The sequence below is a fragment of the Hoplias malabaricus genome, chromosome 7 (genome assembly GCF_029633855.1).
Source record: "Hoplias malabaricus isolate fHopMal1 chromosome 7, fHopMal1.hap1, whole genome shotgun sequence".
NCBI classification, from domain to species: domain Eukaryota; kingdom Metazoa; phylum Chordata; class Actinopteri; order Characiformes; family Erythrinidae; genus Hoplias; species Hoplias malabaricus.
The window spans coordinates 37,277,251-37,421,429 of record NC_089806.1 but is presented as its reverse complement, the minus strand read 5'-3'; the positions used below and the strand labels follow the sequence as shown (position 1 = coordinate 37,421,429).

At 40.4% G+C, this 144,179-nt stretch overlaps 5 protein-coding genes across 7 annotated transcripts; 4 read left to right on the top strand and 1 right to left on the bottom strand.

Annotated features, from left to right (window-relative positions):
• Positions 1-44,930: 44,930 nt before the first annotated feature.
• On the top strand, positions 44,931-46,806 carry LOC136701523 (cell adhesion molecule 4-like). The gene is made up of 5 exons (XM_066676090.1): positions 44,931-44,995; positions 45,385-45,693; positions 45,935-46,258; positions 46,381-46,462; positions 46,587-46,806. The coding sequence occupies exons 1-5, from the start codon at positions 44,950-44,952 to the stop codon at positions 46,612-46,614; spliced, it is 789 nt and encodes a 262-aa protein (XP_066532187.1). The 5' UTR covers positions 44,931-44,949; the 3' UTR covers positions 46,615-46,806.
• A 1,532-nt stretch (positions 46,807-48,338) lies between these two features.
• Positions 48,339-54,151, top strand: LOC136702843 (junctional adhesion molecule-like). 2 transcript variants are annotated; one of them, XM_066677999.1, is made up of 6 exons: positions 48,339-48,451; positions 49,453-49,761; positions 52,624-52,944; positions 53,064-53,118; positions 53,361-53,387; positions 53,603-54,151. In XM_066677999.1, the coding sequence occupies exons 1-6, from the start codon at positions 48,397-48,399 to the stop codon at positions 53,604-53,606; spliced, it is 771 nt and encodes a 256-aa protein (XP_066534096.1). In that variant the 5' UTR covers positions 48,339-48,396; the 3' UTR covers positions 53,607-54,151. The 2 variants fall into 2 exon arrangements, with proteins under 2 accessions (XP_066534096.1, XP_066534097.1); XM_066678000.1 differs by lacking the exon at positions 48,339-48,451 and adding an exon at positions 49,249-49,357.
• A 7,562-nt stretch (positions 54,152-61,713) lies between these two features.
• LOC136702443 (E3 ubiquitin/ISG15 ligase TRIM25-like) lies at positions 61,714-67,109 on the top strand. The gene is made up of 6 exons (XM_066677501.1): positions 61,714-62,391; positions 63,798-63,893; positions 64,238-64,471; positions 64,564-64,723; positions 64,806-64,865; positions 66,270-67,109. Exons 1-6 carry the CDS (start codon positions 61,807-61,809, stop codon positions 66,797-66,799), a joined length of 1,665 nt encoding a protein of 554 aa, XP_066533598.1. The 5' UTR covers positions 61,714-61,806; the 3' UTR covers positions 66,800-67,109.
• A 3,076-nt stretch (positions 67,110-70,185) lies between these two features.
• swt1 (SWT1 RNA endoribonuclease homolog) lies at positions 70,186-98,505 on the top strand. Of its 2 annotated transcripts, XM_066677711.1 has the most exons (19): positions 70,186-70,332; positions 70,806-70,866; positions 71,467-71,553; positions 71,663-71,727; positions 71,815-72,793; positions 72,927-72,995; positions 73,073-73,202; positions 73,318-73,419; positions 74,255-74,443; positions 75,833-75,926; positions 76,144-76,298; positions 77,616-77,788; positions 79,104-79,242; positions 80,955-81,103; positions 81,312-81,457; positions 81,751-81,894; positions 86,209-86,275; positions 86,782-86,849; positions 96,537-98,505. In XM_066677711.1, the coding sequence occupies exons 2-19, from the start codon at positions 70,864-70,866 to the stop codon at positions 96,634-96,636; spliced, it is 2,859 nt and encodes a 952-aa protein (XP_066533808.1). In that variant the 5' UTR covers positions 70,186-70,332; positions 70,806-70,863; the 3' UTR covers positions 96,637-98,505. The 2 variants fall into 2 exon arrangements, with proteins under 2 accessions (XP_066533808.1, XP_066533809.1); XM_066677712.1 differs by lacking the exon at positions 70,806-70,866.
• A 3,958-nt stretch (positions 98,506-102,463) lies between these two features.
• ivns1abpa (influenza virus NS1A binding protein a) lies at positions 102,464-117,345 on the bottom strand. Its single transcript, XM_066676559.1, has 15 exons — positions 117,177-117,345; positions 110,402-110,655; positions 110,035-110,171; positions 107,697-107,866; positions 107,491-107,566; positions 107,155-107,328; positions 106,869-106,994; positions 105,150-105,257; positions 104,613-104,739; positions 104,122-104,349; positions 103,920-104,041; positions 103,701-103,827; positions 103,460-103,591; positions 103,183-103,356; positions 102,464-102,871 (listed from the first exon to the last, which is right to left on the bottom strand). The coding sequence occupies exons 3-15, from the start codon at positions 110,143-110,145 to the stop codon at positions 102,615-102,617; spliced, it is 1,932 nt and encodes a 643-aa protein (XP_066532656.1). The 5' UTR covers positions 110,146-110,171; positions 110,402-110,655; positions 117,177-117,345; the 3' UTR covers positions 102,464-102,614.
• Positions 117,346-144,179: the final 26,834 nt, after the last annotated feature.

Here is a 144,179-nt window from a genome sequence, read left to right as displayed (position 1 = left end):
AATTTGATGCGAAAGCAGAAAATGCAAGGCTTCACAGAGTGCTTGATAGAGAGTATGCCCAGTCAATATTTGGGACGACAACCTCCAAATCAGTCAGAAGTTACCACTCTCACTCATCAGGACAGCAAAGCATTGCAGCAAAAATAGCAGAGTGTGCTGCTCAGTTGGCTGCAAAGAAGGCTGAAATAAAAATGGAAGAGGCAATTGCTACACAAAAACAAGAGCTTAAAAGATTAGAAAACCAGAGAGATCTTCAAGTAATAGCTGCTAAGCTTAAGGCATACTCTGAAGCCGACTCAGATGAGGCCAGTGAAGAGAGTAGAACAGAATGTAGTGAGGTAGCTGATTATCCTCAAGTACATTGTAAAGAAATTAAAAGGGAACAAGCATGTAAGAACAATGAGAATGAGCAAATAAATAATACTAACAATGAAGCTTCTTTAGCACAAGTCCTGCGGGACACAATGGTTCTTACTAGACTTCCTACACCTGAGCCTGGTATCTTCTCGGGGGACCCACTCAAATTTCTTGAGTGGAGCACAAGTTTCAAAGCACTTATAGAACGGCGATGCACAAGCCCAGCTGACAGGTTGTTCTACCTACAAAAATACATTAGTGGTGAGGCACGGTCTGTATTAGAAGGAAGCTTCTACAGGAAGGATGATGAAGCCTACAAACAAGCATGGGAGACACTAAATGCTCGCTATGGCCACCCTTTTGTAATACAACGTGCATTTAGAGAAAAATTGAACAACTGGCCAAAGATTGGTTCGAGGGAGTCTGTTAAACTGAGACAATTCAGTGATTTTCTAGTAGCCTGTAGTAATGCTATGCCGTACGTTAAAGGGCTTCAGGTGTTAAATGACTGTGAAGAGAATCAAAGGATGCTTCAGAAAATCCCAGACTGGGTGACCTCTCGCTGGAATCGTCATGTCACAAAGTGCTTGCGACAAAATAAGGAATATCCCAGTTTCAAAGATTTTTCTGAATTTATGGCACAAGAAGCAGAGATTGCATGCAATCCTATAACATCCTTTCATGCATTGAAACACACTGAAGAAAAGCCATGTAAAGAAATAAGGCGTCCAAAGGCTAATGCATTTATCACAAATGTGAAAGCATCAGATAAATTAAGTACAGCAGTGAAAACATGTACATACTGTGGAGAAAATCACTCCATCCACAAATGCCAGAATTTTGCTAATAAATCTGTTGATGACAAGAGAAGTTTCATATTTGACAATAACCTGTGCTTTGGCTGTCTTAGGAGAGGACACAATTCAAGGGAATGCAAGAATAAAGCTATTTGTGGCATATGTAAGAAACACCATCCAACACCACTTCACGAAGATCGTCCTTCTGCTGCTGCAATCTCAGTTTCTAATGGTCGGCAAATTGAAGAAAACACAACTTCCCTTTCTTGCTGCCTAGACAGAGGCGATGGTGGGAGCACATCCATGATAGTGCCTGTATGGCTTTCCACAACCACTCCCAAGGAAAAGGAGATCTTAGTGTATGCCTTATTGGATACACAGAGTAGCAACACCTTTGTAGACAGAGAGGTATGTGAAATAATGGGGGCAGAGTTAGAGCCAGTCAAATTAAAGCTTACCACCATGATGGGAAAAGATTCCATTGTTCAGAGTGAAAGGGTTAGTGGACTTAGAGTTAGAGGGTTTTCCTCACCATGCTTTATTAACTTGCCGACTGCCTATACCAGAGATTTCATACCACTGGAACGTTCTCATATTCCTACCTCTGAAACGGCTAAAGGGTGGAAACATCTAAAGAGAATAGCACAGGAAATGCCACAGTTGATGAATTGTGAGGTTGGACTTCTTATTGGCTATGACTGCTCCAGGGCATTGGCTCCACGACAAGTCATCACAGGACATGATGATGAGCCATATGCCATCAACACTGATTTGGGTTGGAGTATAGTCGGCAGCTCAACAAAGGCTGCAAAGGCAACAGAAGTGACAGGTCTGTGTCATCGTGTGTCCGTCAAGGAAATCCCAACATTAACACCAACCGCCATTCTGAGGGCACTTGAATCGGACTTCAAAGACACAAACCATGGGCAAAAGAGCATATCACAAGAAGATATACAATTCTTGCAATTACTGAATAAAGGAATACGTCAGAATGTAGATGGTCACCTAGAAATGCCCCTTCCCTTTAAGACACGTCCACAACTGCCAGAAAATAAACATCTGGCTCTGGTTCGATTGAAACGCCTAAAAGGGAAATTTGAGAAAAACCCAAAATTCAAGGATGACTATTGCAAGTTTATGGAAGGTGTCCTTAAGGATGGTGAAGCTGAGAGAGCTGAAAACCAGTCCAAAGCAGGAAATATGTGGTATATTCCTCATCAAGGTGTTTATCACCCTAGAAAACCTGAAAAAATTAGGGTGGTTTTTGACTGTTCTGCCAAATATGGTGGCACAGCTTTGAATGATCACTTACTGACTGGACCTGATCTTACAAATGGACTGACAGGAGTGCTTTGCAGATTCCGTAACTTCCCAATCGCAGTCATCTGTGATGTAGAAAAAATGTTTCACAGGTTCCATGTAAATCACGATGACAGAGATTTTTTAAGATTCCTGTGGTGGGAAAACAGTGATACGAATACAGAGCCAAAGGAGTATCGCATGAAGGTCCATCTGTTTGGAGCAGCTTCCTCTCCTGGCTGTGCAAATTATGGAATGAAATATCTTGCAAGCCAAAATGAGAAGAAGTATCCTGCAGCAGCCAGTTTCATCAGGAGGAACTTTTACATTGATGATGGGCTTATCAGCATGGAGTCTGTGGATTCAGCTATCAAGCTAATAAAGGATGCACAAAATGTGTGTGCGAAAGGGAGATTGCATCTCCACAAATTCATCTCCAATAACAGAGAAGTCTTGGAGTCGGTTCCTGAAAGTGAACGAGCTAATGGAATCCAAGATGTAGACTTGAATCATGAAGAGCTTCCATTTCAACATGTGTTGGGAGTAAGGTGGAGTGCAAACAGCGATACCTTCTCCTTTAAAGTTACCCTGGATGAGAAACCAGCAACACGGAGAGGACTACTCTCAACTGTAGCTTCTGTGTTTGACCCATTAGGATTCCTAGCTCCCTTTGTCCTTCTGGGAAAGAAAATACTACAGGAGATATGTCGAAAGGGTATTGGATGGGATGAACCACTGCCCTCACAATTAAAGCCACAGTGGGAGAGTTGGCTAAATGGCCTAGAGGATCTGCAGAAACTCCAGATCCCGAGGTGCTTCATTCCTGAAAATCTAAGGAAAGTCCAAAGAACTGAACTACATCATTTTTCGGATGCAAGCAGCCATGGATATGGTCAATGTTCATATATTCGAATAGTGAGTGAAGATAAAGTGCACTGCTCTCTAGTCATAGGTAAGGCAAGGGTTGCACCCACAAAGGTTGTAACCATACCAAGGCTGGAGTTAACAGCTGCAGTGGTTTCCTCAGCAGTCAGCCGTATGTTAAGGGAGGAGCTGGAGATTAAAATTGACCAGGAGTACTTCTGGACAGATTCACAGGTAGTCTTGGGATATATTCATAATGAAGCCCGACGATTTCATGTTTTTGTTGCCAATCGAGTCCAACAAATCAGAGAATTAACTGATCCAGCTCAGTGGTACTATATAGACACTGACCAAAATCCAGCAGATCACGCTTCCAGAGGCCTCAAGGTGGCAGATTTGATGAGTTCAGATTGGCTTACTGGACCCAAGTTCCTGTGGGAAAGAGAGATTGTCACACCAATATCAGCACCTGGGCTTCTAGTGGGTGATCCTGAAATCAAAACAACACAGGCACTACAAGCAAGAGTATTAGAAGAGAACAATTTCTTGGACAGACTGGAAAGGTTCTCAAAATGGCATACAGCATTGAATGTCATAGCTCGAATTCAACAACTAAGGAAAAGAGCAAAAACTTCAGAATTCTTAAATGTAGAAGACAGAAGAAATGCCAGTTTGGTACTTGTAAAATTAGTGCAAAAGCATGCATTCAAGGATGAAATGCAAATACTGAGACATGGCAAACTTCCCAATAACCATCGATTGTTTCAGCTTGACCCAGTAATATTAGACGATGTTCTAAGGGTGGGAGGACGATTAAAGAATGCTTCTCTACCTCTTGACTTGAAGCATCCAGTAATCCTACCAAAAGATGGTGTGGTCACACGTTTGATCTTAGATTACTGCCATGAAAAAACTCGGCATCAAGGTAGAGGACAAACCCTTAATGAATTGAGAGCAAATGGCTACTGGATTTTAGGTGGCAGCAAAGTAGTGGCGAATCACATTAAGCAATGTGTTACATGTAGGAGAATTCGCAGGCCAACAGAAACACAAATGATGGCTGATCTACCTGCTAGCAGGGTCAATCCTTCACCCCCATTTTCCTACTGTGGAATGGACTGTTTTGGACCATTTCATACTAAACAGGGTCGTAAAGAGTATAAGAGATATGGGCTCATATTTACCTGTCTGTCCTCGAGGGCAATTCACATAGAAATGCTTGAAGACCTAACAACTGATGCCTTCATAAATGCCTTTCGTTGTTTTATAGCAATTCGAGGTGCTGTAAGGCAAATCAGATCAGATCAAGGGACCAATTTTGTCGGGGCTAAAAATGTATGGGCAAAAAATTTAAAAGAATTAGACCAAAAAAGATTGACTGCCTTTCTTGTTGAAAAACAATGTGACTTCACAATGAATGTACCTGATGCCAGCCACATGGGAGGTGCTTGGGAAAGGCAGATCAGGACAATTAGGAGCGTTCTAAACTGTGTCCTTTCACAGAGCTCAGGAAGATTAGATGATGCTTCTTTAAGAACATTTTTCTACGAATCCATGTCAATCATAAATAGCCGACCACTTACAGCCGACTACATCAGCGATCCCAAAGGTCTAGAACCACTTACGCCAAATCATTTACTTACCATGAAGTCCTCTGTTCCGCTGCCTCCACCAGGACAATTTGTTGCAGAAGATCTGTATGCTAGAAAAAGATGGCGCAAAGTGCAGTATCTCACTGAGCAGTTTTGGAGTAGATGGAGGAAAGAGTATTTAGCAAACATCACTCTTAGGCAACGCTGGCACTCTCCAAGACGAAATGTGCAGATTGGGGATATTGTAATTATCAAAGAGGAACAGACTCCCCGCAATGACTGGAGACTTGGAAGAGTACTTGATGTTTGTAAAGATGAGGATGGTCTGGTGCGCAAAGCCACAATACAAATTGGAAATCGAAAGCTAGAAAAGGAAGGTCAAAGTCAAATTAATCCATCCATTATTGAACGTCCTATTCATAAATTAGTTGTACTTATAGAAAACAACTAGAATGTTTGGAATGGTTGGAATTTACCTTTAATACATTTGCTTAGGGAGTTTAAAATACCAGTGTATATTTCCTTTAAAAATACAGTTCTTAAAATTACTAGATTTATTGACATTTTGGATAAGGGTTATCATAAATCATAGTAATTTGGTGGGAGTGTAACTGTTCTGGGATGATGTTATTAAAATGTTTAATTTCATGTGTTTTCATACAATGTAAAAACGTTTAAAAAAGCAATAGTAACAAATGTATGTGGAATCTATTACTTTGAATATATGTTAGGTTAAAAAGATTGAGTTTGTATAAAAAACTAGTCACATGACAAGACTTTATTTAAGAGCTTGACGGTGGCATTGTGGGAAAAAGACAAACAAGGATGCAGAGACAGGACTTAACGTCTCTAATAATTTAATCCTACATGTGGTCCAAGAGGCGCACACGGTAAAACGCTTTATAATTTGTGCATTTGTGTACTTTTACATGGACTAATTCTTACATTTATGTGATTATATTAGAGTTCTCTGCTGTTTGTGTGCTATCATGTCTGGATTTGTTCAGTAATGGACACAGGCTTAAAAACCTTGAGGAGGGACCGATAGGATATATATTTCGAACTGAGTGTTTTTTGTTTATATTTTTTTGTAGTTTTCACGGTGTCCGATGAAGAATAAGAGCAGGAAAGAGTGAGAAATAAAGCTTCAAAAGACATCTGTATGATGTGTGGCCGTTATTTGTTGGACCAGTGTAGCTACATTAATGAATTATGCTCATTGACCCGCCGTAGATTCTTGGCTCTGAAATTGAATCTGAACTAGAAGCAATAATTCTATACAAGAAAAGTGCACACACAACTAACCAAGGATTGTTTTTCTCACACAACTGGTTTATTAAAAATAACATCAAATAATGAACATTGATTATACATTCATATAATGAAATGGATTACAGCGATACATGAGGCAACAGGGAGATTAATATATGAGGAAATTTCTCTATTATAATTACCCTAAATTCTAGAAAGGCTAAATTAATCCCAGCTAGCATTCAGCACCTGAGCAATGACAGAAATGAAACCATGTGACCTTACGGAGATGCTGGAGACTGGAGATAGCTGGGATCATGTCGCTGATGCGCTGTACTTTCCGCTGTGGGTCTTGTAGCGTTGCAGTCGCGGGCGTTCCTTTTCTCCCCCTTTTCAGACACGGCGACCCCTCCGTCATGGGGACCCCTCCGTTCTCTGTGGGGATTCTCTATCATCGCTGATCTGCCGCCTTGTGGGAGACACGCCCCTGCCGGTCTCTCCTGGGCAGGTTTCTCCTCATCTCAGAAGGTCATTCTGGGGTGCGTGTGGCCGTCTTCTTCGTTGCCGGTCCAGAAGCTTTGTCGTCCCTTTGAGGGTCAGAGGTGTAAGGTTTCCTTCATGCTCTGGGTGTGGCGTTGAATTTTTGCTAGAGTTAAACTACAGCTTTTCTTAATCTATAGTTTTCCACAAGAGATAAAATTAAAATAGAACTTCTGTTCTATCTGGACCACGCTTGAGGGGCCCAAGACTGTTTAAGAAAGCCATGAGTGTGACGTCGGCAGAGTCATTTCAAAACCCGAATCATTTTCCTCTTTAGACTTGAAAAAGTCTAAAAGAGAAAAAGTGTGAAGTGAAGCGAAGGTGTGGGGAAAGAAGAAGCCCAACGTGTCTGAAGCTTTGAAGTTGATGTCTCTTTCATTTGGCGCCACTGGCTTTTTAATCAGAATTTTGAAAGCCCACCTTTAATCTCTGATTGGATAAGATTGGAGCCCCTCTTGTTCCTGATTGGCTTCCTGTACCTTGGTAGTGACATCACATACAATTTATGACACTTGACAAGACAAAGGCTTGAAGACCATCCCTTTTCAATGAATGTCCCAGGATTCTGAATCATACTTTTTCAATATAAAAGATGTTAACACAAAGTAGTATCATTAAGACAACCGTGTTTTACATAATTATTAACCAACTACACACATAGTATGTGTCTACCTTGGTTCTAAATCAATTCATATAAAACAAAAATGACTTTAAACACATATTAATTCATCCCACCCATTTTGATCGTCCAAATGGAAGTAATTTCAAACAGTTGTGCACATATGTGACTTCAAATAATTTTAAACCAATGGGAATTAAGGTTTAATTCTATAGTTTGAGACGTTCTTCATTAAGCAGTTTTATACAGAGCATAAACTGATCCTCAGGAGCGTCTCCCAAAACATTATCCTCTTGACCCTGTGTGGCCTTGGGTCATAAAGAAGGTCCCTGGAGAGTGGTTTACGAGCCTGCTCTGTGTTATCTGAAATTCCCATCTGGGCTTGTGTGGCTTGGACATGTCTCTGAAAACTAGCGAAAGCTTGGGTATTTCAAATCATTTACATTTACGCATTTGGCAGACGCTTTTATCCAAAGCGACTTACAAAAGAGGATCTAACATTCGAACTACAGCACAAATTATACAAAATACCTTACATTAAGCGCAATATGCCAGGAAGTAATAAGTGCATTAAAGACATTCAGTGCAAAAGATACTCTCGGAAGAGCTGGGTTTTCAATGACTTCTTGAATGCGGAGAGGGTTTCTGTTGCTCTGATAGTGCTTGGAAGCTCGTTCCACCAGCGTGGTACCAGAGATGAGAATAGCCTCAACTGACCTGTACGGGGGGTTGGTCGTGTTAGTTGGCGCTCCTTTGAGGAACGGAGAGGGCGGGCACTAACATATGGTTTTAAGAGTCTATTGAGGTAGATGGGAGCAGAACCAGTGAATACTCTGAAGGCCATAATTACAGACACAATCAACTTGGAGTGTGTATATTTTAGGTTTTAAAATGATATAAATCAGTGTTATCACAGAGAGAGGAAAGCCAAATACAGTCGGTATATACAGGTTTAGAGCAGAAGCAGTAAAAGTGGCTCCCCCTTGTGTTGATTTAGAGAAAAAAATCATCTGCAGACAGTCTACATTTAGTCCAAATATTCTGTCTCTGTGGAATGCAGCACAAACATCAGACGGAAGTGTATTCTGCTTTTTTATGCAGAGCATACAACAACAGTCTGTTTCATCCTCTCTGCAGTGAGCTCAGACCTTAAAAATACAAACATTTTAGAGCCCCTTTAATAAATGAATTCAGCTACTTTAAGGTTCACCCAGTGAATGCCAAGCTCTGGCTCGAAGAGTATAGATCACAGTTCAAATCAACCAATCAGAAAAGGGATGTTTTACATATATTGATCATAGAACACTAGGTAAGATTGGGGTATTTTGCTCCTGGGAAAGGGAGGGAGGGGTTGTGGTTTTCTGCTCTCCTTCAAAAGCTACATAGTGCAGTTTCTGCAGTGCTGACCTTCGAGTAACAACAATAGAGGCTCTGTTCTCTCTGTTACAGTTCAGTGAAGCATCACAATGATTTTGATACTAGAATTTTAAGGTAAAAATATAATGTACTGTTCCTTTAAAGGCACTGTATCAAAAGCTTAATTAAAATAAATATATATATATTCAGATATAGACAGAGAGATTAGCAGGAGAATATGAATTAAAATGCTGTAGTCTGCCTCTATACTGGCGATCACTGAAAACATCAGTCACCATTCTTTTCCCTCTATAAACAGTCCAGGTGATGGTCTGAGGTTTGGACAGAGGGTCAGTGCAGGAGCAGGGCATCAGTGCTGACCCACCCTTGTGTCCAGTGACATCTTTTAACCTCCGTTCACCCGAGAGAGTGCAGCCTGCACAAACACACAAAACAGCTCATTCATTCATTCATTCATTCATTCATTCTCTGTAACCACTACCTGGAATCACTGGAAAGTCTATCGCAAGAGACCACACACTCACAGCTATGGACACACCTGAATCACCAGCATGTGTTATTTGACCATGGGAGCAAACCGAAGCACCTGGAAGAAACCCACACAGATACAGGGAGAACACACCAAAATCCTTACAGAAACCTACCCAAGGTGGGGATTAAACCCACAACCACAGGAACCTGGAGCTGTGTGAAAGTGAAACTGCCTGCTATGCCACCATCCCATATGTAGCACATGCTTTATTGTGAGTTAAAAGCTAACATACATCCATCCATCCATTATCTGTAACCGCTTATCCAGTTCAGGGTCGTGGGGGGTCCAGAGCCTACCTGGAATCATCAGGCGCAAGGCGGGAATACACCCTGGAGGGGACGCCAGTCCTTCACAGGGCAACACAGACACATTCACACCTACGGACACTTTCGAGTCGCCAATCCACCTGCAACGTGTTTTTGGACTGTGGGAGGAAACCGGAGCACCCGGAGGAAACCCACGCGGACAACACACCAACTCCTCACAGACAGTCACCCGGAGCGGGAATCGAACCCACAACCTCCAGGTCCCTGGAGCTGTGTGACTGCGACACTACCTGCTGCGCCACCGTGCCGCCAGCTAACATACATCACTCTGAAAACCAAATAAAAACATTTAGCACTAACCTGCAGTTAAGTGAAAGACAACAAGCATAATAAAGGAACTCTCCATTATCACCAACCCGTCTACACACACCAACATCCCTCAAAGAGAAACACACCCTCTTTACCACACTTCCTTTGTGTGTCTCTCTTATATTCTTTTAGCTTTTCAGGAAACCTCAACAGTCCCTGCATCATTTCTCCTTGTCCACACAATCTGTCAGTCCCTCTGTTGGTCACTGTCATGTTTCACTCTGTTAATGTGCGATATGTCTACAGTGAGTGATCAAAAATACATTTAAAAAGAGATCAGAATAAAACAGTAGTAGGATATTTACTGATGGACAATTAAATAAATGGCTAAATACTCTTTACTATTACTACCTAGAAGAATCTTAATAAATAAATACAATCAGATGAAAGGAAACTGTCAGCACTAAAAGTTGACATTGACATTAAACTCACTTAGCGAACTAATAATCATGGTACAGAGGTTGAAAAATGCAGCATTAGGAGTCTTGTTCATGGACTTGGATTTTCACTCACAATAATAAACTCATCCCTCAACATTGGATATCTACCAAAACCTCTGAAACTAGCGGTAATCAAACCAATGATTAAAAAACCCAATCTTGACCCTCTTGTGCTCGAAAAGGCCAATATCAAACCTCCATTTTATTGCTAAGATTCTAGAAAAAGTCGTGTCACAGCAGTGGTGCTCTTACCTACAAATCAATGACATTCATGACATTTTTCAGTCTGGATTTAGACCAAATCACAGCACAGAAACAGCTCTAACAAGAGTAACTAATGACTTCCTCCTTTCACTTTGTAAGGGCTATATCTCCATTCTGGTGCTACTTGACCTTAGTGCAGCGTTTGATACCATAGATCATGTGATGCTTCTTGATAGGCTGGAAAATCTGGTAGGAATAAAAGGATCTGCCCTCTCTTGGTTCAGATCCTTATTATCTGACCGTTATCATTTTGTTTATCTGAATAATAATAATCCTCTTATCATACTTTAGTTAAATATGGTGTTCCACAAGGATCAGTGCTTGGCCCTGTATTGTTCACTCTACATGCTGCCACTGGGTAGACTAATCCGTAAGCGTGGTATTCAATTCCACTGTTACGCTGATGACACACAACTGTGTATATCAGCCAAACCTAATGATGTTGCTTGTCTACGTAAAATAACAGAATGTCTAACTGAAATTAAAGACTGGATGATGCAAAATCTTCTCATGTTAAATTCTGATGAAACCGAGGTCTTGTTACAGATACTCAGATACATTTAATAGAAATGCTGCTATAAATCTGGATAATTCAACAGAAAAACACAGTACCATCATTAAAAACTTAGGGGTAGCCTTTGATTTGACTCTCACATTTGATACCCACATATCCAATACAGTCAAAACCGCCTTCTTCCACCTACGCAATGTTGCCAAAATTCGGCATATCTTATCCTTAAAAGAGGATATAGAGAAACTAGTGCATGCTTTTATAACTTCACGTCTAGACTACTGCAATGCACTCCTGGCAGGGAGCTCAGGCAAAACGTTACACAAGCTTCAGTTAGTTCAAAATGCAGCAGCCAGGGTGTTCACTAGAGCTAGAAAATTTGACCATATCACCCCAGTTCTCTCGTCCCTACACTGGCTACCTGTAAAATTTCGCATTGACTATAAAATACTCCTCTTAGCTTATAAATCTCTAAATGGTTTAGGCCCGCAGTATCTTACTGAACGTCTCACACCTTATCGCCCGTCACGTACACTTCATTCACAGGATGCCCATCTACTCTTAGTTCCTCGCTTTAAGAAAAACACTGCAGGAGGAAGAGCGTTTTCTCACAAAGCTCCTCAACTCTGGAATAGCTTCCGGTTACTGTTCGGGGCTCAGACACACTCTCAGTCTTTAAATCTAGATTAAAAACCTACCTTTTCAAACAAGCTTTTGGTTAATCACTCACTTTCAGGTTACTCCTTCTCTATTAGTGTTCAAGCTGGTTTTCATATTATCACTGCTCTGTATTAACCCTGTCATACGACCATAGCTACAGCTTTGTTAGTTAGCTTTCTAGTTACCACCAACACGCTGTCTGTTGCTGGGTTCTCTTGCCTGAGCAGTGGAAGCTTTCTTCGCAGGACAATTTTGGCCGTTCTTTACCATGAACCTACTAACCTCTGTATTTTTATTTGTTCCCTTTGTCTGGTTTTCTTTCTCCTGTCTCTCTCATGCTTTGAGATGTCCTGCTGCTCTCCAGGTGTTGCCCTGATCCAGCCCCTGTGTCCTGTACAAGATCCTGGCCTTGTCTCATCTACACTATCATGCTTGGCCATGCGTTTTTTTCTCAAATTAACTCTGCACCTACTTTTAACTCACACTGATCACCTCCTTCCTCAGACTCATATATCACTAATAGTCTACATTCACATTACTATAACCCATTCATCTGTCATCAGTTCACTTTTACTTCTGTTCTGTTCTCTGGCCCCTGGCTTGCTCATAGGAGGCTTGGACCCGGATCTCTGTAAAGCTGATTGTGACGACTTTTTGTTGTGAAAAGCGCTATATAAATAAATTTGATTGATTGATTGATTGATTTAACTTGTATTGTTATAGTCTGCCCGTCCTAGCCAAGCCGGGAATTAAACGCCAATCTTTTGTGTAATATGCTAACCACTACCAACACTACATTAATAACAGCAGAGATGAACACATTTAGCATAGTTTTGAAGAAAGAGATGTTTCCTATTTGAACACAGACTCAATAGAGAACAAATGTTTGGCCAAAGCAGTAGTAGCTTGTTTAAATCAATCAGTGATTTACTCAAAAAAAAACCAAAAAAAAAACAGTAGCACTAGCTTCATGCTAACAGCTGAGGTGAAACAAGCTAATAAGCTTCACAGCCCTGTTTTCTGAGAGCTTCACTACATCATGTGTGTATTTTCCTCCTAGAGATGATGGGGAACGTCTGTGGTTCAACAGTGTTGTTTTAATAGGAACTTCATGCTGCAGCTAAAACTGAAAATAAAGACAAACACTTGTAATAAGCACACCTGCAGCATCCTGTTAATTCTCTGAGAAGGTTCCTCTTTCACTTTGAGCTCCTGTGTTAAACATAGTCCTGATGAAGTAACTCACAAGTGGTTGAGCATCGGAAATGTGATGGAACAGGAGGGTATGAAAACAGTATGAGGTTAAATACAACTTAAACAACAATGGAGATAGTTCATTCCTTCATTCATTCATAGTCTCTAACCGTTTATCCAGTTCAGGGTCATGGTGGGTCCGGAGCATACACTGAATCACTGGGCGCACACCTTCGAGGGGGATGCCAGTCCTTAGCAGGGTGACACACACTCACACATTCACAATGGAGGTAGTGACTTATAATATTCACAGTAGATTAATTAGGAAAAAAAACTGATATTGTGAGAGACACCTAACATATGAAATAGAGCCCTCCACGCTGAGATTCATCAATGCACCTCTTTTATTCCGTATGGACATCATGACATGACATGACATGACATGACATAGTCGCATATTTTCCACATTTTATGCGACAATATCACGATCATAAGTGAATGGGTAATCACCATACAAACCGTCGTATCCCTGCGCCGTGTAATGCCACAGTAACACGAAAACTCCTCCTCATTATGGTGTCATTACCATCCATTAATACCACAGTCTTATTTTTATTTTATTTTAACATTAATTCATTATTTGCTAAAATATCGATCGAAATAATGGCTAGAGAAATGTCCTTTTCAGTATTAACCTTTTGAAAATTAGTCAAAATAACGTTGAGTGAAAGAAATGTTCTTGTTAGAGTTAAAGCTAAAGTAGGACACCATTAATACGCATTGCTCAAAGGAAATATTATAATAAAATACTTTATGCCTTTGTTGGAATAAGAACATATGTAATTCGCATTATGCCCTTTTCTATGTTATGAGTAATGACGCCTGTAATGAGGAGGAGTTTTCGTGTTACTGTCTCATAGTGTTTCTATGGTAACTACCCATTCACTCGTCATTGTGATATTGTCGCATAAAATGTCGAAAATATGCGACTATGTCACGAATTGCAGTCCCCTATATATGTGACTATATCACGAATAGGTCTGAGACCGGGTTGCCTTGACACAACATGGTGGATTTCAAGATGGCGTCCATGTTCCAGACTTATCTTAAAAGATAAACCCCCCTCATCCATTACTTGCTGGGGTATTCACATAAAAGAGTGTCCTGCAACTTGACTCACCCTGTATTGATTATGACCTTTATAAGAGAACAAAATCAGATGAAAGAGGACCATAAAATGCTTCTGTGGTACAATTAAGTGTCCTCTATTGCTTACGTCCCACAGTCCAAAAACACTTGTGTAAGAGGTCTGCCTGGGGCTGAGGCGAGGCTGCCTGCTAAGCCATCTCCAGTCACTAGAGTGAGACAGAGGCACTCTTAATTTGGGGCAATTGGTTCCACCTGGGCTACTCCTACTTAAGGGAAGCCAACACACACCTCAGTGCTCAGTCTTGGGTTTCTCTTTTCAGAGTGCCGTGCAAGTCTGGCCGGTAATTTGGTAAAGGCTCTTGAGTGTTCTCATGGGTCTCTCTATCTTCTTCTTCTCCACCAGAGCTTTCCCTTTGTTTTTTTTTCTCTTGGGATTCAATATTTTCTTTTCTTTACTATTTTTTAGTATAAATAAATAATTAGAAATAAGTTCTGTTCTATCTTTAATTTCTTTTGTCTCATCTTGTCTCTCCCTTTTGTTTTGGAAAGCTCTCGTGCCTTTGTTTTCTTTTGCTCAATTCTGAGCTGATCACTTTTCCCCTGACATCTTCAGTTTTCCTCTTGTGTTTCATTTTGTCTCGGTGTTCCTAACTTCCAGAGGGGTTGTTTGTGTGTCTCTGCACTTGAGGCCTATTTCTCTAGTGCTCTGTTTGTGGCTTGCCCTGTTTCAATCCACCCCTGGGTGAGCTGCCACATTACAACTTGTATATTAGGTGAACTGACTGGCAAAAACTGTCAGCAGGTATGAGTGTGGTTTGTTGAGTGACAGCTAATTTTGAATCAAATGACTCATTTGAAATAGTTCCTAGAGTCTGACATGAAAGTCCAGCTTTTCTTGAATGAGACAGGTTTGAGAATCATAAAGGTACTACTTCAAATCAATGTGCAAAGCACAGGCAAGAAGCTACAAGACACAAGGACAAATGATATGCTAATTCAAAGAGGTAATTGCTAATATGTGGTAATTAGCATTACGATTTTACTATTTTTACCTGTGAAGTCAAACCTTATTAAACTATAACAGTCATAACAATGGAAAAAAAATTCCACTGTAAAATAGTTGGTTCAGAATAATTGTTTCACTAATTCACCGTTCGGCATTCAGCCGTTTGGCTGTTTCTGTACCCGTTTGGAAGCTGTTTTGATCGCTCGGGTTTTCCTGTTTACTCGTTTCCATTGTTATTTCTATATTTCTATCTGTTTTTATAACCTACTAACCATCCATAGATCTATATTTTAGATTGTCTCCGCAGGAATATTCATTACAGAGGCACTAAAACTGCCACCGGACCCTGGAGTAACGTTCTTGGTGTAAGTTACTAAAATTCATTAAAAGCGGTAAGTACCTGAAATTCCATGGCTACTACTGGCTGTTTTGCCTGCTCAGAGTGTGGCATGTTTAGTTTAACGCCCTTTTCCACCTCCTAGCGATAAATATAGTGGTTGTATTTGTAGTAAGTGTCAGCTAGTTAGCTCTCTGGTGGATAAAGTGGACCAGCTAGAAGTGCGCATCCGGAGCTTATTATTGTTGAGGGATAAACAGCGAGATTCAGTGTTAGCAACTCCGGGTGCCTTAGGGAGAGTCAGCACCCCCACGACTCCGGCATTAGAGCCCTCACAGCAGGGTGAATGGGTGACGTCTCGGCGTCATAGCCGGAAAGCTAAGGCTGATGCTAACGCTGAGGCCAAAGCTAGCCCACCGGGACACCACGCTCCTCCGATTCGCGTGTCAAACAGGTTTGCCCTGCTCAGCGAAGCACCCGCTGAGGAGCCTGTTAAAAGTGCTCTGGTTATAGGAGACTCTATTGTTCGACACGTGAAATTAGCTACTCCTTTAGGGGCGCCGGCAGTAACAGTTAGCTGTTTATCGGGAGCCAGAGCGCCGGATATTAGTGGCAACCTTAGACTGTTAGCTAATAGGAGATATTCGAGGGCCAATGATATTCGTCTGCGGCAGTCTGAGGTAACTAAGGGTAATATTAGAGAGGTAATTAAACTGGCCCAGACGATGTCCGATGCCGTAATCTGCTCTGGCCCCATACCAATGCGGCGTGGCGACGAAGCTTACAGCAGACTTTGGGCATTAAACTGCTGGATGTCCAAGTGGTGTTCCGAAAATCAAGTGGCTTTATAGACAATTGGTTACGTTTTGAGGGCAAGCCTGGTCTTATAGGTAGGGATGGTATCCACCCCAAGCGGGAGGGTGCTGCCTTACTTTCTTGCAGTATAGCACATAGTCTTTTAGTTAGTCAGCAGAGTAGTGTAGATAGCTGCTGACAATCCAGAGCCGGGACCAGGCCGCAGACAGACAGGCTAAACCGACCGTCTGCGAACTGTCTTGAGGCGTCACCCAGGTTCAACTGTATTGAGACTGTGTCTTTCCCCCGAACTAAATGTAAAAGTAGAAAAACAAAATCAGCCTGTTTCAGCAACCTAATCAATATTAAATCATACACAACACCTAGCAGCAACACCTCAGAACTAAAATTTGGGTTACTCAACATAAGATCACTAAACTCAAAAGCACTCATCGTAAATGATATTATAAGTGATCATAAATTCAATGTTTTCTGTCTCACGGAAACGTGGGTTAAACCAAATGAATATTTAGCACTAAATGAAGCCACCCCCCTAGGCTATAATTATGCACATAGCCCAAGAATATCAGGCAAAGGAGGTGGAGTATGTGTAATTTACCAAAATACCCTAGAAATTAGTCTTAAACAATGTGACACCACCTCTTCTTTTGAGGTTCTCTCCACTATTACAAATCCGGTCACAAAAAAGGACACATTTTTATTATGCAACATTTACAGACCACCAGGGCCTTACTTAGAATTTCTGAAAGAATTCAGCGATTTTGCTACAAACCTAGCGGTGTGTAATCATAAAGTTATAATTGTAGGAGATTTCAATATCCATTTTGAGAAGGAAAGTGACCCACTAAAAAAGGCATTTACCTCAATCTTAGACTCTATTGGTATTACTCAAAATGTAACAGGGCCTACACACTACTGCAGCCACACTTTAGACTTAGTTCTGACACTAGGTCTTAACATTGACAAAATTAATATCTTACCGCAATCTCCAATCATTACTTAATTTCATATGAGCTACGTTTTATCCATAATATATGTAAGAACCCTCGCTATTCTACAAGGCGTATAATAAAACCATCTACCGCCCTACAATTTATAGAAAACCTACCAGAACTATCGACCCCAGTTCCAACTCCATCAGACCCAATGGACCTAGATGTACTAACTGATTACCTAGAAAATACCTGTCGATCTACTTTAGAAAAGGTAGCACCACTTAAACATAAAAGTATAAGACAGAAAAAGCTCGCACCATGGTATAACGATAAGACCCGTACTTTAAAACAAACATTACGAAAACTAGAGCGGAAATGGCGATCAACCAAGCTTGAAGTGTTTCATTCTGCCTGGAAGGACAGCCTTATAGAGTATAGAAATGCCCTCACTAAAGCTCGCTCAGCATATCTGGCCTCGCTGATCTCCAATAATAAAAATAATCCGAGAGCACTGTTTAGTGTGTTTTCTAGAATTACAAAAAATCAAGCAGGTTCTGAACAACTAATTCCAGCAACTCTCACCAGTAAAGATTTTATGGACTTTTTTAATAATAAAATTGAGAATATTAGACAACAAACTCTAGCCACAGGATCAAATCCATCCTGGCTGCCACCTGATGTGAATGAAATAAAACATAATATAACTGTAAAAGAAAGACTTGAAACCTTTTACCCACTCCCACAATTAGAACTAGAGAAGATTATCACCTCTGCAAACTGTACAACTTGCACACTTGATGCAATTCCCACAAAGTTGCTCAAAGAAGTACTACCAGCTATTATTGATCCTCTTTTAACTATAGTAAACTCATTGCTTAGCCTGGGCCATGTACCCAAAGCTTTTAAACTAGCAGTTATTAAACCTATGATCAAGAAACCAAATCTTGATGCTAGTACACTGTCTAATTACAGGCCTATTTCTAATTTGCCATTTCTGTCTAAGATCTAAGAAAGAGCTGTGGCCCAACAACTTAGTTCATATATATGAAAAAATCCAATCTGGATTCAGGCAACATCATAGTACAGAGACAGCTCTAGTCAAGATAACAAATGATCTTCTTCTTGCCTCTGATCAAGGCCACGTATCCCTGTTGGTGCTTCTTGACCTAAGCGCAGCCTTCGATACAATAGACCACAATATTCTCATAGAAAGGTTAGAAAACATGGTTGGAATCACAGGGACAGCCCTATTATGGTTCAAATCTTACTTAACGGAACGTTATCAATTCGTAAAAGTAAACAATCTAAATTCAAATTATTCTAAAGTAAGATTTGGAATTCCACAAGGCTCTATTTTAGGACCATTATTATTTACATTATACATGTTACCGCTAGGCACAGTTATAAGAAACCATGACATTAACTTTCACTGTTACGCAGACGACACACAATTGTATATTTCAGCCAAGCCCGATGACAAACACAGATTAAAGAAAATAGAGGACTGTGTGAAAGGCTGGATGTTGCGTAACTTCCTCCTTCTAAACAGCAACAAAACAGAGGTCCTGCTTTTGGGTCCAAAAGTGACAAGAAATAAATGATCAGATTTAATTTTAAATCTAGCTAACTTTCCAGTTAAACCTGGTTCAGCAGCAAAAAATCTTGGTGTCATAATTGATCCGGATTTATCATTTGATCAACACATAGGTAGTATCACTAGGACAGCTTTTTTACATCTTCGCAATATTGCTAAGATTAGAAATGCCTTATCCCTCCAGGACGCAGAAACATTAGTACATGCCTTTATTACTTCAAGGCTTGACTACTGTAACGCACTACTGTCAGGATGCACCAGCAGCAATTTAAGAAAACTTCAACTAGTTCAAAATGCTGCAGCTAGGGTCCTCACTAAAACTAGAAAATTTGAACATATCAGCCCAGTTTTATCATCACTTCATTGGCTGCCTGTTAAATTCCGCATTGACTACAAAATTTTGTTATTAACATATAAAGCTCTACATGGGCTTGCTCCTGAATATCTTCAAGATACAATTTCCTATTATGAGCCTCCACGTTCACTCAGATCACAAAATACTGGATTTTTAATTGTTCCCAGAATTCAGAAGGCCTCAGCTGGGGGAAGAGCCTTTTCTTATAAAGCCCCCCAACTCTGGAATGATCTTCCAGAAAATGTTCGGGACTCAGACACAGTCGCAATCTTCAAATGTAGGCTAAAAACTCATTTGTTTAGTTTATCATTTGGTAGCTAATGCTCCCCCATAGATAAAGGCGGCAGATCCAGGGGGTCCATGGACACAGGGAATTATAGTATACTGAGACGCTGGTGCTATCGTCCCGCCGCTTCTCGCGATCACTCAGGTTTGTTGACGGTGGAGCGGAGGGATGCCAGTGTTTCAGGATGCTCCCGTGTCTGTGTGTCCTCCTGGTTCTCTCCTTTTAGTTAATGCTGTCATAGTCAGATCTGCCGGAGTCATTAGCCACACTCTGGAAATTTTCATATTTTCTACTTTACAAACACAAAACAGTTCAAAACTAATTCCATCCCTTTACATCTTTCCGAGTAAACGACTGCCCACCTGTCTGCCTGGACACTGATGGATGACTGTCGAGATCCTCCTCCACGCTTCAGACCAGCTGCCCACGCTCCAGCAACCACCAAGTGCCTTGAAGCTGTCCCTACACTGAAGTTCTCATGGACTACTAACTATCATCACCAGTAGATTGACCAGAGGAGGATGGGTCACCCCTTGTGAGCCTTGGTTCCTCCCAAGGTTTCTTCCTCAGCTGGGGGAGTTTTTCCTTGCCACTGTCGCCCCTGGCTTGCTCACTTGAGGGTTTTACATTTGTCTTTACATTTCATGTCAAGTCTTGTCTTACTGGAATTCTGTGAAGCTGCTTTGTGACAACATCAGTTGTGAAAAGCGCTATATAAATAAATTTGATTTGATTTGAATTCAGGAACACAGTAGCATTAGCATCATGCTATCAGCTAAGATCAAACCAGTTTTCATCTGCACAGCTCCATTTGCTTCAATTGCATTCTATATATAGTAGATAACAATTGTGGTTTAACTTAAAAAAAAAACAAAAAAAAAAAAAACAGCCTTATGCAGAAGCTGTTAAAGGATCCCAGTCACAATGACAGGTTGTACACTCGTTTGGAGCGGTTTTGAGCGTGTGTAGAACCAGGCCTTCAAAAGTTACAGGGAAGCGATACGTTGGTGAGCTTCGAAAAGATCAAGGATATGGGTGCGTATGTATACGTGATGTGCTTGGGAGGTCCATCGGCCGAGTGTCTGAATGGTATGATCTGAAAGGCCTTGATGGTAAGCTGTAGAGGCAGCACCGATCCTGAAAGAGTGAGCGGAAAAATGTGATGGGTTAAGATCACTACGTGAAAGGATTCGTCGTAAGTGGGACTGAAACCAGTGCTGAGTGGCGACCGAACCTGATTCAGTTGTAAACAATGGATCGGATTGGAAAGCACCTTGAGATAATCTGAGATGGATGTAGCGTGTAAGAGGTTCATAGGGGCTTATAGGGGAAGGGACAACACTCATGGCGAAATTAAGATGCCCCAAAAGGGAGAGGAGTTGTTGTTTGGTGACACGTTGAAGAGTAAGAAATTTAGAGAGGAATTCAGTAATGCGGGCCAGCTTGTCGTGTGGGAGTGAAGCACGAAAAGAAACTGAATCCAGAAAGATGCCCAAGAACTCAAGTGAGGTAGCGGGGCCAATAGTTTTCTCGGGAGACAAGGGAATGCGAGTATGGGAAGGAGAGTGGTTAGAAAGCGAGCAGGTCGAGATCTATGGTAGCAGCTGGCAACTCAGTGATGCAAGCAGGAAGTGCAAGACTAGCGACTTGATTATCACGGAGATTACGTGAGGTTGAAGGGTATAAATAGGCCTGGGGGGAGGAGCGTGGGCGTGGCCCAACTCCCAAAATTCTGTTATAGTATAACTTCAATTAAAGCCTTTATTGCTAATCTTTTTACTCACTGACCTTAGCAAACTGTACTTAGCGTTTCTACTTTTATTTCACTAACCGTTTTTACTCTTTTGTTCTCCTGATTATGGCAGCCGCAGAGGAGCAGTGCAGCATCCTGTTTAAGTCAAGATTTCTGTTTAATTCTGAGCTCATGTGTTGAAATAACCTGACATAACCCAGCTTCTGGTGGTTGATCACTTGAAATACATGGAACAAAGTTCTAAAATAAAATAATAAAAAAAAAAATAGAGAGAGTTTAAGTACAACGTTTTAAAAAATAGCTGGAGAGAGGAAAATACCACTGCTGCAAAAACAGCCCTCTGTTCTGTACAGAATTGTATAGTATCTGCACTCTGTGTTAGAAACAGGAAATATACTGTATTATTTCAGTTTGTGTATTACTTAGCATTCCAGACAGACAAAATAATGCGCACATTCGCTGAAAAAGTAACATTTTTCATCATTTCTGTCATCGCAGGGAGGAACATTTACAGCAATGTGGCTCCTCCTGGTGGTGTTTTATAGAAAAAACATGCACTTGGCCCCGTCTCATACTCTGTGATATACCCAGTTCCAGTTTGGATTTTTTTTTTTTTTTGGTTGTTACGTTAGAAGCATTTTTGAATCATCAAAACCAAGCTAATATGAGTTCACAAATTTGTTTTATTTCAGAAAGCCTCAGATTCTTCCTTCACTCATACATTTCTTTTTTCCAAAACAGACCTTCGGCGCTTCAGGTCTCAACTTTAAAAACCTCAAAGTTGCTGTTAAATAAAGACCCCCTGCAGTGTGAATCGAATGTTAAACCCTGTGTAGTGTGATATGATGAATGTGTATTAATTTCTAATGAGAAATTTGACTTTCTATTAGTTGAGCTGCATTGGCTACCCTTAGTTGCTCGCATCAAATTTAAATCACTAATTATGGCCTTCAGAGTATTCACTGGTTCTGCTCCCATCTACCTCAATAGACTCTTAAAACCATATGCTAGCGCCCGCCCTCTCTGTTCCTCAAAGGAGCGCCAACTAACACGACCAACCCCCCGTACAGGTCAGTTGAGGCTATTCTCATCTCTGGTACCACGCTGGTGGAACGAGCTTCCAAGCACTATCAGAGCAACAGAAACCCTCTCCGCATTCAAGAAATCATTGAAAACCCAGCTCTTCCGAGAGTATCTTTTGCACTGAATGTCTTTAATGCACTTATTACTTCCTGGCATATTGCGCTTAATGTAAGGTATTTTGTATAATTTGTGCTGTAGTTCGAATGTTAGATCCTCTTTTGTAAGTCGCTTTGGATAAAAGCGTCTGCCAAATGCGTAAATGTAAATGATTTGAAATACCCAAGCTTTCCCTAGTTTTCAGAGACATGTCCAAGCCACACAAGCCCAGATGGGAATTTCAGATAACACAGAGCAGGCTCGTAAACCACTCTCCAGGGACCTTCTTTATGAGCCAAGGCCACACAGGGTCAAGAGGATAATGTTTTGGGAGACGCTCCTGAGGATCAGTTTATGCTCTGTATAAAACTGCTTAATGAAGAACGTCTCAAACTATAGAATTAAACCTTAATTCCCATTGGTTTAAAACAGTTTGAAGTTACATATGTGCACAACTGTTTGAAATTACTTCCATTTGGACGATCAAAATGGGTGGGATGCATTAATATGTATTTAAAGTCATTTTTGTTTTATATGAATTTATGTAGAACCAAGGTAGACACATACTATGTGTGTAGTTGGTTAATAATTATGTAAAACACGGTTGTCTTAATGATACTACTTTGTGTTAACATCTTTTATATTGAAAAAGTATGATTCAGAATCCTGGGACATTCATTGAAAAGGGATGGTCTTCAAGCCTTTGTCTTGTCAAGTGTCATAAATTGTATGTGATGTCACTACCAAGGTACAGGAAGCCAATCAGGAGCAAGAGGGGCTCCAATCTTATCCAATCAGAGATTAAAGGTGGGCTTTCAAAATTCTGATTTAAAAAGCCAGTGGCGCCAAATGAAAGAGACATCAACTTCAAGGCTTCAGACACGTTGGGCTTCTTCTTTCCCTACACCTTCGCTTCACTTCACACTTTTTCTCTTTTAGACTTTTTCAAGGCTAAAGAGGAAAATGATTCGGGTTTTGAAATGACTCTGCAGACGTCAGACTCATGGCTTTCTTAAACAGTCTTGAGCCCCTCAAGCGTGGTCCAGATAGAACAGAAGTTCTATTTTAATTTTATCTCTTGTAGAAAACTATAGATTAAGAAAAGCTGTAGTTTAACTCTAGCAAAAATTCAACGCCACACCCAGAGCATGAAGGAAACCTTACACCTCTGACCCTCAAAGGGACGACAAAGCTTCTGGACCGGCAACGAAGAAGACGGCCACACGCACCCTCAGAATGACCTTCTGAGATGAGGAGAAACCTGCCCAGGAGAGACCGGCAGGGACGTGTCTCCCACAAGGCGGCAGATCAGCGATGACAGAGAATCCCCAAAGAGAACGGAGGGGTCCCCATGACGGAGGGGTCGCCGTGTCTGAAAAGGGGGAGAAAAGGAACGCCCGCGACTGCAACGCTACCAGGCCCACGGTGGAAAGCCTGTGCCGGAAATTACAGCACGTCAGCTACATGATCCCTACATGATCTCCAGTCTCCAGCATCTCCCGGGATACGTAAGGTCACATGGTTTCATTTCTGTCATTGCTCAGGAGGTTGGTGCTGAATCCTAGCTGGGATAAACTTAGCCTTTCTAGAATTTAGGGTAATTATCATAGAGAAATTTCCTACTTGTGTAAACTTAAATTTCCTAATTGGCCTACTTGTCTAAGCTAAAATTGGACAGGTAAAGACACTACATATTATTTAATGACTCCCAAACATGGAACTTATCAAAATGAATTAAATAATTATTAATAAAATAAATTAATTATCATTGACTCCACCATGTAGTGCTTATGCTACCGCAACGTGTGCATAACTATTTCCACTACACCTGTTTAATATGTCTATGTGGTGTAGTTTTTATTTTACACTAGGACATACATCCTTAGTGAAATAAGCAGTGAGAAATGTGGCTGAGCATTTCCCCTTAAGAACGTCTGCGTCCCAAAGAAACAGTCAAATGGATGGATTCAGATAGCCAGGGATTCTTATGTCATACACCTAAGGAATCAATCCTGCTGAGATTCACGACTGGGTTTTGAATGATGTTTTGGAAAGATATGTTAGTAAAGAAAGTGGCACATCTGTGTGGGTTTCCTCTGGGTGTTCTGGTTTGCTCCCATTGGCCAAAAACACATGCTGGTAGGTGAACTGGCTCCTCAAAAGGTCCTTTGATGGACAGTCGCCTTGTCCAGGGTGTGTTCCTGCCTGAGCCCAATGATCCAGGGTAGGCTTTGGACACTGAACTGGATGAAGCAGTTATAGAAAATGAATGAATGAATGAGTGTTAGTAAACACTTGAGACTACTGAAGAATATTCACACCAGCAAACAGGTTTTAAAGACTTTTATTAGTTACAATACAATTACCATTAACACTAACACAGTCCATTCTCCTATTTATTTATTTATTTATTTATACACAGTGCATTAGGGCAGACAGCATTATAATCCTTCTCTTTGTTTTATTGAAAATAAACTGTTCTCTACTTTATATAGTTAAACTCATATGAAATATAATTACACACATCACAAAATTGCAGAATAAAGTTGTATAACAGTGTAGGGTTTATACAAATTTAATCAACTTTTTTAACAATAATTAAATACACAATTTAGTCAAAGTTTATAATGTGAAATTAAAGTGTTTATTTTTTTATTTGCATTAAAATCTAAAACAATAACTGGTTTAAAATTGAGGTCCTTGTTTCTACACTCATCTGCTGGTCTACATACGTTGTTTACTCCTTTTCAGCCTGTTGTTCAGTGGTCAGGGCCCCCACAGAGCAGGTATGATTTGGGTGCTTGATCATTCTCAGCTCTGCAGTGACAATGATGCAATGGTGCTATGTTAGTGTTTGTTACACTGGGACGAGCAAATCAGAAACAGCAGTGCTGCTGAAATTTTTATACCCATCAGTGTCACTGAGAGTAGCCCACCAACCAAAACAGTCTCTGACTTTACATGTACCAACATTGTGGGTGTGTCTAATCGAGTGACCAGTGAGTAGATGTATTTAAATATTCCTGCAGCACTGCTGTGTCTGATCCACTTGTACCAGCGCAACAAACACCAACTCACCAATGTCACTGCAGCGCTGACAATGATCCACCACCTGAATCATACCTGCTCTGTGGGTGTTCTGTGGGGATCCTTACCAATGAAGAACTGGGTGAAATGGGTATTAAGAAAGTCAAGAAACTTTCTGTAATTGTAGAACTACAAAGTGCTCCTGTATGGACAGTGGAGCTGAGAAAATGGGCAGTGAGTGCAGATACAAGGAGGTCAGTTTATTTTTATGGCTGGACATTGTTAGGTATTTGTTGCACAATTTAAAAAAATGATTATAATATTTACAGTATGTAGAGTATTTACAAAAACCTTTCCAGAAAAGCTGGGACATTTTAAGTAAAACCAAGAAACTATAATTTGTTTATTCTACTGAAGCTTTATGTCACTGACAATGGCACAAAATAATTAAAGCCTTCACAGATAAATTGAATTGTATTTTGTAAATATAAACAATGTTAACTCCTGCATTACACTCCGAAAACTTGGGTCAAAGGCCTATTTGCCACTACGTTACATCACCTTTCATTTTTTAACACTGAGATTGAAAACTGAAAGTACAAATGTTGAAGTTTTGCAAGAAGAATGTTGTCCCGTACATGCTCGATATAAGATTAGAGCTATAAAAGGTTTTAATTGAAGAATGGGCAAGAATTCCTCTAACAAACCTGCAGCAACTAGTATTATCAGTTCCCAAATGACTAAACAGTCAAAGATAATGCAGCACTAATTACAGTGAAAGATGATGCAACACAATGGTAAACATGGTTCCAACTTTTTTGGAGCGTGATGCAGATACACATTTTTATTGTTTATAATTGTATTGTTTAAAAAATACAATCACGTTGGTCACTGGAGTCTTTGCTTTGTGCTTTTGTCAGTTAAATTAATGCTTCAACAGAATTTTAAAAATACTGATATTGTTTTTTTTACACATTAAAAACATCCCAAACTTTTGAGGAGACAAGGTTATACACAATGGGCTGATGTCTGATCATCTCTAACTGATAAAAGTCATTAAAGTCTGATGATCAAAGACGGGAAGCCATCTTTAAGTACTCTCCATATGGAGGTAGTGTAGAAAAGGAGGAGGAGGATGAGGAGGAAGGGTTCAACTCCTTCTGTGAAAAAAAAAATAATAAAATAAATTGTTAAAAAAATACTCACGTATTAAACTGCACGAATATCAATACATTTAGAAAAATTGTGTTAAAATGAGGCTAATCTATGCACCACCTCCAGTGCCCTGCTATCCCCTCTCAGCACATACCTACGCCAGCTTCTTCAGTTGTCCTTCTGGTCCAGCAGCTCAGCGAAGACCTCTGCGTAGTAATCTGGGTCGGTGTTAATCCTCATCATCTTGGCACTCAAGCGGTTGATAACGTCCAGAGTGCGTCTCCAAAAGGCCTCCTTGGTGTCCGTCACTACAAAGTAGCTCAGTGGGATCTGGTTCTCCTCGCAGATGTAGCAGTACGAGATGAAAAGGCAGGTGAGCAGGACGGCCTGCAGCTCCTCCAAACTGGTCAACTCCGCTGAGACGACATCCCGGCACATCATGTAGAGGAACACCACGCTGCCCGGAGTGATGAAATGTTCGCGGTGCCACCCGTACAAAACGAGGCGAATATCCACCGAACGGAGCCACATCTCTGGGTCTGTAGGTCTGAGGCCTGGAATCCGGCTGCACCTACGACACAGGAAAAGCCCAAAAAACTTGATCAGATCATCTGCAGATACATCTGGATAAATACTCACTAAATCCAGAGCTGCAGAAGGGCTATCCCATGGTTCCTCCAGGTCCTGGATTTCCACGTCATACGCAGAGACCATCTTCCTCGTATCTGGAAGAACAGCTGGTGAGAGATGGTGGATGGAGCACTCGATGTCACTCAGCTCCTTTTCCTCCTTCCCTCTGCTAGGGAAACACGAGTAGCAGCAGCCCATGGTCCTACGCTATTATATGGAGACTGGAATTAGCTCCTGTGGAGAAAATACATTTTTCCTTCATTAGATTCTTTTGTTATTCGTTATAAATAAGATTAGTAAATAATTTTAATCCAGCACAGTGTCAACATTTTTAGTATAATCATTTTATATCAGGCTTATACTCATTATTATATCTCTCATAGTTGTTGGTCATATTGTATTAGCTTGTTTTCCAGAATAAAAGTCTCTGTGAATTTAAAATCTGTTTGAGGAGATTATAAATGAGTTATATCCTGTACAGGACAGTAATCTGAGTGGTCCGATGGTGGACCAGCAGTGGTCTACAGTCAGTGTTGTGCCAGCCGTTTTATGCCAGTGGACCGATATATGCTCGCTGTCTAGGATTACTAATAAAGAAGTTTCTACAGTAGTTGCAGGACCATTTACTAGCACTATTTTATAATGTGTACGTTATTTTCAGCACGTCAGCTACGTTGCTTGCTCAGTAAAACTAGATAGACACAATTAAGGGGAAAAAAAACAGATAAAAACTGCAAAATGTGGCCTATTCCATGAATTTAAAATAAAATACTGGCTGTGGTGCACTGGTCTGTTGCCGTTCGGAGGACATTTTCAGATTTCGCTCCTAACCTTAACCTGTAACCGGTGTCCCACTATTTACTGGTCTCCGGCCTGTATGTCCCGCCCACTGTGCGGTCAAGCCATCCAATCAGAAATGACCTTTTTCATTGGCCGTTTTTGATTGGCTGAAACTGAGGCACTTTGTAATAACTGTAAGTGTGGAGCAAGCTAGTGTGCTTTCAAGAAACCTCCTTACTCGCTCAAAATACTTTGACAAGCCATCCAATCAGAAATGACCTTAGTCATTTGCCGTTTTTGATTGGCTGAAACTGAGGCAATTGGTAATGACTGTGTGGAGCAGCCACTTAGCAATACCCTTGTAACTGTTTAAAATACCTTGGCATCCAAGTAAACATCAACAACCATCTGTTAAACAAACCCTAGACACGTATGTTTTAACTTACCACAAACATTAACCAATTATAAGCTATATTATGAACCTTAAAAATAACAACGAACAGCTAGTTACAGTGGTTTAAGTTTAGAAACATCATTAGCCAGTTGTTTAAATTCAAATGAATGTTCGTTCACAGTGCGGTGTCGCTCCTTTAAATCAGCAGGTACCGTTTAAGTGAATAAATTGGTGTTTAAAACACTCACCTGTCGGTTCAGAAAGATGCTGGAAGTTGTGAGAGAGGGTGTGATGAGCGGGTTTCTGTAGGTTCAGAGAGATGCTGAGAGTGAGAGGTGAGAGTTTGATGAAGACGTTGGAGAGAAGGTGGAGATCGTGTTTGTTGTTGTTTGATTTCTGTGATGGAACGCTGATGATGTCATTTCAGCGGAGCTGTTTATTTATTTACAAACCACCACAAAGTAACACCATTTTATTTATCTTTTATTTCATTAACGTCCAAAAATTAATATCACTACTATTAATAATGATAATAGCGATAACAATCTTTAATGAACAATAGAAACAATAATAACACAACAATTATTAATAGTGACAATTATCACATAATCGTCATCACCATTAAATAAAACACGACCAATAATATTATTAACAGCAAAACAGCAACAAGAAGTGTTATTATTGTTTAGTTTAATTGATATAGTTTGATATACATTCTCATCATTTAGTTTTAATGTTCAGTAATATTACTATTATCAATAAAACTGCTCATTAGAATATTAATTTTTTGTTTTATTCATAATAAGAAAAATATAATAAATTAAATATATAATGAATGATATTATCATATATACAATAATATACATTTTACATATTTATAATTATATAATATATAGTATTTTAAACACATCTGTAGAGGCAGGGGTCGGAATTGTTCAGAGATCAGTAAGCCCCTCTGACCAATCAGAGCAGCTTGTTGGGCAGGTATCCTGCTATTGGCTGATGTCTCCTGGTTCAGTGATTGAGCGCCTCCTATGAAAACCTGCTCCAGAAAACAAACATGGAGGACAGAGGGTCCGGGCAGTTCTTGGAACGGGGAAAAGGGAAAACAAGGAATGACTCTTTATCACATCTCTGATGGAAAACATAAATAAAACCGGAAGTGCTTTGTGTCTTTTTGGGGCTGGACGCTTCAATCCGCGTTCGCTGTGCAGAAGTGAGAGCGCGCGGAAGTAGTCACATGTGAGCGAAAAGACAGCATTTAAGACTCGTAGACGCAGATTCGTGCAGATGTAGTCATTGACTTGTGTTTGTGCAAGAGAAATATCGCCCCCAAAAAATCTAATATATATATATATATATATATATATATATATATATATATATATATATTTCTGAGGAGACTTTCTACAGGTGTGTAACGCGCACTTCACAGATTCACATGTTGGTTGGTGAATGTGCGAGTTTTATACGAATGTGTTTTGCACCATATTTACCGCTGCAACTGGAGCAAAACTGTGAGACTAGGATATTTTTGTACTTGTGTGTGTAGAACTGGATTTGTTCAGCTGCAGTGAAGGGTGTGTGAAGGTGTAACTGTTGAGCTGTACTTGTGGGAGCGGAAAACTATCTACAGGTTTGCAACTGCTTAAGTGATTTTCTCTGCCACTTCAAATTTACTGATTCACATGTGTGACTATTTTCTACAACTACAGATCTCACTGTCACAGGTGCCCAGGGGTTTTGCACAAAATAAACCTCCACAGGTGTTGGGGGGTTGAGGGTGCCTGCCACCGCTACTGAAAAAAATTGTCTTGTACATTTGTGTTTTTCATATTTTGTATACACTGTTATAAATACTTTATGAATAATATATATGAAAAGAGAGACTGACCCTTAAGAATTTGATATGATCCAGATTGGCCCCCTTTGAAAAAGGTTTGGAGACCCCTTCCTTGGAGTATGACATGTTTCTTTAAACAAATAAAAAGAAAAAAAGCCTATTGATGACCAATTATGTGACTTACCCTTGTTCCCCTGTTCGGTGCATATTTTAAGGTGCCCCCAATACATTCTTCAAAGACCTTAGATGTCCCCTTGGGGTACATGACCCAGCAAGCCTCTAAAACACAAAAAACACATTGTACAAAGCTGTGATTTTTGTAGAACCTTCTCTTTTTCTTATTTTTTTGCTTCCAATGTTTATGTACTCGTGCCATCATACATGTTACAGCTATGAAGCACTATGTTTTGTGCAAATTGTTTATTACTATCAGTATTATTATTATTACTGTTTCATTCTGTCTTTTTACTTCTAAGTTACATAAGTGTTCCTCAACATGGCGTCTCAAATACATCTGTGACTTTATATGTACTTAATAAAGAGAACTAGAATGTTCACTCTTCTCTGTTAAGTTTTCCTACTTAAAACAAATAAAAACACAAAACAAGTTAGCCTGCAGTGTGAAGACAGCTGGGCAAAATACATGCTCCATCTCAAAAGCCTTTCTATTCCCTATGTGTTGTCCACTGTGTGAAAATGTTTACATTTATATAAATGTTTATATTCAAGCATAGCTGCACATACCTGGCTAACGATTAACTATTCTTTCCATTTTCCGCCTGAAATTACAGACTCAAATCTGGAAGCTTCCTGCTCAGTCAGTGCATAAACTAGAGGCAGTATCATGATTGAATTTTACAGAAAACCATTCAAATTTGTAAGAATAACCATTTAGAGGTATTGAAATTTATCTTAAGTAATCAAAATCTGATAAAAACTATCTAGAACATAGGCTTTTCTTCTTCCAAGCTCACCACTTTACTGCAGAAATACAGCGTGTTTATCTTGTCTGCACCTAAATCAATATCTTACAATGTAGACACTAGTCTCATGTACCTCTCCTAGTGGTCTTTTACCCTCACCAAACAGGAAAAAACCTTTTGTTATGGTGTATTTTTTCCGATTTATCTAGTTTATTTCTGGTGTTTACACGTGTTTCTAAAGTTTAGGCAGTGTGGTAGAAGGTGTGTGTTGTGTGTTATTTTCTTATTCATATGTAAAGAAAAGAGCCCTTCTTTATGTGTTTGTGCAGGCTGCACTCTCTCAGGTGAAAAGAAGTTAAAAGAAATCATGGGAAACATGGGTGGGTCAGTACTGTTGCCCTGCTCCTGCGCTCGCTGACCCAGAGACCAAACCTCAGACGATAACCCGGAGAGTTAAGGACACTGGGAGAACCTGGACTGATGCATTTCCTGATGGTCACTACAGAGACAGACTACATACCGTGGTCTAATGAGGATTCTCCTGCTAATCTCTCTCTCTGCTCATATCTAACCTGAGCGATGAAGATGGGTTCTACAGGTGTGGAACAGAGAAGGGTATCAGATATGTCAGACTGAATGTTAAAAATAAAGTTTAAACTCTAAAAGTATAATGAATGTTGGTATGATTCAGCTGATATGAGTCTGCTGAGAGAAGGGTTCATGAAGGCTAAATAAAAAGGCCTCTTCCAAACAAAAGGACAACACACTGCAGACACTAAAGGCAGGATTTTAAACCTCTTTGTAGAGTGTATAAAATGCATCTTGTGACAAATCACTGTAGCAAAATGTACATTATGCTCACTGTTATAATTGCCCTGTAATGTCTGTGAGCTGTTGATGTCTGAATGTTACAGATGAAGCTGAAAGTGGTTTACTGTGTTTGTGTTTTCAGCAAAATGCCCAGAAGTGATGTTATATACGGCAGAAACTTAAAATATATTAAACATATTAAAATACACTTATATTCAAATTATAATTTATAATGTATGAAATCATTTGGTAAGAGCGATTATTATTATTATTATTATTATTATTATCATCATTTTGTTATTGTTATGTTGGTGTTGTTTTGCTATTACTAATATTATGATTTTGTAAATCATGGTGATGACAATTATATGATTATATTACTGTAAATAATATTACTGTTATTATTAATATTTTTCATTAATGATAATATAAATATGTTAAATAAAATTGCAAAAATATCTTTTAAATAATATTATTATATTTATTATATATACGAAATACTATATATTATATAATTATAAATATGTAAAATGTATGTTATTGTATATATTATATTATTCATTATATATTTAATTTATTATATTTTTCTTATTATGAATAAAACAAAAAATAAATATTCTAATGAGCAGTTTTATTGATAATAGTAATATTACTGAACATTAAAACTAAATGATAAGAATGTATATCAAACTATATCAATTAAACTAAACAATAATAACACTTCTTGTTGCTGTTTTGCTGTTAATAATATTATTGGTCGTGTTTTATTTAATGGTGATGACGATTATGTGATAATTGTCACTATTAATAATTGTTGTGTTATTATTGTTTCTATTGTTCATTAAAGATTGTTATCGCTATTATCATTATTAAGAGTAGTGATATTAATTTTTGGACGTTAATGAAATAAAAGATAAATAAAATGGTGTTACTTTGTGGTGGTTTGTAAATAAATAAACAGCTCCGCTGAAATGACATCATCAGCGTTCCATCACAGAAATCAAACAACAACAAACACGATCTCCACCTTCTCTCCAACGTCTTCATCAAACTCTCACCTCTCACTCTCAGCATCTCTCTGAACCTACAGAAACCCGCTCATCACACCCTCTCTCACAACTTCCAGCATCTTTCTGAACCGACAGGTGAGTGTTTTAAACACCAGTTTATTCACTTAAACGGTACCTGCTGATTTAAAGGAGCGACACCGCACTGTGAACGAACATTCATTTGAATTTAAACAACTGGCTAATGATGTTTCTAAACTTAAACCACTGTAACTAGCTGTTCGTTGTTATTTTTAAAGTTCATAATATAGCTTATAATTGGTTAATGTTTGTGGTAAGTTAAAACATACGTGTCTAGGGTTTGTTTAACAGATGGTTGTTGATGTTTACTTGGATGCCAAGGTATTTTAAACAGTTACAAGGGTATTGCTAAGTGGCTGCTCCACACAGTCATTACCAAGTGCCTCAGTTTCAGCCAATCAAAAACGGCAAATGACTAAGGTCATTTCTGATTGGATGGCTTGTCAAAGTATTTTGAGCGAGTAAGGAGGTTTCTTGAAAGCACACTAGCTTGCTCCACACTTACAGTTATTACAAAGTGCCTCAGTTTCAGCCAATCAAAAACGGCCAATGAAAAATGTCATTTCTGATTGGATGGCTTGACCGCACAGTGGGCGGGACATACAGGCCGGAGACCAGTAAATAGTGGGACACCGGTTACAGGTTAAGGTTAGGAGCGAAATCTGAAAATGTCCTCCGAACGGCAACAGACCAGTGCACCACAGCCAGTATTTTATTTTAAATTCATGGAATAGGCCACATATTGCAGTTTTTATCTGTTTTTTTTCCCTTAATTGTGTTTATCTAGTTTTACTGAGCAAGCAACGTAGCTGACGTGCTGAAAATAACGTACACATTATAAAATAGTGCTAGTAAATGGTCCTGCAACTACTGTAGAAACTTCTTTATTAGTAATCCTAGACAGCGAGCATATATCGGTCCACTGGCATAAAAAGGCTGGCACAACACTGACTGTAGACCACTGCTGGTCCACCATCGGACCACTCAGATTACTGTCCTGTACAGGATATAACTCATTTATAATCTCCTCAAACAGATTTTAAATTCACAGGGACTTTTATTCTGGAAAACAAACTAATACAAATATTACCAACAACTATGAGAGATATAATAATGAGTATAAGCCTGATATAAAATGATTATACTAAAAATGTTGACACTGTGCTGGATTAAAATGATTTACTAATCTTATTTATAAAGAATAACAAAGGAATCTAATGAAGGAAAAATGTTAATTGGACTGTGAATGGAAAAGTGCTAAAATGTGGCATTTTTTCTAAAATTCTGTTTAATCACCAGTGGTCCGCCCAGAAAACGCTGTGTAAAACACTAGTGGACCTCCAACTTTGCCCTCAGTGGGACAACAGTGGTCCACTGTCTCCTTGCTATCAGTGATAGAATATACTGTAAATGCTATTCAGATAGGTAGTTATCAACATACATGGCTAGTTGATTTTGTAATGCTAAAATCTAAATAACCCAATAGCTTAATACTGCAGTTAAGTTAGCTTGTGGTTAGCTATTCATAATTGTTTAGCGGATGACTGATGCTAAGAAACAGTGTTCATATGTGGGTTTTTTTCTCCACAGGAGCTAATTCCAGTCTCCATATAATAGCGTAGGACCATGGGCTGCTGCTACTCGTGTTTCCCTAGCAGAGGGAAGGAGGAAAAGGAGCTGAGTGACATCGAGTGCTCCATCCACCATCTCTCACCAGCTGTTCTTCCAGATACGAGGAAGATGGTCTCTGCGTATGACATGGAAATCCAGGACCTGGAGGAACCATGGGATAGCCCTTCTGCAGCTCTGGATTTAGTGAGTATTTATCCAGATGTATCTGCAGATGATCTGATCAAGTTTTTTGGGCTTTTCCTGTGTCATAGGTGCAGCCGGATTCCAGGTCTCAGACCTACAGACCCAGAGATGTGGCTCCGTTCTGTGGATATTCGCCTCGTTTTGTACGGGTGGCACCGCGAACATTTCATCACTCCGGGCAGCGTGGTGTTCCTCTACATGATGTGCCGGGATGTCGTCTCAGCGGAGTTGACCAGTTTGGAGGAGCTGCAGGCCGTCCTGCTCACCTGCCTTTTCATCTCGTACTGCTACATCTGCGAGGAGAACCAGATCCCACTGAGCTACTTTGTAGTGACGGACACCAAGGAGGCCTTTTGGAGACGCACTCTGGACGTCATCAACCGCTTGAGTGCCAAGATGATGAGGATTAACACCGACCCAGATTACTACGCAGAGGTCTTCGCTGAGCTGCTGGACCAGAAGGACAACTGAAGAAGCTGGCGTAGGTATGTGCTGAGAGGGGATAGCAGGACACTGGAGGTGGTGCATAGATTAACCTCATTTTAACACAATTTTTTAAAATGTATTGATATTCGTGCATTTTAATATGTGAGTATTTATTTATTTATTTTTTTTCACAGAAGGAGTTGAACCCTTCCTCCTCATCCTCCTCCTCCTTTTCTACACTACCTCCATATGGAGAATACTTAGAGATGGCTTCCCGTCTTTGATCATCAGACTTTAATGACTTTTATCAGTTAGAGATGATCAGACATCAGCCCATTGTGTATAACCTTGTCTCCTCAAAAGTTTGGACTGTTTTTAATGTGTAAAAAAACAATATCAGTATTTTTAAAATTCTGTTGAAGCATTATGTAACTGACAAAAGCACAAAGCAAAGACTCCAGTGACCAACGTGATTGTATTTTTTAAGCAATACAATTATAAACAATAAAAATGTGTATCTGCATCACGCTCCAAAAAAGTTGGAACCATGTTTACCATTGTGTTGCATCATCTTTCACTGTAATTAGTGCTGCATTATCTTTGACTGTTTAGTCATTTGGGAACTGATAATACTAGTTGCTGCAGGTTTGTTAGAGGAATTCTTGCCCGTTCTTCAATTAAAACCTTTTATAACTCTAATCTTATATCGAGCATGTACGGGACAACATTCTTCTTGCAAAACTTCAACATTTGTACTTTCAGTTTTCAATGTCACTGTTAAAAAATGAAAAGTGATGTAACGTAGTGGCAAATAGGCCTTTGACCCAAGTTTTCGGAGTGTAATGCAGGAGTTAACATTGTTTATATTTACAAAATACAATTAAATTTATCTGTGAAGGCTTTAATTTTTTTTTGTGCCATTGTCAGTGACGTAAAGCTTCAGTGGAATGAACAAATTATAGTTTCTTGGGTTTACTTAAAATGTCCTAGCTTTTCTGGAAAGGTTTTTGTAAATACTCTACATACTGTAAATATTATAATCATTTTTTAAAATTGTGCAATAAATACCTAACAATGTCCAGCCGTAAAAATAAACTGACCTCCTTGTATCTGCACTCACTGCCCATTTTCTCAGCTCCACTGTCCATACAGGAGCACTTTGTAGTTCTACAATTACAGAAAGTTTCTTGACTTTCTTAATACCCATTTCACCCAGTTCTTCATTGGTAAGGATCCCCACAGAACACCCACAGAGCAGGTATGATTCAGGTGGTGGATCATTGTCAGCGCTGCAGTGACATTGGTGAGTTGATGTTTGTTGCGCTGGTACAAGTGGATCAGACACAGCAGTGCTGCAGGAATATTTAAATACATCTACTCACTGGTCACTTGATTAGACACACCTACAATGTTGGTACATGTAAAGTCAGAGACTGTTTTGGTTGGTGGGCTGCTCTCAGTGACACTGATGGGTATAAAAACTCCAGCAGCACTGCTGTTTCTGATCCGCTCGTCCCAGTGTAACAAACGCTAACATAGCACCACTGCATCATTGTCACTGCAGAGCTGAGAATGATCAACCACCCAAATCATACCTGCTCTGTGGGGGCCCTGACCACTGAACAACAGGCTGAAAAGGAGTAAACAACGTATGTAGACCAGCAGATAAGTGTAGAAACAAGGACCTCAATTTTAAACCAGTTATTGTTTTAGATTTTAATGCAAATAAAAAAATAAACACTTTAATTTCACATTATAAACTTTGATTAAATTGTGTATTTAATTATTGTTGAAAAAGTTGATTAAATTTGTATAAACCCTACACTGTTATACAACTTTATTCTGCAATTTTGTGATGTGTGTAATTATATTTCATATGAGTTTAACTATATAAAGTAGTGAACAGTTTATTTTCAATAAAACAAAGAGAGGGATTATAATGCTGTCTGCCCTAATGGACTGTGTATAAATAAATAAATAAATAAATAAATAAATAAATAAATAGGAGAATGGACTGTGTTAGTGTTAATGGTAATTGTATTGTAACTAATAAAAGTCTTTAAAACCTGTTTGCTGGTGTGAATATTCTTCAGTAGTCTCAAGTGTTTACTAACTCTCATTCATTCATTCATTTTCTATAACTGCTTCATCCAGTTCAGTGTCCAAAGCCTACCCTGGATCATTGGGCTCAGGCAGGAACACACCCTGGACAAGGCGACTGTCCATCAAAGGACCTTTTGAGGAGCCAGTTCACCTACCAGCATGTGTTTTTGGCCAATGGGAGCAAACCAGAACACCCAGAGGAAACCCACACAGATAAAAATACTCCTCAGACAGTCGCCCGGGACAGGACCCTGCAGCTGTACGGCAGTGATATTACATGTTTCACAAATGTGCCACTTTCTTTACTAACATATCTTTCCAAAACATCATTCAAAACCCAGTCGTGAATCTCAGCAGGATTGATTCCTTAGGTGTATGACATAAGAAACCCTGGCTGTCTGAATCCATCCATTTGACTGTTTCTTTGGGACACAGACGTTTTTAAGGGGAAATGCTCAGCCACGTTTCTCACTGCTTATTTCACTAAGGATGTATGTCCTAGTGTAAAATAAAAACTACACCACATAGACATATTAACAGGTGTAGTGGAAATAGTTATGCACACGTTGCGGTGGCATAAGCACTACATGGCGGCGTCAATGATAATTAATTATTATTTTATTACTAATTAATTATTTAATTCATAATTAAGCAAACATAAATTACTCATTTTCAGAAGCTGATGCCTAATTAAGTCTCTTGATAAATTTATACATTAATTAAATCTCATTTAGCAACACATTAGTCACAAGTCATAAAGCCTAGCCAATTATTCAAATCGAGATGGTTTCACCTGCGTTGATCCCGTGAGATTTTTTATGATTGTGATATGTTAATTAAATATTCTCTTTTCTCTTAATAAAATATTTCCCTTATTTGAAATAACAGTGTGTGGAGTTTGTTCATTAAGAGTCTGAAAATGCTGAAGAACTCACGTAGCGGTGACAGTATTCACTCTCTAATAAATTGTTAATGTTTTTGTCATTTACGTCAATCATAATAATAGTAATTATTATCATTAGTTAAATCACTATTAAGCATAACGAGCTCGAATAAGGTCAAGCCGCTACAGTAGTGACATCACATACAATTTATGACACTTGACAAGACAAAGGCTTGAAGACCATCCCTTTTCAATGAATGTCCCAGGATTCTGAATCATACTTTTTCAATATAAAAGATTAGATGTTAACACAAAGTAGTATCATTAAGACAACCGTGTTTTACATAATTATTAACCAACTACACACATAGTATGTGTCTACCTTGGTTCTACATAAATTCATATAAAACAAAAATGACTTTAAACACATATTAATGCATCCCACCCATTTTGATCGTCCAAATGGAAGTAATTTCAAACAGTTGTGCACATATGTAACTTCAAATAGTTTTAAACCAATGGGAATTAAGGTTTAATTCTATAGTTTGAGACGTTCTTCATTAAGCAGTTTTATACAGAGCATAAACTGATCCTCAGGAGCGTCTCCCAAAACATTATCCTCTTGACCCGTTGTGGCCTTGGCTCATAAAGAAGGTCCCTGGAGAGTGGTTTACGAGCCTGCTCTGTGTTATCTGAAATTCCCATCTGGGCTTGTGTGGCTTGGACATGTCTCTGAAAACTAGGGAAAGCTTGGGAATTTAAAATCACATCTCAGAAAGTTAAATCTCTTATTAGAAATTAATACACATTCATCATATCACACTACACAGGGTTTAACATTTGATTCACACTGCAGGGGGTCTTTAAAAACCTCAAAATTGCTGTTAAATAAAGTTGAGACCTGAAGCGCCGAAGGTCTGTTTTGGAAAAAAGAAATGTATGAGTGAAGGAAGAATCTGAGGCTTTCTGAAATAAAACAAATTTGTGAACTCATATTAGCTTGGTTTTGATGATTCAAAAATGCTTCTAACGTAACAACCAAAAGAAAAAAAAAATCAAACTGGAACTGGGTATATCACAGAGTATGAGACGGGGCCAAGTGCATTTTTTTCTATAAAACACCACCAGGAGGAGCCACATTGCTGTAACTGTTCCTCCCTGCGATGACAGAAATGATGAAAAATGTTACTTTTTCAGCGAATGTGCGCATTATTTTGTCTGTCTGGAATGCTAAGTAATACACAAACTGAAATAATACAGTATATTTCCTGTTTCTAACACAGAGTGCAGATACTATACAATTCTCTACAGAACAGAGGGCTGTTTTTGCAGCAGTGGTATTTTCCTCTCTCCAGCTATTTTTTAAAACGTTGTACTTAAACTCTCTCTATTTTTTTAGAACTTTCTGTTCCATGTATTTCAAGTGATCAACCACCAGAAGCTGAGTTATGTCAGGTTATTTCAACACTTGAGCTCAGAATTAGACAGAAACTTGACTTAAACAGGATGCTGTACTGCTCCTCTGCGGCTGCCATAATCAGGAGAACAGAAAAGATAAAGAGTAAAAACAGTTAGTGATATAAAAGTAGTAGTCACAATTAATCCATAGAAACGCTAAGTACAGTTTGCCAAGATCAGTGAGTAAAAATATGAGCAATAAAGGCTTTAAATATACGTATAAGAGCTTAGGAACTTTGGTAAAAAGCAGCAAACAATCCAACTGAGTGTACGACCTGTCAGTGTGACTGGGATCTTTTAACAGCTTCTGCATCAGGCTGTTTAAAAAAAAAAAAAGTTAAACCACAAATGTTATCTACTATCTATAGAATGCAATTGAAGCAAATGGGGCTGTGCAGATGAAAGCTGGTTTGATTTTAGCTGATAGCATGATGCTAGTGCTACCGTGTTCCTGAATTAGTGAAACAATTATTCTGAACCAAAAATAGTAAAAATAGTAAAATCGTAACGCTAATTACCACATATTAGCAATTACCTCTTTGAATTAGCATATCATTTGTCCTTGTGTCTTGTAGCTTCTTGCCTGTGCTTTGCACATTGATTTGAAGTAGTATCTTGATGATTCTCAAACCTGTCTCATTCAAGGAAAGCTGGACTTTCATGTCAGATTCTAGGAACTATTTCAAATGAGTCATTTGATTCAAAATTAGCTGTCACTCAACAAGCCACACTCAAACCTGCTGACATTTTTTGCCAGTCAGTTCACCTACTAACATTTGTTAGTCAGTTCATCTAATATACAAGTGTTTTTCGACTGTGGGAGGTAAGCACAGGAGGACACTTAATTGTACCACAGAAGCATTTTATGGTTCTCTTTCATCTGATTTTGTTCTCTTATTAAGGTCATGCTCAATACAGGGTGAGTCAAGTTGCAGGACACTCTTTTATGTGAATACCCCAGCAAGTAATGGGTGAGGGGGGTTTATCTTTTAAGATATGTCTGGAACATGGACGCCATCTTGAAATCCACCATATTGTGTCAAGGCAACCCGGTCTCACACCTATTCGTGATATAGTCACATATATAGGGGACTGCAATTCGTGACATAGTCGCATATTTTCAAAATTTTATGCAACAATATCACGATCATAAGTGAATGGGTAGTTACCATAGAAACACTATGAGACAGTAATACGAAAACTCCTTCTCATTACAGGCGTCATTACTCATAGCATAGAAAAGGGCATAATGCGAATTGCATATGTTCTTATTCCAACAAAGGCATAAAGTATTTTATTATAATTTTTCATCTAAGCAATGCGTAATAATGGCGTCCTACTTTAGCTTTAACTCTAACAAGAACATTTCTTTCACTTAACGTTATTTTGACTAAATTTCAAAAGGTTAAAACTGAAAAGGACATTTCTCTAGCCATTATTGGCTTCGATATTTTAGCAAATAATGAATTAATGTTAAAATAAAATAAAAATAAGACCATGGTATTAACGAATGGTAATGACGCCTTAATGAGGAAGAGTTTTCGCGTTACTGTGGCATTACACAGCGCAGGGATACAACGGTTTGTATGGTGATTGCCCACTCACTTGTGATATTGTCGCATAAAATGTGGAAAATATGCGACTATGTCACGAATTGCAGTCCCCTATATATGTGACTATATCACGAACAGGTGTGAGACCGGGTTGGTCAAGGACAAGTTTTTCCAATGGGACAGTGGTCATGGAGCATATCAAAGAAATTAAAAGGTTGTCTATTGACTCACCCTGTAGTTATGGTAAAGAGGATTTATACATTTATTCTATTCCACTTCAGTAAGTATTCTAGCCCTCCTTCATTCAGATCTCTATTTAAATGGATTTATTGACCACACATGGTAGACACTGTACTCATCATTATAGAGTGAAACATGGCAGTGACCAACAGGGGGTTAAGGAGACTGTGAAAATGGAAGAATGACAGTGATTTTTGAGGTCTCCTGAGAACATAAGAGAAAATAAAGAGAGATACACAGACATTGAGGTACTAATTGTGTGATTTATTCTCTGAGGAATGTCAGTGTGTGTAGTCTGTGATGATGTAGTGTCTGTACCTACAGCTTGTTGTTTTTCACTTCACTGCAGGTGAGAGCACAGTTACTGAAAAAATGGATCCAGAGATGTATGTACTTTTCTAATCCATGTGAAATGATATGAGCTGTTTCTCTGCATTGTACAGGTTTCACTTTCTCAGGTGAACAGTGTTTTAAAGAAAAAGTCACTAGTCAATCAATCAATCATTCATTATCTGTAACCCTTATCCAGTTCAGGGTCACGGTGGGTCCAGAGCCTACCTGGAATCATTGGGCGCAATGCGGGAATACACCTTGGAGGGGGCGCCAGTCCTTCACAGACACACACACATTCACACCTACGGACACTTTTGAGTCGCCAATCCACCTACCTGTGGGTGGAAACCGGAGCAGCCGGAGGAAACCCACGCGGACACAGTAAGAACACAGCAACTCCTCACAGAAAGTCACCCAGAGCGGGAATCGAACCCACAACCTCCAGGCCCCTGGAGCAGTGTGACTGCGACACTACCTGCTGCACCACCGTCCCGCCCTGTCAATCAATCAGCCTCCCATGAGCAAGCCAGGGGCAATAGTGTCAAGGAAAAACTCCCTCAGCACACGAGGAAGAAACCTTGGAAGGAACCAAGACTCATACGGGGAACCCATCCTCCTTGGGTCGACACAGGAGAGCATAACGGAACAGAACAGAAGTAAAAGTGAACTGATGACAGATGAATGGGTTATAGTAATGTGAATGTAGAATATTAGTCACAAGGGTGCTTCAGTACTGCTGCCCTGCTCCTGCCCTGAGCACAAGATCAAACCTCAGAGGATCACCAACTGTTTAACAAAGAAATAGAGGGTGGACTGAAGAGTGATGGTCAGTACAGAGACAGACTTCAGCGGTTTACTGTTTATTCACCTGCTAATCTCTGTCTGGGAGCTACATGTGTGAGACTGTGGAAATTAGAATGGACCTAGTACTTTCAAACTGTAGTCCTGTGCCATAACTTTAGCAGTTTATATGCTTCTTTAGAGGAAATAACTATTACTTTCTGCTGTTTACCCACTAATGATGTTTACCCCTACATACAGTTACACTACTAAAACATTTAGAGATTTTAATGATTTACTGCTTCTGTTACCTTTTTGCAGTAAGCTCCATGTAGACTGAATGTGCTTTCTTGATCTAGATTTAATAAAATAAAATAAAAAAAAACACCCTGGAACCCATCATTGTTAGTAAATATATGTTCAAAGTAATACTTTCCCTGTAATGACTGAGCATCAGTTGTAATGAGTGAAGTTTCTGAGTGTATCAGATAAAGCTGGAAGTGGTTCATTGTGTTTAAGGATGTTTTGTGTTGAAGTGATTGTTCTTAATTTATTGCTGCAATGAGAGAAACTCTAACAATCCCCACAACAACTCAATCACAAAGAGCTCTGCAGCTGTCACCTAAAGTCAGAGAGTCATGTGAGTCCCAAAGCCTTGTAGAGTCAGATTTTCTATGGCACTGATCACATAATGATAAATATTACATCAACACTTTTACACAGAGCTCGGCATTGGAGATGGAGCTCTGTACTTTAATTTAAAACATGTCACATTCACAAAAATAATGAACACTGAAAACAACAGCGTCCTGTTCGTTCAGATGTGTGATGTATTTCACAAACACTGAAGAATCCTTGGTGTTGTACAGATAAAAGCTTCATGTGTGGGGGGTATGTTACTGAACTGGAACAGATGAATGTTTTCTCTAAAACACCACCAGTGGAACCACAGTGCTGTAACCTCTAAGTCTGTATACACCAAATGTGTCTGACATTCCTCTCTCCCTGTGACAACACTGATGTCCATACGGAATAAAATAGGTGCATTGATGAATCTCAGTGTGGAGGGCTCTATTTCATATGTTAGGTGTCTCTCACAATGTCAGTTTTTTTTCTTAATTAATCTACTATGAAAAGTCACTACCTCCATTCTGAATGTGTGAGTGTGTGTCACCCTGCTAAGGACTGGCACCCCCCTTCAAGGTGTGCACCCAGTGATTCAGTGTATGCTCCGGACCCACCATGACCCTGAACTGGATAAACGGTTAGAGACTATGAATGAATGATGGAATGAACTATCTCCATTGTTGTTTAAGTTGTATTTAACCTCATGCTGTTTTCATACCCTCCTATTACATCTTATTTCCGATGCTCAACCACTTGTGAATTACTTCATCAGGACTATGTTTAACACATGAGCTCAAAGTGAGAGAGGATCCTTCTCAGAAAACTAACAGGATGCTGCAGGTGTGCTTATTACAAGTGTTTGTCTTTATTTTCAGTTTTAGCTCCAGCATAAAGTTTTTATTAAAAGAACACTGTTGAACCACAGACATTCTCTATTATCTCTAGGAGGAGAATACCCACATGATGTAGTGAAGCTCTCAGAAAACAGGGCTGTGACGCTTATTAGCTTGTTTGACCTTAGCTGTTAGCATGAAGCTAGTGGTACTGTTTTGTTGAGTAAATGACTGATCCCATTTAAACAAGCTACTACTGCTTTGGCCAAACCTTTGTTCTCTATTGAGTCTGTGTTCAAATAGGAAACATCTCTTTCTACAAAACTAAGCTAAATGTGTTCATCTCTGCTGTTATTAATGTAGTGTTGGTAGTGGTTAGCATATTACACAAAAGATTAGCGTTTAATTCCCAGCTTGGCTAGGACGGGCAGACTATAACAATACAAGTCCATGAACAAGACTCCTAATGCTGCATTTTTCAACCTCTGTACCATGATTATTAGTTCAATAAGTGAGTTTAATGTCAATGTCAAATTTTAGTGCTGAAAGTTTCCTTTCATCTGATTGTATTTATTTATTGAGATTCTTCTCAGTAGTAATAGTAAAGAGTATTTAGCCATTTATTTAATTGTCCATCAGTAAATATCCTACTACTGTTTTATTCTGATCTCTTTTTAAATGTATTTTTGATCACTCACTGTAGACATATCGCACATTAACAGAGTGAAACATGACAGTGACCAACAGAGGGACTGACAGATTGTGTGGACAAGGAGAAATGATGCAGGGACTGTTGAGGTTTCCTGAGAAGCTAAAAGAATATAAGAGAGACACACAAAGGAAGTGTGGTAAAGAGGGTGTGTTTCTCTTTGAGGGATGTTGGTGTGTGTAGACGGGTTGGTGATAATGGAGAGTTCCTTTATTATGCTTGTTGTCTTTCACTTAACTGCAGGTTAGTACTAAATGATTTTATTTGGTTTTCAGAGTAATGTATGTTAGCTTTTAACTCATAATAAGACATGTGCTACATATGGGATGGTGGCATAGCAGGCAGTTTCACTTTCACACAGCTCCAGGTTCCTGTGGTTGTGGGTTTAATCCCCACCTTGGGTAGGTTTCTGTAAGGATTTTGGTGTGTTCTCCCTGTATCTGTGTGGGTTTCTTCCAGGTGCTTCGGTTTGCTCCCATGGTCAAATAACACATGCTTGTAGGCAGGTGATTCAGGTGTGTTCATAGCTGTGAGTGTGTGGTATCGTGTGATAGACTTTCCAGTGATTCCAGGTAGTGGTTACAGAGAATGAATGAATGAATGAATGAGCTGTTTTGTGTGCGTTTGTGCAGGCTGCACTCTCTCGGGTGAACGGAGGTTAAAAGATGTCACTGGACACAAGGGTGGGTCAGCACTGATACCCTGCTCCTGCACTGACCCTCTGTCCAAACCTCAGACCATCACCTGGACTGTTTATAAAGGGAAAAGAACGGGGACTGATGTTTTCAGTGATCGCCAGTATAGAGGCAGACTACAGCAGTTTAATGAATATTCTCCTGCTAATCTCTCTCTGTCTATATCTGACCTGAGAGAAGACGACGAGGGGGACTACAGGTGTCAGACGGAGAAGGGAAGCAGAGAATTCTGGCTTTCTGTTAAAGGTAATGTTTAAAGTTTGTAACATAATGAGTGCTGATATGATTCAGAGTCAGCTGAGCTACATTTTCAGGAAGTCTTAAATATGTCTCTTATAAACAGCAGCACAAACATACTGCAGTCTCTAAGATCAGGTTATTCTTGTATCTTTGCACGGTATATAAAATTGATCATAGTTATTAAAAGCAAAGAAAATTAATAATGCTATAAAGCTTATAATTTAAATATTGTGGGTTTTTTTTGCAGCTTGTGACTTGGTGAAAAGTAGAGAGACAGTGGAAGTGACAGGTTTCTCAGGAGAGTCTGTCGTCCTGCCCTGCTCCTGCACTGACCCACAGACCAAACCAAACACTTTCAGATGGGAGTTTAAGCCAAAAAAAAAAACTGGAGTCCATCACTTTGAAGAAATATACCCTGCACAGACTGGACAGCACAGAGACAGAGTGAGACTGACCAATCAGAACTCAGGAGACCTCTCTCTGCTCATATCACACCTGACTGAAGAAGATCAGGGTGAATACAGCTGTTCAGTCCAGGGAGATTTTAAATATGTCAGACTTCATGTTGAAGGTAAGTTAATTGTGGGCATCACTGGTAATGAGTGAAGACTGTGAATGTGTCAGATAAAACTGGTTCATTGTGTTTTAAAGAAGTTTTGTGTTGAAGTGTTTGGTCCTTATTTATTTTTGCAGTGAGAGAAACTCTAACAAACCACTTAACAACTCCATCACAAGAAGATCCAGCTGCAGCTGTTACTGAAAGTCAGAGAGTCATGTGAGTCTCAAAAGCCTCATAGAGTCAGAACTGAGAATCCAACACTAAGTAAACATTTCATTAGCTCTCCAGTTCAGAGCATTGTGTGTGTGTGTGTGTGTTTATATGTGTTTTCTTTTTACAGGATGTGTGTTGCCCATCAGAAAAGCTGATAAACCAGCATGCACTTTCTGATTTATATCTGAAGAAAGAAAAAATGAATCCACACACAAACACACTCCTCCTTTATTCTAATCACAGGACTGAGATGGAACTCATTCTGAGGCTCGGGTTGTAAATGCATTTTTCACTGCTTTATGATTATCATTTTTATTCTTTTTGTCATTATTTAAAGTTTGGAAACCTCCGGCTTTAAAAGTCTAAAAAAGAGGACATGTCCGGGTAAATCCATTTAAATAGATGATTAAAGGTTTCTGTAGGCCTACATACAGACATCAATTCAAAACACTATTTAACTTACACCAGCATGATTTTAATACATAAATAAAATCAATAATAAACACAAAAATATGGCTGTGTGTGGTTCTGAATTAAAATTAGCTTGAAAGTGTGAGCTTGAAACCTTTGCTTAGTTCCCGTACACTAAAATAAGAAACAGGCATTAGTGTCTATCTTTGGCAGTGATGATATGGGGGGAGAGGTCTTTTAATTTAATGGTTTATTGTGATTGTGAGTGTTTGTTGGTCATTTCTATTAGGTGAGTGAAACCGAATAAGACCCAGAAGAACTTTCAAGTACATCATTACCATCAGAAACGTTCACTACAAACCCACAGACAACATTTAACCTTCAGCTAGTTCTGCAACTTCCCATTTGAATCTTCACTGAATAAAAGAGCCTCATTACGGCTTTCTAGATGTTCATGTGTATATGTTTAACATTGTAGGGCTTGGGATACTTGTTTTTCAGCTTGTTATTTGGGGTAAAGATGTTCATATCTTGGAGACGCTGAGGTACACACATAACCCTATTTTTAGCTAATTATCGCAGGTTTTTTTTTTCACTGTTAACAGAATTTAAACTTAAATTGCGCTCCTCCAGGACATAGAGTGCAACATAAATACATGTTCCTTTTTCAGAACTGCACACACTGTAAGGACAGCCACCAGAACTAAATTAGTATGAAGCCACTGTAAACTGATACAATTTTCACATTCTCTGTCACGATGTGACATACTCTACTATAGCTCACAGTATCACAGCCACAGTTTAAGTTCAAGACGGATTTGTTCATTTTATTTCACGTTCATTTTTAATAATAAACAACAGAATGTTTGTTGACTGTAGTGGCTGCTTGGTGAGGAATTCAAACACACATTTAATGGAGCATTAACTGCAAGATGACTCATATTCTTAAAAACGGGAAGTTGCCAGTTTCTCTACCATGTGACATGTGGTCTTTTAGACATAGTGGACATTTCACAGTGTGCCACATGTGAGGCAAGAGGTGAATCTGGTGACCGCAATGAGTTTAATGAACTGACTATTCCTCTTCTTGTGTTTAAGCAAATAGATTTGCTCTGATCCCAAAATGTCTGCAGGAACTTCTTTTCACCCTCTCCAGAGTTAGCTCCTCTAAGGACAGCAGTGAGGATAATAAATAGCTTATATCCAACTTTAAGATACAACATGAAGGGACACAGATGTTTTAGTTTGCAGTACAGTGCATCTGCCTAATGCTCCAATCATCTCTCATAGGTGTTGTTGATATTTGTATTAGTTTGTTTTCCAGAATAAAAGTCTCTGTGAATGTAAAATCTGTTTGAGGAGATTATAAATGAGTTATATCCTGTACAGGACAGTAATCTGAGTGGTCCGATGGTGGACCAGCAGTGGTCTACAGTCAGTGGTGTGCCAACGTTTTAACGCCAGTGGACCGATATATGCTCGCTGTCTAGGACCACCTGGAATCACTGGGCACAAGGCAGAAACACATGTGGATCATGGGTAATTCCCTTCATGAAAGAGTCGTCTGCTGCGTCCTTACAGGTGGGGCGAATAAAGTGTGCATAGGGGGCGCTCATGAGCACACCTGTTGAAGAAAATAAAAGAATTAGGACACCCTATAAGTCTTGAACACTTTAGGCGGGCACGTGCAAACGAGGGGCGCGAGGGCACAAGTGTCCACAAGTATTGGGACAAGAGGTTGGAGTCCAGTGCAGAGCATCACACTCACATCTGTGGACAAATTCAGACACTCACAAATTAACACTTGTGGACCACACTCACCCCATCACTCGAACAAACACAGTCCAGCTGCATTTCACACACTCCCTTCAGGGCCATGAAGCTCAGTGGCACAATAGTATTTTTCTATTAAACTCTTTACTAATGGTGATACCAAAAGTTAAAATAAATAAATATCAACATCCAGGTAGGCTCTGGACCCACCGTGACCCTGAACTGAATTAGTGGTTACAGATAATGAACAAATGAATGAATTAATGAATGAATGAATCTTGCAATATAGTCTAAGTTTGCTAGTACGGACCACACCCGTAAAGGCTGAAACGGGGAGGTAAACTCTGATAATTTTGGGAAGGAGTTCAGGGTGGTTTCAGAATGTGTATTTTTTTAAGCTCAGCCTTAGGTGTAATGTGGTTGTAACATTCTATTTCATGCTACGTTTTTTGGTTAAGCCACATACAGTAGATAAAATCCACATAAACAGAGTGAAGCATGGCAGTGATCAACAGAGGGGCTGTGTGATTGTGAAAAGCAGAATAAGGAAGTTGCTCTTGAGGTTTTCTGGCAACCTAAGAGAGTCTATGAGACATACACAGGGAGTATGTTAGTGTGTGTGTTTTCCTCTCTTACGGACGCTGGTGTGTGTAGAAGGGTCTGTGACAATGGAGTGTATGTATATATTGCTCATAGTAATTCACTTCACTGCAGGTAAGTGCACGTATTTAAAATGTGGTTCCTAGAGTTATTTATGTTCATTTGGAATTTAATAATATGATAGCAGCTGTTATTTGTGTGTTGTGCAGGCTGCACTCTCTCAGGTGAACGGAGTGTGAAAATAGTCACTGGACACAAGGGTGGTTCAGCACTACTACCCTGCTCCTGCACTGACCCTCTGTACAAACAGCAGACATTTATCTGGATGGTACATAGTACAGAAGTAGGCTGGACTGACGTGGTGAAGGATGGTCAGCACAAAGGAAGACTACAGTGGTTTAATGAGGATCATCCTTCTAACCTCTCTCTGCTCATATCTGACCTGAGAGAAGAAGATGACAAGATGTACCGGTGTGAGACTGAGAATAAAAGCAGAGACTTCTGGCTACATGTTAAAGGTAAAGTTTAAAAGATATACAGGGCTTGTCTAGACTTTCCTTGTGGCTAAGAAGATTCTGATAAGGGGTCCTTCTACCTGAACTTTGAAAGCCAAAATGTGACTGTTTTTGGGCAGTTGCCTCTGACACTCCACGAATATTCTCCCTCTCCCTTTATTGGTCTAGTAATAAACAGAAATAAACAGAACAGAATAAGAAATATTTATTGGACAAACAGTACATAACTAAACAGTATTTATTGAACATTCAGTATTTTACAATTAAAGTTTGAGAGACTGGATAAGCACAATCTTGTTCTTAAACAATATTAGAGGAGTGTACTGTGAGGAGTTGGTGTGTTCTCCCGGTGTCCGCATGGGTTTCCTTCGAGTGCTCCTGTTTCCTCCCACAGTCCATAAAACACACGTTGGTAGGTCGATTGGCGACTCAAGTGTCCGTAGGTGTGTGTGTGTGTGTGGCAATGGGGCGCCCCCTCCAGGAGGTGTTCCAGCCTTGCACCCAATGATTCCAGGTAGGCTCTGGACCCACCGTGACCCTGAATTGGATAAGCGCTTACAGATAATGAATGAATGGAGGAGTGTAATCACCCCCATATACTGTCTGTAGACTGTTCCTCACTGAGGTCACTACTTTAAAGTGGACTTCTACGATTGTGGGGAAATGCTTTTCTGGTTTCTTCACATTCAGCAGATCCATGTCTTTTAAGGTGGAATGGTGTGTTTGAGGAAGAAATAACTGTTGTGTGTATGTGGCTGAAGATTAACTTGTCTGTAAGTTTTTATTCACTGTTTGAATGACCACAGAAACTCATTTGTAACTTGAGTTGTTTAGTTTTGTAGCACTTTGCTAATGCAGTTAGTCGTCTCCCAAGTTTAGAGACATCCCAGTTTAAGCAAAATTAAGTCCGTTTTACTAAGGTGACCAGACGTCCTCTTTTACCCGGACATATCCTCTTTTTAGACTTAAAAAAATGTCCGGGCGGAATTTCACAAATTTCCGGGATTTAGTTTTTAGAGCTTACATAGAACTTCGAGAAGTTTTGTTCCCAAACTAGTCCCGCCCTCCCCTTCTCCGATTGGTTCGCTTGAGTGAGAAGGGGGCGTGGTGAAGGAGACTAAAATCTTCTGATTGGACGGTCTGACTGTAGAGCTACTGTTATTATTATTATTATCGTTACACTTATATAGCGCCTTTCTAGATACCCAAGGACGCTTTACAATCTACACTGCTCAGAACGCTCAATTCACACACACACACACACACACTGGCGAGAAGCGGCAGCCAAACGCGCACAGCGTACTCTCAACCAGAAACGACCGTCCACATGGAGGACTGAATCGGGCACTAGGATTTCACCCAGGATAGAGCGCCAATCCATATCTGGGCACACACACATTCACTCACACATACACACTCATTAACTCACAAACCAGGACAGTTATTAGAGAAGCCAATTCACCTACCCTCCATGTTTTTGGACTGTGGGAGGAAACCGGAGACCCCGGAGGAAACCCACGCAGACACGGGGAGAACATGGAAACTCCACCCAGCTTATTGGTCGATAACCTTCTCTGTAAACATTTAATTGGTCAGTCTGCACGTCAGTAGTCCTTGTTTACGTCAGGCAAAGCTCATGTATCACTACCTACCCTCATCTTGAGCAGCTATGCCGAAACGTAAATGTAAGTTCTCGGATGAATTAAAAAAGAAATTCCCATGTTTTCCCATGTGTAACAAATAAAGGTGTAAAGGACTTAAAAGCACACATGGGTTCAGCTAAGAATACAATGGCAGCGAGGGGCGAGAGCTCATTAACACAAAGAATACGTGCCCTCCTTTTCACCATCTCAGATCTGGTCACCCTAGTTTTACCCACCTATGAAGCAGTAATAGCCTTCTCCACAGACACTTTGCTTTTTTACCCATTTACTGACACTTGGGCGGGAACACCCTCAGCATTTTATAAAAGCGTTTTGTATGTATGTATGTATCTTTACACTTATATAGCGCCTTTCTAGACACCCAAGGACGCTTTACAATCCACACTGCTCAGAACGCTCAATCCACACACACACTGGTGAGAAGCGGCAGCCAAACGCGCACAGCGTACTCTCAACCAGGAACGACCGTCCACCTGGAGGACTGCATCGGGCACTAGGGTTTAACCCAGGATAGAGCGCCAATCCATATCTGGGCTCACACATACAGACATTCATTCACACACCAGGACAGTTATTAGACAGAAGCCAATTCACCTACCCTCCATGTTTTTGGACTGTGGGAGGAAACCGGAGACCCCGGAGGAAACCCACGCAGACACGGGGAGAACATGGAAACTCCACCCAGATGGGACTTGAACCCAAGATCCCAGCGCTGGGAGGCGAACGTGCTAACCACTAAGCCACCGTGCCGTTTTATAATTATTATTTAAATTAAAATTGATATGTCGCCTTTCAAGTGCCAGAGTTTCCTTTCATGTTCAAGTTTAAGGCGAATTTACCAATGCAGATATAGAATTTAAGGTGGAATAACTGAAACGATAAGAAACCAAGGCGTAGCACTTGAATTATTTCACTGTTTAATGTGGAAAAAAGTGAAAGGAAGGAGCCAACACTAATTCTATAACACCAATTTAGCTGTTTATTCTCCGGCGTCAAATTAAATGGTGTACCAATTTCATCCAGGCGCCTGTAACTGCTTCACTGTTTAAGATGTAAGCAGCAGCACTTAAAGTGGAACTGAAACGTGAAGAACCCAGCTATTTTTAAGGTGGAATGGAATTATTAATGAGTACTAGACAGTATTCACATTTCCACTTCAAAGTTTGGTACATATATAATTTCTTTTTTTTTTCTTTTGCAGCTTGTGATTTGGTGAAAAGTGGAGAGACTGTGGAAGTGACAGGTTTCTCAGGAGAGTCTGTCGTCCTGCCCTGCTCCTGCACTGACCCACAGACCAAACCAAACACTGTGAGATGGACGTTTAAATCAGATAAATCTGTAACCTATGACTTTGAAGAAATATACCCTGCACAGACTGGACAGCACAGCGACAGAGTGAGACTGACCAATCAGAACTCAGGAGACTTCTCTCTGCTCATATCACACCTGACTGAAGAAGATCAGGGAATCTACAGCTGTTCAGTCCAGAGAGATGTTAATCACTTCAGACTTCTTATAAAAGGTAATCTTATAAATAATGACTGTTAACAGCTTTAAAATTCTCTTAAGGATTACACTCCATTTCAATCTACAAAGTGATTTATTGTTGTTGTGAGTGTTTTGTGTTTATTATTTCTGCAGTGAGAGCAACTCCAACAGAAGATGCTCCAACTACAGCTGAGAGTGAGAGAGTCATGTGAGTCTCAACATCCTCAGAGAGCCAAAGCATTGAATTAAAGCATTGAATTAAAGCATTGAATATTAGCTACACATTACACCACACCTTCAACTTTTATTCAGAGCTCTACGATGGAGATAAAGACGTTCTGTGGGATTCATTTTAAAATGAATGACATACACAATCATTAACTAAAGTTAATTCATAACTCTGTTTTATATCAAACTACTGTAACTGGGCTGTGTGTTTTCTCTTTACAGGATGTGTGTTGCACATCAGAAAAATGGGTAAACTAACACACACCTTCTGATATATATTTGAAGAAAATACACTCGCAAATACACTCTCCTACAACTCGTGGTGCTACTGCTTTTTTTACTCGTTAATATACGTGTGATGAGGTCAAGGCCTACCTCATCACTAAAACTGTAACACGTAGTAGACCATGTGTTAAAAATGTATATGTTTTAAAAGTGTTTACCTGTTTCCGCTTGTCCCTCAGGTAGCGTGGTCAGGGGAGGAGAGGTCCATCCAACTTCCTTTCTTTAGAAGCCGAAGGGCCCTCGGTTGACTAGAAATAGGGGGTTAGGTGATCTAATATGGCACCTGATGAGGAAAGAAGGGAACAGTTTGAATGAGATTGAGTATACTTACCGGTAAGATGAAATATATGTCGTACGTGTGTTTATTTTTTAGGCATTAGAGCTTAGGTATGAGGATAATAGAAATTAGTTTTAAAGAGGTACTACCTGAATGTGGAGAATGGGTTGGCTCATGTTAATTAGGGGGCGGGGCCGAAACCTTCGAAGGGGAGAGAAGGAGAGTCATTGGAGAGAGCTGGAAAGAGCTATCCTAGAGGGCTAGGCAAACCTTAATTTACTGACTGCTGTGAAGTCAGTGTGTGGTACTCTAAGAAATTAGGCAAATTGTTTTCTTTTTTGTTTGATACTTTTTATTTATTTTTCTTTTTTTTTTGTGTGTGTGTGTTTGGAGTAAATAAAATAAAACTGAAGCGCTTGGGGTGAAAATAATTTTGGAGTTTGGAGTGATCCTTGATTGGTGGACCCAGTTTCCCATCCTTCCACTCAGTCCCGTGGGAACGGTTATTTCACTACTTAACAATACGATTCTCAGTTTTATTCTTTGTGTCATTATTTAAAGTTTGGAAGTTCCCAACTTCAGGCTTTTACTCTGTTTTCATTGATGTTTGTATTTACAGCATTAAAATAATAAATCCATAAGTCCAAGACTATTAACTTGTTGTCTTTCTTTCTGATTTGAGAGATGTTGAAATGTTGAATCCGAGTAATGGGAAACAATCAGACTGTTCACACTTCTGTGGTTGTTAAAGTGTGTAAACTAGATTCAGTAACAGAATTAACCTCATCTCATCGTTTTACCCTTAATAATTATAAAGAAATCCTCACAGACAGTCACCCGGAGGAAACCCACGCAGACACAGGGAGAACACACCACACTCCTCACAGACAGTCACCCGGAGGAAACCCACGCAGACACAGGGACAACACACCACACTCCTCACAGACAGTCACCCGGAGGAAACCCACGCAGACACAGGGAGAACACACCACACTCCTCACAGACAGTCACCTGGAGGAAACCCACGCAGACACAGAGATAACACACCACACTCCTCACAGACAGTCACCCGGAGGAAACCCACGCAGACACAGGGAGAACACACCACACTCCTCACAGACAGTCACCTGGAGGAAACCCACGCAGACACAGAGATAACACACCACACTCCTCACAGACAGTCACCCGGAGGAAACCCACGCAGACACAGGGACAACACACCACACTCCTCACAGACAGTCACCCGGAGGAAACCCACGCAGACACAGGGAGAACACACCACACTCCTCACAGACAGTCACCCGGAGGAAACCCACGCAGACACAGGGAGAACACACCACACTCCTCACAAACAGTCACCCGGAGGAAACCCACGCAGACACAGGGAGAACACACCACACTCCTCACAGACAGTCACCTGGAGGAACCCCATGCAGACACAGGGAGAACACACCACACTCCTCACAGACAGTCACCCGGAGGAAACCCACACAGACACAGGGAGAACACACCACACTCCTCACAGACAGTCACCCGGAGGAAACCCACGCAGACACAGGGAGAACACACCAACTCCTCACAGACAGTCACCCAGAGCGGGACGCGAACCCACAACCTTCAGGCCCCTGGAGCTGTGTGACTATGATACTACCTATTTATATAATTTAGATTTGGATATAATAAAATTTGTATTTGGATTCTATATCTGGTGTCCATATATGAACAGGTGTACACTGGGGTGTGCAAGATACATTTTTAAACTTTCACAGTTTTTGCGTACTTCAAGTTGTTTCATATTTTTAAATCATTTTCTTAACTAAGGGCTCTTTGAGTGAAGAAATGTCTTAAACACTCCACAGGGTAAATATGACCATAGTTTGCCCCCTTTGCTACAGTAACTTCTTCTACTCTTCTGGGAAGGTCTTAACTACACTTTGACACATTTCAGTAAGGATTTACTGTCACTCAGCTACAAACTGTAGGAGAATTAATTCAGAATCATTCATCTCAAAAGGTGTTGGGTGGTGCACAATTGCTTCATAGAACACACTTCCACTGCTTCACAGCCCAGTGCTGGGGGGCTTTATACAGTTTAGTCCACCTTTGGCACTGGTGTCTTTAAACTGTGTGTGGTTCTTAAAGTAGTCCATTTCACTGTAATTTAGGGGTGCCTAATACATGTTGTGAATGTGTATATCACCCTGTGAAGGACTGGCGCCCCCTCCATTGTGTGTTCCCGCATTGCACCCAGTGATTTCGTGTAGGACCCACCGCGACCCTGAACTGGAGAAGAGACAGTGAATGAATGAATTTGTGATGTATTTCACAGACACAGAAGTGTCGGCGTTGTACAGACTGAAGCTCTGAAGCTATTGTGTTTGTTTCTTAACTGGAACAGATGAATTATTATTTTTCTCTGAAACACCACAAGGGGGAGCCACAGTGCTGTAACCGACTGAACTGATCCACACCATAAAGTACTGTGCGTTACCACACATTCCCCTTCAGATCCCGTACAAAGTGCCAATACAGATATTAATATTTAATATTTATTTATTTATTTTCTGAAAAGAATGTAATTTTGTTTAACTGTTGCATTGCAGTGGTATGCATTTATAACAATTTGAATGAACATACCATTCTGTTTTACAAAGAAATACAGGAAATGTACAGGAAACTGAGCCCACAGAGATGTGAAGCACTTCCCAACAGTCAGTGATAAACATTGCCTACCTGGATGAAGCCGGCCTCAGCACCAATGCCTTGCACGAGCAGGACCTCTATTCTCCCTGACCTCTGCCTGCTTCATAATATCATCATATTCATTGATGTGATGGAACTATGTTTCAGTTTGGATTTCATCTGCCTGAGTTCCTATGTTGCATAATTATTTAAAGTGGCATTTTATAGTTAATCATTTTTAAATAAACCATATACTTCATATAAAATTATAAGTAATCTATGTATAAAATGTATATAGTATATATATAGTATAATAATCTATGTATAAAATTTGTAGATGACCAACTGTGTATGAATTATTTATTGACTGTTGTTTTTTTTTAAAGGGACAGTGCACAAATTACATTAGTCTCCAAAGAGAAAATATACTCTGGAGGATTCAGGCGCACGGGTAAATCCTACAATGAGGAGGACTCCTATATTAATTTCATATATCAGCAGTCTCTCGCAGCGTCTGTCAGTTAGTGTCAGACTGCATATTGGCTGGGCCTAGAAGAGGCCTTTTGTCAGATTGAGTGACAGACTGAGTTACCAGGACAGTAATCTCTGAGTGGTCCAATGGTGGGCCAGGAGTGGCCTACAGTCAGCAGGGTGCTGAATTCTTAAGCCAAGGAATTGATTTATGCTCACAGTCTGGGATATTGAAGAGTGACTTATTGCATGAGGCAATATTAAAGTAAGTGTTTTTTTCACAGCCTGAAAATGAGAAAAAGACTGACATCAGACAGCTTTCCTGCTCGACTGACACCAACTGATCAGGATGATGGGAGAGCATGACGACCTCATAATTTTATTACAACATTGTAGATCTGTCTACCGCATTTGGTGTAAGTCTAGCAGATCATTGTGTCATTTCATGTTTGTCTTTTCTTGAAATATTATTGTGATCGGTCTTGTCACAATTACTACGTCAGCCCCGACCTCTAGTATTTTCACTGACCACAATTATAGTGCGTAAAGATCTTATTTTAAATCAAACAGAACTTTTGGTTTGAATCATCACAAAAATGCTCACCAAACCTGATGCTCTTTCCCTACAACATGCAGCAGGTCTTTAACTGCAGCCACAACACAGTGACAGTGAGAGAGAGTGTAGTGTTATGCTCACTCCACCATTTTAGAATCTTCTTTGTTCTAAGATGCTTTTTTTAGGAAACACAGCCCAATGTTTAATTTTTTCTTAGGCTCCAAACCAAATGGCTCTTAACTGCCAACTTCCCCAACAGCAGACACATTTGGGTCTAATCTGTCTCACTTTTGGCGCTTACGGCTCAGTTACGACACTGGCAAGTGTTGAGGGCCAGACGTGGGCCAAATGGGTCACAGTGCATTTGATATCCAGCCTGTATATAGAGGACTTGTGGCTGAGTTGAGGGAGTCAGACTCACCCTGAATCAACCCCGTCATTTAGGGTCAAATGTAGGCCATTTGCCAAACATTTAATGCTATCTGGGTTAGTGCGTAAACACTGGCTTTTGCACATTTACAGCTAACAAAGAGTCTTATGTGGTCAAGCCACATGTGCACATGAATACAGCCAAATTTAGTGTCTGAAGTTTGTTTGGTGACGAAGGTGTGGTCTATTGGCTGTTGTGTATGAAGTCTTAGCTCACATATAATGGCGAGTTAACCACAAGACTGCTGTTAGTTTTCTCATCATTTCCAAGCTCATGTTCTGAGGAAAGGGAAGTGGCCAGTTTTTCTAAACATGTGGTCTTTGAGAAACCGTGTGCCACAAGCATGCAGTTGGTTTCATGATAATGTTGTAAGATATAAACTAACATTGGTCATTTGGGTGAATCTGATAACCTCAACAAAGTTAGTTCTTCTTTTTATCAACCAGATTTGCTCCAATTCCAAAATATACCTGTGCCTATATTTTTCTGAACCGCAGCTAACACTTCATTGTAGTATAACACACATGCACTGTAAATTCCCCACTGTTAAATCAACACTATTAGTGTTAACTTAACACTGAGTCTTAGATCCATTCCAAAAAATTAGAACATCATGGAAAAGTTGATTAATTTCCATAATTCAATTCATAAAGTTAAACTTTCATAGATTATAGATGCAGGGCCCACAATTTAAATTTAATTTAATTTACTGTGTGGAGAGACATTTGGAGCAGGTAGGTGTCCCAGTCACACAGCTCCAGGGACCTGGAGGTTGTGGGTTCGAGTCCTCCTCCGGGTGACTGTCTTTGAAGAGTGTGGTGTTCTCCCTGTGTCTGCGTGGGCTTCCTCCGGGTGACTGTCTGTGAGGAGTGTGGTGTGTTCTCTCTGTGTCTGCGTGGGTTTCCTCCGGGTGACTGTCTGTAAGGAGTGTGGTGTGTTCTCTCTGTGTCTGCGTGGGTTTCCTCCGGGTGACTGTCTGTGAGGAGTGTGGTGTGTTCTCTCTGTGTCTGCGTGGGTTTCCTCCGGGTGACTGTCTGTGAGGAGTGTGGTGTGTTCTCTGTGTCTGTGTGGGTTTCCTCCGGGTGACTGTCTGTGAGGAGTGTGGTGTGTTCTCCCTGTGTCCGCGTGGGTTTCCTCCCCCAGTCCAAAAACACACGTTGGTAGGTTGATTGGTGACTCAAAAGATAAATCATTTAAATACTTATAATCATCCTAAGTGCCTAAGATTTTGCAAAGTACTGTGCATTTCACATACTCCCTTCAGACCCTGAAACTCAGTGTCACGATAATAATCTACTTACGTCCTCAAGTTCACATAAACAGGATGAAATATGACAGTGACCAAGAGAGTGCTGTGTGATTGTCAAAATGTAGAAATGAGGCAGTGGCTCTTGAGGTTTCCTGAGAACTAAAGAGAATATAAAAGGCCATGTGGTAGAGAGGGTGTGTGTTTTTGAGGGGTGTAGAAGGGTCTGTGACGATGGAGTGTGTATATGTTCTGCTCATTGTATTTCACATCACTGAAGGTAAGTGCACTTATTTAAAATGTGTTTTTCCCCCAGAGTTATGTATGTTATTTTGGAATTTAATAATATGATAGGAGCTGTTCTTTGTGTTGTGTAGGCTGCACTCTCTCAGGTGAACGGCATGTAAAAGAGGTCACTGGACACAAGGGTGGGTCAGCACTACTACCCTGCTCCTGCACTGACCCTCTGTACAAACATCAGACATTTATCTGGATGGTACATAGTACAGAAGTAGGCTGGACTGACGTGGTGAAGGATGGTCGGCACAAAGGAAGACTACAGTGGTTTAATGAGGATCATCCTTCTAACCTCTCTCTGCTCATATCTGACCTGAGAGAAGACGACGAGGGGGACTACAGGTGTCAGACTGAGAAGGGAAGCAGAGAATTCTGGCTACATGTAAAAGGTAAAGTTTAAAATATGAAAACATATTGATATGAGTCAACAAGGCAATTAAGAAAATAACACAGAAACGGGTTATTAATCTTGTATCTTTGTACTGTGTATAGATTCAGTCATATTTGGACCTTGTTATTAAAAGCAGTCTGTCAATAAAAGCTGTATTTCTGATCACTCTTTATTTTTGCAGCTTGTGATTTGGTGAAAAGTGGAGAGACTGTGGAAGTGACAGGTTTCTCAGGAGAGTCTGTCGTCCTGCCCTGCTCCTGCACTGACCCACAGACCAAACCAGACACTGTGAGATGGACGTTTAAATCAGATAAATCTGTAACCTATGACTTTGAAGAAATATACCCTGCACAGACTGGACAGCACAGAGATAGAGTGAGACTGACCAATCAGAACTCAGGAGCCCTCTCTCTGCTCATATCACACCTGACTGAAGAGGATCAGGGAGAATACAGATGTTCAGTTCAGGGAGATTTGAGATTTTTCACACTTCTTATTAAAGGTAATCTTTGTTTTATATTAATGACATTTTTAACATTTTTAAAAAAGATCAATTATCTTGTTTTTATAAAAATAAATGATCAAGTTATTCATTGTGTTTGGTGGATATATATTTCTGCAGTGAGAGAAACTCCAACAGAAGATGCTCCAACTACAGCTGAGAGTGAGAGAGTCACGTGAGTCTCAACAGCTTCATCGAGTGAGATTTAAAGCATTGAATATTTAACGAACTGTACTTAATTGGGTTTTCTCTTTACAGGATGTGTGTTGCAAAGCAAAAACCTGATCAACCACATGTTTTCTGATTTGCATCAGGAAAAAGAATGAATGGATCCTCACAAACAAACTCTGCTCCTTTATTTTAATCATGGGACTAAGAATGGACTCATGTGGCTCATGTTGTAAATGCATTATAATGCAAAGCAATGATAACTGCACATGTTTCCTTTGAGGTAACCATGGTTAACAGAAGACAATGATTTTGTCACTCCCCATTTTAAAGCAAACATTTTCTTTGCTAATTCAGTTAGCATGACAGCGAGCATATATCGGTCCACTGGCACAAAAAGGCTAACTGTAGACCACTGCTGGTCCACCATCGGACCACTCAGATTACTGTCCTGTACAGAATATATCTCATTTATAATATCCTCACACAGATTTTAAATTCACAGGGACTTTTATTCTGGAAAACAAAGTAATACAAATATTACCAACAACTATGAGAGATATAATAATGAGTATAAGCCTGATATAAAATGATTATACTAAAAATGTTGACACTGTGCTGGATTAAAATGATTTACTAATCTTATTTATAAAGAATAACAAAAGAATCTAATAAAGGAAAACATGTAAATTGGACTGTGAATGGAAAAGTGCTAAAATGTGGCATTTTGTCTAAAATTCTGTTTAATCACCAGTGGTCCGCCCAGAAAACGCTGTTTAAAACACTAGTGGACCTCCAACTTTGCCCTCAGTGGGACAACAGTGGTCCACCGTCTCCTTAACACTTTCTCTTGAGCTAACAAGATCTCAGGAATGATTTTATCAGGTCATTTTGCAGCAGGGTTGAAATGCAGTGGAAATTGGATTTTGTGATTAAGTTGATTTTCATGGCAAGGAATGACACTGCACTTAGTTGTAATTCATCTGATAGCTGTTTATAACAATCTAGAGTTAAAGCAAATGGCCACCATAAAAACTGAAGCGGCAAACTCGAAAACCTAAATTAGGGTCAGTCTCAAAACTTTTGGCCACGATTTGTACATAAAGCTTTTTTTATTATTGTTGTTACTGCTTAATTTTTATATCTTTCTCTCTTGGATGTATTTTATGTGGAGTTTTATGATATATGCTTTGTTAAAAAAAAATAATAATTAAAACATGTATAAATAGAGGTACGTACTGCGCATGCTAATTGAAGTTTTTGGCGCGAAACCGTGAGGTAGAACTGTGTGTGTTTTTTTTTTTTTTTTATATAAATCTTGTCACTTGTGTGTGCCACCGTTGTGTTGTTCACCGCTGAAGACATGGCCCAGCCAGTGGAGGGACACTTTCAGGACTGCTTTTTCTGTTCCGTGTGTCTGGACGTCCTGGAAAATCCAGTAACCATCCCCTGTGGCCACAGCTTCTGTATGACGTGCATTGGAGAGTGCTGGGCTGAAGAGGAGCTGAAAAACAAAGCGCCGAGCTGCCCTCAGTGCAGAAGTCAGTTCTCTGAGAGACCCGCTCTTAACAAGAACACCGTTCTTTCTGAAGTGCTGAGGAGTCTCAGTGTGAGCAGAGACACGGATAAAAACGCCGAGGTGAAGTTAAATAGCGGCGAGTGTCATTTCTGCAGCGGAGAAAAACGCAGAGCTGTGAAATCCTGCCTCACCTGCGTGGCCTCCTTCTGTGAAACTCACCTCAGGACACACCACGACTTCCCCGTCTTTCAGGCGCACACACTCGTTGAACCTTGCTCGCGATTACAGGAGAAAATGTGTTCTGTTCACCACAAAGTCCTCGACGTGTTCTGTGTCCAGGACCAGCGCTGTATCTGCCTCCTCTGCGCCATGGACGACCACAGTGACCACAAAACTGTCTCCGCCGCCAAACAGTGGGCAGAGCAACAGGTAGAGTACACATGAGCGTTAAAGTCTGAGCACCACTTAATGGACCTCCATGAATATTTCACATTATTTTAGTTACTGACATATTTAAGTATGAATTAAAATGAAAATAGCAGCTTAATTTGCTTTAAAACTGACAATTTTATTAAATTGACGGAAAAACCCGAGCTCGCTACGGAAATTCTTGAACGCAACCGTGACGTCACTGGTGGACAACAGCGGAACAACGCCGCGGTAAAACACCGTTATGACTGACTGTTATGACAGTATCTAGCTAAATAACCAACATTATTCATGACAATAGACTAGCAATAAGCTAAACTCAAATGTAGAGGTACCGTTATTCTTGTAAATGTGATCTAAGTCGATGCAGCTACGTAGCCGAGTATAATCTGAGCCACCGAGTTTAGCAAGTCAAGTTAACGTTAACTAACACCAACTAAAACAGGCGAAGTGAGTGTCCTTACCCTGTTTACCTCCATGTTACAGAGGCTCTTGAACACCTTTCGTTGGTGTCCTTACATGCCCATATTGTTGGAAAAGCGCCAGTGAAATGAGCTACAGATAACGGAGTGAGCGGACGGTCCTTTCCAAAGTGCCCGTTTAAAGTTGACAAATTTAGTCCATTTTCTGGATATTTTGGGATCTTTGGGCCATTTGTGCACAGATGTCCCACTGTACATTGAATGATTGCAGCCAAAAACAACAACAGCAAAAGGCATATATGCTCAAATTATGTAAAAAAAATATATATATGAATAAAATATGATTAGCAGTAGTATGTTTTGAATGCTGACCGTAAAGGGTGACCAGCTTAATCAGCACCAGACCAGTATGTAATTCAAGCTAGTCTTTGTATAAGTTTACTGTTTATAAACATAGTGGTAAACTGGATAATAAAAAACTAAGGTTTTAAGCCAAACCTTTTCTCAGAACTACATTAAACAACACTGTCTCATTGAGCAATTAAATTATAAACATTTAGGGGTAGTTTCCTAGATAGGGATTAAACATAGTCCTGGACTATATCATCTTTTCAATGGAAAATTACAATTTAAAAATGCTGTGTAGTCCAGGTCTAGGCTTAATCCCAGATGATCTTTTTGAGGCTTAGAGTTTTCAGATGTCTGGTTCTTATCACTGCTGCTGTGAACAGTTTCAACTTTTACATTATGATAAAATTAAGCATTTCACATCAAAACGGTCTGAATTTCTTTGTTTATAACTTATTTCGAATTTGTGACAAATGTCTGAGGAAATATTTTGGAACCATTTTCTAGAGACATGAAGAGACACTCCTTAGGAAAGAAAACGTAATTTAGGATTAGACTCAATATACAAAACAATTTTATAACATTTCAATTTGCAAAAAAAAAATCTTTTCACTGATTCTGTGTTTCTTTTGACAGAAACCACTGCAAATACTGAAGGAGAACTTGATAATACTACAACTGCAAAGGAAGAATGAGTTGCAGGCGCTTAATAAGGCTGTAGAGGCTTGTTCTGTAAGTTTTATTATTATTAGAAGTAGTGGTAAGATTATTTTTTTAGAACATTACCCTCATGTTTATTGTAAGGCATTTTAACTATGAATAAACAAATAATTATTAATATTTACGATTGTGATGCCATGTGGACAGACAGCCCTGTCCTGGGTGTGTTCCTAACTTGCCCCAGTGCTTCTGGGTAGGCTCCAGAACCACCACAGCCTTGATCAGAATAAAGTGGTTACATAAAATGAATGATATTTAACAATTCATTGTTTATTACCTTATTTCTTTCCCTGTAAAATGCATGTTGACAGTAAATGGCTGTTTTTTTTTCACCTGTACTACATCTGTTGATCCAGACCACAGCACAGGCAGCTGTGAAGATTAATAAAGACTTTGTGACAGAAATTACTGGATCACTTGAGGGGAAATTGTCGCAGATTTCTCGTATGATCCAATACTATGAGAAGAATGAGTTGGGGAAAGCAGAAAAGCTCAAAAATAAGCTTGAGCAGAAGATCGCATGTCTTAAACTGGGTGAGGCTGAGGGCAGACAACTTGGACCTGCAGATGACCCCATACTCTCTATCCAAGTAATGGGACTGGCCTTTCAACTGTTCTATAGAAATACTACTTTGCAAAGATTATTTGACATTTATCAGGTTTAACATCATTATCTCAACAGAAACTCCTGTCTCTCTCTGCGTTCTGGGAGAGAGAGAGACCACAAAGTAACCCTGTGAGAGAGAACCCCTCATTTTTGGATAGCACTGCTCTTTTATCAGGGTTGAAGGAGCAGCTGGAGAAACTTATTGATGAGAAAATAAAAGAGATGATGGCAGCTGGTAAGAAACTGCAATAAAAAATATATATATGATTATGGTAGCCTGGGTTCAGTATGTCTTATGCCTGAATCTCCTTTTACAGCTGCAAAAATCAAAATAATCCTGCCGGCCAACCCCAAGACCAGACAGGAGTTCCAAGAACGTAAGTCATTTAGCCTTCATTGACCCAGGCTAGTCCAAATCCAGCACCAGCTTTGATAATCTTTATTTATAACTTCAGTACATTGATTTACTAATTCATATGACCTATGACTGAAATACATAAACGAGGCTAATTCTGATCTGCTGTTATCTTGAAAGAATCAACATAAAACTATTGTACGAAATGAAGAGCAATGTAAACAGATGTATTTTTAGAGGTGGTCACTAACTATTAGATTTGAGGTTACAAAGAGTACCAGATGGTTAGTTTGTTTGTTGATTGTATATAAGATAAATTGCATACAGCAACACAGTCAATCAATAAAGGTTAAAGGCTAAGCACCAGCGATATGAAAGTGTCAAACAAATAAATACAGTGGAATTTGAGTTCCTAACTTGTGTTTATTGATAGTCAGAAAACATGTTATTTCTTACTAATTCAAGGAATAAGGTTTAAAAGACCGTTGGTCCCGTCCCCCCCAACGGTGTTCAGAAACTCTAATAGGCGTCTTGCCTGTGACGTAGATGATGGACAACAACTCTAGAAGTTGATTGCACTTAATTTAATGCAAAATGGCGAAAAGGTGTGTTGTTTTTGGCTGCAATCATTCAATGTACAGTGGGACATCTGTGCACAAATGGCCCAAAGATCCCAAAATATCCAGAAAATGGACTAAATTTGTCAACTTTAAACGGGCACTGTGGAAAGGACCATCCGCTCACTCCGTTATCTGTAGCTCATTTCACTGGCGCTTTTCCAATAACATGGGCATGTAAGGACACCAACGAAAGGTGTTCAAGAGCCTCTGTAACATGGAGGTAAACAGGGTAAGGACACTTACTTCGCCTGTTTTAGTTGGTGCTAGTTAACGTTAGCTTGACTCGCTAAACTCGGTGCTCAGATTATACTCGGCTACGTAGCTGCATTACGGAGGTTTATAGTGTCGGATGAATTCGAGTTCGACTTCGATCACATTTACAAGAATAACGGTACCTCTAAATTTGAGTTTAGCTTATTGCTATGCTATTGTCATGAATAATGTTGGTTATTTTGCTAGATACTGTCATAACAGTCAGTCATAACGGTGTTTTACCCCGGTGTTGTTCAGGCGTCGTTCAAGAATTTCCGTAGCGCGCTCAGGTTTTTCCGGCAATTTAATAAAATTGTCAGTTTTAAAGCTAATTAAGCTGCTATATTCATTTTAATTCATACTTATATATGTCAGTAACTAAAATAATGTCAAATATTCATGGAGGTCCATGAAGTGGTGCTTAGCCTTTAATGCATGTTTTTAAAATTGTTTGATATTACAGTTCAGACACAGATTCAGTGAAACTACCAGAAGTCTCTTCAACATTGGGTTTATTGTGAAGTGAAATAATTTTCTTTTGACTGTGATATTAGATTTCTGCAAGCTGAAGCTTTCTCCTGAGTCAAGTCACTCAGTTCTGAAGCTGTCTGAAGAGAACCGGAAGGTTGAGTTTTCATCTTACACGAACACCATATCAGAAGTTACGCCTAACGCACAGAGATTTACTTCAGAGCACCAAGTTCTGTGTGATTCTCCTGTTAAAGGCTGCTGTTTCTGGGAGGTCACTGTAACTGGCACAGTTCACGTTGCTCTGTCATATGGCAGTATAGTTAGGAACGGGTGGGGAGATATAGGCAAGTTTGGATATAATGATCTGTCATGGAGTTTGGAATGTAACAGCAACAGCTGCAGGTTCAGACATAACTGCGTTGCTACTGAGATCTCTGTATATTCCCTGAAAAAAGTAGGGGTTTATCTGGATAAAGGTGCAGGCATTCTGGCTTTCTACAAGATCGGTGACTACAATGAATTTACACTGCTGCACCGAACCCAGACCACGTTTACAAAGCTTCTTTATCCTGGTTTCAGACTCTTACACAAATCATCTGTGAGTTTGTGCTAAGCTCCAATTTGCTATAAATATTATGTAATGCATAGTTGTACAAAATATTTGAACCCCTTCCACACTAGGTCTTCTTCCTGGGTTTAAAGTGTTGTTTATAACCTTTGAGAATTTCTTCTTACAATTGGGAAGTACTTAGCAGGAGAGCTTAGTTTTTTCCATAAGATGAACACTTTCAGTTTTTCTTATTTCTTGTAATCAGCTGAATGGCTGCAATATATTTAAAAAGAGAAAATCAGTGTTTTTCTTGGTTTGTGAATTTTTTTTTCTTCATTCTCTATTCAGAACATGTTTCAACGCGTATAATTCAACATGGAATAAAGTAAATGTTTTTGTTAATTCCTGTTTGTGTGTATCGTTTGTATAATACTTGAATTTCTATTTAAGCGTGTTGGAGTCCATCTGTACTCTTTTGTATTTAACACTTAATTGTATTAGTGCAGTTTAAGGCATAGGCCAACTTTTAAACAGTTTGTGTATATGAAATCTACACAAACTACAAACTTTTATTTTCTGATTGTTGAGCTGAATCACAGTTTGAGGTGTGTGTGTGTGAGAGAGAAAAGTGTGCCGCAAACGCACATTCATCCAGATCATCTGGTGCCAACCAGGAAACATTGGTCACAAGGCAGGAACACACTTTGGACAGAGTGGCATTCCATCACAGGCTTAACACGCACACGTTTGGCCGGTTTCTCACAGCCAGTTGGTCTACCAACATGTTTTTTTTGGTTTGTGGGAAGTAACTCAAATATCTTGTGGAAACCCACACAAACACAGGGAGAACACACCAACCACCTCCCTTTGCAGCTATTGCAGTTTCAAATTTTCTGGGAAGGCTTTCCATAAGGCTCAGGAGTGTGTTTATGGAAAGCTTTGGATGAGAAGGCCTGGCTTGCAGTCTCCACTCTAATTCATTCCAAGGGTGTTCTAGCGGGTTGAGGTGCTAGCCAGTCAAGATTTTTCACATCACACTTGTTCATCCGTGTTTTTATGGACCTTGCTTTGTGCACTGGTGCGCAGCCGTGCTGGAACAGGAAGGGGACATCCCCAAACTTCCCACAGATATTTAGTAGTGAGGCGATTTTACAGGTGGCATCCTATCACAGTATCTTGCTGGAATTCACTGACTTCCTGAGAATGACCCTTTCTTTTACAAATGTTTGTAGAAGCAGTTTGAATTCCTAGGTACTTGGGTTTTATACACGTGGGCATGGAAGTGACGGGAACACCTGAATTCAATGATTTGGATGGGTGAGTGGGTACTATTGGCAATATGGTGGCTGTGTGTGTATATATATATACATGTATGTGTGCTGTATATAATGTATGTATATGGTGTTTATTGAATTAGAACATTCACAGCAGCCTCAAAACTATTCAGAATTCTGTGCGATTGTCATTTGAAAGAAATGTCAGTTTGTTACAGAAAGCAACAGCTGTAAGTTATCTTTTTTATTTAAGTGTTAATTGTTAACTTTATTATTACAGATTCATCATTATGTCACACTTAATTTAGTTTATATCTCAGCAGTATGTCATGTATAGAGTTTAGTAATGTACTTCAATTAGCGGAGAATGTCAATATATTTAATGTGTGAGCAAGCAAATATTTTACTAGTAAGTTATGTGATAAGTTATATCTATATGTATGTGTACAGTATTATTAGATTTATTAAATATGTGATATAATTGATATTAAGACTACTGAAGTTCAAAGAAGATTGTATTAGATTTATGGAAGCACATTTGTCTCATCAGACTTTGAAATATTACCACCTTTGAATTTGTAACACTGAATATTTTTGTACTGAAATTCTGCATCTGAATTTTGCTGCTTTAGAATTTATGTCTTCAGATTTACACCTCTGAATATTTTGCTTCGAAATTATGCATCTGAATATAATTGCTCTTGAATAGAACTTGTGAATTTTCAAGAACACATTTTCACTGTTACTATTCAAGGTTAATAAATTCAGATAGAAATAATCAAGCTTAAAAAATTCAAACAATATATTTCGAAGTTGCTGAAATTCTGTAGACGACATTCAGAAACCAAAATACGAGTTACAAAAAATTCAGATACACATCCGGGACACCAAGGGTGAGCAATCGATTCATTTGGATTTTCTCTTTCACCTTAAATGCTGCTTACGAGAGTATCTTTTGCACTTATTACTTATTACTTCCTGGCATATTGCACTTAATGTAAGGTATTTTGTATAAATTGTGCTGTAGTTTGAATGTTAGATCCTCTTTTGTAAGTCGCTTTGGATAAAAGCGTCTGCCAAATGCATAAATGTAAATGCAGTAGTTGCATTATGTCGCCGCTAAATACGAACACGAAATACGAACTTCCACACCGTGGAAAAACTACATGTTTAGCTTCCTTCCGCGGATATTATCTCTTTATTTTCAAAGTGTCTCAAAAATCTGAAAGTCTATAACTGACTGCTGACATCCTGAAGATGAAGAAATTTTACCGTGGAAATGTTTTTGTAATGGCCCCGTTGAACAGAGCATGTGATGTGACAGAATGTGGAAAAGCAGCAAAATTCAGATGCAGAATTTCAGTGCAAAAAATGCAGTGCTACAAATTCAAAGGTGGTAATATTTCAAAAGTCTGATGAGACAGATTTGCTTCCATATAGATTACAAACATTATATTAATATGTAAGGAACCTTTTTATATGTATTTACTGTTTCACCATATACATGTTCGAGAATAAATCCTGGAGCTACAGAAGTAGCTCTGTCTGTTTCACATTCTTGGAAAGGTTTAGCTTACTGCCAAACTGTGTTACAACTATAGTAACAGGGAGGGCAGTATTGTGTGTGTGTGTGTTTGACTGTGGCTTAAGAAGAATTTTGCTTTGAGGGGAATTGAATATATATATATATATATATATATATATATATATATATATATATATATATATATATATATATATATATATATATATATATATATATTTTTTTTTTTTTTGCCAGGGCTGTAGTTGCAGAATATTATTTGAAATAAGGATGGGATTAATTAAAGTTGTCATATATTAAATAAAGGCAAAACACAGAAACTTGAATGTTGTTATATATGGGGATTTAAACAGCATGTACTTTTAAGAAAAAAAATCAGTTGAATTCTAGCCCTGCAAATTATGAAATGAACATGAACAAACTGAATAGGTAATACAAAGTTATTTAAATTCACACCTAAAATATTCAGTTTTTCAAATCCATGACAATTAATTAATCGAAGTGACTTCAGAGAAGCTATTTAGGGCTTAGGAAAAGGATTGGGACAGACCCTAGAGAAACAACGTAGAGCAAACGTAAAGACCAATCACAGCGCTTACATTTACGTAGTTTCCGCCCCGAGCGCCCGCTGCACTGTGTACAGTTTAAATACTCAAACGCTCTGTCAGTCTTCGGTGTTACAAGTGAATTTCCAACTGTTTAAAATAATAGAAACAGAGCGAGAAATGAGGACACGCCTCACTGTCTGCTGGACCGATAGATAACGCTACACCTCCCCGGTTTGTTATGAGCAGAAATGCCAGAGTTTTGTTGTTAAATGTAGCTGTGGCTAGGTTAGCGAGGTGCTAAAAACAGTAATAATTTCGGTTGTCCTCCATTGCTGCTCTTCATAGTTATCACTTATGCGTTACTAGTAATTACAGTTAAGGTCGTTGACTAAGTCGGGTTTATTCAGCTACGTTTAAATGAACAAAAACCTATGTTTGATTACATTAACAACGCTTCTTTGTAAATGGGGACAATATAGTTGTGCTCTGTGGTAAAACATTATTTCTTTCTTGAATTGTACACACACCACAAATTTAAACTCAGATAATGGGTTAAAATGTGACCTTTGTTAATAAAACATGCACACTGTTAAATGTTCTGTAAAAACCAAATGCTAAAGGACATAAAATAAAAAAGGAGATTCAGACAGCCAGGGTTTGTTAGCTACATATAAACCTAAGGATCCAATCTTATCAAATTTCAGGGCTGGGGGGTTTTGAGCTCTGTGGTGGAAGGATATGAAGACATAAAGATGGAGACTAATGGTATATTCATAGATATATTCTGTGTTTACTAAATAAAAGAAATTGTAGAGTCATGTTTAAACCACTTAAAAAGCATTATGGCTATTTTTTCCAAATACGGCATGTTTATGGGTGGCACAGCATTTTTGCCTATTAATGCTGGGATTTTGGGTTCATGTCTCATCTGGGTGGAGTTTTCCATGTTCTCCCCCTCTGGGGTCTCCCCGTTTCCTTTCCCAGTCCAAAAACATGAAGATTGGGTGAATTGGCTACTCTAAATTGGCCTGGTGTGAATGAATCTGTGTGTGTACATGCCCAGATATACATACATACTCTATCCTGGGTGAACCCCTAGTGCCTGATGCAGTCCTCCAGGTGGACGGTCGTTCCTGGTTGAGAGTATACTGTGTGCTTTTGGCTGCTGCTTCTTGCTAGCGTGTGTTGACTGTATTGTGTCCATGGGTGTCTAGAAAAGTGCTATATAGGTGTAACTATAGATTTTAAAAACTTTATTTATATATCTATACACTTAATTACATAATTATATGATTAGATAATTACTAAACATTGTCATATGACGGTGAACAGGCCCATTTTTCATAAAACCTCTGTTTCTCACAGACAGCAGCAATGACCAAAAAAAAGGCAAAGAAGCATAAGAAAGAGAGGAGAACATCATCCACACCCCCTTTAAAGGATCGAGGGAAGGTAAGGAAACTCTTAAAAGTGAGCTTGATTTTCTGTCTCTTGTTTGTGTTCAGTTATCAAGGTTTTATATATTAATTTATTGATGTTTTTTTTGTATTATTTATTTAAGCGTAAAGATGACAAAGAGACCCTTGGCCATCAAAGAGGTGGGGAAAAACACAAGCATGTATCTAGGTGAGCATCATTTTAAATATCCCAGTAGCTGTCTTTGTCTTTTTCTTGGTTATTTTGTGATTTAAACAGGCTTTCTTTGATCTGTAGCAGGAGAAAAGTCACTGACTATCCACCACCGTCTTCAGAAGACAGCCCAAAGAAAGAGAGGCACAAGAAATCAGAGGGACAAAGCAAGTCATCCGTGTTAAAGGGAAGCAAAGTATCTCAGGACAGTGATCACAGAGCCTTGCATGGCTCTGAAAAACACTCATCTTTGGGACATGTCTCAAGCTCAGGGAAAAGCTCAAGCAGCCACGCTTCATCCAGGCATGCTAATGATGTCTTAGTCAAAGACCTGGAGGAGCAGAGGAAGAAGCTGGTTAAGAGGAGGTCATCAGCGGAGGGGTCTGGGCAGAAATTGCCAAAGCCTGCCTTCCTCTCTGATGAAAAGAGGAAGAAGACTGAGAAGAGGAGAATTTGGCCAGAGGAAGATTACCCAGCGACAAAGAGGAGGAACACTGAGGAGCGGGATGATGTTGGTGTGGACCACAGGAAGCCTGAGGAGCTAAGTCAGGAAAGAAAGAAACTGGTGGAGAAGAGGTCCAAGGAGTTACCCAAAGATCTTACAGATGGAAAATACAGATGTCACACTAAGAAAGACAGCCACAGTTCCAAAGAGAGCTCACCCTCTGTCAAAAATACAAAAGCTACAAGTCCAAGAACACAGGGAAATGATGGAATTAGACAACAATCTTACTCAAGACAAGCACCATCCTCATGTCATCCTCCAGTCGCGTTCAAGATCCCAAAGAAATCTACTGTTGTGAAAGCACCGTCAAATACATTATTCTGGGACAATGGTGATAAAACACCTGCAGATGCCAAGCAGCATGCTACTTCTGTTTCTGTGGGCTCTTTACCTGTAAATGCTGCCCCAGAGCAAAAAAAATGGAGGCCTCTAAAGGTTTCTACTCAGGATCCTGTGTGCTCAAAACTATGTAAAACGTTTTCTTCTCCACAAGTCCAGCAACTGCAGTCAAGTCCACTGAGAGAGAGAGGGTCCCCAAGCAGTACTGCTGCAGGAAATGTAGGATTTTTACTGATTTTCGCACTAAGAATTAAGTTTGAATAGGCTTTTAAGAATTTTATGGTTCAGGGTGGGATTCTTTCATGATTTTGAAAACTGAACAACTTTAAGAATATATCTTTTCCCCTTTTAGACTGTTTCCCAAGTTGCTACGGTTACTAAAACTGCCGAGCCTGCAGAAACGTTTGACAATGACCAAGAGGTGAGTTGTTTGGACTTTTTGATGAAGACTAATAGATGAAGCCTACAGGTCTCATAGTTTTGTGTTGCATTTTGTAGATGCAGCTGGTTGAGGAACTGCACCTTGCCCGATCTGACAGGACACTCCAGGTGAATCTAGTGGAGAGCTATGGAGAACTTACCTGCATGGATGTTGACCCACCAGAGGAGAGCACCAGCTTGGCACTCAGTAATTTAACCACTGTACAGATTTATGGATGTGAAAATGCCTTCTGTATTATTATCCTGATTGCTCATATTAATTTCTGTTTTTATGTTGATATATATGTGATTGCCATCTTCAGGTCAGGAGAAGCACCAAGAAGACCTCCTCATTGTGTTGGACACCAACGTTCTCCTCAGCCATCTGGACTTTGTGAAAAAGATGATTTCCCATGGGCTCGGAGGTAAGATGGAAAAGGTTGAGTCAGGCTTTGTACTCAGGCTTTTTATACTCTCCATAGAAAAGTATGAGAGTAAACGAGACACTTTGAGGAAGCATTTGCTTATTGGCTGGAGTAATTTTTCAGTTAGTTCTGAGCCACTTTGTTTCCTGTTTTTTGATCCAGGGTTGTGTACAAGCACAACTTTTTTCAGCTGTTTTTTCATGAAAACAGCTACTGGATTGACTGTGTGTAGGACTGATTTAATGAGACACAAATAGGTAGAAGCATTAATAAACAGTTTGATGCTACCTTTACACACTGTTGATGTGCAGTCAGTCATCTTGGAATCTGAACTCAGGGTTGGTGAGGCTCTCCTGACATTCTGAGTAGGGAATCTGACTTATGGGGCATTCCAGTTTCCTTCTTGGAACTCAGAAATTCCAACTTTTCTGATGGAATGCAACATCATTTATATGTTGACTTCACAGAATACAATGAAATACAGGATGTTTCAACATCTAGTCTAAAGCCTTCCCAGAAAAGTACTCTCTGTTACGGCAAAGGAGGACAAGGCCTGTTATACGACCAGGTGTCCACGGTGTAGTTTTATTAGCTTAATACCAGCTTTTTGACTGTTGTCAAGGATTTTGTGTAGGAATAATTAGAGCCTTTTTTCTTTTAAAGGAGGTATTCCTTCAGAAGTTGCTTTTCAAATTCTCAAATGCAGATCATACACAGAAATGTATCTGTTTATTTGGTAGTTTAAACCCCTCAACAGCATTTTATTCTTGTGTAGTGTTTCTGCTTAAAAGTCTTACATGTTTTTTTTATTCTTACTGTCCCCTTTGGGTTCTAGCCCTGGGCTTCCCCACGCTGCTTGTTCCCTGGGTGGTTCTTCAGGAACTGGACTCACTGAAGAGCGGGAAACTGTCCCAGAATGTGGAGCACAAAGCCCGACCAGCTGTGCATTACATCTACAGCTGCCTGAAGAACCAGGTGCCACGTCTCTGGGGGCAGTCGATGCAGCAAGCCTCCCAGGCTTCCTGTGGGTATCTCTGTTTTAAGCTTCATAGCATAAACGTTATGTGAGTTTGACTATATTTGGAGGACCTGAACAAAACAGTCAAATTTATTCTGATGATCTATATAGACGTTTCGTTGTTATCCTGTCTTTACAAAACACACCTGTGTTTAATGTATGAAAACTAGTTGTCATTAACCTAAACCTAACATTAAAGGCTAAGCACCACTTAATGGACCTCCATGAATATTTCACAATATTTTAGTTACTGACATATATATGTATGAATTAAAATGAAAATAGCAGCTTAATTTGCTTTAAAACTGACAATTTTATTAAACTGACGGAAAAACCCGAGCTCGCTACGGAAATTCTTGAACGCAACCGTGACGTCACTGGTGGAAACAGCTGAACAACGCCGCGGTAAAACACCGTTATGACTGACTGTTATGACTGTTATATCTAGTTAAATAACCAACATTATTCATGACAATAGCCTAGCAATAAGCTAAACTCAAATGTAGAGGTACCGTTATTCTTGTAAATGTGATCGAAGTCGAACTCGAATTCATCCGACACTATAAACCTCCGTAATGCAGCTACGTAGCCGAGTATAATCTGAGCCACCGAGTTTAGCGAGTCAAGCTAACGTTAACTAACACCAACTAAAACAGGCGAAGTGAGTGTCCTTACCCTGTTTACCTCCATGTTACAGAGGCTCTTGAACACCTTTCGTTGGTGTCCTTACATGCCCATATTGTTGGAAAAGCGCCAGTGAAATGAGCACTGCAGATAACGGAGTTTCCGAACACGGTTGGGGGGGCGACCAACGGTCTTTTAAACGTCATTCCTTGAATTAGTAAGAAATAACACGTTTTCTGACTATCAATAAACACAAGTTAGGAACTCAAATCCCACTGTATTTATTTGCTTGACACTTTCATATCGCTGGTGCTTAGCCTTTAATCTAAAATTGGATTATGGTGAATTAGAGGAAGTAATCCAGAATATTTTTTTGTGAAAGGCATAATTTTAGAGTTGTTCACAGTGAAGATGAAAAGTACTAGATTTTTAAAAGCATGTCACTCATAATTATTAGACAAGTTTGTTTTGAACATATTTGCTGATGTCTGAGACATTGTTTCATGATTGTTTTGATATAAATATTCATAGTGATGTATGGCATGTATTCTTTAACATAGTCTTTGATAGAGAGGTCATGATTTCTGGTTGATTTCATTACCACTGTAAAGAAATCTGTACGTTTTTTTCTACTCTGCCCCTGAATGATTTTGTTTATACCTCAACCACTAAATAATGCAAATAAGAAGGGCTTCAGTATTTTATATAATTGATGTATGTGCTTCACCAGCACTAGAGGGTGCTGTACGATAAAGGATCAAATCTTTTCAGGTGGGTTAGATGTTGTGAATAATGATGACAGGGTGCTGCATTGCTGTCTGCAGTTCCAGACCTTGTTTCCAGAGGGCACTCTCATTCTATGCAGGTGAGTGAATTTTCCATTCTCTATTTGACCTCTACAGTCTTGGATCATCACCTGACTCTGCTTGTATTTGTTTTTTATAAAAGACTGAAGAAAATCTCTTGTCCTAAGTTAATTTGTTAACACACTGATATCCTAATTTTCTCTTTCTCCTATTCACCTTCATCCTCCTTTACCCGGTTATTCCTTGCATCCTTCTTTTTGTCTTTTCTTGCTTTAGTGATGACAAAAACCTATGCAGCAAGGCTTTGTTGAGTGGAGTCAAGGCCCTGAGTAAAGCAGATCTAATGGAGCAGGCAGAAGGAAACCTCACACTGTTAAACCGCAGCTATAACCCACGTACGGCCCATCCCCCTGCAGGACACACCAAGAAAGGTCAGGCAACTCGCAAGTCATTCTGAAGGTGGATGACTAATTTTCTGGGAACATTATTTATTTATTTATTTCAAATTACAATCAGATTGCTTATTAAAAGAAATGAATTAGTCAGAATATAATTCTGAAGAGGGCAGATACAAAGTAATACATTTACAGCAGCCAGGGGAAAGTCTAAGGTCTTTGCAGAACTGGGGTTAAAACATTATTAAGAGACAAGAGAAACTGGGATTCCACAAAACCTGGTAGAGTGCCATAACCACCACCATCAGATAAAAAGGACACTCTTGCGTCACATCTGACAAAATATCCATTACCGATTCTTTTCATTTTTCAATGGTGACTCAACATTATGGGTCTGAATAAATGGCCACATAGAGTCTGAGCTTAAAGCAAGTCCCCTGGCTTTATGAAAGGCAGTTATACTGCGAGTTATAAGTGGAGTCTAGGTCTTGTATGTTAATGTACAAAGAACACCATGTTTCTCTTTTTCTTTTTTCTTTTTTTTCAAGTATGGACCCGAAGGATTAAGATCTCTGTACATTATCTTACTTTATAAGAGTTCTTCTTTGGGTAGATATTGTTTTTTAGGACAAAGATGATATGTAGTGTTTGATGCATATTTGTAATTATCTGTTAATATGGTTGTTCCTGCATTTACTTACTGGCACTGAACAGTTAATAATTAGTAAGTGTTAATTTCAAAGTAAGTTTAGAGAGGTGTGACTTGCACAGTACTCACAGGATACAGAATGTTATAGTACAGATTACGCCTCTCCTCGTCTTGTAAAAGGTGCACTGAGGTGCTGAAATTGGGTAATTCGGTGTCACTGTTTGATTAGTGACATCAGAAGCGGTGTGGGGACCTCTGTAGAAAATGTGGTTTTAATATTGGTGGTAGTTATTTAGTAACCATTCAGAATGGCGGTAGAAATCTATAAAACATTGCATGAAAATGAACTGATACAGTGTATATGGTTATGCATAACTTTTCCAGTTTTTCTTTTCTTGGGGTAAAGCTTGTTTCAGGATGGCACAACACAACATCCTTTAGCAAAGCTGTATCAAAAGATTCAAAGTTTTCTGGGGCCTTTTTACAGAATCTTAAACTATGTTCTCTTTAGGATAAAATAAGATATTTTCTGATTCTTTATCTATTCCTTGAGGTACAGATGGTGTGAAACATCAAGGAAGTTTTTTCTTAAACTAGTCTTCAGTCTTTTAAAAAAAGATGCAGTTTGTTTGAAGTATATTTGATAGAAACATATGATCACTACTTTTCCCGCTTGAGTAAGAAGTTGTTCTTTGTGAAATCAGAGCAAGAGATGAAGCAGTGCGATGAAGAGGAGGCGGCGAGCAGGAGGGAGGCAGCTTGTGTGAAGAGAGAACTGAGCGAGTGTGTGTCTGTGCTGGAGAGCAACCTAAAGAGTGCTCTGTCTGCAGTTCTGGAGGAAGAGATGAAGGCTGCCTATGGAGAGCTGTGGACAGAGGTAACACAAAGAGAGAGAGAGAGAGAGCTTCACTCTTACCTTATAGCATTGTACTTCAAATATGGACCTGGAACCCACTTTAAAGTCACTATTAGACTGACTCGATGGGGGCAGTCAATTTCCCCCCAAAATAATTTTACTACCAGAATTACAAAATACTGCACTAGAAGCTGGATCTGGATTCATGGTCTTGGTTTAAAGACAAATGGCCTTGCCAGTCCCACCGGTTAGCCGTTACTCCCCCAATCATACAGTGCAATTAAGCTGGGAGAGTGAGAGCTTACAAGTTTTACACGGTTGAGTTACCGTGGAAATGAATTATGTTCTGGTTCTAGCTTAAAAACAGGATGATCATATTTCTCCTGCACTTAGGATTAACCACCTTCTCGAGGTGACCTGAAATTTTTATGGCCATTATAGTGCTATTAGTGTGAAACTGTAATACTGATGTGCTGTTTCTGAAGGTCACTGACCCTTTGTGGTGTGTGTATCTATGGGTCTAGATGACCTCAGGATTGATCTTGGTGAGCAACATGCTTCATTCTGAGTTATATGAATTAACGCTGGAAGACATTAACACGTCTACTGAGTTTATGTCGAACTACTGTATTTAACCTACTTAACAAACTTGTTCATAGGGTGTTTTTAGAAAAAGTATTGAGGAATTTAAAACAGTATTTGAAGCCATTAACATGAGGCTTGGGCAGGGCCATGTTTTTCATACTCAGCATGAACAATAGTTTTGTTTTATCAAAGTCAGTATACGTGAGACTGCCACACGTTAAAAATCAGTGTGAATGCTTGCCGTCTGTGTACAGAGACACTCCTGACCTTCACTAAGAGTCAGTCACGTTGCAGGGAAAGCTGCAAAAGGGAGAAACCCTTGCCTTGAAGTTTGGGGAAAAAAGAAAACATTTTCTATATTATTTGAGCAAAACTCTGCTATTATGTAATTATTATGTGTATTATTATTATCTATTATGTGATGTTTGTCAGATTTTACAAGGGATTTTAAATATTGTGGCTTTTAATTTTGTGGCTATCAGACTTGTGGATGGCAAAAACTGGACAGACAACGTAATACAACGAAAGACTTTATTCAAAAGAAAAAGCTTGTTCGATGTGGACTGAGAAAACAGTGTTTGTCCTTTGAATTCAAATTGCATTTGCTACTCAATAAGCCTGCCCAGTTTTGGTCTTAGTCCTTCTCTTTCAGAAATGGCTGTCGTTCTCAGCCAGTGAGCAGTTGTAATTAATCCTAAATTAATTCAAAACGTGCTTTGTGTTTGTGTGTGTGCATTTGTTTGTTTTACAGATAGTATATTTAAAACCTCCATGGACTCTGGAGACTGTTCTGCAGTGCTTCAAGAAGCACTGGATTGCTGTGTTTGGGAACATAATCAAGAGAAATCTGCTCAGTTGTGTGGAGACACTCAGCACCTGTCTCTGCTCAGGTTTGTATGTGTGTGTTTGTTTTTGTTTAATTGTTTGGGTGTGTGTTTGGGGGTGTCTGGGGTACAAAATCATGTCTAACAACATTGAAAAAATATTGTGAATGAAACTGGCTATTTTTATGTTTGTTACATAGTACATGTCACTCATATTCCTACCCCATTGAAACATGATGATATAGATGTACATTTAGGTTTTTCTAATTTCTCAGATGAACTTTAAAATGTAAAATATGACTGGAAATATACTTAGGTTAGATTTAAATAAGAAGAATTTCTAGAGGTGCCAATAATGTCTGGCACAACTATATATATATATATATATATATATATATATATATATATATAGATAGATAGATAGATAGTCACACAGCTCCAGGGTCCTTGGGTTGCGGGTTCAAGTCCCGCTCTGGGTGTTTTCCCTGTGTCCGCGTGGGTTTCCTTCGGGTGCTCTTGTTTCCTGGTTTCCTCCCTTCGTCCAAAAACACATATTCGTATGTGGATTGGCTACTGAAAAATGTGTGAGTGTGTGAGTGAATATGTGTGTGTGTCGCCCTGCCCCTACTATCCCAGCAGTGCTAGTTTTTAGTGTTCAGACACTGAAAGCTGAAGAGAACTCTCTCTCTCTCTCTCTCTCTCTGTGTGTGGATGTGTGTGTAGGTGGTTGAGAGGGTTGGTGTATGTATGTGCGGAGTTACGTGCTTGACCTGGTTCTGTCCATCAGTGCTGTAGCAACATGACTGTGCTTTTCCTTCCTGCTGTTCTTGGCCTAGAGCTAGGTTTGCATAAATGAGAGATAGAGAGAAAGAGAGGGTGGGAAAAGGGGGAGGGAAGGAGGAGAGGCATGGAGGACACTGTAAGAGTTTGTGGAGGAGTGGAAAAGTACTGCTCCCCCTCTATTTGTGCCCAGGATAACATGCCTGCCTGCATCTGATCTACAGCTTCTGGTTTGTGTGTGGGTGGATGTGGGTATGTTTTTAATCTGACCTCTAAAACAGTGTTGACCACAGTTCTGTAGGAATATTTGTATGTTCTAGTGTATGAACAAAAAGTGCTGGCACTAGGTCTTTCACCCTGTTCTCGCTGCTATTTTAGTTTCTTTCTATCTGTGCTCTGTGTAGTCTTTTTCCCTTTTTCATCTTTTTCACCTGTCCTGCTCAAAGATTATTGTGTGAACTGTTCAAAGCATGATGCATGAACTTAAAAAAAAGAAGAAACACTATGTTTACCAGAAAATTACACAGGAGCCTCTGCCTATAAATATCACTCCAATTATATTATGTATTTTGTCTGTCTGGACTTTGCCTTTATTACAGCTTCCATTTTTTTTTCCAAAGAATTCTGCATAGAAATTTCCCTGACATCTTCCTACCTCAGTCTTAGGAGTTGTCAGGTAATGCTGAATATATTCAGTGAGACCTCAAAGCAAGAGAGGATTTCCAGGTCCACTTGCATGGTGGTTGGGTGTAGGTTTTAGGGGCCTTTTTACATTATTGTTTTCTTTTCCTTATGAAACTGCTTATCTATTCTCATTATTCTCATTAATACTCTCAAAGGGTATTTTACTGAACGGCCATTTGACTGGAAATTAAATTGTGAAGGGTGTCACCAAGCTGTGCTTGATTTCAACCCTCCAGGACTAGAATCTGAGTGAAGAAAATGTGCAGTGTATTCCTAATGTCAGTGAATGTATTTATTGTTTTTTGTATCTGTAGATGCATCCGTTGGATACGACTCTATTCTGACTGCATTGCATGCAGCTAAAAAGCTACTGATGGAGCTGAGCAGCAGGTCTGAGTACAGTGGTCAACTGACCCCTGCCCTTTCCTGCCTCCAGACTGTCCGGAACAGACTGCAAGACCAGGTGACTCTCAATACACCCAGGCACACATGCATACAAGTTCTCATTCGTTTTTGAAGCATTACATCATTGATTTAATGATCTGCTTTTAGTTACATCACTACACGTTGATTCAGAGTTGGTGTGAAATGTACTTAAAGCAGAGAAACTTTCCCACTCAAACTCTTGACAGCCATGGGTACTGTTTTTGTGTGTTTTCCCTTTGTATCAGCCTCAGAAATGTAAAGTAGAGGACACCAGTGACGGAGACACTCTAATGGCTGAGGCAGCGGAGGACACAACACCACCTTCCCAAACCTCACGTCTGGAAGTGTGGGCTTTTTTTGAGAGCCTCTGGAACAAAGTGTGTCATATCAGGTGAGAGAAGTGTGGCATTTGGAAGAGAAGAATGCCGGCTGTTATGATTACTTGACTGATCTAAATCAGTAATTAAAATGTGCTAAGTAGCTGTTATTGTATTATCATATTCATATGAACATTTTGCTTTTACTGGTTCAGTAAGGACTGAAATGCTAACAGTGTATTAAAAGATACTCACCTACATTTTGTCTGCCTCTCAATGAAAAAATAATTTGCTTCTGCCCTAACCATGTGCATGAGAAGTTCATTGTGTATTCAGTAATAAAGGATTTTTAATTCAATTCTCTCAGGTCTGCTCTGTTTTCGGCGCTAAACTACTCTCCAGACTCAATGGAGTCAGGGCAGCTGTTCTCCACACCACCACCCCAGGATGCTCTGACCTGCCTCCACAGGCTTTCTGCTGTTCTCACACAGTTGCTGGGGGCCTTCCAGAGGTACACAAGTCTTTTCACTACTTTATCCCTTCATACCCTTTAGTGAGGACAAGAGTTTAGCATTCAAATACTTGTATTTCTATTATATTTTCTCTCCTTTTTTGTCTGATCCCTGGATTCTCACATTCTTGCCTCACATGCCCTTAAATGATCAATAAATACATCTTCAAATATCACCTTGAAATACTGGTAAAATCCTAATATCTGTGAATAGACATGTAGGTCCGTAGGTCAATTCCCTGGATGAGGATTAATAAGGGCAGCCGTGGCCTATTGGTTAGAGAAGAGAGCTTAGGACTGAAAGGCTGTTGGCTCGATTCCTATGACCGACAGGAAAATTGGGTGGGTGGGAGTGAAGGAACAGCACTGTCCTCCTCATTCATGGCTGAGGTGCCGAGCAAGGCACCGAACCCACAACTGCGCCAGGGATGACTGCCCACCACTCTGGGTGTGTGTTCACAGCCCCTACTGCACTAGTGTGTGTGTGTGTGTTTACTGCCACAGATGCGTTAGAGAAGTGTACGTTGTATAATGACAAATAATTGCACCGGGCACCATTTTTTAAAACGAGAATCTCCGATTACAGCACTGTGTAGTCTAAGACTTGGCTGAAAATGGCTGTTTGAGCTTTGGTGTTATTTCGACTTCAAGTAGTACATAGAAGATGTTAAAGCTAAATTTAGCCTTAGGGCTTTGACGTGCTGTTTTGGCACAGTATTCAATAATCCATGGCTCTCTGTTCTGGATCTCTGATCTATTGGAAGTGAGTTATCTTATCTTTCCTGTTTGGGATACAGAGTCCAGACAATGCAGCTGTATGTGGTTTGGGGATACACGCGTGCTACTGTAGAGACTGCAGCTTTTTAGCATTCCAGACAGGTGCCTCGCTAATGGAATTTTTCTCACTGTGTCTCCAGAGCACGTTTTTCTGGAGAGGAAGGGTATGAGACTTGCTAACAGCTGCTCATTACGGCAAGGTCACCTGTGTGTGTGTGTGTGTGTGTGTGTGCACTCATACTCCATTCTTTGTTGAGCTAGGCCTACTGCCAGACTCTGTGGTCTTAAACAGCATGTAGACATGCATTCAAAGTTAAACCAATTTTTTTGTTGTGTTTATGATAATATGGAGTTTTTGAGCAGTTACCATGCCATGATTATGCAGCTGTATACTCACCAGCAAACTCTAACTACATTCGTCGTCTATTTCATCAGCTTTGCTTATCGTATAAGTGCACATTGTTTTTCTATACAGACTGTAGTATGTGTAGCTAATGAAATGAACATACACTACAGAAACTAGGAGCTAGTTTGAATGTTATGGCTGACCAGTGTGTATTCAAGCTTCGGTACCAAATAACAATCAGTATGATTTATTATTTATTGTGTCAGTGTTTTCGTCTTGCTCTATACTCCAGTTTATGTCAGTTCTGATCACTTTTACACAGTCGCTTCCAGGCTTTGGCAAAGCTAATGTTGCCCCTTAGCCTCAGACATTTAGCCCTGTAACGGACGTGGTAAACACGGTTAAATGAAAAGATTATCCAGACTAAAGAGATGTGAGATGTGATTAATGCATTCTGACCTTGAGATTAAGCTATGATGACTCTCATCTTGCTTATCACAGATGAACAATAAACATGGCTCAATCTGTGCAATACTGATTATAATATTTATACATTATCACTAAACCAAGGCATTTGACCTTAGGGAGTAAGTATAAGGAAGTTGTATGTTAGGCAGGAGGAATCAGTTGGAGCCTGGCTTGCCTTGGCATGTCTTTACCTTTTTTTCAAAGGCTGGCTATCTTGGTTTTTGGAAGAGTATTGTGCAATGCTTTTGAGCCTTGGGGAACAAGACTGATATCTTCCTATTGACCATACTTTTCTAAGAGGAAATGAAAGTTCCCACAAAATGGCCGTGTCCTTCAGTACGCTATAATGCCAAATTTAAAATGAGTTTTTTGGGGGGTTTATGTGATTTAAATTGATCTACAGTAGCATTAGCTTAGAGCAGTGGTCACCAAATTATTATTATGGGATTGAGAAGATGGTTTACTGCCAAAATTTGGACAATGGATAGATTTTTCTCTGAGGACTGGTGCTGATGCATCTGATTCATTTAATCAAATACAACAGTCACACAACAATTCTTAATAACTAAAAAAAGCTCATGGACCTAGTGGCTTGTAACTCACTCTCTCATATTTGACAGGGTGAAGATTCCCCACAAGGCTGTTATTAGCCCTGAATTAACTTGATACATTGCAGTAGTCACACTATGTAGCTGTCTTAAATGATGACAACTGTTGTCATATATTCACAATTATGTTTTCTGGGAGTTGTGATCAGTGATTTGCATTTTTATTATTTTTTCAAAACATGAGTGTTGTTCATGTTCTTGAATTAAAATGTAGCTTTTTTATTACAACAAATAATATCACATCAGACACTTTGTACAGAGAGGCGTTCAGAGATGTACCAGAATTTAGCTTGCTGTACTTAAACCACTCTAATAGGCCGATGCTTGTTCTAGTTTACTGCTCCCCAGCAAAGAAATAAGAGTTTATCAGGTGCATTTCACACCTACTTCCTGGTGTATACATCTGAAAGCACCCTTGGTTTTTGTGTTTGTCCTGACTGTGCTGCACAGGGACTAGTAAAGGTGTAGAGAGAGATTTGTTGCTGTTTCCATGGATACAGCTAAGAGTAATTTTCATGTGCTGGAAGCAGAGGGATGACTCATCACTGCACACACACACACACACACACACACACCTTTCTCTCACTGTACCAGTCTCATTTTGCCCCAAACCAAAAACCACAGTGCATGTGTAATACAGAAAAAGGTTTCTCTCCTTCTTTTTGTCTTTTCGCGTGTGTTTACTTCTCATTATTTCACGTTCCCCATTTCTGCTTATATTTATCTCCTTCTCTTTTTTCCATTCTCACTTCCTCCTAGCTGTAGCATTCCTTTTGTCCGTTATCTTTCTTCAACTTCTTCAATCTCTCTCTCTTTCTCTCTCCCCTCGTTCCTCCTTATCTCCCACCCTCTCCAAACTCATTCTCCTTTAGACCTCATCACCTAACTCTGAGAGAGCTTTCTTCTATCTCTCTGTTGTAGTCCTCAAACCTGCCTAGGACATAGAACAGAATCAGGAATGTCTTATTGCAAATAATATCACGGCTTAAGAAGATGGCTATAGATAAAAACACAAAAACACATCTTCTCAAGAGTTAAGCTGTTTTTATACAATCATTTTGTAAAGAATTTTTTAAAGCAAAATACCCAACACAGTCTTTCAGATATTTTATATGTTGCCAATACCTTCCACAAAAATGTAGCTCCGCTTCATGTGATGTGTTGTAACCATATTTGTGAAATGAAACAAATACAATACTTAACAGCAAATCAGGAATACTCAATGCTTGTTATGGCACTTAATATTAATATTAAAAAAATATATATATAAAAATATTAAAATATATAAAAATATTAATATATGTAACTCTGTATAATGACCTTGTACACAAAAGGTACATGATATATTTAAACAGCAGGTGGCGCAGCAGGTAGTGTCGCAGTCACACAGCTCCAGGGTTGTGGGTTCGATTCCTGCTCAGGGTGACTGTCTGTGAGGAGTGTGGTGTGTTCTCCCTGTGTCCGTATGGGTTTCCTCCGTGTGCTCCGGTTTCCTCCCACGGTCCAAAAACACACATTGGTAGGTGGTGTGTCTGTGTTGCCATGTGAAAGACTGGCGCCCCCTCCATGGTGTATTCCCACATTGTTCCCAATGATTCCAGGTTGGCTCTGGACCAACCGCGACCCTGAACTGGATAAACGCTTACAGATAATAAATGAATAAATGTTCTCTTTGTATCCAATGTCATTATAGAGAAGTATGTCTATTTAAGTACAAATATATACATTTTGACACTTTTTATACATTTGTACACTTAAGAAAATAACATTTGAATATGGAGTTGAACCACTTGACATTTTCTGGGTTTTGAAATAGGATTATTCATTTAAAAAATGAATTCCCATGCTTTATATGAGCTATGAAACTAGCCCCTTGCGAAGGCACATCATATCCATTTTTCTAAGAAAAGTATTATTTGTTGTTGTCCCTATTTGTGTACACCATGAAGGATTTTCCTGATTATTTACAGATTTGTGGAATCTGGTGTTTTTGACTTGTATGTGTGCTTTGTTCCTTTTGTGAATTTTTTTGTACTACTTTTGTTGTAATATGTATAAGATTAGGTTGCACCATACACTGATGAGTAATTGTGTTGTGTATTTTCTGTCTTTAAGGGTACTATGTGAGGACAGCACTGTTGAGGATGCTCAGAACCTGCTTACAGTTATTCACACCAGTGAGGTAAAGTTAGCTCTAACATGACCACACTGATCATATAAGCGTTAATGTCATAATAACTTTACATAACATTGGATTGATATTTGGTTAACTAATTCTCTGGTAATTCCTGGAGAATAGAGTAGAGATTATTGTGTTGATGGTACCAGTTTTGTAGCATCGTTTCTGCAAATGGGAATTGGATATACATATATTATGATAGAATATTTTGAGCAAATAATTACAAAATATCAAAGCTGTACCCAAAAATATTACAATATTTCAACACAGGTGGGTGGAAAATGAGTGCAGTTTCTGTCTGAGCTTGCTGTGTTGAGAGGGTTGGAGAACAAAGCTAGATTTTTTTAAACACTGATTTACTGGCAGATCCAAATAAGCAGCGATAATGAAACTTAACTGAACTAACTCCAAACGTTCAATTCAGTGATTGTAAATGAGGACACTAAGAACGTGCAATGGCACACACTGTGATCTGGAACAAAAACATATTAAATGGCTTTGTGTTTCAGATTGCTGCTGTGGAGTCACGGTTCAATGCCAAGGACCTGTTTGAATGCCTATCTCAGCCGGAGTACAGGTTAGTTTACCAACGGTTTCACTGAGGGAGTCAACAAAACACACACACACACACACACACACACACACACACACACACTGACACGAAGCATGATATCTGTTTTTTTTTCCTGTCATTAAAGTGACCGAGTGATTCGTTTTAGAACGTGGGTTCAGAGCCCCTTGCTCTGAGGCTGTTGCAAGATATTGCTTCAGCTTGAGAGGTGTGCCATCTGTTTTCAGATAAGTGGCCAAGCAGGTGTTTCGCGTACATGATCCAGTGTCTATTTTCACTGTGACATTGCATCACTCTTCTTCCCAAAGTCCAACAGTCAGGTCCTCTCAGGGCTGCTTGTCATGCCTGCAAGTGTGTACCATTGTTAAGCATAGGGGCATTTAATGAGTGGACTAAATTCTTTATGAAGTGTCCTCAGACCCCTACCTGTTTTTTCCACTCTGGAACTTTCCATAAGCTGTCACACAGCCAGGCTTATTATTTGTTACTTGTGTTGATCAGTTTGTTTTTTGCTGTCATTATAAATGCTATAATTTATTTATGAGGCATTTACTGATATGGAAACAGCTGACCAATCTTTTTGCACAAAATCACAGATATATAAACATTTCTAAAATATAAATATACAGTACTGTGCAAAAGTTTTAGGCACCCTATTTTTTTGAGTACAAATTCTTATATAGATATTTATTTTATGAATTCTGCATTATTGAGTCAGTAAAACACATTTTAGATTTACTTTATGAATAATAATAATGTTACAAAAAATTATAATTTTTTGTCTGTAAAAAAGCAACAAAGAAGTGTGACAATCCAACATATTAAAAGAATTTTGGCAGATTCTCCAAGGCACTCAGTAAAACTACCATCTAATTTTTTTTTTATAAAACTGTCTAAACTGTACCTAGGACTAATACTTAAGGGAAAAAAATGTTTGTCACATATAATACTGACTTTCTTTCGTTTATTAACGTTTACTGCACATTGTTGTCTTTTTCTTTCAAGTAATAAAGAATTAATTCCATTATTTTTGAAGTCATCTTTACTTTCCATCATTTTTTGCATGTGCCTAAAGCTTTTCCACAGTACTATATATTTTCTTGGAAATTAATTATTGATATCTATAGATATTGAAATTGTTTTTAGGCAAATATCTGGCAAAACTGACAACATATCATCTGGGTGACTGTCTGTGAGGAGTTGGTGTGTTTTCCCTGTGTCTGCATGGGTTTCCTCTGGGTGACTGTCTGTGAGGAGTTGGTGTGTTCTCCCTGTGTCTGAGTGGGTTTCCTCTGGGTGACTGTCTGTGAGGAGTGTGGTGTGCGTGGGTTTCCTCTGGGTGACTGTCTGTGAGGAGTGTGGTGTGTTCTCCCTGTGTCTGCGTGGGTTTCCTCTGGGTGACTGTCTGTGAGGAGTTGGTGTGTTCTCCCTGTGTCTGTGTGGGTTTCCTCTGGGTGACTGTCTTTGAGGAGTTTGGTGTGCGTGGGTTTCCTCTGGGTGACTGTCTGTGAGGAGTGTGGTGTGTTCTCCCTGTGTCTGCGTGGGTTTCCTCTGGGTGACTGTCTGTGAGGAGTTGGTGTGTTCTCCCTGTGTCTGAGTGGGTTTCCTCTGGGTGACTGTCTGTGAGGAGTGTGGTGTGTTCTCCCTGTGTCTGTGTGGGTTTCCTCTGGGTGACTGTCTGTGAGGAGTGTGGTGTGTTCTCCCTGTGTCTGTGTGGGTTTCCTCCGGGTGACTGTCTGTGAGGAGTTGGTGTGTTCTCCCTGTGTCTGTGTGGGTTTCCTCCGGGTGACTGTCTGTGAGGAGTTGGTGTGTTCTCCCTGTGTCTGTGTGGGTTTCCTCCGGGTGACTGTCTGTGAGGAGTTGGTGTGTTCTCCCTGTGTCTGAGTGGGTTTCCTCTGAGTGACTGTCTGTGAGGAGTGTGGTGTGTTCTCCCTGTGTCTCCCTGCGTGGGTTTCCTCCGGGTGCTCCAGTTTCCTCCCACAGTCCAAAAACACACGTTGGTAGGTGGATTGGTGACTCAAAAGTGTCCATAGGTGCGAGTGTGTGAGTGAATGTGTGTGTGTGTATTCCTGCCTTGCGTCCAATGATTCCAGGTAGGCTCTGGACCCTGAACTGGATAAGGTTTTGCAGCAGTTAACGTAATCTCAGTAACACCTTAAGTGTCAGAAGAGATAGCACACTTGGATTAAAGAAAAAGGTCATGAGTGAAGGCGAAGAGAACTTGATGAACGTTTGATTAGTTTGTGCAACACATTTTCTGAAGATATGTTTTTAATTTCAGTACTTGTGAGCAGCCAGGCTTGAGTCCAAGATTGATTTTTTTTAAACTCTGCTGCCCTACCCTGTTAGTCTGGTTCTTTTAACTCTCTAAGGGGTCTCTTCACACAATACTAAAATAATAACCCTACAGGTGGTCTGACCTAGTTCCGCTGTTTATTAGATCAAATTTCATAGATGTTTCAAAATACATCGTACAGAATGAGGGAAACATCACTTTACTGTTGTTTGATATTTAGTCCATTTTGTCAAACAGTGACTTAAAGGACAAACAAAAGTTTTGTGGCTCGCTTTGTTGAATATGTAATGCATATTATACACATGCATATACAAGATATATTCAAACGTTTGTGTACTGTCCTGATTGCTACTTTTGCTGATACAGAAAAGCATCCATCTCTAAAATAGGATGCTCTGCACCTGTCACACATGAGCCTAAGGTCATCACACACAATTCCAAACATGAGATAATTGGGTAAAAAATAAACCCTCCCACACTGGGCTGTGGAGCAGAGAAATTGCATTCTCTGGAGTTACAGAGCACTATTCATTACTTTTGGGGCGAGTTGGATTGGTGTTTGTGGTCAAGATCTAAATCTGGAACGTCGGTCATCAGAACCTGACCTCACCAATGTTCATGTAGCTGAAAGCAAAAAAATCTGCTTTTATTTCCTAGCTGATTTTGGAAAAAATATCATATGAACATCTACAAAGTTTTGGTAATAATGTATATGTTAAGACCATATCCAATGTATTCACATTTGCAGACACAGAAACTGCTGCATGGACTTGTTGTTTTGTAATGTCCATTGTCAGACCTGACTGATATTTAACACCTTCAATAGTGCTTTGTGTCCTTCTCTGTAATCATAGCCAGTTACATACACATTGAGTGCTGATGTTCTCTTTTGTACATTTTTTTCTCAGTTATGCAAGTGTGCAGTACAATCAAAGACAGTGGGATGGCAATGTTATGTGGCGTTACACTCATATGTAGTGATGGCAATATGATGTTTGGAGAAGGCACTTTGTCTTTGTATTCCCAATAAACACCGGTAGTAACATCTTAAAACATTTTTAAAAGAACACTATACTCTTAAAAATAAAGCACTGCCAAAGAAGAACCTCTTTTTTCCATAAAGAACCATTTTTGCTGTTATATTTAAATGGGTTAAGAAACTTAAAATCGCATGATAGGTTTTTAAACTTTTAAAATGTTCTTCACGATCTCACATTTCTTAAACACGCATGGTTCTTTACGAAACCAAAAGTGGTTCTTCTATGGCATCGCCAAAGAACCCTTTGTAGCACCTTTATTTTTAAGACTGTAGGTAGTATATTTACCTTAAAATTACAGCTTCAGAATTATTGTGATGCTTCACTGACCTCTAATAGGAGAATAGAGACTTTGGGCTCAGCACTGCAGAAACTGCACTATGTAACTTCTGATGGCAGGCAGGAAACCATCTCCTTTTTCTCCCCCTCCTCCTTGATTTCAGGACAGTGCTGTAAAAATTAATTACACAATGCAACTGTAGGGGGAGCCCAGGAGCACAAACACAAAATTTTACCTAGTGTTCCTTTAAAGTAAATTAAAATCAGATTGAGAGAAATGTTTATTTTTTTATTTAACAGGATTTTTTATGACGTATGATGTGATATATTGGGAAATTTTGAATATGTTAATAGACTAAGGCTGCAAGAATAAGCTGTTAATATTTTTTAATCAACAATATACACAACTACGGTCAAGACTCCAGAAAATGTATTTAAAACCGAAATGTACAAACCTTTGAAACGTTTGCATTATACATGTGCTGCAAGGACCACCGGGTGCCATATGGCTTCTGCTGGTCTCCGTGCTGTAATAAGTTCTCCATCATTCACATTTACTCCTTAACAACCTCATAATTTAGAGGTTCCAAGAAAACAGTCGCTAGGACAAAATGTATCAGGCTTTGAATTCTTTTATTTACTACACAGCACATCAACAGCAAATCTGAAAATCCCATCAATGTCTCCCATGTAGAAATTGCACATAGACACGAAAAAGAACATGACGAATGACAACAGCTTCTGTTGCCTATTGTACTGAGAAAGATCAAATATAAATGTCCTACCAATGGAGTTAGAATACTGTTGACATTTTGACAAGGTAAAGTGAGAGGAGAAGACATAAGGGATAATGGTTGGGTTATTCAGATTGATTTTTTAGCAAGTCGATAAATTATTTACCGCTGTTATCAATGGCTGCAACTCTGCTTTTTATCTGGTATGTGCTGACATCAGTCTTTTAGTTTCAGGAAATCTGTGTGTAGATTCTCCTCCTGTCTCTAGTGAGAGCTGCAGGTAGGATAATAGAAGGCTGAGAGACTGAGACTGATTGGTTGAGCCAGCATGTGGTTATATTTATCCCTGTGAGCAGCTCCACTCAGTGGAAGATGACCATGCATGGTGTCCAAAGCGAACGCTCAAGCTGTCAGTGAGGGTTGTTGTAGGTGGAGGTGTAGAAAAAGCTTTAGCTTAAACTCCTAAAAAGTACTGTTTTTGTTTGTTTGTTTTGTTGACTTGGGAAATCCCACTGCAAGACTGCACTGTTTATTGGATTGATGACTGGAAAAAAAAACTTTTTTGTTTGATTGCTGAATGCATTCTTGACTTCTGATGTAATACTGCATAGAAACGACCTTATGTGTGTTTGTGTGTATGTGAGTGGGATGGGAGTATGGCTGCATTACTTGTGGTCTGTGGTCTCCATGGCAGCAGAGTGGTCAGATGGGTTAATGGCAGGGCAGGTCTAATGGGGTGCTTTGTGTAGGATCTTATCTGAAGTTTCCAGTGTGCGTCCTCTCAGATTCTCATATCTAGGACAAGAATAAGGTTGAGTAAAAACTGTAGGCTGGTGTAGGCGTATACTGGACCGCTCACAAGTCTTAAAAGCCTCGGATGTGCATTAATAAGGCATTCTGGCCAAAGTGTAAAATGTAGTCCTTGCTGCACTCCTCCTGATGATGTGTCTTGAAGGTTTTAAAGGGCAGGTGCATTTTTTATTATGATTATTTTTATAATCATAATATTTTTTATTAAAAAGCCAGATAATGGTTAGTCTTCCTGCTAGAATTGCACATTCTGAAACACCCTAGAGCAGCAAGTAGGAAAACTGTTCAGATTTAACTAACAATCTGTCCCTGCTCTGTATCCTAAGAAACAGATTCTTTTATTCAGGGAGATAAATATAGTAATATGCTTCACCAGGGATTCTTGTGTCATTCACTGTGCCAGTAGCAACTCTACACTGCTTTAACAATCGACTCTATTATCAAAGTTCAGGCAGACTGCATTCCACACTCATTACTGTAATGCAGCTTAGTTGTATTTATTAGTCTGTAATTAATTTGATAGAAGGGGGGTCAGAATGCATAATGTATAAAGAATCAGACTGAAGAATTCTGCGTAAACAGACAGATATCATTTAGACACTAGCCTCAAACTCAGATCATTATAACATTTATGGATAGATATCTAAATATAGTCTATGGCATGCAAAGAGTTCACTGAATGCTCAAGTGCTGAACTAAGATGTGAAATACCAGCACAGATCTATCTGCGTAGGTTTCCTCCGGGTGACTGTCTGTGAGGAGTGTGGTTTGTTCTCCCTGTGTCTGCGTGGGTTTCCTCCGGGTGACTGTCTGTGAGGAGTGTGGTGTGTTCTCCCTGTGACTGCAAGGGTTTCCTCCGGGTGACTGTCTGTGAGGAGTGTGGTGTGTTCTCCCTGTGTCTGCGTGGGTTTCCTCCGGGTGACTGTCTGTGAGGAGTGTGGTGTGTTCTCCCAGTGTCTGCGTGGGTTTCCTCCAGGTGACTGTCTGTGAGGAGTGTGGTGTGTTCTCCCTGTGTCTGCGTGGGTTTCCTCCGGATGACTGTCTGTGAGGAGTGTGGTGTGTTCTCCCTGTGTCTGCGTGGGTTTCCTCCGGGTGACTGTCTGTGAGGAGTGTGGTGTGTTCTCCCTGTGTCTCCCTGCGTGGGTTTCCTCCGGGTGACTGTCTGTGAGGAGTGTGGTGTGTTCTCCCTGTGTCTGCGTGGGTTTCCTCCGGATGACTGTCTGCGAGGAGTGTGGTGTGTTCTCCCTGTGTCTGCGTGGGTTTCCTCCGGGTGACTGTGAGGAGTGTGGTGTGTTCTCCCTGTGTCCGCGTGGGTTTCCTCTGGGTGCTCCGGTTTCCTCCCACAGTCACACCTTGGTAGGTGGATTGGCGACTCAAAAGTGTCCGTAGGTGTGAGTGAATGTGTGTGTGTGTGTCTGTGTTGCCCTGTGAAGGACTGGCGCCCCTTCCAGGGTGTATTCCTGCCTTGCGCCCAATGATTCCAGGTAGGATGGCATGGCGTGCGTGTAATTGTGATTATGTGGTATGATTGCACCAGCAGGGTTGCTGTTTTTCTGGTTAAGAAAGCTGATCGCTCTCGGTTAGAAACTGTTCCTCAGTTTGGCACCAAGAAACCTTCCTTGTAGCACCTCCCGGAGATTAATAAGTAGTGGTATTATAAATACTGTAAGCAAGTATGATTAAACCAGATGAGGACTGTTACCCTATTCCAAGCCTAAGCTAAACAATCAGCTTTCTACAAGGTCAAAAGAATGGAGACAGGTTCTCACCCAGCGTTTTATTTTAAATTAAGGGGTGTTGAGGGATGTTGTCCCTCTTTTGTTTCAATTACATGCTCTGCTATTCTCAGAAGGCTTTTACACATTATGTTGAACCTTGCTGTGAAGATTTGGTTGCATTCTGTCACAAGATCTTTGGTGAGGTTCACAAAACATATAGCAATTTGCAAAGATACAGTCCACGGAACTAGGTCATGTAATACATGTATCTCTGTCACTGCATATTTCTATACTCTTTATGAATATGTTTGCGGCTGTCTTTTCACTCTTACACGTTGATTCTTTGGTTGGTTTGTGGTGCGTGTAAATGTCTCAGTGTCATCTGTGTATGTTTAGACTCAGGCAGTCAGTCAGCCTGCCCTGATTTGTCTGGCATACAAGTTACATAAACAGGCATACACAAGAGGAAACGGCAGAGGCAGAGGGGGTGGACACTGAGGGTGGGTGCGCACATGAATTCCTTTTTTGGCCATTATGTAACATTCAGCAGTGAACAAAAGCAGCGAAGGCTACAAAACAAACATGCAGCAACAGGTTGGGTGGGTTGGGGGATCAAGAGGAATAAAGCACAAGTGGGCCCTTCTCTACAGTGGGTTCGGGTCAGTGTTAACGAGAGGAGAAAAACTGTTTGTAATGAGGGAAGCAGCTAATGTTTATCTGGTTTTTTTTAACTTGTGAACATGATCTGCTTTTTGGAAAGAGAGCAGATGTTTTGTTTTGGGATGTAATTTGAAGACTGAAGTGTGTTGGATATGTGAAGATTAAAAGGATATCAGTAAAGGATTTGGCTTCTTGTCTGAACATAGACCACAGCGCTGTGTTGGTATGTGTACAGAAATTTTCACAGCCTTAATGCCCCAGTTGAGAATCACTAAAAATGTTCACATTTCACTGTCAGACTTAGGCTTTTTCAGTAAAGTATTCTCTCAGATTAGTCGTTTACATTAAAACTCAATTATGGATAATTCAGAACTCTGCAGAAGTTTAAATTTGCTCTGGCCCTCAGCCACTTCCTGAGTACGTGTGATCTGCTTCCTGTTTGTAGCTTGCCGTGTGGGGTGGAATTTTTCAGAATGTTATGAATGTTTGGGATGTGCTGAGCTTTTAGGGATGATCTGTATCAGTTCAGCTGGACTTTGAAGACATCAGGATTTGTGACATGCCTTTTGTCCAGAATCTTTTTACAGTACAACTCTACACACACTGCTATACAGAAGGGCTCAAAGAATATTAAAACATTCAGGCTATAGTTACATTCTGGTCATACCTTAAATAGATCTCTGAACTTATTCCGAGGTCAGTTTCATGCTCATATTCGAAAGTCCATGTCCATGTGAGAAAAACGAGTGATGCTTTTGTAAAGCAATGATATTGACCCTTGTGGTTAACTCAGCTTTTAGCGGTGGACAGATGTCAACATGGGCCATTTGGTCGGTCTGCAGCCACACAGCCCTTTCTTGCAGGAAACTCTGATACACTCTGTTCTCACACATTTCTACCAAGACCAGCATTAAGTTTTTCAGTAGCTTGTGCTATAGTAGCTCTTCTATGGGATTGAACCAGGTAGGCTAGCCTTGGTTACACATGTGTACTCATGAGTCTTTAGCTGCCCACGAACCGGTTGAGGTCGACCTTCTTTGGGCCACTTTTGGCAAGCACAAACCACTGCATACAGATAAAAACACACAGGCCTTTATTTTGGAGATGCTCGGACCCAGTTATCTAGCCATTACAATTTGACCCTTGTCACAGTGACTCAGATTGTTATGTTTCCCCATTTTCAAGAACTGACTGTTTGCTTAATATATCTCATTGCCAGATGGTGCAGTGGATATTAGTGGGATGTTATAATGATAATCAGGATTTATGTCACTTGTCAGTGGTATACATATCAATATTGGGGAATCTTCCATGTTACATGTTTCTTTATGCGTCGTAGGACTTTGAACATGTCTAAAATCCCCCACTCCATGTAAACAGCTAGAGTTGTCAAATGAAATTTCCTTTGTGCAGGAAGTGTAAGCTTGGTTATAAAATTATATGTTGACCATGTCATAATTTAGAAAATCAAGTGACATTTGATTTGGAAAAAATGTACACAGTAGAAGTGGGCGGATCGATCTAAATATCGATAATATCGATACCAACGCTGGTATTGGTATTGATATCGCCCACCTCTAGTACACAGGTCGATATGTATTGGCAGTGGAATAGAATTTTCAAACATAGTGGTTTCTTTTTTCAAAGGGAAAAACTGAATGCACTAATTTCAAACAAGAGTCTTCTTCCAAGATACTCTTAATATTTGTACATTTATTAGTTCATGTTTAACTGCTTCATCATGTTCAGGTTCGCAGTGGTTCAGAGCCTACCCGGAAAATTGGGTTCCAGGTGGGAACACATCCTGAACAGGATGCCAGTCCATCATAGGGCATCACACACACCGACGTTCACACACTCAAACCTATGGATGCTTTTGAATAGCCAGTCTACATATTATTATGTGCTTTTAGGTTGTGGGAAGAAGTCACAGGGAGAACAGAGTAAACCTCTCACTGACAGTGACCCGAGGCAGGGTTTGAAGTCACAGTCCCAGAATTCTGGAGATGTGTTACAGCGAGACTACCTCATGTGCCTCATTGCCGCCCCCTTAATATGCTTTTAAACCTCAAATTCTGAAAGGATTCAGTTGCAGTTTAACCTCCACATAGTTCTCCTTCCATTAAGTGTATGTGTGTGTTTGTGCTTGTTTGTTCTAGGGAAAAGCTGCGTGTAGGAGGAGCCCAGCTGATGCAGCTAAGAACAAATCTAGATCACTGTGCAGCTACTGTGTGTGGTCAGAGTGGACGTATCACCTGAAACCGACCCGTTCATCATATCCATGGTATGCTGGACAAGTTTAATATGTATGTGGACTGATGGATATTGTTCAAGTATAAGACCAAAACCAAGACCTCATCATTTTGCTGGACCTCCATTCTCCATCAGTCTCAGGCTGTTCACTAGAAGTTGGTGGATGTGTATTTAACATACGCTCCAATTTGTTTTATAGTAGATTTAACTTTACAAGTTTGTTTCTTTTCCATGAGAAGCTGGATCTAAATAAATATTCTAGGGGAGAGTGGGTAAATGACCCCATATATTTTGCTTTTGCTTCAAAACACTTTAAATGTTTTTGTACAAGCAGCCCCCCTGTACCCTATGTACCCCCCTGGTCAGGACTCACACAGGAGCACCACTGAGCAGGTATGTTTTTGGTAACGGGTCGTTCTCAGAGCAGCAGTGACGCTAACATTAGTGTGTCTTGCAATGGTACGTGGGATCACTGCTGTATCTGAATTTGCATCTAGCGAACCTAAAATGTGCCTACCAATACAACACACTAACAGGCCAGTACCACCACCATGCTTTGCTAGAATGTGCAGTTTACAGCTCTCAGGCGATGGGTCACCAAAACATTGCTAATAACCAATATGAGCTGGTGATGACTAGTTCCCACATTTTTATTCACTGAATTCAAGAGTTTTGGGCGAACTGTATCTTGAAAAACCTTCATAGTCACTACATTATTGAATGTGTCTCAGTGACTAATACAGATCACTCTATTAGTTCCTGTTCAGTGCTTCTCTCCTTCACGGCTTGTTAGAGGAGTGCTGTATAAACGCTGCTCTTTTCAGAGTTAGCCTTTATAGCGTAGGCTGCTCTAAACCAAGCCAGTTAAGACTTTGGATGAATGCATGTAGTTGACCCATGTCAAAAGTGCCTTGCAGATTTTCACATGCTTCAGTGATGCCCACCACTTTATAAATGACTCCTTTTGACATTGCATTTACATCTGTGAGCATCTACATTTCTGTGTTCTGAGAAAATACTTTATAAATCTGTTTTTCATAGTGGTATGTTATTGTTTACAACATTTACAATAGAATAAATACAAATAAACAAATAAAGAATATATTTGATTTTATGTCTGTATGGTTAACATTTCCAAAGCTGTTTGAATAATCAATAATTTCTCAAATTAAATCAGGTAAATATAACAATAATAATACACATTTTGTGTTATAATAGATATGACTATCTTTTAAAAACTACATATATATTTGTTTATATGTATTTATTCTAGAAATAATACCACCACTGCTGATATCAGTATAACCAATTTTCCACGGTCGTTATCCATGTGCTTCCAGAAGTGTCTTGTGGCCACATTATAGAGCAGAGAGTAATCGAACAGAAGCATTACCTCGTGATTCACTGCCGTCTGATGACGTCATTGAAAGAGCTGATGCTATAACGATGCCCAGAAGGGCTGTTTATTTTAGGGATGACAATAACTATGCAGCCATGATTCTTAGAGTCTCTCTCTCTAGATCTCTTTCTCTCTCTCTCTCTCTTTCTGTCTCACTCTGTCTCTTTCTCGCTCTTTCTCACTCACTCTTGCTCTCGCTCTTTCTCTCACTCTCTCCCTCTTTCTCTCTCTCACTCTTTCTCTCTCTCTCGCTCTTTCACTCTCACTCTCACTCCCTCTCTCTCTCTTTCTCACTCTTGCTCTCTCTCTCTCTCTCTCTCTCACTGGCCAGTGAAAGTCAGACCTCAAATGCATATCAGACAAATTGCAGAATGTATAATAAGTAAGAACTATGCAGGTTTTTTATTGCATGGTGTATTGTTTATGGTTTTGAAGTTTCTTGTGCTGTACAATGTAAATACCTTGTTTAAAATGTAGAGCCTGTTTCAGATAATATATTTCTTTTTGTGCAATACTCTCTGTTTCTCAAGTGTCGTGTCTTGTCCTTCCTCTATTTTCTGGATTTTGACATTGGCTCTGAGCCCTGAGATCGAGTCAGAGGCAGTTCTGACAAATCTAAAAGGATCAGGAGAGGTGACTGCAGCTCCTGAAGATTGTATACACTCTCATTAACACAGACAAGATAAAGTTGCCTTCCTCTGATGTAACAGTGTGATGAGGTCAGAGCAGGATTTAACTCCAACTACTTCTGAATTCACTCGTCCCCATGCTTCACTCCAGACAGAGGACACTGACTGCCAGCCACAGGGTAAAAGTGCAAGTGGAGGTAGGGTTCTAGGAACATGCACTTTACAGCTATTTATGAGAAGTATCCATTTACCACATAATTGCATGCCTGGAACTTTTGCGGCAGTGAGTGGGAATTTCCTTTCCTGTTTTCTAAGGAAAGGAATGGGCAGCAAGTTTAGCTGGGGTTGCCCCCTCCCCCAGCTAAAGTTACAAGCCCCACTAGGCAGCTGTCTGTGACTGCAGTAGACAGTATACATATGTATGTAGCCACCACTGACTGACACCCTGTGAGGGCTGTGTTCCTTTCTTTGTGCCCAGTGGTCCTCTGTGGGCTCTGGACCCACAATGACCATGAATAAGGATAAATTTGTATTTATGAATGAATGAAGGTAGCCATCCATTCTTATTAGTCGATTAATAGAGGCACCCATTTCTGAAATACATGCACGTATAGTTGTGAACACACCCCTTTCACACACGCATGAGGGGCTGTATGTGTGAAGGCAGCGATCTGCAACATTTGAGTTCATCCCGCTAGTGCCCTAGTAAAGACCTCGGGTACGGAGCCGTTAATGTCCCGGAGTATTTCCTGCACAGACACAGCCTCATGCCTGAAGCATGCAAAGCATTGTGGGCTACACTAACCTGTCCAACAGTGTGCTGCGTGTGTGAGCGAGAGAGAGAAGCAAAATGAAATGCTTTGGAGCAGTTGGGCATAAGCTTCACGTCACCATGCCCAATCATTTGCATGGTTTTGAGGGATATAAAGCTCTGCATCATTTGGCTGAGGGCCTATTGAATTGTGTTCTCTGGAGTGATTGCTCTCCATTCAGTAGCACTGGGATGATTAGGACCGGTGTTTGTGATCCCAAACTAACAATAGAGGTGGCTGCTGTGGTGAAAGGGAACTACTGATTTAAAAAAGAATCTTGGATGAGCTAAAGCTAACATTTGGCTGATGTAGTGTATTTCTGGAGCAGAATCAGAAATGTGAATAAAGGGGGGGTAAATAAACATAAGTCTGTAAATACTGATCCAGCTCTAATGAGACAGATTTACCAGGAAGTCAAATCAACAGTCATCACACAAGATGCACTCACTCAGATTTGTGGCCAGTGACTCTGCTGTGGCATTCAGCCTAAGTCTAGTGGGCAGTAGGCTCTGGAAATGGCCTTTTAATTCCTTTTGAAGCCTACAACCTGCCCTTGTGGCCTACTTTCTGTGGGTCACTGCTGCTTATAGAGGGTTAATACTGCGATGAGAGTGGAAAGCAGGGGGATAGACAGGAACTGGGCTGCTGACAAGTGCCAGTGTAGGGAATGTTAAGATCATGTGACCTAAACGATGGACACAAGGAAAGGAAGAGAAGTTTCGATCGTGCTGAAACAGTTGGATCTGATTTGGGAAATTATGCAACAGTTAATACCCTCTACAGCAAAAGGCTTTCTATTTTTCTTTTTTTTTAGAAGATTATAAATAGTGTTCCTCTTGCTGCAGACAGTTTCTAATCTAAGAAGTCTTTAGACAAGATGCAGGAATATATCTGTAAGTATTTGCTTTCAGCCACAAAATCATTAGTGAGATCAGGTACTAATGTTGGATGATCAGTTCTGGACGGCAAATAAAATAATATGCTGCAGGGTTTTACAGCTTTTGTCCACACTTTGAAGTGAGGATTCTGAGCTTTACTTCATGTTCAGCCGCTCCTCTCATCTCCTTTTGTGTGTTTTTAGGGAGATTTATACAACTAACTGAAGTGAACGTGTTACATTCAGTAGCTATAATTGGTGTCTACACACTTTTGAACAAATAGCAGGTTTTCATTCATTCATTATCTGTAACCCTTATCCAGTTCAGGGTCGCGGTGGGTCCAGAGACTACCTGGAATCATTGGGCACAAGGTGGGATATACACCCTGGAGGGGGGCGCCAGTCCTTCACAGGGCAAAACACACACTCACACCTATGGACACTTTTGAGTCACCAATCCACCTAGCAACGTGTTTTTGGACTGTGGGAGGAAACCCACGCAGACACAGGGAGAACACACCACACTACTCACAGTCACCCAGAGCAGGACTCAAACCTACAACCTCCTGGTCCCTGGAGCTGTGTGACAGCGACACTACCTGCTGCACCACCCTGCCGCCCAATAGCAGGTTTATATTCATACAAAAGTTTGTATTTACATGTTGGCCACTCATTGAATAATTTTAAATTTAATCTTATAGTAGATGAGTATACTGCAGATATCAAATAATCTTGTGAATAAGATTTGATCATTTTGATAATCTGAGGACTTGAACATTTTTGATACCTACTGAATAATTCATACTTGCAGATTTTATTTTAAAAAGTATTTAAAATCATAAAAAGAAAGAAAAAAAAAAAAACTTTTCCAAGTGAATTGCTGTTCTTTGAGTTGTCTATTCTAGTGCCTTCTCTCAGTCATGGAAATTAAGTGTCCATTCATCTCGTCTACTGATTACGCCCCGCCCTGCAAGATAAAATGTACTACAGGCCAGATTACAGTAATCCCACTAGAATTAGGCATAAGAGCTTGAGTTCAATGCTTGTAAACCCTCTAGGTTTATTATAGACAGCAGAGCATTGCAGGTTTAACAGTTCTGGTCTGTTCAAATTATCTGAAGCTGCTACCGAACCAGCTAATAAAAGGTTAACAAAGCTGGCAGAAATAAACTCCCCTCTCAGAAGAATCACAATGCAGCATGGATTCACAGGTTGAAATGATTTATTAGTTAAGAAACATCAGTTTGTACCAAATGGGTAACAGAATTTCACCCCCGTTTAGTCTAACGTGAAAACAAGAAAACAATTTTCTTTCAAATTCAGAGAAAGATTAAAAAAACAATGTATTAAGAAAAAACCTAATATTGATGAGTTAGTCAAAATTGCAGTAACAAAATATTGTAGTTAGCAGGAATGTTGAATCATGGTCAGGAAAGTGTGTGTGTATACACTCGTGTAACTAAACTGGCACTGATTGAAGGTTCATAACTGAGGTTATGTGCATCTTCAAGGTCATCTATCTAGCTATAGGTTAATCAGCAGTGTATCAAAAATATAAAAAAGGCCATCGTCATCGTTAAAGATTTCTAAAGCAGTCCCACATAATGGGTAATGCTAAAATGAAAGCTATGTCAGTGATCTTTTGTTGAATAAGGCTTTTATAGAACCACAGAGCATCAATGTGTAAGCTAACATTATAAAACCCATAAAAAAAAAAAAAAAAAAAAAAAAAAAAAAACAACTAACGGCAACTGAATTACCTCCAATCAATTCAACCTATTATTTCTCCTGGCAAACTGGGGTTACACCTACATCAGACCATTTATCTTCCTTTGTTAGAAATCCCAATCACTAAATATCCAAGCCATTTTCATCTCAAAAAAGCAAAATAACTCACTGAAATAAAAGCTTTTAAAAAAATTACAGCAAAAAAAGTTGAAAAGTAGTGACACAATAATATGTACAACAAAAAATATTGTATGCAATATGCAAAAGCTTAAAGTTGCTTTCTGCAACCCCCAAAGGACTCGAAACCCTCCCAAGTCCACCCACTTGCAATGTAATGAGTTAGTCTTCACTGAAGACCCCCGTGATTCCTCCCCATCCCCCCACCCCGTCTCCAAGCCCCGCCCCGACCCGCTCACATACACATCACGAAGCACGATTACGTCACTAAGCCTGTTAGTTTGAGAGAGAGAGGTGTTACATCTGACCCTCCCTTGCTACCCCCGTTTCCCCATCCCCTGTGCTAAAACTCCCACCAGGACTTAGGTGCTGGTGAGAGGCTCGGCACAGGCGCTCCACTCGTCCAGCTCAGGGTTGTAGGCCTCCATGCTGTTGAGGAACTCATTGCCATCGAAGCCCCCCACGGCGAAGATCAAGTCGCCCAGCACAGCCACGCCTGCGTTGCTACGCGCCGAGTTCATGCTCCCCAGCATCTTCCACTCATTCCGGGCAGGGTCGTACACCTCCACGCAGCGTAAGGCGTGGGAGCCGTCGAATCCACCCACCACTATCAGCTTCCCTGTGGGCATGCAGGAGAAGAAACTCAGACCCTCCTCTCATCTGTAAACCAAGCTTCTAGTCTTGGCTAGATCTGTGCTAGGAACCTGGTGGCTTCACTATGACGGAATACCTGCTTAAAGCAATGCTGTTTTAGACCATCCACCAACAAATGTAGAATGCTCCGTATACGGCTGTGGTGTTAGTAATTGGAACCCAAGTAAAAATACAAAATGGTTTCTCAGTAACTGCATTGAGAATGTCTGAGCTACATCTAATCATTTTCTGTCGAGGCAAAGGGCTCTTAACTGGTGCAAATGTGAAGGAGCTTACCTGCATAGATGCCCACGCCAGCCCCTCTCCGAGCCACATTCATGGGGGCTGTGAGGGTCCAGGTATTATTCTCAGGATTGTAGCGCTCCACACTGTTCAGACAGTTCCACGACTCTGCTCCACCAATCACATACATGAAGCCATCCAACTCGCACACGGCTGCTTGATGCCTCCCTGCACAGATATGTGCAAATTTTAAAAGACAGCGAAATATTTCAGCATCAGCTCTAACACAAGATCTAAAGTGTCTGTAGTTAGACGGGTGCCAGACACTCACGGATGTTCAGTGGGGCACAGCTGGTCCATTCCTTGGTCACAGGATCAAAAGTGTCACAGTTCTTCAAACCTTTCTGCCCGCAAGGGTCCGATCCGCCAACAACGTACAGCTTGTTGTTCAGAGAGCAGACACCTATTTAAAAAAATAACAAACAAACTCCATATTCAAGCCAGAAATACTTATCCTTGAAAGTCTACAAATATTTAAACAGTGCAGGTATGACGCTCTCTTAATTGCACACCTGCATTGCAGCGATTGGTTCGGAGCTCTGGCACTTGAGTCCATTCATCTGCGTTAAGGTTGTAGGTCTCCCCACAACTCAGTTCATCGGAATGACCATTGGAGCCTCCCATTACGTAGAGCTGACCCTGGTGTGTAGAGGAATGGAATGGAGTTAGCATCAGTGAATTAAAACCAATTTGCCAAACAGTAGACGGGTGTGTACCAACTGTATACGTACCATAAGCACAGCCATCTGAAAGCGAGCTCGAGGCGTCCTCATCGGGGCAATGAAACTCCATCTGTCAGTCTTTGGATCGTAACATTCCACAGTCCGTAGGCACTCCTCACGATTATAACCACCTGAAGAGCCAACAATCAGAATCAGACTCACTCTCCCCAGCAGTAGACTCGTGCTGCCTGAATAACTAACAAGGACTGACCTGCAGCTATGAGTCGTCCGCTGAGGGCAGCAGTCCCCAAGCCAGAGCGAGCGTAGTGCATGGGAGCCAGCAGCTGCTCTTGTTCCTCCTCCACTGGCTGAGCCTCGAAACTCAGGCTCTTCTGTAGGCAGGGTGTGGCCGAAGGTGAGGCCTGGGGACTACTCCGTCCATGAAGGAAGATCACGCACAGTACACCATTCAGCACGGCCAGGCACAGGTATGTACTGTCTGAGAGATGGAATAATAGAAGAGCAGGTTAGGAATGCAAAGTTAGTAAAGGAACATCACGTCCCTGTTGTTGTCAAGGTTCTGAAAGAGACGGCATTACGTAACACCTTTTGTTGTAATAATCCTGACTAATTTCCTGCCAGTGCTGTTTTTGTTCCAAGTCTGTGACTAGTTCTGTTTGAGCTTTTACTTCTTTGATGGAGGATGAATGTCTAGAGACAACTATAACTGGATGAGAGGTGTCTAAGCAGCAGGACACTTACTAGTGGTCTTCTCAGAGGCGATGTACTTCCACTCCTGCTTGCAGGTCTGCTTGACCGAGCCAGGGGAGAGGCTGCCGGAGGAGCTGCTGCTCAGCTGCCTGTGAATGTTCTCACGCGGGGTCTTCTTCTGTAAAGGCACAATGCAGCTACAGACACCCGGCCCAAGCACACAAATCATACACTCCCCACAATCCCAGACCCCTGACTCTACCACACCCTACGAAGCTAACTGCTCTCTGGACTAACAGATCAGTGTAAGACTCCTATGGATCCAGCAGGTAAAGTATGTGTTTATAATGTTTAATACTAGAAATGTATGGCCAGTTCACAGCCACATATGCAGCACAACAGATGTATGCCCTTCGTACATTAGATCGCTCTCTTACAGTAAGAGAGCTTAGCAGATTCATAAAAAAAAGCCTGCACCGAGAAGCAGCTGCTCTAATTCTGCTTAACTTCAGCAGCAAAGGCTAACGGAGCAGGACTAAACAGGCTTGTGGTCCAGCCTGGGAGGGGCTTGGTGCTGGTTTTGTGTACCTGCACAAACTGAATGTGGTCATCCTCAGCGGCAAACACCTCAGCCTGGCCCTCAAACAGGCCCCCATCGAGCAGCTTGTGATCGGCCGAGTAGTACAGCGTTTGCACCTGCAAGACACACAGCGACACAAGAACCCATGTGGCTGTCTCCATGGCAACAGGGCACCCGGCAACACGGGACAAGGGAGGGGAGAGAGGAAGAGAGAGAGAAAAAGGGGGGGTTGGGAGAGGAGAGACGTCGCAAGCTTGTCGCCGGGCTGCTAGATGCTGGTGAGAAAGCTTCTTAAGGCTGCAAATACAATGCGGCTTCTGTTCAGGCAGGGATTGGAAGCAGGATGGCACAAAAAAGAAGGGAGAGGAAAAAAAAAACAAAAAAAAAAAAAACAAAACAAAAACCATCTTCTCTGGATGCTATCGAGGACACCTCTGCTTTAGTTCTGCAGACTCTTCCAACAACATCACAACCAGGAGTTATTTGTTAAGTTTGAAGAGGAAACAAGAGAAAGTTGTGTCCGCTATTCGTCGTCACCATGGGCTTCAGAGCTGCTGGTCATCATCTTGGCTGAGGGAGTTAGTTAAGCTGATGTAAGAGCACACACATTCCAGCGAGACTTAAGCGGTTTTACAGATTACTCCAACGGCTCCTTCAAGGGTCTGCTGTCAGCAAACAGTGTGGATTTTCGGCTAAATTTAACAGCCATTTTAGAATCAAAACAACTCCATCAGTGATAAAGGAAAGGAACAAAAAAAGTGCATCCAACCACAACAGAAATGTAAATCAGAAGAGATTATTAAATAAATAAATAAATAAAAACAGGGCCTGATATGTGCCATACTGTGATTCGAATGGAAAAGATCATGGATTAAGTCCATGACTTTTTAATAAAAAGTGTGAACATTAAATGCCATTAGATCTATTTGTTGCTGAAAACCAATCAAGTGTTTACATTTTCTGGAGACGTGGAAATGCTTGGGGCTAGGTTGAATTTGCTGAAGACTTATTTGTTCACATGTAAGAGGTTTGTATCGACAGATGGGAGCTCAGCTCTCCTTTGGCTGTGGCTCCTCTGTCTTTTTTTTTTCGTCCTTTCTCTCTTTTTTCTCTGACTCATTACCCTGGTGGCCCCCAGTCGTGGCTTCTTCAGTCTGCTCAGAGTCTTGTAGCTGTTTGCTCTAATAAACCTAAGGAGAAACAAATCAACGGGGAGGAAGAGCTGTTAGTACTAATGTCCGTAGCCCACACAAACACGCTCATATGCACACACACCTGCTCAGGAAAGAGGGAGACATCAGTGTGACAGCAAAAAAAAAACAAAAACAAACAAAACAAACCAAAAAAAAAAAAAAAGGCTCACTGACAAGTTTGGAAAGGAGCAGTTGCAGTGATGGTTACTGTACAGGCGGCTTTAGAGATTCTGCTCACCTGGACTAACCTCTCGGCTTTGCAGAGTGTGTAACAGCCCCACATAGTACCTACTGCAAAATATGTATTCTTAAAACCTGGGGGGAGGGGAGTTTTGTGGTGAAGGAGAGGAACAACAAAACAAAAACAAAAAAAAAGGAAAACATAAAACCATCCAGCCTTTGGGCTGAGCGTGAGTTAATTGAACAGACCCTTTAAACTGGTGAATGGAAGAGGGTGGGTGAAATAGAGGATAATAAAAAACAAGAGGGGGAAAGAAAGAGGAGAGAAGGCTCACAGAGGAGCGCAGTACTGACCTCCTCCATCAGTCTCTCCAGCGTTTCTCCGTTCTCCCACATGCTGCGTTGCACCCAGCTAATCACTTTGGAGTACAGCTTTCCGTTACTGGGCAGGGCTAGATGGTCTTCCAGCATCACCTCCAACTGCATTCGCATAACAAAGTACTAGATTAATACAGTTACATTAGAACACATACTAATTGTTTGTAAATCATTAGTTAAGTCTCTGGAGTGTTGTTGCGATATATAAACACATTATCCCCAAAATGAAACAGGACCAAGAGTTGATCCTTGAGGAACTCACCTTCAAGCGAGGCAGTTTGAGAAAGTCTTCCTGCTCTGATATCTCCAGAAGATGCTCTTGAATATAGCAGTCAATCTTGGCTAGAAGACGCATATCCCACATGCTGCTAGCAAAGTTGCGATAGGATATGGCATTCTGGGAGTCAATTTTGGAGAGCAGGTAGTCTCCACAAATCTTAAAAAATAAACAGGCAGGACACAGGTCAAGTAAAGAATTTGCACTGACTTATTTGCATGCCAGTAGATGGTGATTTGCATCAGAACAAACAACCTTCAATCACAGGACAACAACAACAAGTTTGTTAGAGAAGGAAAATACTATGGTATTAGGCTCTACCTGCTTCACTCTTTCCATCTTGAGCCTTTTGGCTGCAGAGTAGACCTCCTTAACCAAGTCCTTATCTGCCTTCAACCTAAAGGATGGGGGGAAAAGACAGGCCATAAGAAGACTCATTATTATTAAAACACAAGCTGTGAAAAGCAAAGTTTGGGCCTCTGTAGGAAAATAAACTCCTATAAACTTCAATGCCTGAGTGAACCTACTGGGCAGTGTAGGCGTAGTTCAGCAAGATCTCTACAGCCTCAGGGTCCAGATCCTCAAACTTCACATGAGAGACGCCGTGAGGTTCTAGGTCACTGTTAAAAATCTCGAACAGGTACGGGCTGCAGCAGGCCAGCACTGCGCGATGTGCCATCAGTTCATGACCGCACACCTGGGGAGATCAAAGGACTAAAGGTCACCAGGGTCACACCCTCTATAACTCAAGAGAAAAATGGTTATGCAGCTCAGTTTACAAATGCAAACAGCAGGTTAAAAGGGCCAAGGTACCTTTGTGATGCAACTAAGAATCCAGCAGTACATACACGGACAAACAGATAACAGGCATTGCTTTTTTTTAAACCACAAAAACATCTGACGTGCTTTGTTCAAAATACCACAGGGATCTAACACACCCAGCAAAGTCGTCGTCCACCCCGTCTAAAATGCCTTGTTTAGAATGCCCCGTTTCAGCGCCTGTTCCTTTAATTGAGAATGACCCACAGCTGACCTCATTGTGAAAACGCATGATCAATGAGCAAGGAGCAGAGGCTCTTGATTTTAGCCATTTTTGATTTATTCTCCTCTTCCCTACACTTGTTTTTCTTCTTTTTTTTTATCCACCATTAATCACCACGTTATTTCTCCAAGTTAGTTGATAGATGTGCTCAGTCTAACCTCATCTTCACTCCCTCACTTAAAGGCTGAGCACCACTTAATGGACCTCTATGAATATTCCACATTATTTTAGTTACTGACATATATAAGTATGAATTAAAATGAAAATAGGAGTTTATTTTTGCTTTAAAACTGAATTTTATTAAATTGACGGAAAAACCCGAGCTCGCTACGGAAATTCTTGAACGCAACCGTGACGTCACTGGTGGACAACAGCTGAACAACGCCGCGGTAAAACACCGTTATGACTGACTGTTATGACAGTATCTAGCTAGCTAAATGGAGACACCAACGGTCTTTTAAACCTTATTCCTTGAATTAGTAAGAAATAACATGTTTTCTGACTATCCATAAACTCAAGTTAGGAACTCAAATTCCACTGTATTTATTTGTTTGACACTTTTATACATGGTGCTTAACCTTTAAAACACAAGTCCAGCACTTGGAAGCTGGATAATTCTAAAGTGCCTGCCGTTGATGTAAGACGCAGTGTAAAATCTGAGCCATTTATTTTATCCCATGTTCTCAGTGAGTTTTTTGTGGTCTGTCTGCAAATCTGTGTTGTCTTGTTTGAGTTTGTGGGTTGGTCAGAGCTTCAGATGCCTAAATTAATGTGCACATGCACTGAATAATTTATATTCTTTTCATAATAGGTCCCCTTTAAGATGGAAAAGTTATTCAGAGCAGTATGATTTGAAGTTTGGTAAAGACTTGGATGTCTGAAGAGTTTAATGCCTCTAAAAGCAATTCCCACAGAAAGCCATTACATGAAACTGTTATAAATAATCTGCTGCATGTCTGAGATGTTGATGTATGATAGTTCTGATATCAAGTTACTGCCTACATTTTTGCAGTGCACTGAAGGTAAAAATCGTACCCAAGGAAAACATAGCTATATCTAAAAGTTGTTGTTTTTTTTTGTTTAACTTATAATAGCATGATATTTAAACCATACATGGACATGTAGGTTCACTTGTTATTTAGATCATTAATAAATATAATTACATATTTTTCTCAATCCTAGCTGTTAATGCCTCCAATACAAAGACATCTGACCTATGTCTTTAGTTAGTAGAGTGGTCTGATGTAAAATCCTCATTTCAATCTGCAGAAATTGATGGAATTCCTCTTTACTAATTAGTTCTTAGAGCTTCAGGACAGACTTTTTTTGTTGTGGATTCCTTAATCAAAGCTGAGCTTGAGGCATGTGTTACTGTAACAACGCTATTAGAATCTGGGACAGATTCTCTTCGGTTCGCCAGCTTTTCTCCTGTAGGGTGTTTCATTCACAGGTTAATAGACACCGCTTGGCTTCCAGCCACTGACAGTTCCTGGAATTTGGTCTACTAAACTAACACTCCCGAGTAAATCATCTCTCTTTTCATGCTGCTTCACATTTCAGGAGTGACTCAGCCCGAGACCTGCAGAACGAACAAGAATGCCATAATTTCTTAAAAATAATAAATAGTTATGTTTAACAGGAATGAAGAGCAGGCCCAGGTCTTAACACCGCTCTGGTTTCCCCATTATTCTTCTATGATGCTGTTTGGCATGCCTCAGTGTGACATGACGATTCAGGAGATTCATGTGAATTTTTAAATTCACCTATAAAAACAAACCCATTTACATCTTAAGCATTACAAAGGGTCAAAGAGGTTTTTGTACCTGAAGTCTGACATCGCAGAACTGGCCACTCTTCCTAAGGGCATTCATCTTGGCAACTGTGGAATCCAGGAAGCTTTCATCCTCAAAGATCAAATATCCGTTGGGAATCATTTTGGCAGTTTTTTTGGAAGCTGATCCTTTAATAATGGATAGAAAAATATACAATGAGTTCAATGCCACACAGAAGCTTAGTCACCAATTTGGCAGGCAATATATATATATATTAAAAAAAGATCACGTTTTACAAGGACACGTGGGCTTTAAATTCATCCCATAAAAAAATCCTCTGGTAATTAATTTATAATCACATTTTTGTTCCTCTCTCTGTGTGCACAAAGCAAGTCTCGTGAATGAGTAATGAGCTTACCTAATCAAAGTTGACGTAATTCAGGGAGAAAACACTTGTGCCGAGAAGCTGTAATATGGCACCTAGGTCTTTCCTTCACTGCAGAATGGGCAATAGAGGCGATTCCAGATATCAGCAGGGCACGGAGCAGGTGAGGAGGCTGGGGAGCAGCCGAACTAACACAAACTCTCAGGCTTAGAGCGACTGTAATCAAGTCCTCGCGATCCCGTTGGCTATAGAGTCGAACTTTTTCTGTGTTGATCGTATATTATCACCTGCAAGAGACAGAACGAGGCAAACATGAGCTTTTATGTTTTAACAGGAACACGTGGGGAGATTATCACGAGGGCAATGTAGAGAGATTGCTGCAGATCAATGGTTATATTGGGGCCTTAGGACTCTAGGCTATGGTCCAATTCGCAATCCAATACTGCGATTAAACTCTGGTGTTCAGCACAAAAAGAAGAGGTCATACGGCCTAAGCAGAAGGCCTGGGATCACAAACTCTAAATGAGTCACAACCTGGTAAAAAGAAATTGCAATGACAATGTGCCGTGTTGTTTTACACAATATGGGCTGATCCTGGATCAGGTTTTGCTTTTCATATCCAAACTGCTTTTGAGATCAATCAGATGCTTAAATAACATGAACCTCCCCATCTCTGTTCTAAAATAGTACATGCAAATACATACATGCACATGGGCCCAAAGCCTAGATCGGTTTGTATACCTCCAGGCATTCCTCATTAGCAATCCTCAGCTATGACACTTTAGACTTTCTCTAAAATGCACACCCTTCACCCCAAACTATTTGAAATCATCAAAAGACCCATCTCCCCCGCACACTTCTGAACTCCACACATGCTTTTTAATCTCTTCTAACCTGTAGCATAGCGTACCCTGTAGACACACCAACCTATCAGTCCTGCCTCCTGACAACTCTTCTGGAACCTTCCAGAGGTTTTGCAGGAACAGCATTGGTTCAACAGGTGGCCCGGTTTTCAGACAAGTTTGAGAAATAAATCTTGAGTAAATTACTATCGCATTCTTACAAAGTTCCGCAAGCAACAAAATGAGAAGGGAAAAAACCCTCACAGAGTCTTGGCAGTCCAAGTGCAGTCAATTTGTTCTTTACTGATTAGAAGAAAATACCAATCAGAAGGCAAAGAAAGAAAAGACCGACCCGGATGTGTAGAATTTAGAAAACACTTGTAGAAATTGTAAAGAGGTTTGAAAACAAAAAGCCAACACTGAAGACTTCTCTCCGTGTCCCTGATGGCCTTTTATTCTGGATGTATACTGAGCTGAAACGTATTTAAGAAGTGAGGCCTGAACTCAGTCCAGGAATGCCTGGGGATTTATGCTGTTTGACATTCTTTTGTGTGTTCAAATAACATGTTTGGAAATGTTTCAGAGCAAACAGCTGTTGCATACTGGATTTAACATCCTCAAATCTGACCCTTTTGCTCCCGTAGTGTTTTCGTATACAATACCAATGTATTACACCTGCATAGTGTAATAAATTCACAAGAATTAGAAAATAAGCTGTGAAATTGAAAATTTTAGCCTGTGATGAAATGGCTGGCCATGCTTTTCAACATTACGGTGTATTCCTTTATTGTGAGGGTGGCCTGTCCAATTGGAGTTTTATCAGAAACATCAGCTTCCTTGATAAAGCTTTGGTGTGACTCAGCAACAGAAAAAAAAAACCTGTCCTTTACATGGAATGTCCTCTGCGGAAGATGGCAGGCAGTGAAGGACCAAAAAAAAAAAAAAAACGAGAGCAGAGAGGAATGGAGACAAGCAATAAAGAAATACATTGTGAGTGTGCACTCTTCTGCCTTGTGACTTTGACCTCTATTAATGCGCATGCTCAGCTGGTGTGGAAGTGAACAATGGTGAGAGAAGAGGAGGGACAGCACTGTGTGAAGGTTGTTTTATCGCCTGCTTAAGTATTTACCACACGGCTGAAATCTGTGCAGTAGTGGGGATGCATCTCCAAGGCACTGTGGAAAAAACAAGATGCAGTGTTCTCCTTGTCATAGACATGTTCTCCTTGATCATAGACGTACTTGACAGTTCTTTAACAAGCAGTCCCCTGTCACCAATGCATGAAACTGTGTTGGTTGCTTTAGTGCGAGTCCCACTGCAATTGCACTAATCTGCAGCATGGGACCTTTCCTCACGCTAGTCATGCTCCACTCAGGGATTGCAGCCAAGCCTTCGAAATTAGGAGACTACATATCGCAGCAGTCCTCACACTCTCTCTCACAGGTATTCAAAGGATTGTTTACTTCTTTGCTTCAAAGAAAAGTAGTTCCTGTTGTTCTCTTTTTGTTCATCTGAAGGAAGTGAATAGATGAGATCAGACACTTCTGGTGTTGAGCTTATAAAAAAAGTAAAAATAAATAAATAAATAAATAAAACCACTTTTAAGCACACGTGAAGCTTACACAACATTTAAAAAAAAAAGTAATGTGCAGGACAAAATGTACAGGGACAGCAGCAAAAGTAGAGGCGAGATGAATCATTTATTGCAGCACTCAGAAAAGGACGGAAGCTCATAACCACTGTTGAGGGAAAAAAAAAAAAGGAGACGTCAAAGCCTTGTCTTGTTGAACTGCAAACGTTATTCAGAGGAACGTGGGTTTTGGAATGCTTTACCAGCAGAACAAGGAGGAGGGTGCCCGCATGGTGAAAAAGCTCTTTATGTGCAGATGTGTGTTCATTCAGGCAGCCTCAATTTCCAGAGGTTAAGTAACATCTGGCAATATTTGCACGGCCTGCCTCTCTCTCTCCCTCATACTCTGGCTGTTCTTTCCATTTGCACATAAAGCCAAAGACCCAGAGAAGGAGCCACTCTGACTCACTCCATCCACACATTAAAAAACAGTCCAGAACTTCTGCTTATTGTCAAGTCTTGTTGTTCAACAGTTTCTGTACCCATATACAGAAACAAGTCTCCCATTACACTTAAATCAACCCTGAAACTGGCTTTGCAAACTGTTTTCTTTCTATAACAGGCCTAGTACATCATGTTGGGGACATTAAATTGGACTTTGGCCGCTTTTCTTGTTTTCAGATCACAGTCCTGGTCTATTAACTACAGCTGTGGGAACGCGAAGGGCAAGGCAGCTTAGTTTTGCAGCCTTCAGACACTATCAGGGCTATTATAGAGTGCACCATTTGAGATTAATTCTACTTTAATAAAGTTGCAATTTAAGAGCGGAGGTTAACAAGAGAATTGGGCTTTAGCTGAACAACTGCTTGAATCTCCACATGGGAAATTTAATGTAGACAGACTAGGATTAAGTGGAAACTAAATAAATATCTGCAATGAAGCACTCTTTGGTTTTATAATCAGAGTAGGAGACCCAAGTTCTGATATATTGCTTGTAGTTGCGAATCTTCTAATGAAACTAAATTGTCACTCATGTTTAGCAGGTAAAAATATGTCCACAAGGGCATGTCAAGCTTGAATTAAACACAGAGCAGGTGATTTGTTATATTTCGTTAAATACTATTTTCATCCTGATAGCAATAAATAAATCTAAGGACGTAAAGTGACTGAAATGATCGGATGGCAAAAAAAAAAAATGGATCTGCTTTATTCAATGAACACTTTTAAAGGCTCTACTGGCATTAGGTCATGGGAAAGACTCACCTCAACGGACTTGCATTGGGAGCTTCGTGGGGAATTGCAGGGAAATGTCAGAACTTCAACTTGCGTTTTATTTGATTTTAAACAGGAGTTGGGGTTGTGTATTGATTAAATTATCCTTCACTTACTTTGTGGATTCGGGGTTTCCTTCCCCTTCTACAATACCAGAAGTTGTTTCAGCTTCCGTGCTACAATTGGCATAAAGTGCGTGCAACATCATCTATATTATTTGTCTTAGATCAGTTGCTAATTTACTTATTACACCGATTCACAGAACCCTGTCTCTACGAATGGATATGAAGTGAATCGTAACTGTAGCAACTCTGGCCTAAAACATATTTTTTGCATGGCAACTGGCACGTTTTACAGAATAAAAAAAGACCACAACCAATAAAATAAACCACCTGCAAAGTAAACACTGGCCTGAACAAATGTGCGTCATCTGGAAGACTGCAAAGAGAAAAGAAGGAAACTAGGAAATGGTGAAACAGGAAAGAGCACTTTTACGCAGACAAGTCTGTGACCAGAATATACCAGACTCTCATTCAACAAAAACAAGTGTGGAAACCCAGAAGAGAACAGACATGACCTTTGTGTTGAAGGAATTGGTGATATATGTTTCGAGATGTAACTTAAATCTCGACAGCAGAATAAAGGCAGCAATGAATGTTTCAGTGTATTCGCCCATACAGTTTTACAGCACTACAAAATGACCAAAGGCATCTCAATGACATTTCAGGGACATGACTGCCAGCTACTAACCTGTTCTAAATAATTAGCGGCTGGCAACAAAGGTTGTCACCAACACATGCCATAGTGCCATTATCTCTGACAGGATTTGTGGTTGGATGTTGCACCTTACCCCCTGGCAAGTACAGCAGCTCGAATAAATAAATAAATAACTGACCAGGACTGACTCATGGCCAAAAAGAGAACGGAGTTTCCTGTTTAAGAGAGTGAGCAGCGCATGTTCTTATTCAACATTAACACAAGGGGAAAATCAGAGTGGGACAGCTTCAGCCATTAACGTGTTAGAGGAACATGTGCTAAGCTTTTAAGCTGTGAAAAGACACCTTAAATCAAAGCAAACGGTATAATATTGGATGCCACACATTGGTATGTAGGCATTCTTTGTTTTATTTTTGTGTTAATAAATACAAAAGACATACTCGAGGTGACTGACTGATTTGTGAAAGGTTGTTTAAGAGTCTATAGCGCACCACAGAAGAATCTCTTACAAATACAATGCTTGCCAGTTTTTTTTTTACATCATAAACCCAAGGAACCAATACTGTCAACGTGTGGGGCAGGGCTTTCTAGCTGCAATAGGGCAGGGGGGGGGGGGTATATGGAGGAGGGGATTAATTGCATATTCATAGATGATAAGTTACTGGACGAGGGCAAAAGTGAGTAACATCTAAACCGCTTTTAATGCATTCAGATTTCTTTTCTTGTAAATAAACAAACAATGTCAGCAGAGATGTTGTTTCATTGATGATTTCATGGAGGATGTTTAGGGTAATTTACACCAATGCTGCTGGATGGACACAGGCCTATTAATTGTTTAAGAAACACACCCATACAGACAACTGTCTGGCTAAATGACTAAAGACATGTCAAAAACATTTCAGGGGCATGTTGGCTACTAAAGGACCATAAACAAAGCCTTTAACACCAGCTGTCACCAACTGTATTGTGATATATGGACCTACAATCCCTGACAGAAGTGATACTCAGACCAATAGTGCTTAACACAAAACAATAGCTACCTACTTTATTTCAAATTCTCCCTTCCACCTTAAATGGGACAACTGTTGGCATCTTAGGCGCCAATATATAAATAAAGTTAACTGCTGCGTCATTTAAGGTGGAATAGAAAATTGGGAAAAGCACCAGTTTATGAGCCCTTCACAGAAACTGTCATTAACAACGCTAACAATCTAAAGGGTCTCGCTAACGTTAAACACAGCACTTTTTTCAGTTCTCTACAGTTAATCACCCGCCAAAAAATATGAATACACCCATTTGATGCCAACGGTTGGTAACCGCTAAAATATATGGCGCGGCGGCCCCACCCACCCACCCACCCACCTACTGCGAAACCGGATTGGCCAAAAACGCCACAGGGAATGACGCTATTGGACGCGAGGCTTGCCAATCAACGAGCCTTCGTCTTCAATTACTTCCAGCAATACCGTCTCTTGCATCATATCTACAGACCATTCAGTCTTTGTGAGCCATTAAGAACAGGGCTCCGGAAGTAGGTCAGTGGGACAAAAAAATACTAAAAAATTAATTTCCAGATATCGACAGACTAAGATTTTAAAATTTAGGTGGTCACTTAAGTGACAAGAACGCCTTTTTGATGCAGGAATGCGACCGTATTGGTGCTGGACGACTGTGGAATTAGGGCCGGGCGATAGGGCATTAGATGAATACCGTGCATTATAACACAATAATCTGTGAAACCTCTCCGGCAATGTCTGACAACTTTTACCCGAAAAATAACCTACTACGGCCCGATGAAGAAACTGAACATTTTGAGTATAAAGCAATCACTGTATTTAATAAATTATACAAAGCACAACATACAGTTGTCAGTTGTGAAATGATCACCAAAGAGCACACACTAATATATATATATATATAAATAAAACTAATATATAATCTTTTCATTGTCACTACTGAAATACATTGAAATACATTGTCACTATTAAACATTTCCTTTGTCCTCGTGCCTTTATAAATATATAAATATATATATATATACACATATATAATAAAGTTGATTATATATATATATAAAACTTCAAAACCATATTGGACAGTGAATATGAATATTGTTGCTGAGTAAAATGAAATTTAATCGACTCAGAAAGGCCACATGGAGCACATGGTTGCGCGGGTATTCATCAACCCCCAACGCAATACCTTAAATACACGTACAGAAATAACAAAAACACAACAAGAACGTGTTTAAAACGACAATTTAAAAAAAGCCAGACGGTCCTGTCGCTAAAACACTAGACATCTACTGAAGCAACGTGGTGCCAAAATACGTTCACGTACATCCTGCGTTAACGACCCATCCATACACCACATATTTCCCTAAAACCGAGTTTAAAGCGTCCCTTACCTGTTCAGGTTGACAGTAGACGATGGTAGACATATTTAAGGTGAATTAGAAGGCGCAGTACAGTGATATATCGCTGTATTAAGGCTCTGCTCCGTGTCTAACAGAGAGTAGGCGAAAAGGACTGGTGTCAATGAGAATACGTGGCCCTCTCGTTCGCGTTGCTGCGGAGTGTGGGTCTGCGCGCTCCCGCCAGCCGACGCGCCACTAAAGCCACGCCGCGGTGACGTCGCACCTAAGACACGCCCACGGAAAAGTACGGAACACAAAGATAGCGAGAGACAGAGAGAGAAAGAGAAAGAGAGAAAGAGAAAGAGGGAGAGAGAGAGGAATAGTCCCGCGGCATTATCCTGTGAAAAGCCTCAATGGTCATTAGGCTTCACGCATTGTTCCACTTCTGTTGAGTGTGGTTTAAAGTAACAAAAACCTTCGTTAGTTACTCAATTATGGTTTGTGTGTGTGTGACCCTGAATATTTCTATTTAGTGAGTAGCATATGTTATCTTATAATAATAATAATAATAATAGAAACAAATAGCAAAATGATATGGTGCAGCTAAGATGTTTCCTTGTGGTTCCTATCATATTCCAGATGGTTGCTAGGACAGTTGCTATGATATTTAATGTAGCTGTAAAAGTCTTTCATGGGGATTACTATAGCAGCATCTACGGTATTCCATTTAGTTGCTAAGGTGTTCCTGGTGCTAAGATGTTGCTAAGTGGGTACTAAAGTATTCCATAGTGTGTGCTGCTAAGGTGGTTCTTTGGTTGCTGTGGTGTTTCAGGCGGTTTCTATAGCATTTGGTATGGTATTTCAGGCAGTTACTAAGTAGTCCCAGGTGGTTGCTAATGTGATTACTGTGGTAACCTAATAATAAAGGAAATAAATTTGGTAACAAATGGTTATGGAAACCATACAATTGTTCAAATATCTGTATACAAGTACACGTCACACAATCAGAATGAATATTTCAAAAGCTGATGGCAAAAATCCAGCCAGAAAAGGAATAACAAAAATAAGAAGTAGATAAATGGGAGATTTACAATTTGTAACCATTCTACTACTAATAATAATAATTATTATTATAATAATAAAAATACTACTAATAATATTACAGTTTGTTGGCACCTGTTATCATTTCATTTATTGCTGACGTGTCTGGTTCCATTCATCACCACCGTAAAGAGCTCAGACATGGTCTTTACTTATAAAACAGAGCATTTGACATTGAACCACTATAAAAGGACCATTTTTATGTATTTACTTATTTATTGGTGCTTGTTGTTCTGATTGACCACTGACAAATGTACATTTATAATATAATTTACACAATTATCATTCATCCTTTGTCTGTAACCGCTTATCCAGTTCAGGCCTGCAGTGTTTCCAGAGCCTACCCAGAATTGGGCCTACAGCAGAGTACATCAGACACACACCAGTGGGCAATTTCTCACAGCCAATTAATCTACAAATATCTGGTTTTGGATTGTGGGAAGAAACAGGAGTACATGGAAGAAACCCATACAGCCATGGGGAGAGCCATCCACATTAACTCAAGCATTCTGAAAATAATACATTCTGACTTTATAGCTGCTTCTTAACCAGATAATCCCTTTCTTCCTCTAGTGAAGAAGCTTCTAGCCTGCGAAGCAGATCCTTCACAGTGTGAGGAATGTTCCAACCGGTTTGTAAAGAAGATGAGAGCCTGACGTCAGAGCAAGGGGATCTCTCTCAGTCTCTCGTGCAGGTAATCCGCTCTCTCTGAATGAGAAGTGTAAAGTGCAAATTAGATTAATGGATCAACACCCTGGCTGTAGACCTGATGAACCTGGGCAGGGACACTAATCTGCTCATTCACTGGCAGCCAGCATCTGTAATGTCATGACAGCAGAGTGGTGGTAACAGAGCCGTAGGAACATGCAGGGCCTTTGTGTGCAAAAAATAAAAACGGCGCGTCAACACAAGGATCAGGTCGCTCCGAAACAAAGTTACAGTGGTGAGCAAGGGATGGGATTAAACCACAGATCCTGTTTACATTCAGAGCCATTGTGACCAGGCCAGTAGCGTCCAGACCGGGAGGCCTGTATTTGTAGATGTAATAATAACACAGGTTTGTGTTGATCATTGGGTACTCAGAGAATTTCTGTTCCTAAGCAACGAGGCATTTCTAAACACCCTCCAAAACAGTTGAAAACTTTAAAGTTATGGTTCTGATAAATTTACATATCTTCCCCAGTTGATCAGCTAAGACCATTCATTTCCCTGTAATCCTAGCTGTTAAACTAATGTGTAATTCCTGGCCTTCACTTCAGGAAAATTAGGCTGATTTTGAGGCTGATTTTTCTCCTCAGTGTGTCATTATGTGTGAGGTGTCTCACATTTTCAACATTGGTTAGGGTTTTAAGTCCTGTAGAGTTGGCCAGGCATAAAGCCTTCAGTGCAGCTCCTGAAGGACTTGCTTGGTTGTATACACCTAGATAAACAAAGCTTGTACAAACTGTTTTACAATAAGGGTACATTAATTAATGGTACCTAACACAGTATTACAAAGGTAATAAGCATTAGTAAACAATGAAGTAAGTCAAAATCATTTAGCAATTATATTATATTACTGTCTTACGTATCATGAATTATGTACCTTTATTTTCAAATGTTACCGCCACAACTGGTGTCAATTATAAGCTAGAGGCTGTGGAACAGTGGAACTGTTCTCTGGAGATGGAGCACCTCACTATGCCATCAAATCCTTACAGCAATGTTTCAACATCTAAAGCATTTTGGAGAGTAAATAAAATAGCTATGCTAGTGTTGTTCAAGCACACCAACCACACTGAGCCCAGTTGTTCACATCTCAGTGATTAAAATACTGAAATGTTAAACGTCAGTTGAATTCTCTTTGTTGGGGTTTTCAGATTTTTGGTGGGAAAAGAATCTGGGACCACTGCAACATACATCATCAGATGTATTAGTTTTCATGCAGCGTTAGCACCTCGTTCCTGTTCAGACAGGGAGTTTAAGGATGAAACTTGGCCTCTGCTTGCAGAGCAGTGTGAGGAATCTGATGAGATTGGAGGTGTCAGTTCTGGTCCAGCGCTGTGTTTCCTATCCCCAGAGATTCAGCTCAGCACTGCGTCTGTCTGATTCAGAGACGGGACTGAGGGCGCTGAGTGGGGAGAAGGGGGGAGGGAGGGGATGGAATGAAACTCATGCACTGCGTCTGCTCCACTTAGCTACTTGCATCAAAATGGAGCAGCCAGAAAACAATTCACAAGACCCTGTATTGCATAAAGCACAGCGAGTGCCCAAACAGAGGAACGGGTTTGACGTAAGCATGTCCCTTCATTAAAAGAAAATGAAATGCAGCAGAATAAAAACCAAATAGTCAAGGGAACACTGAAATACAGGGAACACAAACAGATTAAAAAAAAAAACGCTGACCAGTAAGAACCTACATTCATTCCAGTTATTGTAATAGACTCAGATATGCTCCTGAACTTTGGCCCTTTATTTATGGCAAATAATAGATGTGCAAACACAGCACAGCTCAGATTCACATAATAAGAGAGGAACTATATACAGGTAAAATGTAATACTTGAGAAAAATATGTGGGGAAGGAATGTGAGCTCAATCAGTAAAAATTTACTTTGCTACTATATATTGCAAAGTGGAAGTGATTGGGAACGACAGCAACTCAGCCACAAAGTGGTAGGCCACGTAAAATGACATAGTAGGGTCAGTGGATGCTGGGGGCATGATGCTCAAATGTTGCTATCTTTATGCTATATGAGTCAATTGCTACAGACTTCCAAACGTCACGTGGCCTTCAGATTAGATCAAGCACGGTGCATGGAGAGCCTCATGGAATGGGTTTCCATGGCCGAACATCTGCATCTAAGCCTTATATCACCAAGCGGAAAGCAAAGCATCAGATGTCGTGGTGTGGTGTGGGTGCTTCTTTTGATATATATATCAAGCAGGTTTCCACAAACTTCTGTTTCTGTGTAGTGTTTAAAGAAGAACATGGTGTACTTCAGTGCCATGTGCCACATTGGGTTTCTCAGTCTTAGTACTGCAGTTCTGAGTTGTGTGGCCACATCCTCATTACGAAATTCTCATCTGTGAGAGATCTTGTCTCAAAACACGAGCTGGCATATGAGGTCATCGACACTTTGGTTAATACATTTCAATCAGCACTGGGACCAGAAATATCAGCATGGCAATAAGACCAGCTTTGAAGCTAACAGTTACAAGTCTGAGCTGGTTCAGTTGCTATGGCAATTTGTGCTTATGAGGTTTGAAACAACACCCTAAACATTACACCCTGTGTTTTTCTGGTGTAGCATTGCACAATTGTACGAACACTTGGTGTTGTAACAAAGTATTAACAGAAGCTCCAGGCAATATAAATAACGCTGATATGCACATTCACTCTAAACCCTAAGACTAAGTCTTGCAAAATGTTGTTAATCCAAAACCTCACTGAGATATTTGCAAAAAATAAATAAATAAATAACAAAAATTTTTTAATAAACAAATAAATTTTTCAAATTTCTTGTAACTGTCATTTAAATTGACAAACTACTAAGCACTAAGCAAATATATCAAGTATTTTTAAAATATATTTTATTGCATGTTGTAAATATAAACATTTAGAATTTGATGCATGCAACACTATAAAATATTTAGCAAAATAAATGGAAAAATGTTGAAAACCCTTTTGAAAAATTCCACAATAATCAGGAATATAAAATGTATATTCAGTTTTTGCAAAAATGGATGTGAAGTTCAGACTGTTGTCAATTAAATGTGCAAAAGCCCACTGCCTGTGGTTCCTCAGTGCCCACTGCTGAAACTATTGTGGTATAGATTTGTAGATTTGGGGGGTTGTGAATTGCATCATTTAAAAAGGGTTCCAAATGTTATTTGCACTGTGAAGCTCTCTTGTTTTGCTGAAACAACTGAACAAAAACATTTGGGAAGAAGTTAATGTTGTCTGTTCACAATCAAAATCGGAAAAATAAAAAAAAAAGCAGGCGCATGCAAATGACATGTGAGGACAGTCAAGTATAACAGATTTATGGTCAAATTGTTATAAAAATTTAAAATTGAATGTATCATGGGGAGGGTGGCACGGTGGCGCAGCAGGTAGTGTCGCAGTCACACAGCTCCAGGGACCTGGAGGTTGTGGGTTCGAGTCCCGCTCCGGGTGACTGTCTGTGAGGAGTTTGGTGTGTTCTCCCTGTGTCTACGTGGGCTTCCTCCGGGTGACTGTCTGTGAGAAGTGTGGTGTGTTCTCCCTGTGTCTATGTGGGTTTCCTCCGGGTGCTCCGGTTTCCTCCCATAGTCCAAAAACACACGTTGGTAGGTGGATTGGTGACTCAAATGTGTCCGTAGGTGTGAGTGAATGTGTGTGTGTGTTGCCCTGTGAAGGACTAGCGCCCCCTCTAGGGTGTATTCCCGCCTTGCGCCCAATGATTCCAGGTAGCCTCTGGACCCACAGATAATGAATGTATCATACATTACATGTCTTACATTACTGCACTAATATTAATGAGTAATAATAGGCTCAATATTGATAGTGAATGTATAGCCTGGATGATCTCACATATTGAAACATATTATTGATGAAAATCCCTTAGCAAATTGTCTCTCAGTAATTAAAAGGGAAGCTATGACTTAGCGTCCTAGAGCTTTCTCTTCTCTTACCAGCATCTACAGAAAGTTCCAGTAAATTGTAGGGTGCAGTGTACACATCAGTATGACTATGCATAATGACTGTACAGCTTACTGCAGGCACTAGAATCTGTCCAGACCTGATCCTGCTCTTATCTATGCAGTGTTCCAGCCACTGCAAATCCCACAGATAAAGAGACATCTCCAGTAATGTGACGATTGGCATTTTAACACCACACTGTACAGCGTGACCCTGTAAAAAAGACAGGCAGTAGTAGGTCTGTCTCTGGGTGGCCTGAGACCCAGTTAAAAAATGACACACTTTCTCCGAACAGCAGCTTGGAGTCATAGCGCCACTGCAGCAGTGTCCTTCTCCCTGACTCACCCTCTGAATGGGACGATTCACACTGCAATATTTATTCAAGTACCCTCAATGCTGACTTTATTTTGCTGGCCACATGACTGAGCCATTAGTAATTGGTACAGAAGAATAAAAAGACATTCCATTTTAACTGTGGTCTTCTTTTGAGTCATGTGGCCCACGTTAACCCTACCAGGGCCTTAACACTGCAAATGCACATTCACTGCATTCACAGCAATGAAATGCACCCCAGGTCTTGATAACAGTCATCTTCTGTTAGCCCTGGGGATTTCTGTTTGTATTGGTAGGTCAAAAGGTTTAATAACAAAGGTGTTTTTTTTTACCACAGGTATCAGGTGCTACCCAAAACATAGCACGAGGAGCTTTCCTTTAAAGCTGTGGTTTCCTTTGCTGACATAAAGTATCCCCTATGGACAGGGATAGGTGAATAACATGTTTTTAACAACATCCCCTGAGTGCATCACTAAACTCAGTAAGGCCTAATAGTGTTTCCATCATCCTGAGCCCAAGAAACACTCACTCAGATTTGATTATCTAATGAGTTATCAGTGCATGGCAGTAAAAGTCACTGATTACTCTCAGCCAGCTGAAGAAAACAAGCAGCAATTAAGAATAATTTCTAAAACATTTCATCTGAGAAAGTGGGTTGTTCATTGACAAATGCAGCAGCAATCAGACCATCAATATTCAGTACAATTTTTAATGGCCCATCTGTTATTTATTTTGGGCAGTGGACTGTAATGGTGCCGTTCTCGCACTGGATCTCACATCAGCAGGAACGACTGGCTTTGGTCCAAACCCTGTCATTTTCTAGGCAGAGGTTTATGAGCTGGTTCATAAATAAAATGAGGTTAAATGAGGTTAAATGGAAAATATATGACTATCATCAGTACATGCAGTTAGGGAGCCATAGAAAATGCAGATAAAATCTAGGCTAGGTTTTGGAAGTGAGGAAGCTGGATTAAAGCCTTCAATGTGACAATTAAATTAATTTATATATTTATATATAGTGCCGCTGTCACACAGCTCCAGGAACCTGGAGTTGTGGGTTCAAATCCCGGTCTGGGTGACTGTCTGTGAGGAGTTTGGTGTGTTCTCCCCATGGGTTTCCTCCGGGTGCTCCGGTTTCCTCCCGGTTTCCACACATTGGCAGGCGGACTGGTGACTGTGTGTGTTGCCCTGTGAAGGACTGGCGCCCCCTCCAGGGTGTGTTCCTGCCTTGCACCCAGTGATTCTGGGTATGCTCTGGACCCACCGCGACCCTGAACTGGATAAGTGGTTACAGACAATGAATGAATGAATGAATTTTATATATATATATATATATATATATATATATATATATATATATATATATATATATATATAAAATCAAGAGATATTGTGGCATATTGGTCTGATTTCTGAGACAATTCTGGCCTTTTTGAGATGCTACATGGCCATTTTCCATTTTGAAAACCTTGCCCTTGATCCAATATGGCGGCTTTCAAGATGGCAGCCATTTAAAGATAGACCGCCTCACCCATTACTTGCTGGGGTATTCAGATATGTCATTTTCCCCCACATGGAAAACTTGTGGAATAATACATGACACACTATAAATACATACAAATAATTGCTTAAATAAAAGTGGCGAAAATACAGTATAGTATATATATGTTAATTAATTCATAAGTTCAGCTATTGTCACCTTAGCAGTTCTCTGTAATAAATACACAGTGTTATCCTGATGGCTCAAAGTTATGGAAGATTTTGTGTCAGGTTCTGATGTACAGTTCTGTTTGTAAGTAATTGGACAATGACACATCCTTTATTTAGATTAGGTTCTGTACTGAGATACATTTCACAATATGAAAAATAGTTTGTTTCCCCTCATTCCCCTCATAGGAGCTAACTTGGGGAACCACAGCTAAACTACAGCTACTTTCAAACACCTGAAGACTGCAGTTCTTTTAGAGGAGAACACTACCTGTCAGTATTGTTCTATCAGCTAACAGAGGCTGGAATCGACAAGTTTAATGCTGGGTGTAGGGGGCTGGATGTATAGCTTCTTATTCCTTTCGATGTGCTGCAAAATAAGGAAACCTGTGCATTAGTGTCTCACTGGTGTCTAACCAACTAACAGCTGCACACACCACAGAACCTGTTTTTTTTTGGCTATCATTCCACCACGTGTCTGCCAGGATGTAACCTGTTCAGAGCTGAGCGGAGCTGTTAGGAATCTTATTAAACTTGTAGCATTTGTTAGCATTTTGACACATGGACAGAAACATAATTTGACCATGGGTGCAGAAATGTGTACACACAATATTTCTTGGAGGCAAAGAGTAGGCTGCAGTCCAGTGTTTCAGTGGATATAAATATAATTGGGACCAAAATCTCAAGCACTCACACTGTGGAGAATAAATCAATACATGATACATTTAAAGGTGAGGAAAGGTTAGGAAATATGTTATAGTTAAGGTAAGGGAACTCTTAGAAAATAAATAATGCATGTCTATATGATGTCCCCTCACACCCTGAAGACGATGATGTGTGTGTGTGTATGTGTAAAAGCAAGTGACCCTGATTTGCTCAAAGCACTGCAGATTTTACTGTGCCCTAAATTCTCTTTTCCTTTTTACATTCTTAATCTCTCCTTTCCACACACACACACACACACATATCCCAAGGCCCATGAGACCTAGCACTCACATGAAAAATCACAGCATGAGCATTGATTAAAATTAAAGAACAATGAACAATGTGCAAAGCTAGTGTTTTTTTTCTACATGTGACAGGAACCGTGTGTCGTCACAGAGCCACAAAAACAGTGCTGTGTGTTGACAGTAAACAACTTTGGTGTCCATCTGTGTACGTGTGTGTGTACGTGTGTGTGTGTGTGTGAGAGAGAGTGTGTCTCTGTCCGTGTATATTTGTGAGTGACCCCTATCACATCATTATCCATAAGTTATGTTGAATAAAGGCTGTTTTGAGTTTTCCATTATCCTCATCCAGCCTCTCTACAGCATCCACCCATTTCCACAATTCTTACTGTGAAAGTTCAGTCTTAGAATTGGTTGCATTTTCTGCTTCAGGATCTCGGGCCAAATACAGTCATACTCCCTACATAGTGCACAACACAGATAATAAAACTGAAAATACTGCACCCAGACAGTAATTAGATGCTAATTCAGCAGGAAAATGTGAGTAAAACCGTTATTTTACGACCTACAGTGTGCCCTATAGAGAGTGTACAGAGAGGCGTTTGGGATACAGCCTCAGCTCCACAGACAGTCGAGACAAAGCATTATCCTCCAAACATCTGTTCCACTCTTGGAGAACAGGGACAGTGGGATTAGACCATTTACCCTGTAATTAGGGAAAAATAAGACACAATACACAGCAGAGCAGAAAAATGCATTAGTGTCTGAAATGCTACAATGTTCCATGAGATCCTATGATGAAAATGCTAATGTGGCTAACAGAATACAACAGACTTTTTTCCTTATTACGCAACACAGGCGGCTCCTTTATGCCCCTCATGCAAAGAGACAGTGGGCTTCTGGGTGTTAGTGCAGAAAAATGAGCTGTGTATGGGATAAATGTATCAACCTTTCTCATCACTTTACATGCCAGAAAAAAATGTGACGGCAAGCCATGGATAGACATCCCCATAGAAAAACTCAAAACGAAACAGGAAGCTCTGAAGCAGCTGCCCAAAACCTAGTCTGAGCTAAAGGGCTGTAATCCCACCAGCACTGGGCTATGGAGCAGTGGAATGGCATGCTCTGTAGTGCTTGGAAACCAGATTATAAAAGTGTCTTTGACATTTTGGCCTGTGGTGTGGTGTGGACTACACTTCTCACTACAAAAATACCAGAGAGAAGTAAAGATTCTGACCCATAATGGAAAACTACCTCTAAACCCTTAGTCCACCATAAACAGACTGTTTACCTCAGTTTACCTCTGCAGTGACCTATGAAGTTTACACATAGTCCAGCTTCTCCCTCACTCCTCTCGCCCATATATCTCTCTCTCTCTCTCTCTATCTATCTATCTATCTATCTGTCTGTCTTTAACTCCTCTTCAGTGTGTGTTATCTGAGGAAAGGGGGTCATATTGAGCCCACACACTGCTGAACTGTGCTGCTTTTCTTGGCTTTGAGCCTCTGAAGCTCTGTTTACTTCTCTGAGAATGTTCTGGTTGGTCAGCACAACTTCATCAGTGGAATAGCAGAGTTAAAGCAACGCTTGGTTCTCAGCCCCATGACCCAGTACCACCTCCAGGTTTAATATTCAGGTATTATGTCTGAATGGAACACACCCAGGACAGGGAGCATGCCCATCAAAGGGTATCACACACTCACACCGTAGTGCCTCAGCTCAGTGTTGAAACATTGGTTAATGTTTGGTCAGTGTTTACATTTTACATTACATTTATGTTCAGTGTCGTCTTCGCTGAAGTCAAAACACGTCCAGACTCAGTTGGCCTCTGTGCTCAGTTGGCCTCTGTGTTTAGGTTCTCCTCCATGTTGCTTCTATGTGGCAGATTGGCAGATTAAAGCTTCACCGACAGCTCCTGGACAAACCATCGTATCAGATCATTCACACTAAAGTGTGATCTCTTTCTTTTAAGATGTTAATTCTATTTACTGTAGGTTTGTGAATCCACCCACTCACTCCCACAAAGACCCCTTCTCCATTAACATGTTCTCCTTCCCATTGCTACCCCCACCCCCCTCCCTTTTTGAACATCTTATCGTTTTGCAGTGGTTTCTTCTCTTTCTCTTCATTTCCTTCCTGTAGTTGTGCACTTTCACTGCCACCTTTATCTTCTCTATCATCCTCCCACTTCTGAAACACAGGTCATTACCCTTGAGAGAACACACACATACACACACACACACACACAAAGAGAGAGAGAGCAGGAAAGAGCACCACTCTTCTCCTGATTGCTGAAGTTTGGGAACCCCTGGTCAAATGACACTTTTTGTTGTTGATGTTCTAAGTGATAGTATGTACACATTCTCAATGGAAAGCACACATTTGCATAATTTAAACACAATGGGGCGGAAATATTGTGGCTCACATATTAGACTCAGCAAAGAAACAGAAACAGCGCTAATGTTTTCAGGAAGGGAGCGTTTTTAGTTTGTCCTCTGGAGTGGATGTGTACTATGTCTTTTAAGCTTAACTGTCCAAACATTTGCTATGACTCTATAGCCGTTATTATTGTTATTTTTGGGGTGCGGCCCAATAACAGAAATGTTAAAGTGCTGGCTCTGCTTGGAGCGAGAAGACTGATTTTTTATTCTGTTTCTGAGCCCTGCTTCAGACCAACTTCAGCTCAAGCATCATCCATAATGTAGCACACAGAGAGTACTGGCCTCATGCATGTTTTAAACCTACTTCGATATGATGAGAATTTTAAAGAGTTTGGAAAGAGGAACTCTCCCCAAATGGTGTATACAGTTAAAAAAATGTTTGATGTGGATACAAGTAATTTCCCTGTTTTAGTTCAACACAAACCACTACCTTAAATCAATCCACACAAAGCTAAAGTTGAGTATTTGTTGTGTACAAAATCAGTCAGACCACAGAGTCATACACATGTTTGGGCACCACAAGGCAAATGACACGTTGTGTTGATTGTTTAACGGCACAGTTTCTATTTTATTGACATATTTAACATCTGTATCTACTTGCAACAGAGAATCATTGGGTGAAAAGCAGTAACACACACCGGACGGAGTGCCAGTCCATTACTGGACACACTCACATAGTCACCCACACACTCTAACCTGTGGAAAACTGGCACAGCCAATAAAGTTTAGTTTGGATACTGTGAAAACAAGAGCACCTGGAGGAAACCCATGCAGACACAAAGAGAACACACTAGACAGTGGCCGGATGTGAGGATCAAAACCGCCTCGGAACCCCAGAGCTGCGTGGCAGCAAAAACATTTATTGGCTCATGTTTATTTGCTCTAGAGCATATATTTAAATTTATCAGTCAACACTTTCCTATGGAGATGGTGCAGTGTTCGCAATGAGTGCATCTTAATGCAGCTGAATTTACTGGGCATTCAATGATTTTAAAATGCATTTTTATTTGTGTGTGTGGGGGTGTATTCAAAATAAAACATTCTCCTGCTCTTTTGTCATTTTGTGGTAACTGCTGCATAGTATTAAATATGAAGTAAAGTGACATGCTTTTGATCTTTGTACAGTTTTTAATTTGACCTCTGCATATAACACACCTTTGGCAGTGAACACACTCACACTAGCGACTACAGGCAGCCCCCCGGTGTGAGCGTGTGAGTGAATGTGTGAATGTGTGTCGCCCTGTGAAGGACTGGCGCCCCCTCCAGGGTGTGTTCCCACCTACCGCCCAGTGATTCCGGGAAGCCTCCTGACCCACCGCGCCCCTGAACTGGATAAGGGTTACAGACAATGAATGAATGATTTTTAATACTTCACAACAGTTACCATAAATTAATTTGTACACGTAATATTCTCAATACATATTTAGATAAACAATGTATGAAGTCTGTAGGCATTGGAAGCTTGTCACAGCTTTATTTATTCCTTATTTTCTACTTCAAATTCTCTGCTCCTATTGCAGCCATTTCAGAAGGAACTAAATAAATAAGCATTTCAGATGCGAGAAATTTCAGTTTCACTCACGTGTGGGTGTCCAAGTGATAAAAAGTCTGCCTTGTTCTCTGTGGAGGGGGTTTGTTTACAGTGCCCAGTGTCTGACTGTGTGTGGGTGTGTACGTGGGTGTGCACCTTTATTTAACCCACAGATGGCTCCAAAATATGAAGTTGTAAAAGACTTTAGAACTTTATGAAACTGCACAAAGAGCACCTGCAATTTTTCAGCCTCTTTTTTCGCTTCACAAAATAGCCCCTCCTGCACATGTTTGTGTTCGTGATGGAGTGGGAGAAAAAGAGCATGTCTCAGAAAATAATCTGAAATTCATGAGCAGCTCAGTGGGGAGCAGCTCCAGCAGCCTATACATCTCCACACTGCACATCACCACATCCACACATCTGTAGATGACAGCCAGAGTCAAGCTGCACGACGAGGAGCTTCAAAAGCTTCCCAGACATCTTTCGGCAGCTTCAGACTGACCCTAGATCAGCCCAGATATGAGCTTCTTGTGGTTTTGTGCTTCTGTGGGTTCTGAGAGAAGCTGTTTTTACACACCAGGCTTCAGTCAGGCAGATAGAAGGAAAAGGAATAGGAACAGCAGGGAGGGAAGTAGCAGCGGTGAACCATGACTATTAGAGCTAAGCTATTAATGTCTCAAAGGAAACCTCAATATGCAAAATGGATTCTAGTAGTATGTTTGGTGCTACTCTGATGTCTATGTATTTATATTTAGGACATTTGGCCCATGCTCTTACCCAGACCAACTTATAATCATGTTACAGTTGCAACTGAACACAACATTAAAAGTCTTGCCCAAGGATTCTTATTAGTAAAGCTGCCCAAGCTGGGAATCAAACCATAATCTGCCATAGCATATTGGGATTGTTACGTATCTAGGACTTCCAGAAGGTTTCCCGTCAATAAATAGTTCCATTAACAATCAAAAATGTAAATAAATGTTTCTATAAAGGTGGCATGGTGGTGCAGCAGGTAGTGTCGCAGTCACACAGTTCCAGGGACCTGGAGGCTGTGGGTTCGATTCCCACTCCGGGTGACTGTCTGTGAGGAGTTGGTGTGTTCTCCCTGTGTCTGCATGGGTTTCCTCCGGGTGCTCCGGTTTTCTCCTACAGTCCAAAAATACACGTTGGTAGGTGGATTGGCGACTCAAAAGTGTCCGTGAGTGTGTGTGTCTGTGTTGCCCTGTGAAGGACTGGCGCCCCCTCCAGGGTGTATTCCCGCCTTGCGCCCAGTGATTCCAGGTAGGCTCTGGACCCACCGTGACCCTGAACTGGATAAGGGTTACAGACAATGGATGAATGAATGAATGTTTCTATAATAGACCTCTTACATATGTTAGTTATTAATCTAATTTATTAGGCCTTCAGTTCAGATCCTGAAGGCCTAACCAATTGCAGTGTTCACTTGTCTTTAATTCCACAGAAGTATATATTATTTAAAAATTTAATCTTAAAAATTAAATAATTATGAATGTAACAATAAATAATGCTACAAATTCTTTTATTTAGTAAACAAATTATGTATAATAAAGCCATTTAAAAAAATCTATAAAGGGTTCTAGAGTCAAAAATATCAGGACTTATTTGGGGAAGGTATGGCCAGAGAAACGTGCTTTTTATATTTTCTGCTGTCGTAGCTGTGAAAGGGGATGTTTTTACACGTCATGCTTCAACAAGGCAGAGAGATGGCAGAGGAGGGCGCACAGCAGGGAGGAAATTACACTGCCATTTCTTGCCTTCAGAGACTGTTGATATATCTTCATGTTTTCCACAGCCTACATTTATTCTGTGCGAGGGAATTCAAAGGAAATTGGACGCAATCTTGTATTAATTCAGCACACCGTGCCTCCTGCAGGGCAATCACATTCTGATTGAGTTTGCATAGTCAGATCTTTTCTTGTAGTGTCAATTAAAGAGGCATGAAGAGCAGACACAAACACACAAACACACCCTGATTTAAAGGAACACTACGTAATATTTCGATCTTAAAATTACAGCAACTCATTGTGATGCACCACTGAGCTGTAACAGAGAGAACAGAGCCTCTGTTGTTGCTACTCTGGGCTAGGCACTGCAGAAACAGCACTATGTAACTTTTGGAGGAGGGTAGGAAACCACCACCCCCTCCCCCCCTTCCACACTGAAATCAGTACATTCAATCATTCATTCATTATCTGTAACCCTTATCCAGTTCAGGGTCGCGGTGGGTCCAGTGCCTACCTGGAATCATTGGGCGCAAGGCGGGAATACACCCTGGAGGGGGCGCCAGTCCTTCACAGGGCAACACACACACTCACATTCACTCACACCTACAGACACTTTTGAGTCGCCAATCCACCTACCAAAGTGTGTTTGCGAACTGTGGGAGGAACCCGGAACACCCGGAGGAAACCCACGCGGACACAGAGAGAACACACCACACTCCTCAAGACAGTCGAAATCAGTACAGTGCTGTAAAAATTAATTACACTAGGGGGAGCCCCAGTGCAGACTCTATTTTGCCTGTACTTATGCAATATGAACATGTTTTTAAATATATCTGGTTCCTATCACCACCACTGTGAACAATTTCGGAAATCTGTGTAAACTTTTCTATGAATTTCTCTACTAAGTTTTCATCTTAGATATTTATAAATATTAATTACATTTCACGTTACTGTTAAGAATCTATAGCACACACACACACACACACTCAATCAGTGCTGTGAAGATGAGCAGTCAATGTTCTTCTTATCAAGCGCGACAAATCAAACACGCTCGATAAGCGGATTGGCTATCACTATGGTTACCATCTCCAGCTACTTAGCGGAATCAGTACTGGCCTGTGACAGCAGGAATGAGTGGATGAGGTAATAGTGTGTGGTGAAGAGATTATGTAGGATGTCACATGTGAAAAAAAAAACCCTCTCTTCCTCTCCCTAGACCGTGCACTTCACAGCTGTAGAATCTTATTGCCTCCAGAGCTCCCATATTAAACGCTGCTCTTATTTGCACAGAGGTGGATGACCTTATGTGGAAAACAACACATTAGAGTCATTCCATAATCGCACTTCCCCCCCCTAGCATTACACGATTAATGCTACCACAGTAATGGCGATCTCATGCAATATTGCAAAGTGAATTTTAAATCACAGAAAAGCAGTAAGCGACCAGGCCTAGGGATAAAAACTAATAAAAAATACAGGAACAAAATAATGCTATAATGCCACAGCTGTCATCATAAAGTAAATAAGAGCCTGAGGAGATGGCCGCTGTTTTAGTGCTTAAAACTACACCGCTATAGCTGTTGTTCTTCCTCACGCTCAAATTACATTGTGTAATAATTCATATTTATTTGCATGTTTACAAAAAACACTTAAATTATTTCAATTATTAACGCATTAATTTTGCATTGTGTCATAAAAATGGAAAGAAAATGTCAGAAGAACAAAAATAACATTTCCAGAGATGTTCTTCCAAAGCTTTCATTTAAAAGCTGGTAATTCCAAACACATTCAATGTTGGTGAGGTCTGGACTCTGTGGTGGTCAGTCCACTATCATTAGAACACCAGCAGCTTTTTTTGGTTAGGTTTCTTCTGTTTTTGTCTATTTCTATTTCTATTTGCTCTCACAGTGGAAGGATGGACAGAAGGTCTGAGCTCTCAAAGGAGCCTTTTGCTTTCCTGCTTTACACTAATACCTTTTGTCTCATCCACTCAGAAATAGCTCCTAAAAATGCACAAGCTGTAATTAATTTCCAGTCAAAACAGCAACAGCATTAAGGGGTGGCCTATTGAATAATTACAATACTTTTTCATTCACATCCTGCTTCGACAGCTTCTGATGCGACATGAGGATGGGTAAACGAAACAGGAGCGGTGTTGTTGCATTCTAATGGGCTTATGTATTTCTAATGGGGTTACGTGGATCTGTAATTGAGCTCAGATTGTACCCCATGTACCAGTCACTGTGCACCTCTGTATTCTCAGCCAGACCCCCCCCCCCCCCGTTCCTGACACCTCTCCAAAGTCTCTGAAGGAACATTTCAGAATTAGACTGATGATAATGGGCCCATAATTCCTCCAAGAACATCATGAAAAGCCATGCCTTTATGAGCATCAGTGGCCTTCCCTGCTGTAAGGTCATGTCCAATGCCATGATTCAGCCAGTGAATCTCCATTCATGACATGAATGAATTGGAATGGCTTTTCTGACACTCATCATCCAATAGTGAAGTCCTTGTGGTTGTATGGCATCAAAGCCTCTGCTCCAGGATGGTACTCTGGTTTTTAATGTTGCTATTTTGTGGTTCACGAAGGTTCAGATGGTAGAGAGGTCCCTTAACCTTCTGTTTCCATGGATGCTGTGGAGAGCATGTATACAGTAGCTAATAGAACACTACTCAGTGTTCGGTAAGCCTTCGATTATAAAAAGCAGTACGTAGCCATGGATGGGGCAAGATCTCCATCCATCCCTCCATTATCTGTAAGCGCTTATCCAATTCAGGGTCACGGTGGGTCCAGAGCCTATCTGGAATCATTGGGCCCAAGGCGGGAATACACCCTGGAGGGGGCGCCAGTCCTTCACACAGCAACACACACACACACATTCACTCACACACTCACACCTACGGACACTTTTGAGTCGCCAATCAACCTACCAACGTGTGTTTTTGGACTGTGGGAGGTAACCGGAGCAACCGGAGGAAACCCACGCGGAAACAGGGAGAACTGCAAGCATCAATGATACACACATGGTACTCACTCATAGTTCACATTTGTGTTTCCAGGTGGAGGAGCTACACTTACTCATCTGATATTTTTTGCTGAAATTAGGATAGTACAATTAGCTCAGTACAAGGCAACAAAATATAGTTAGCATCTACCAGAAGTGCAAATAGTAGCATAGTGCAAAGACAGGCGAGTGCAAGGGTAAAGAGGAAACGGTGCAATAAACAGGTAGTTTATTTGTGTGTAGTTAAGTACAGGGGTTGGACAATGCAACTGAAACACCTGGTCTTAGACCACAGTAATTTATTAGTATGGTGTAGGGCCTCCTTTTGCGGCCAATACAGCGTCAGTTCGTCTTGAGAATGACATATACAAGTCCTGCACAGTGGTCAGAGGGATTTTAAGCCATTCTTCTTGCAGGATAGTGGCCAGGTCACTATGTGATGCTGGTGGAGGAAAACGTTTCCTGACACGCTCCTCCAAAACACCCCAAAGTGTCTCAATAATATTTAGATCTGGTGACTGTGCAGGCCATGGGAGATGTTCAGCTTCACTTTCATGTTCATCAAACCAGTCTTTCACCAGTCTTGGTGTGTGTATTGGTGCATTGTCGTCCTGACATTGGATGCACATGGTCTTACTGGTGCAATGTGTAATTAATGAAGATTGGCCACCAGGCTGCTCCAATTTAGCCATGAAACCTCCCACACTAAAACGACAGGTGTTTCAGTTTCATTGTCTAACCCCTGTATATGGGATCCAACACTCTCAGAAAAAAAGGTACGGAAGAGGTACATTATTGTCACCAAAAGTACAAACAGTGTAAATATACCTTTAAAAGGTACAACAGTGTTATTAAAGTCCATTTGTGTTCCCTAAAGGTACATTACATTCTCTTCTTCAGAAGAAAGTGTATGAAATCAATACAACTTTAAAATCTACAGTTGTAATAGAATAAGGTACAGTTATGTTCCCTAATAATGGTATGACATACGTACTCAAGGGTACCACCACAGTGACACTTCCAGCAAGCACTGTATGTGTCGATGTATAGATCAAAGTGAGTCCCCTGTGTGTTTACCGTGAGTATCAGAGCACTGAGATCACATCCACGGTCACGTGCCCAGGCACAGTCCAACCGTCCCTGGGTCCGCTTGAGGGATCAAACATGCCCGGGCACAGTACAGATCGCCTAGTGTGAGTACACCCTTACTGATGTTAGGTTATTATTTCTGGATCACAAACACGACTCCAACCCGTCCCAATGGATCATTCCATAGATCCACTTTACTTCTCCACAACCCAATTCTCTGTGTGGTTTTATACTCCTCTAATCAGTGCTAGGCATTAAGCATAGATCCAGGAGCCACAATGTCATCAAACCACATGGAATTACTTCCAGAAATATTTGAAAAAAATGGCTGGAATTCCCCTTTAATTGTAGTTGTGTGTGACCTTCAGTGCTGTCAGTGTATGGTAGGAAATGAGCCTGGTCCTTTAATGTGTCTGTTCAATTATTAAAGGCAATGTAAAGTTTAACCTTGCTCACAAGGAGGAGCCAGCTTTGTGCTACTAGAGGAGGGAGAACTGTGAATGAGCCGTGATGCCTCGGGTTACCTGCATTCAACTCCAGTGGTCAGGGCCAAGGTCAGACTCTGTAGATTTAAAACATGAATCTGTTTGCACTGGTTTCACACATAGTCTCATTGTACTGCAAACAAAATGAGCAATGCCAATATACATTTGAAGTTTAACCAGGGTCCATAGACGTGACGGTAAACTACTGTGTGTACAGCCAAAAACAATACAGAAGGGGGTCAGGACTTGGATGTAATGGGGTCATCAGGTCTAAGGTCCTCTCCTAGGGAGGAGATAGAAGGGCTGAATATTCAGTATATTTTTTTATTGGTTACAGGCCCAGGTCCAGATAAGACAACTTTTATTTTAGCAAAAAAAAGGGGCCTCATAATGGGGCATGTACATTTTTTTCTGTGGTTGGGGACATTACTTCCAAGTGTTAATCATTTATTCAATAGCCAATGATGAACTAGATTCCACCATCACATCAAATGAGGCACAAAACTGAAGTGAGGCTACATTCGGATTGAAAACTGTGACCATACTGCTATATATATTTTTAAAGCAGCGTAGTCTCAGCATGTGTGGATCAATGAATATGCAATTAGTCCCTAGCTCCATCTCCTCTTGCCCCTCTGTCGCTTTCCTGCAGCGTGAAAGCCCCATCCTGCAATTTAACAAGACTGCTTCAGTGGGCTATTGATGTAAGAAAACCTGTCTGTGTGAATTCAGCTGTGTGAGACTGTTACTATGACACTGCAGTTTCAGCTTGAAATGCTCAGCCATGACACAGGCTATTGTTTCACACGTGACACGTAACGTATAAACAACAACAAAGACATGCTAATGTGGAAAGACTACGATCTCTTGGTTATCGATGCAGTTTTTTGGGATTCTCAAAACGTTAAGCCATATTTTGATGCCACAGCATTTGTTATCTGTAATGGAACTTTTTTTTTGGAGACACTACCCCAGCAGTGACTCCTCTGTTGGAGCAGGGAAATTTGAAAGTCAGTGTTTGCGTCTTTCTGCTTGTGTTTGTGCTGATTGTGGGGAACGTGCCTCAGCAATGGAAAAATACTTTGGCCATTTGCATGTTCTCTTACTCAGTATGTAAAGCGGTGGCTTCAAAATCCAGTCGCATAGAAGGAGGCCTGCAAGCATGTGTGTGTGTGTGTGTGTGTGTGTGTGTGTTTGGGGGGGGTTAGGGTTAAGCTCATAATATGGAAAAGTTAATGTTAAATCTCCACAAAGTAAATATAAGTATATGTACTGTCCCCACAATTCACAGATAGAAGATTGTGTTTGTGGTGTGTGTGTGTGTGTGTGTGTGTGTGTGTGTGTGTGTGTTTCTGTGCAAGTGCTCCTAAGAAGAAGAGTGGAACAAGTGACTACTCTCCTCTGAGACCCATAGAGTCAGTATTCATTAAATTAAAAATACACATGTTCATCCACTAAGACTTTTTTTTTCCTCTCAGATTCTGCCATCTGGATTTTATACAAATCCCAGATATTCCAATGAATTTGCTCGCTTTCAGCAAGATAATCCAATCCTAGAAACCAAAATCTGAACATTGGAGCTCCGATTTAACTGTATACAAGCTGTGTGTGTACTGTATTCTGTAATATGTAGCAATACTCAATAATAAAAATCACATAAAAAACAATAGATACAGTAGATGTACACTGTAAACAACTCATAACATTTACAAAAAATTAAATATTTCCATAAATGTTCGGACATCATTTTTGGGAACTGAGGAGACTAGTCGCTGTAGTTTTGAAAGTGAACTGTGTTCTGATTATTGCTGATATTACAGTAATGGCTGTTACATGAATTTTAAAGACTATTTAAACCTTTGTATAAATACAGTGCAAATGTATTTAACATTGGAATAATATCTATAGATATATAAAAAAAGATATATAAATGAGTGTTCTGGCTGATTTTTCATTCATTCATTCATTCATTATCTGTAACCCTTATCTAGTTCAGGGTCGTCGTGCGTCCAGAGTCTACCTGGAATCATTGGGCGCAAGGTGGGAATACACACTGGAGGGGGCACCAGTCCTTGACAGGGTGACACACACTCACACGTTCACTCACACACTCACACCTATCGCCAATCCAGCTAGCAACGTGTGTTTTTGGACTGTGGGAGGAAACTGGAGCACCCACGCAGACACAGGGAGAACACACCACACTCCTCACAGATAGTCACCTGGAGGAAACCCACGCGGACACAGGGAGAACAAACCACACTCCTCACAGACAGTCACCCGGAGGAAACCCACGCGGACAGAGGGAGAACACACCACACTCCTCAAAGACAGTCACCTGGAGGAAACCCACGCGGACAGAGGGAGAACACACCACACTCCTCACAGACAGTCACCCGGAGGAAACCCACGCAGACACAGGGAGAACACACCACACTCCTCACAGACAGTCACTCGGAGGAAACCCACGCAGACACAGAGAGAACACACCACACTCCTCACAGACAGTCACCCGGAGGAAACCCACGCAGACACAGGGAGAACACACCACACTCCTCACAGACAGTCACCTGGAGCGGGACTCAAACCCATAACCTCCAGGACCCTGGAGCTGTGTGACTGCGACACCTACCTGCTATATTTTACCCTATTATACCTAGTATACTATTAAACTGTATTCAAATTCCTTAGTGTTTACAGTCTTTTACTGTCATGTTTTGACAGGATGGTGGAGTTTATACAAGCTGCATGTACACAGATGAACACCTGTGTCTGCAGTGCGTGCAATTTAAGGTAGAGGAAATCTCTCAAGGGTGCTTGCTTGTGCTCATCAACATGCTCACTGCTCTGAAAAGGAGCTCAAGGTCCTTGAGGAGATAAAGCTGTTACTCAAAGCCTTGTGCTGTGCTGAACAACGAGGGGCAGATTGCATACTGCAGTCTTATCAACTCCATGGGAGATAAAGCTGTTTCAAAGATCAGGCGTAAACCTTTGCATAACGATGGCCTTGTATCAGGAAAATGCATGGGGCAATTGTATCACGTCCGGAGTTCTTCTCCCTGGACCTCCACGATGTCCATTTAGTTAAGATCGCTCAATTGTGCAGACGTTGTTCATTTTATTCCATGTGCTGCTACTTTGGCCTGGAAAACCCTTCCGTTCAGTGGACGGTGTTTAATCTGGGGGAGTGCCTTGGGTGGACTGAACTGGCAGACTGCCTTCAATTGATCCAGAGAGAGCAAACATGGAGTGAGAGAGGGGGAAAAAAACTGTCAATGGCAGGTCAGCAGGTTCATATAGTATCCCTGGCCTGTCAAAAGTTTAGGGACTCATTGTGAGCATTCATTCATCTTCTTTAACCTCTTCATCCTGTTGCAGTGGGTCAGGAGTGTTTTAGCCACTTGCTCTGTTCTGCTCCCTGGTTTTCTCTGCTCTCTCTTTTCTGGAGTCGTTATATGGATTTGTTTAAAAAACATTTCAACATTCTATATACCAATTCATAATTATTTTTAAAAGATCATTGCTATTTAAAGAGGTGTAATTGCATTATTATGCCCTTAAATACATTTTGTGTCAGTGGCATAAAATGGATTAAAATGATAATTTATAGTTCATTTCAATTATTTCTGGGACAATATATCATTCAAGTTCAAGTTCAAAGGGTTTATTGTCATTTGCACAGTAAGGAACATGTACAATGAAATTCTATCTTTGCTCCTCACCAAGAATGCCAAATGGAAGAGAAAATACAACGAATAACTAAATAACTAGTTTAACTAGTTATTCATTCATTCATTATCTGTAACCCTTATCCAGTTCAGGGTCACGGTGGGTTCAGAGCCTACCTGGAATCATTGGGTGCAAGGCGGGAATACACCCTGGAGGGGGCGCCAGTCCTGTACAGGGCAACACACACTCACACATTCACTCACACACTCACACCTACGAACATTTTTGAGTCGCCAATCCACCTACCAATGTGTGTTTTTGGACTGTGAGAGGAAACCGGAGCACCCGGAGGAAACACACGCAGACACAGGGAGAACACACCAACTCCTCACAGACAGTCACCCGGAGAAAACCCACGCGGACACAGGAAGAACACACCACACTCCTCACAGACAATCACCCGGAGGAAACCCACGCAGACACAGGGAGAACACACCACACTCCTCACAGACAGTCACCCGGAGGAAACCCACGCAGACACAGGGAGAACACACCACACTCCTCACAGACAGTCACCCTGAAGAAAACCCACACAGACACAGGGAGAACACACTACACTCCTCACAGACAGTCACCCGGAGGAAACCCACGCAGAAACAGGGAGAACACACCACACTCCTCACAGACAGTCACCCGGAGGAAACCCACGCAGAAACAGGGAGAACACACCACACTCCTCACAGACAGTCACCCGGAGGAAACCCACGCAGAAACAGGGAGAACACACCACACTCCTCACAGACAGTCACCCGGAGCGGGAATCAAACCCACAACCTCCAGGCCCCTGGAGCCGTGTGACTGTGACCCTACCTGCTGCACCACCTTGCCGCCCCGACAATATATCAATTGTAAAAAAATATATAGTGACAGGCTAAGTCTGGAGCCTAACTGCAGTCATTAAACACAAGACAGGAACACACACTGGACAGAGCACCAGTCCATCACTGGGCACTGCACAAGCGCCCAATCACTCAAACACTATTACTCACACATATGGACAAATTCAGGGGGTTTCCTCACCATTTTCTGCTCTCCCGCCTGCACACTCGAAACCGATCTAATGTGTTTACAAAACCCGTGTCAGTAAATGGATAAAAAAAAAAAACAGTCCGATATGTTTGGCTTTCTCTCTCTCTCTCTCTGCTCACAGCACAGAAAATGAATCTGTGTTTTCAGGCAATGAAGAGAAACGTGGAAAAGCACGAACTGAGATGAGGACATTGCTCTATTCCTGCTCCATAAGTGGGTAATATTGACTTTATTTTTGTCTCCAAACTCAGGAAACAGCTAACCACATTATTGAAAGTGCTACAAAACTAAACAACTCGAGTTACAAGTGAGATTCTGTGGTAATACAAATAGTGAATAAAAAGCATGCAAAGCCTATTCATGTTTCATGTTTTATTCCCTGCATCTGTGGGGGTCTGTGTATAAGATCTGAGCCCGTTTTTGTTGGAAAGATGCAAGATGGACCTAGAAGAACTTGGTAAAATTGGCCAGTTTCCAATAAAATTCAGATATTAACTTCAACACAAATGAAAATATACATTGCATGGTCTTACCTTTCTTTATAAATTAAATCCATACACCTGCCATCAGTGCTCCGGCCCTCGTACCCTCTCATTACTGAGGCAGAGGTAATACCTGCCTCTCATGATACTTTTTCCACTGCAGTTTTAACAATGTGAACAAGTCTAAATATATTTTACACACGTGAAATAAATTACCTGCACTATGGAAGGCAATGACATGCAAGTACAAGACTCCAAACAGCATATTAGTGATATTCACACAAATAGTCAAAGGCACATTGCACATCCCGGCGCTCAGTTCAGTTTTAATGGGGATTATGCAATCCCAGGTGATGCAGAACTTCGTGTGCCTTGCTGGGAATTACAGCCAAACGCTGTAAATCAGTGATTTTGACCATAAAAACTAAAAAACAGAATTAAAGAGAGATATTCACTTATTTGTACATTTATTTTTCACTGAAGTATAACAGGAGAGGCAGGTGAGACTGCACCTCTCTGATAAGTAGATGTTCCAAAACATTAAGCCATATCTCTGCCCCTTTGCAGATATGATCCTGATTTATTAATGTCCAATAACCAGAAGATAAACAAGCTGAACTGCCAGGACTCTCAAACGTGTGAGCTTTGCCGCGTTTGCCAAAAAGCTCCACATGTAAACAATATTCTCTTATGACCCTCTTCTTCCTCCTGCTCTTTCCCTGCTGCTTAAATGCAACTTCTAGCCCATGTTTCCTCACACAGGACGGTCATGATGTGAGCCAAAGCAGTGTGGCAGCCCATAATATTTACACTGCAGTGTTTTAAGAGAAGCCAAGACAATGTTTGTGTTCATAGTTACGCTCCAAATAAAGGACAGGACCCTTATCCTCCAGCCATGAGGGCCTCACCGACACTCAGCCAAAACTCAATCTCTCTTTCACCTTGGTGGGGTTTCTTTGAGATATAATCATGAACAGACAAATACATAAATAAACACGAGGATATCTCTTCTCTGTCTTTGTACTCAGAAGTGGATTTAGGACACCCACCCTCACTGTCTCCCCATGTAATTCCACTGTTTGGGTGCTTAAAACCTCTCAAGCCCATGTTTGGTGTTCGGCATGATGACCTTAGACTCGTGTTGCGGCTCCAAAGCATCGCATTGTATTGGTAATGCTGTTTTTAAATGAAGACTGCATGTAATGTGTGCAAAAAACAGCCCCGTTCTCCTCTGTCTAGAGCAGCCAAATTCAGCGCCTGTTCCTTTAAATTAGAATGAGCAACAGCTCAGTTCAGCGTGAGAGCCCAGGAGTGAGGACGTTGGAGCAGAAACTCTAGATTTAACCATTTTTGCTCAGTTTTCTTTCTTTCATTCATTTGTTGTTTAAAGCTAGCACAAGCTGATAGTGTTTAAATTAATAATTTTTTGGTCAAATGTATATTGTTAGGAATGTAAAGGCATAGAAAGTGATTGGATGTAAAATGCTGAAGGATCAAAATTGCACATGGAAGCGGTGATAGGAACCAGACGTCCAATTAGATCATGGTGTTCACTTTTCAGCTACATGGCACCGGAATTTTCAAATGCAGATGTTGTTTTTAATGAAATGATATCATGAATCATACACAGGTTAAGATGTAAAATATCCTATGCCAATCCATTAGAGCTTCACATAGGGCCCACCCTACTCTCTTCCTACCTACAGCCACAAAATTCTGTTGAATCCTACACCTCAGCACTAAGGTTGCTGTGGCCGTTTATGATCTGATCAGAAAACAGCTATCCTTAACAACTACAGTTACTCACTGAGCCCAGCCCATGAGTGCCCAAACCACCCACTGTATCACTAGCTCTTCACAGGGGTCATCAGGTATGTACCTCCTCTCATTGGTGTTTCGCTGAATTAAGCCCACAACACCTCCAGAAGGCTCAACAGCGAAGTCTGGTGTCCCAGACACACCTCCCTCCAAGCCAGCTATACAGTCCTACCTTACTCTTTACCATAAACAACTGTAAATCCACACTAGCCTTCCTGGTGACTAAGGCTGTACCTAGCCCCACTGGCACCGTTAATGCATGCTCAGTGCCACCAATTCCATGTGAACTCTACGTGCTACATCACCAACAATCCTAATAGTATCTTTACAGTGCAAGTAATCTGTGCTCTCCTTATTCACAACCACTGACTAGAACTTTCAGCTGTTTCTGATAGATCCTTCATAGCTGCCCTTAGTTTCCAGCCCCTGATGCCGAACTGCACAAGCAGGGATGTGGCCTTCATCTACTCCATCCTCAAAAGGAACTGTTAACTCTATGACATAAACTATCCGTTTACTTTCAGAGTACTTCACCATGTCTGGCCTCAGTGTAGTTAATGCAATGCACTCTGGGCCTGCAGCTTTTTATTATTTAAACTTATTTAAAAATAATTAAATTTAAACCTACACCGCTGATTGGTTATCTTCTGATGTGATTACAGTGCATTTATACACACACGGATCTAACCGCATGGCAATTACATTACAATGGGTTTGTACACATACACACAGATCTGATCACAATGTGTTTTTACACACATTTTCCTGATAATGTGTTTACAAACACACAGACACACACACACACCTGATAGCAGTGCATTTACACATATGTAGATCTAATCACAATGGGTTTGTACACAGACACACACACACGTCTGCTCACAATGTGTTTCTAGATACAGTCAGATCTGATAATATGTTTACATACACACGCACACACACACGGAT

Bases quoted from the DNA above. Each gene is read 5' to 3' on its own strand.
- ivns1abpa (XM_066676559.1), bottom strand. From the start codon at position 110,145: ATGATTCCCAACGGATATTTGATCTTTGAGGATGAAAGCTTCCTGGAT. The intron at 106,995-107,154 runs GTGAGTTCCTCA...ATGCGAATGCAG, and splicing joins TCAAACTGCCTCGCTTGAAG to TTGGAGGTGATGCTGGAAGA. The intron at 105,258-106,868 runs GTCAGTACTGCG...TGTGTCTTGCAG, and splicing joins TGGAGAGACTGATGGAGGAG to GTGCAAACGCTGTACTACTC.
- LOC136702843 (XM_066677999.1), top strand. From the start codon at position 48,397: ATGTGGATCATGGGTAATTCCCTTCATGAAAGAGTCGTCTGCTGCGTC. The intron at 48,452-49,452 runs GTGGGGCGAATA...TGTGTTGTGCAG, and splicing joins CGTCTGCTGCGTCCTTACAG to GCTGCACTCTCTCAGGTGAA. The intron at 52,945-53,063 runs GTAATCTTATAA...TTATTTCTGCAG, and splicing joins CTTCAGACTTCTTATAAAAG to TGAGAGCAACTCCAACAGAA.
- LOC136702443 (XM_066677501.1), top strand. From the start codon at position 61,807: ATGGCCCAGCCAGTGGAGGGACACTTTCAGGACTGCTTTTTCTGTTCC. The intron at 62,392-63,797 runs GTAGAGTACACA...TTCTTTTGACAG, and splicing joins AACAGTGGGCAGAGCAACAG to AAACCACTGCAAATACTGAA. The intron at 64,866-66,269 runs GTAAGTCATTTA...CTGTGATATTAG, and splicing joins CAGACAGGAGTTCCAAGAAC to ATTTCTGCAAGCTGAAGCTT.
- LOC136701523 (XM_066676090.1), top strand. From the start codon at position 44,950: ATGGAGAGTTCCTTTATTATGCTTGTTGTCTTTCACTTAACTGCAG. The intron at 44,996-45,384 runs GTTAGTACTAAA...GCGTTTGTGCAG, and splicing joins TGTCTTTCACTTAACTGCAG to GCTGCACTCTCTCGGGTGAA. The intron at 46,463-46,586 runs GTGAGTCTCAAA...TTCTTTTTACAG, and splicing joins ACTGAAAGTCAGAGAGTCAT to GATGTGTGTTGCCCATCAGA.
- swt1 (XM_066677711.1), top strand. The intron at 77,789-79,103 runs GTAACACAAAGA...TTTGTTTTACAG, and splicing joins ATGGAGAGCTGTGGACAGAG to ATAGTATATTTAAAACCTCC. The intron at 81,895-86,208 runs GTACACAAGTCT...TCTGTCTTTAAG, and splicing joins TTGCTGGGGGCCTTCCAGAG to GGTACTATGTGAGGACAGCA.